The following is a 104,637-nucleotide window of genomic DNA, read 5'->3' as shown; positions in this document are numbered from 1 at the left end:
TTGGGAGGTGCAATGGCAGGGTTACAAAAATGAGAGAAAAGGACAATCAAGGCCGGGAAAGAGGAAAGTGAATACTGGTTAATGGGTTGGTCACAGCTTCATGATACAACACAGCCAGTCCCTTGCTAGCATGGGATGCTCTAGCAGGGCATACCAAACAGCTGAGCATAGGGATGATCCATAGGAGGAACGAAGGGAGCAGAATATATTGCTAGCGCCCTGGGGTCTCCTTTCCGTCTTTGGTTCAAGTAAACCCCACGGGGCATGAACTCCCCCCACTTCCAGGTTGAATCACCTGGTCCCTCTGGACAGCCGCTGCCAGCACGATGTGATGCTCAGAGGTGCCATGCTTCCTCTGTGTCTGAAAGCGACTGGAGGAGGGAGGGGCTCCCAGGCTCTGGTCGGGGAGAAGGCAGGTGACCAGAGATGCTCCCACTGTGGCAGGCTCACTGGGGTCCAGCCAGATTCTGAGCCTCACCCTGGGGGGAGGCAAGGGAGTGAGAAATACACTAAGAAATGGTACCAGCAGAGGAGGGGGACGACCTCTAGCTTTTCTACCTGTAGTTTTCCCTGGAGGCCCATCAAAGGCCTCGGTTTTGAGAAAAAAAGGATTCTATTGAGTGCTGTCCACAGGATACACCAAGTCCCATTCTCCCCAGGAGGTAGGACAGGAATGCAGTGTTGCAAAGAACGGGAAAAGGAAATTAAGTTCTGTGGGCAGGAAAGCTCCACCTTTCCTCTGGGGACAGAAAAAGAGCAAGAGGTCAGACGGGGACACTTGGCTGAGCCGAGCCACGTCCTCTTCCACTTCTTCTGGTCTGGACCATCCAGCCCACATGACTCAAACAGGCAGCCTGGGCTCGCCCAGGAGTGGGCTTCAGAGAGGGTGGCAGATACAAAGTGTGTACATCCTCGTGTGCCCTGAGATCAACCAATGGCACCTCCAAATGACCAAAACCTAAGGGGCAGGGGCAGAGGAAGGAGGCGAGTTATGTCGTGAGAATTACACTCAGAGTTCAATTTAATTGAGTGGTTTCCTTTATGACTTTCCAAACTCTCAACAGGGCAAATTTCCTGCAATTAGCTGGGCTATTAAAAAAAAATGGCAGCACAGCAAAGGAAGAAACTAGGGTGTGAAAGAAGAGGAAGAGGCAGGGACAGAGAATGAGTCCTCTGGGTGGTTTCCCTGAGGTGTCCTAATGCCAAGGACAAGTTCAAGCAACACATTGTTCGTGAGTCTCGTTATGCACAGCCAAGTTTGCTCTGGGCATTGTTAGTCTGCCGATGCTTGGCTTCTCCTTGCAGCTTTTGGTTTTCTGCAAGACCAGATGGTAGTGTTTTCTTTTTACAAGGATTTGAAAACAGGGAGGAAATTCTCAGATAGATGTGGTAGGTTTATCCGGGCTTTGAACGTAAAGGAGGATGGGTTGAAATTCTTTGCCCTTTCCCATTGCCTGAAGGATAAGCCCAAGAGCTCCCGGGCTTGGGTGACACGGGCAGGGCGCGTGCCAGTGGCTCCACCATGTCTCTTCATCTTCACCTTTCATCAGTGCCATGGTTCATGATTCTTCCCTGGCCCTAAGCCCTCCAATGACACTGGGTGGTCTTGCAGGTTTCTGTGCCCGAGCAAAAAGCTCTTTCCCCACAGTCTTCTCATTTTTGCTTGGGGGGTCACATGCGTCAAGACTCAGCTCAGGTTCACTCCCAGAAAGCTTTCCAGTCACCAGGTGAATGTGACCGCACCCTTGCCCTCACGTGTAGCATGAGCTCTTGTGACACATTATTGCTATTGAATACTTGGTTCTCTTTTCCTATTGGATTAGAAAGTGCTTCAAAGCAGGGATCATCTTCATTTTTGATCCCTCAGCCCCTAGAAGAGTGTCTGCTACCTGCAGTGTGCTCGGTAAATGTGGTTAGTGGAAAAAGAGCGTGTGTTTCCAGAGTACTGCACTTTCACACTTGCTACACCACTCGTCACGTGGCCCCCTGGCACTGCTCACCTGTGACTCTCCTGGGATGCACCAGCTCCTTGAGGCCAAAGCTACAAGCTTACTGCCTCTAAGACAACACCTAGCACGTCCAAATACGAGTTGGCTTTTGGAAAATGTACAATACTGTATGGTATTTCTTACATTCCCCAGAGCTCAGTCCACAGTCATCATGATACTGGCAAAACTCCTGAGTGCAAGCGCTGAGCTGGGCACATTGCATGCATCACACCCTAAGCATCACCACAGCGCTTAAGGGGGGTACCCCCTACCTGCTGCCCATTTTACAGAGGAGGAGACTGTGACTCAAGGAGCTAAGTGATTTGCTCCAATACACACATCCGGACAGTGACACAGGTGAGAGGTCAATTCTGGCTTGAATTCGGATGCTACGAGGCAGCAAGACTTTTGGCTCCAGCCCTTATCCCCTGTATTTCCAACTACCTGTCAGCATTTGAACTCCTGGAGAAAAGGGAATAAGTCATTGCTCCCTAACTCCATCCATGTCTCCTCACAGTCCAGTAACTGCTGCAGGATATAGCTAACCATCCACTTGGCTGACTATACATATGATTACATAGTCACCTCATTGTATTCTCTTGCTATTAAACCTTAGGCCATATCATAGAGGCCCTGCAAATAGCTATGACTTATGGCTGAGGATACTGGTAGAATTTCAAGAGCACAGATTGTCTTTTATTTATTTTTTAATGTTTATTTACTTATGAAGAGAGAGAAAGAGACAGCACGAGTGGGAGAGGGGCAGAGAGAGAGGGACACAGAATCTGAAGCAGGCTCCAGGCTCCAAGCTGTCAGCACAGAGCCTGACGCGGGGCTCAAACCCACAAGCAGTGAGATCATGACACGAGCCGAAGTCAGTCGCTTAACCAACCGAGCCACCCAGGTGCCCCATCTTTTCTTTTCTTTTTTTTTTTAAGATTGTTTTTATTTTTAAGTAATTTCTACACCCCATGTGGGGCTGGAACTCACCACCCTGAGATCAAAAGTCTCATGCTCTACCTACTGAACCAGCCAGGCGCTCCAAGCACAGATTGTCTTTACCTTGATTGAGACCAGGACTGGTGATAAACTGTGAAAATAGATTTACAATTTAGCAAGGACAGAATTTGAGGTATTATCAGCATTGGGATATATAACATTTTAGTATTTCCTGAGAGGGGCCAAATATGCATGTTTTTAACATACACAGAGACCAAAGAGTTTATATTCACTGTCCCAAGGTTATGCATCAGGTAAATGGACAGAGAGGATTTGAATTCACGCTGGATTCCGGGGCTTGTGTTGGAAACGTAGGTCAGACCTAGATTATGGTAAACCTTGAAACACAGGCTAAGGTCTACAGCCTGTATTAAGAAGACAGCAGAAGGTTTTGAGCAGAGGAAGCAATAAGATCAGAATTACATTCTGGAAAACCAGTCCAGCAATGAAGAGGAGGAGAAAGCAAGGATGGAGGGACAGCACCCTGTGGAGGCTGTTGCCAATAGTTGTGCTTAGATAAGGTTGCTGTTCTCATATACATGCAACCTGAGATGACAGGACAGGAGGAAATGCCCAGAAGGCTGCTGAAGTGGGATGCAGAGAGCAGTGGTAACCAAGGGCACAGATCTGGGAGCTGCTATAGGAAGGCAGCCGACGTCGCCCTGAAAGTCATGAGGTCACTAAGGGTTCCTGGGAGGACCAAAGGGGGACAAAGGGCTGAGGATGAAACTTGGAGATTTGGCACATTCAGAGGGTTGGAGAAAGGCCAGGTAATGTTGAAGAAGACAGGAGGCATAGTCAGGTGCAGCCCAGAGCAAGGGTTTGTAGCAAACTGGCTGATGAAACAATTTAACAGCAGACACCGGCATTCCTTTTAACGGAATTGTGCTGAGAAAATCTTGGACAAGCTGCCAGGGTGGAAGAGATGAGCGAGGAGGTGGATAGAGGAAGGCGGCGGAAGAATAGAGAAAGTTAAACTGCCCAGCTCTGGACCGAGGACTTTGAGCTTGGGGGTGGGGCAGAGAAGAGGGGGGGAGGGGTGGGGGTGGTCGAAGAATTCCGTGGACAGGCTGAGGGCTTTTACAACTATGAGGCTGGAAAGTGGCTTGCATGGCTCTCCTGAATGCTCTGCTCTCTCCCCAAACCTCCACTAGAGTCTCCAAAACGCACCCACGCCTGGTGTGTGTGTTGGGGAAGTCAAGGACCGGGGCCGACTCCTCTTTCAGGTCTGGAAGGGGGATCCAACACTTGGAACGGTGAGGTGATGCGCGCAAGACATTCCACAGAACAGAGGCTCAGAGCCGGTGGCCTGAAACCATAAACATACCGGAAATTTGTCAAGGTTTTGGGGGAGGGCAAGGGGCTGCAAAGGGCGTGGAGCGGAGGGTATAACCAATTTCACCCAAGTCTTAAGACCCATTCCGACTGCAGCTGACCTCCGCGGTACAAGCTTATGACGGAAGGAAGGCATGCCATTGAAGAGTTATTCTTTCCGGATGCACTGAGCACGCTGGTGGATTTTACGAGAGCGAACACGAGCGAGGGGAGCCCGCGGTGCGTGGTTTGACGATGAGTAGGCTGGAGGGAGGGCACCGATCCCGAGGCAGCCTTACACACCCTCGGTTCACATCGGCCCGACGGGGCAGGCTGCCCAGCTGCGAGTCATTAGTTTACCCTGTCTGCTGGAGCACATCTCTGGGACTTTTCTGGTCCCTTTGCTCGTGAGTAATTGTTTCCTAGAAAACGTTCCCCAACCCTAAACGTTCCTCCTGAGCTGAAAGGATGCGAGGTAACAAGACAAGGCTGTTGCGAAGCAAGGGGTGGGCGGCTCCCTGGGCGGGTGCGTCGGGAGGGGAGGGCAGGGAGCTGGGCTGGGGCGGCAGAGAGGGACGTGGCTAGCGGGTCGCCCCAGGTCTCTCCACTTTTCCACACAGACTCTGATGAGACTTTTCCTCCGATTGCTTTAAGTCACAGAGCAGGGGTGTGTGCGTGTACACGTGCATCTCCCAGCACCATACGAAGTTTTGGCTGACATTGGGAGAGACATAGGATATTCAGGAAAGTTTTGTGAAAGCACCTTGCTTTAATCGTCAAAAAGTCGACGGTTGGGGCGCCTGGGTGGCGCAGTCGGTTAAGCGTCCGACTTCAGCCAGGTCACGATCGCGCGGTCCGTGAGTTCGAGCCCCGCGTCGGGCTTTGGGCTGATGGCTCAGAGCCTGGAGCCTGCTTCCGATTCTGTGTCTCCCTCTCTCTCTGCCCCTCGCCTGTTCATGCTCTGTCTCTCTCTCTGTCCCAAAAAATAAATAAACGTTGAAAAAAAAATTTAAAAAAGTCGACGGTTAAAAAGAATATTTTTAAGAGCTGTGCAATTTATTTTTGTGAACTCTACTCACAACGTGGGGCTCAAACTCAGGACCCCAAGATCAAGAGTCGCATACTCTACCGACAGAGGCAGCCAGGTGCCCCAAAAGTTGATGATTTCTTAAGATGCAATTCCATAAAATGAAATGATGACTTCCTTGCAGTAAATTCATAACAAACTCTGCCAGGCTCTCCCAGCTTGTCCAAAAAAAGAAGAAACAGAGGAAAGGGGTGAAGGAAATATTAGCTGGCTCAGTTCTCGGGTTTTCTTTAATAATCATTGGATCTGCTAAAGGAGTGTGTAAAATTTATCAGTGTTATTTGGCTTCTGTGGATCCTGTATTTATTATATACAGTTGCTAGTGAATGTTAGAGTGTCAGCGAGAGGTGGTGCTTAATGGTTGAAGAGACTGGTGTGGATAGTGTCACAGATTGTAATCTTCACAGATGCCACAACAATATTTTTTGTTCCACGTATTCTTACAATCCTGACACACCTCTTATTGAAAGGTGGGGTGTGTAGTCCCTCTCCCCTACTCCTAAACTGGGCAAGATTTACAACTGTCTCAACCAATAGAATATGGCAGTAGTGATGTCACAAGAGTAAGGTGATACAGCATCCTTTCTGCCTACTAGAATAGTCTGTTCGGAGCCCTAGGGTATCACATAATGCCTCTGATTCCCCTGAAGCTGACAAGCTGTGTGAAGGCTCAGGCTATGTGGAGAGGACCAGCTGAGGTTAGAGCCAACAGCCAGAAACAAATGCCAGAGGTAGGAGTGAAGATGACTCCAGATGATTCTAGCTCCCAGCCATTGAGTCTTCCCAAATGAGATTCCAGACGCTGTGGAGCAGAGATATGCTCTGCTATGTTTGATATGTTTTTGCTATGCCCTCCAAATTCCATACCCATGGAATCTGGGAGTATCATGAAAGAGTTGTTTTAACCTACCAAGTTTTGGGATGGCTTTTTACAGGGCAATAGTAATTAGAACAGGTATGAAACCAGGAGCTCTAACTAGTCTCCGAATCCTCCTGAGATACTTTGTTGGAGCATTAGAGTTTCTTGGAACACTATTTGAAAACCTCCTAACTAACCAATCTTTAAGGGCTCCAAATTCTCTGTTTCTAATAAACCTGGAATATAATAGCTTTATCAAGAAAGTGAAGTATCTTGTCTAGAGTAATGGATTGAATGGTGTCCCCCGCAGTGGCCAAGGACAGGCTGTCCCAAGATGGGCCACTTTGGCATGAAGATTATTTTCAGTTGAAGGGAGTTGAGACCCTGCAGGCTCAAGAGAAAATTTTTGCCCCTCCTTTAACTAAATAGAAGAATATAAATTGCGGTCTTTCCCAGAGTAAGGGTTATTAACAGATAAATTTTATCTGAGTGACCTATCTATATGGCAGAGCAAACATCTAATTACTAAACATCTGCTTGTCTTATTGCCCTGTGAATGGCATTCCTTCCCTTCAAAGTCCCAGACCTCTATCCTCTTCTCCTTAGTTCATGATGACATACAGATCTCATTTTTCCTGACTGTGTTTGGAGTTTCCAGTCTGTGTATTCCCCATACATATGCTATCAACATTTTTTTTCCTCCTAAAATTTTTTTTTCTCGTATCAATTTGATTCTTAGGCCAGGGACCTGGAAGAGAACAGGAATTCTTGCTCTTCAACATCCTCAGAATGATAAAGTCCTAAGCATTTGGAAATAGGGTCTTTGCAGATTATCAAGACGAAATTATTAGGATGGGCCCTAATCAGTATGATGGAATCCTTATAAGAAGGGGAAGTTTGAACACAGAGGTAGACACACACAGGGAGAACGCCAAATGAAGATGAAGGCAGACATTCAGGGATCCATCTACAAGTCAAGGATTGCCAAAGATTGCCAACACACCACCAAGAGACAGGAGAGAGGCGTGGAGCAGATTTTCCCTTACAGCCCTTAGCAGCCACCAACCCGGCTAGCATCTTGATCTAGAACTGTAAGGCGATATATTTGTTTGTGGAAGCCACCTGTGTGTGGTAGTTTGTTATGGCAGCCCTAAGGAACGTGTGCGTCCCAGAACCAGTTTGGACAGGGATGATGTCCCTTCACAGCCCCAAGGCTGTCAGTTAATAGCCCTGTCCAAATGTTAGAGTATGATTTTTTAAAAATGTTTATTTATTTTGAGAGAGAGAGAGAGAGCAAGCACGGGAGGCGCAGAGAGAGAGGGAGAGAGAGAATCCAAAGCAGGCTCTGCGCTGTCGGCATTGAGCTCCACAGGAGGCTTGAACTCATAAACCATGAGGTCATTACCTGAGCTGAAACCAAGAGTTGGACAATTAACCGACTGAGCCACCCACGCGCCCCCTAGAGTATGATTTAACAAAATTACTCCGCAAAGACCATATGAAATCAGAAAGGAATCCCAAGAACCTGTGCAATGAAGATTGAAGAAACGTTACAAAAAAAAAAAAAAAAAAATTTATAGCAAAATCACTGCTAGAAGTTTCTTATTTTTTTCTTAGACTATGGAGGAGATATAAAACATAAAATTTACATGCTACCCCTTTTGTGTCGCTTTTCCCAAGGTCTATTATTACCTGATAACTGCTACTAAGACACTTTGTTTTTAATGGTGATGTCTAGATGTAGCTTGAGTTGAAATAAAATAAATTCCTTGAAAGATTAAAAAATTAAAGAGAGAGCCCATTTTCTACTTGTTCCCAAACTTTCTAACAGGAATCCCTAAATCAAAATAATCAGAATGGCCAATTTGGTTTACATTTGGTAATATTACCTTTGCTTCATGCTGTGTCTTTTATGCAAAATATTTTAACTTAGAAAAAACTGTCATCTATTGTGGGCCCAATCTTATATGTGGTTGTACGTTGCTTTGTTCAAATATGAAATGTAAAGTATAGCCTGCATTCAAAGATTTACACACAAAAATAATTCAGCCTTTCACTTTTTTTACTACTTGGATATTTAGGATAACATTCAAACTTGGATTTAGAAATCTAAAGTTTCTATGGCCATGTAAGTACCCCCACTGAGTCAAAAATTGCCTTCAGTGACTTTCCTCTTACAGACTTCTGCACCCAAACAAAAATGCTTATATCTTACTAGCCTGACCAACAGTGAATGAATTTATTTAATTCCAGTGTTTATCTCACTAATCTGTATAAATGAAAGGACCAGAAGATGGGACATTAGAAGGTACCAGTGGATAGTCTTTTTCGTATGTACAGATTGCACTGAAATCACCAGCTGTGTCTATTCTATTGTATTTCTCTGCTCTTGTGTCCAAAATTTCTCGAGCTCACACACAATCTGATGCCCACATTCACAGGGCCTCTCCCCAACTCAGAATCCTTCCTAGTCTCAATAGTCTTTCTCCAAAGGAGTATCAGTTGATCATCAGTAAAATAACGAGTCATAGATGACTATAGAAAAATACGTTAAGTGACAAATTAGCTTCAAAAGTTACCAATCGCAGTTTTCTTATGTATAAGTGGTGTATTCACTTTTCCTAAAAAGGGCTTCCATAAGCCTGGTGTGTACGTGGTTCAGAAGGGGAGGCATCCTAACTGAGAACCATTCTGATTCCTTTAAGTAACCACGATCATGACCATAAAAGTATTTACTGAAAGCTGGGCTGGACAGCAATTGTACAATCTGATCTGGCAAATGCACAGAAATTGCACCCCAGATTACATATTAATGTGCTAATTGCCCAAATGAAACTCCAGGGGCACCTTAGGTAGACGCAGTGCAGTGAATTAAGGAAGGAAATAATTAGTCACAATTGCAGAAACAGGCTGGACACGAAGTGGAAGGATCCAGGCAGCCTACTTCCTGCAGAGTACGGAGAGCCTTGGCAACACAACATGCAAAACACCAGAGAAATGCAAAAGATAAATATGATTTCTACAATCGAATAAGGGACAAACCTCAATTTTAAATTACAAAAATGTCTTTATTTAAATTATTTTCCGTTCCTATGTACTACATAGCCAAATAACACTAAGACATTTTATCATGAATTCGCACTGTGACAAATCAACTTTCAAGCATTTCCTTGACAATCTTAGAGGTTTACCAGCATTTGACACAATCTGAACACATAGAGACAGTGAGAGAAAACAAGTCGTAGGAAGAACAAACAAACAAACAACAACTGAGTGAGCACATAAGGCATTATGAGTTTCAACCCCAGTAAAGATATTCATTGAAGAGGCAGGATCAGGTGGGAGAGAGACTAGTATTCCGCAGAAAGCCAATTTATACCACGTTAAAAACCATGCAGAGGAACTGTTACTTAACACGGCCAACAAATTAAGCTCTTCAAAGTACCCTTTTTCAAGGTCTTCTGATTTAAAAAAAAAAAAAAATTCCTTGGGGGCGGGAGGACACTCTTTCCTTTCCCCAGAATGAACTTCAGGATGTTAACTTTTGTCAGTGTGTGGCTCTGGGAGAAAGGAGTAAGAGTGGACACCTAGTTTGAAAGCTAGTATGAAATTGTATTAGAAGCATGTCACTGAGGCCTAAATCCGAAAAATCAATGGCAGGCCTGGCTGAGACTGTCCAAATTTTCCTACAACGTGTCTGAATAGACAAGAAAAGATGAGAATACCTTACGGACTCTTGAGGCATTCCCCTCCCTGCTCACTGCTCTGTTTTGTTCCTTTGTTTTACTAACTTAAGGCTGCTGTTGGACCCTACTGTGAATTATTGAGATCCCACCAAAAATGTGAACTGCTTGACCAGCGTGGTCACTTTCAGAATTAATAGAACACGAGTTGAAATTATATTAAAATGTATCTTATGTATTCACTACTAAGTACTGCTGACCATTTTCATAAAGATGGATCATGAATGTTCACTGTTTAAGTAAATACATCATTACTATGGATCAGGTATTTGGCATGAAATTGGAAAGTAAAATAAACTACTTATAAATGGACTTTTTAAAAAAAGAATTAGAAAAATAAAAAACAGCAAAACTCTTCTTGGGGGAAATGGTAAGAAGAGATGTAAAGAATTTGTCTTCTCTTTCTTAATATCAGAGATCATAAGATAGCATATTGCAAGAACTTGGGCTTTCCTCATACCAAGTAGCCCAAGAAAGAATCCAGGAGGTTTAAGATGCTCTTTCATGAAGATGGCGTGAGAGGCAAATAAAGTGGAACCTCTGAATGAACAAAATACTCATAGCAGGCATATTTTCCAAGGCTTTCTGAAAACGCAGTGCCTGCTGAACAGGATGCCATGTGAATTGTTCGAACTCTTTACAGTAGCTACATAGGAAATGTAACAGCAGGGAAGAGGTACGTGAACAATAAGAAAAAATTTACAATTGTAAGTAACAGGTTTCACTGTATCAAGAACATTTATATTAAAAATGTTGTGTTAAGAACAAAACAAAACAAAAACCTAACACATGACTAGTTTCTGAGGTGTGGTCTCCTTAGGTGTGAGTTCCATTGGGATATACTTATATGCTCTGTTTCAACCAGACCATCACCAGGCAAATAAGCTGTTCGATACTTAACCATTAAAACTGACCAAAAAGCATACCCATCATGGGCGTCAAGCAGCCATAGGAGTTATGATTACATATGGTGCTTTTATATTTACATAAGCAGTTTCTCATGAATCCTATAGAGGTTGGAGAAATAGAGCTAGTTTGTTCCTCGTTAGCAAGAGCACTTGTAAAATACAGAAAGGGATTAGGTAAATACCCCTTTCACACTGAGTTGATCCATTAAAGGACTTTAGAAAAGTCAGCAGTTCGTTTACCTGAGTTTCCCATTTAAAGGCTAAACGTAATTGAATACTTTTTGCTTATAAATGTGAGCAAAAACTTACAATATTAAGAAGGGCCAGAGTCAGAAAATTGAGACTCAAGATGACATTTGAGACTTTTGAATTTTTATAAAATCTAATAGAAACATCTATGAATTTTCCTTCTTAGTTAAGACATAAAGTCATAGAGCAATACTGATTTACTGGATGTTATTTAGAATTTACGTTTGGGGTCAGCCTGTGACATCGTTAAGAAAGCAGATCAAAGTCTCTTGGAATTGTGAACAAATTATTACAAGTGAGAAAACTACTTATTAGTGCCTTACTTCAGTTATGAACCCATATGAGATTATGAATTAACACCAGATAAACACTTCAGCATAAATATGATTTTTAACCTGAATAGATCCCTTTTGAAGGGTGACATAGAAAATAACTATAAATTTTGTCCAGAAATATAGTGCACCCAGTGTTTTACCAGTAGTTATTTAAGCTTACCTTTCAACAGGGTACTTTTGTCATGCTCGGCCATGGAGAATCTTCCAGGTCTTTTGTTTGCTTAAAACAAAATAGGGCTATGTTTCTAAATACAACACATTGTTCATAATCAGGATCCTAACCATATTCTGGAATTGAATATTTTATCATACAAGAAATATAACCATGTTACTATTTTAAACATATCATTTCAGTTCCAGTGGGAAATAAATCAGTTATACAAAATCACCATTTGAACACTTTAACACAGAGCAGAAACAGTAAAGCACTTTGGACTATGTGATTTCATTATTAAACAAATGAAAAGCATCTCTTTCCCAAATCCTTCACTCCATGATATCTCATAACATTTAAAACACGACTGAGGTACATGTATCCGTTGAGGAGTTTCTGTAGTTATGTTCTGTATACGATTCGAAGCAGCACTGAGCAAAATCACCAGGACCAAGGAGCAAATTCTAAAAGCAGTGTTCTGAAACCCCCAAATCATCTTCCTATTTTCTTGCGCTGTTAAGTCACAAAACTTTCTTAGATCAGACTAGAGTTCCGGAAACAGTCCGTATGGATTCACTACGTAAAACAAAAATCCCATGATTGGTAATACTGTTCCTGGATTGAGGGCACAAACAGTCTTTTCTAACAGAGTAAGAATCAGTGATGGATTTTGCCCAAGATGCATACTATGTTGGTTTAAATACAAAGATAAATAAAAGCTCTGCTGATCATCAAGCAAAAATTAGTTGAGTGACATCCGCTTAGCTATTTATTCGCCCCTTTAAAACAAAAGTAAAAGAACCATTTTAGATGAGATGCTTATTTTAAGCCAAAAGAGAGCAGGAAAGTTCCTGTGCTTGCATCACTGGCATCTGCAGCAAGGGCAGGATTAAGGGAGCTCCATTTCTGTATATATGGGTATTTAGTGTAACAGGCAGAATCTGAATAGATGACCACCCCACACCACCCAGGGCAATCAGGGCGCCTGACTACAGTGCGCCAGCCCTTTAACAGAGTGCTTTCGCAGCGATTTTTTTTTCCATCTGATGTACCCGCATATCAAGATATCAGAGATTATTAAATTACTTAAAAACCAGGCTTCTGATTCTGATTTTTAAATTTAATTATCTATTTTAATTAAAATAAATCTAGCTTCTCTAAGGTTGTTCACCAGTACTACATAGCAATATTAAGATTAAAAGGCGAGGGGCGGGGAGGGCCTCTGTATTTTGCTTTTAAATGATATTTTTGAAACGTCGTTGAAAACGCAGATCAGTTAGATTACAAATGACCGATTCGAGTAAGCCAACCATGGAAGATTATTGTCTTCACTCACAAAATCCTAGCCTAAGGATAACTTTCACTGTCAGGTATATGAAATAACACAATTTAGGGTTCTTTTGGAGAGGAGGAGAAATTTTAAAAACACTCGTCTGTGACAATGCACTTATGTGAATTTACACTCCAGAGAAAAATTTTCTGTAGGATGAAGGACTTGGCCAATGGAGAAGGCAGCTGGTATTACAATAAACTAGCTGAAATTCCTTGGTACATACACAATGAGAACAAAACAAGGACTCTGTACAGGTGTAAACAAGCTAAAAATGACCTTGGCAAAATGACTATTTAAAAAATACCAAAAGCATGCAACTCAAAATTCCCTCCCTTTCACAAGAATGGAAAAAAAAGGAAAAAAACAACAAAAAAACCCCCAAAAAAACAAAACAAAAAACAGATGGAACCACCTGTTCCTGTCAGTAGAAAACAATAATAGATACATTAGGTTCCAGGACAAATAAAACTTTAAAATATTAATGTTGAGAAAATACAATTAAATTTTTATTAAAAAATACATACTCCTTGCTCAATCTCTGTGTACATTTTGTTTTGTGTGAAAGAGAAAAAAAATAAAATAAAATAGGAAAGGCATTAAGACTACCTAATTATTGATACTGTATTTGGTAGAAGCATGTGTCAGTCAAGCTCTAAAGAAAAATAAGTTATTCTGCTTTCATTTGTTCCCGGACGTCAGAAGGCAGAGTTTCAAACAGAGCATCTTCGACAACTAACCCAGCTCGCTTCAGAGCCCGGCAGTCGCCCAGTTCAGGCGGGAGAATTTCAAAGTGATTGCCTTTAACGTCTAAGTAGGAAAGAAATAACAAATTTCCGATTTTCGGGGAGAGTACAGATAGGCTGTTTTTCCCAATCTTCAGAGTTTTAAGTTTCTTGCAGAAGTAAAGTTCATCCGGAAGGCTCTCCACTTTGTTACAGGTGATGGAAAAGTACTGTAAACTTTGTAGAACTCCGATTTCAGGTGGGATAAACCGAATGTCATTGTAGGATAAGTCCAAGTATCGGATTTTGTTGCATAGGAAGAGGTGGGAAGGGAGCACCTCTATTTTGTTGTGACTGAAGGCCAGGCGCTCCAGGCTGGTGAGTTTCTTGATATGCTCCGGGATGTAGGTGATGCTGTTGTGCCACAGTTTGAGCACTGTCAACTTTCTCAAGTGCTGGAAGCTAACGATTTCTTCTATAGATTTCAGATTGTTTTCTTTGAGGTCCAATTCCTGGAGGCTGAGCAGACTAAACACGGCATGGGGAATGCGCTCCAGGTCGCAGTGGACCAGCTCTAGCTCCGTCAGATTGGTCATCTTCTTTAAATTGTTGAGCATCACCAGCTTGGTGCCGTCGTTGTGTATGCACATCTTCTGCAGATGGCTGGACACGTCCACCACGGCCTGAGGGATTTTGGAAACGTTGCTTTTGATAGAGAGAATTTTAAGGCTTTTGAGATCCCGCAGAGACTCAAGAGTGACATTTTTGGAAATATCATGACTTAGAGACCCAACCAGGTAGAGCTCTTCCAGATTCCGGAGCCCATACATCCAGGGCGGCAGCTCCCTCATGTCATCAAACTTGACGCTCAAGACCTTGAGGTTTTCCTTCAGGAAAGAGAGCGCTGCACTGTGGATTTTGACTGAGCACTGGTGCAGCGAGAGCTCTTGGAGATTGTCTAGCTGTGCGATGGTGGCTGGTATCATTACGTTCTTAATGATTTCAAGCTTTAAAGACTGCAACTCCGTGATTTCAAAAACCGTGTCTGGAAGGCCAGAGAGCATGATGAGAGGCAATTCTAGCCGGTTATGGGCATTCGTCTGGAGCTTCTGCCTCAGTTTGTCAGGAGTCCACTCGTTATTTAAGTTCAGCTGCTTTAATTTGTTCTCGCTCACTTCAGATAGGAACACCGCAAATCTCTTGGAATACAGAGGGTCATACTGATCTATCATATGAAGCATAAAAGCAAAGTCATTTTTCACATCGGGAATATCATCGATTCCAGTCTCCTGCCGGACATACTCGAAAGAGTATTCCCGGAGAGAACGATAGAACAGCCAGTATAAGGTGTAAAGGCACGTCAGTCCATAGATACTCACAAAACACAGATAGCAAAAGGACAGTTTTGAGAACAGATGGGCCATGGTATGATTACAAGAAAAGTTTTTATATCCAGTCATGTCCTGAATGTCAACGTTACAGTCCACTGTAAATTGAACTTTGGAAACCAGGGCGCTATTATAGGCAATGATGATCAGGAACTTTATAACCTTAAGTACAGTCTGGCGAACATACATAGCATATAGGATATCACCTTCTTCAACATGCAGCCTGAACTTCTTCACCTTCTCAAATAAGGCCTTTGCCTGCTCACCTTCCTTCTTATCCAGTGCTCCCGCCGTGGACTTGTCGACCACAAACTTCTCGGGAATCGACTTTAGTGACTGAGCGTTGACCAGGCTGCCTTCCGGACCAGACTGGATGGTGTTGGACCTGCTCATGTTGTTCTTCCTGTTGTCCTTTTCTTCGGAATCCTCCCCAGACACCTCAGATAAAGCCCGGGTGGTCCACGGAGAGTCAAAACACTTACCCAGGATCGAGATGAAATGTTCTATTTTGGAGCTGGAGCCAGGGAATTTGAACCAGAAGTTGCTGCAGAGCATGAAGACCAGGGTATGGATGAGCACAAGGTAAGGGAAATACTTGGCATACCAGTGGAGGGCTCGCTCGTAACACATCTGGTTTATGAAACTGTACTGCTGCAGGTCCAAATCTGTCTTTAGTCCTTTCATTTCCACAGTGGCAGGGTTAGTAGGAGATGGTTTAGGGGGAGGCAGTGGGGTGGTGCTGGCAACTGCCTGAGAGACATTTGAAATGGAAGAGTGGTTCTGAGAAGGCTGAACCCTTTTTGGAAGGCAGATTATCTTGTCTTGCATGACCTGAAACACAGAAGTAATATTTTCAAATTATATTATTCAAAGAGCTTTGATAATGTCATTAGTGTGGAGAGGGCAGCAATAACATCCAATAAATGTCCATTTCCTTTGCCTGGAGAATACAACGTTCGATTCCGGCACCAGGATTTTATCCTCAGCCCACATGGTGGGAAAGTGAAATATCTGACTTTGTTCAGCATGTGTAAGTCATGACATAAAACACAGCGGTTCTGCTAGGACTTAGAACAACTCACAACAAAATAAATATCTAAAGAATATTTGTGTGTTTTAAAATTTTGCATTTCTTCCCTCACTGGAGCCTGGGAGAATCAATCACTGGGAAGTACATGTCCTTATCAGACTCAACCTTTTCTTAAGTAAGATTTATGCCCAACATGGGGCGTGAACTCATGACCCCAACATGAGGAATCACATGTTCTCCTGACTGAGCCAGCTAGTCACCCCTTATCAGGCTCAATCCTGAATCGGATGGCTTCTGAGATGACATAAACTTATGTATGAGAATTAAAAGGATTGGAAGGAGGGAATGTGGAAGAATTTGTCTTTATCATTTCCCCTTTACTTTCTACCCATATCCCGGACTGCATGCACAGGAGTGCAAATGGCCTTATTACAATGGGAATTTACTAAGCTTTTATGAAAGCCATTTCATCTCTCTGCAGAAAGATATGAAACAATACAGAAGTGTTCCACAGTAAAATAATTAGGTTTAAACTTGCTGGCTTTTTATAAAAAATATTACCTCAACAACTTTTATTCTTGTACCAATACTTCAATTCATCGAAAAAAATAGCCCTAAAAATGTCCAGTAGCCCCAGACATTGAAATTTGGGTAAGAGATAGTGCATGCATACTTTCTGAATATGAGGGAATGTAAGGCAGCGTACTCTTTGTATCAACCAGGAGGAATTGTCCCTACGAAGAAGTCCATGTAGGTGGAACTCTTTGAACAACAAGCAAATGGTGTAGAGGGAGAATAACAACCCAAGGAATCGACAGCAATAACATGTGGGATTAATAATGCAGGGACGATCTGCATTATTATGCTGGAAATCCATATATGCTGGAAATCCATAATGCTGGAAAACCATAGCATTCAGTGATTCTGCAACAGCAAAATACTTAGTGATTTTGGTCATAAACAGCAAAGCCTTTTCTATGGATTATAGAAGCAGAAACTGAATCCGTTGCCAAGTGGGCTGCTGTGGCATGGGGATGTGACCACGCGTTGATGGCATGGGAGATACAGGCCACCGGAGAGAAGTACGAGGTCTGACAATGGAGTGGAGCATCCAGCACTTCGCAGAGCGCCCAGTACAAAGGAGAACACCAGGATGTATTTGCTGAGAAAGTGGGTGAATCCAGAACTGACACTGGTAGTTCCAGTTCAGAGTTCCGTACGTCTGGGTGTGGCCCATCTCTCTCCGAGGGATGAAGATACGGATGGTGATTATAGTGGGTGACAGCAGAAAACTTCTGCTGTGTTTAATATGCAACTGACCCTATTCTAAGAATGTCACAGGTAATCATTCTTTTCATTGTCACCTTAATCTGATGAGGCAGGTACTCTTATTATTCCCGTTTCACAGATGAGGAGAAAGGCACAGAAATGTTAAGTCACTCAGGCCACCTGCACCCAGAGCCCACATTCTTATTTTATTTTACCGAATTTCTAGAATTAAACAAAAAAGATACCAATCTTACTTTATTGTAAGTAACAAATTACCTTATGCAAACTATGTTTTAGGGGGGAAAAAAAGCTTACTTCTTCAATACCCTGTGCAGATAACAGTGAAAGAATGAGGCTAGGGAGAGAGAGGAAGTCTCTCTACAAGAGTTATAAAAGTTCTGTCCTGGGACACCTGGGTGGCTCAATCGGTTAAGCGTCCAACTCTGGCTCAGGTCATGATCTCACGGTTTGTGAGTTGGAGCCCCGCATCAGGCTCTGTGCTGACATCAGGTTCCAGGTGCCTGGAGCCTGCTTCCAATTCTGTGTCTCCCTCTCTCTCTCTCGGAAAAATAAATAAACACTAAAAAAAATTTATAAGTTCTGTCCTGGAAGATAAAGCAGGGAGCAATTACATATTATGTCAATCAAAAGAAGCAGGGAAGAGGGAAAATGGGTGATGGGCATTCAGGAGGGCACTGCTGGGATGAACAGTGGGTGTTGTATGGAAGCCAATTTGACAATAAATTATACCAAAAAACCCACAAAAGCAGCAGGGAAGAATAATAAATGGGTCTGCATTTTACCAGAATTTGGTGGCTACAGAGGTGTGAGAATGGAGTGGTGGTCTTCGAACATTTTTATCACTTACCCATGTCAGGGAAAAAATGTTCAGCGTGCCCACCCGGTATATTTATTTCTATTCAAAATTATAACCATAGGGGCGCCTGGGTGGCGCAGTCGGTTAAGCGTCCGACTTCAGCCAGGTCACGATCTCGCGGTCCGTGAGTTCGAGCCCCGCGTCAGGCTCTGGGCTGATGGCTCAGAGCCTGGAGCCTGTTTCCGATTCTGTGTCTCCCTCTCTCTCTGCCCCTCCCCCATTCATGCTCTGTCTCTCTCTGTCCCAAAAATAAATAAACGTTGAAAAAAAAATATTAAATAAAAAAAAAATTATAACCATAAAGTCCTGTCAATTCATATGTGAAATATTAGAAAAGCTTAATTCCCTTCCCTTTAAGCCTAAAATAAATACGGGCATACCTTGAAGATATTGCAGGTTCAGTTCCAGACCACCACAATAAAGCAAATACTGCAACACAGTGAGTCAAATGACATTTTTGGTTTCCCAGTGCATATTTACACTATACTATAGTCTATGAAGAGTGCAAAAGTGTTATGTCAAAAAAATACGAACCATCATCTGAGCTTTCAGCAAGTCATAATCACTGATCACAGATCGCCACAGCAAATAATAAGAACGGAGAAGTTTGAAACCTTGCACGAATTACAGTGTGACACCGAGACCCAAAGCAAGTAAATGTTGGAAAAGTGGCGCCGACAGACTTGCCCAACACAGGATTGCCACAAATCTTCCATTTGTGAAAAACACAGTATTTGCAGAGGACAATCAAGGGAAGTGCAATAAAATGAGGTATGCCTGTCTAAAAGTTTTTGTTTTTATCTCACTTTTCAGTGGAGCATCTTTTGCACTTCTGGGGGGTCAAGCACTCTACCTTGGAAAACCCTGGGATCGAAAATAGGAGGAAGCCTAGAATGCCAGACTATCCTTAAGGAATACAGAAGAGAGACAAGTAAGCAGTTCAGTTTGGGGTCAGGTTCTGGATGTTTTCCCATTAGTGGTCTCACTGGATGCTGTAACGGTCTGTGTAGTAAGCAGTAGGTGGGGGCCAGAGCTGAGCAGGGAAAGGGAGCGCTTCCCCGAGGACCTTCCCTAAGAGGGACACATTTGAGCCGGTATGTTAATAAGGCATTGTCAGTGTTGTGATGAAAACACAGGAGAATCCATTTGTGAAAGCAAGACCAGTTAGAAAGTAAAACGGCGGACACCTTCTTCAGTGCTAACTCCCTGCCAAGCAACCAGCAGACCCCATTACTGTCCCCCTGCCCAGTGCTTCCCCAGGCTTGTTCCTAATGGTGGAAGATGACAGATCTCTGGAGCTTGTGTAGGGTTTTAGGATATGCAGGGCACGAGAGGGTGCGGAACTAAGGGGGCAAGGGTGGGCTGAAATCCTGCTGTGTTTCCCTCAGCAGGATGGGAGCTCCATCCTCCTGGGGCTACCTATGGTCACACAGCGGGGATACCTTTTTAGATTCTGCACAAAGGTCCCTGACTGGCTAACATCTGCCATGCCAGGGAGGCAGGTCATGTTCTCTCCCTTCTACAGAAGAAGAAACCCAACTGAACGGAAGTGACTTGCCCAAGTTCACATAGCTAGGAAATGGTAGCGCAGGAATTTAAACCTGTCTTTTGTTTACAGACTTGTGTTCTTCTAATTCTACACATCTTCCCATCTTACCCAGCTTCTTCTTTGAGGGCTTCGCGGAGAACAGCCCAGTTGATCTCCCCAAGTTCCTTTCAGCCTTCTGATGCCCTATTTCTCTTTCAATCTTCACAAAGACAGAATTTTAAAAAGGTGCCTACTTATTAAATTCCAGGAGGGTAAGGATGGTGTTCTATTTTTCAGCAGCTGTTAACTATTCAGAAGTGAGCAGAGAGTCAAAAAAAATACTGGTGTTCACTTGCTAAGAACAATAGCTGCTCGAGCTGCTGAGAGAACATTTCATAGAAGACTCCAGCAGAGACGCAACTCAGAGGAGAATTCCCAAAGAATGTGATGGCAGGTTGCCTAATCCAGGAACCTGGATTGAAAAGGATGAAAAGGAACAGGGCAGGTTAAAGAGTCCAACAGTAAGAGCATGAAGACTGGAATAGCAAAACGGCCACAGGCGAGAGGAAGTTACCCCCACTGTGTTTAATAGACATAGTATTTGTGAACATTACAGCATTGAGAAGAACCGGAGAAGAATGTGTATTTTCAAAGGTACAGTAAAAAAGGGAAAGACAGACTAAAATAAGGCAGCAGCAAAAACAACAAATGGTAAAGGGTGTTTTTGTGGTATCTTTTGTAAAAAAACAGCAGTTTATAAGAACTTGAAATTTTTTGTTTCACCTTTCTTGCTCTTTTGAGAAATTTGCTATTTAAATCTACATACCTCTCTTCTCTTTACCTTTATCCAGTAATTTAAAGGTTAGAGCACCAAACAAGCCTTACCGAGAGGTTAGAACACACATTTCAAAGGAATATCAGGGTCTCAGGCTGCTGGTGCAGGACTAAGGGAGAGCACCTGGGGGGTGGGTAGGGAGAAAGCCCTCCACGAAACACTAAGGCTCAGACCATCACCACCAGCTTGTACACACACATCACAATGCAGAGGAAGTCCATTTTTATTTAGGAGCAACCCTCAGAATGCCTTTGGAGGAAAAGGGCTTGAGACCAGGAGCTACAATGTGTGTTTGTGAAGGGAAAGAGAGACTAGAGGGGGAAGAAATGGGGTAGGGGAAGAGAAAAAGATTGAAAAAGCAGGATGAGCAAGATAATCTAACTCAAAATATAGCAAGGTGAGAAAGTTACTATCCTAAAGGTGGATATGAGAATAATTCTTGAATAAAATAATCTATATTAAGGAAAATATCTAAGTTAGCTTGGAAACTAGGAGGAGAGGGACACAGAATGTGATCACTGAGAGCAAAGGTCAGGTGAAGCCATGGCAACAATAATGGCCAACCCTACTTTATCTGGGGATGAACAGGTTTGGAGGTGGGAAGTGGTGAGTCAGCAAAGCAGAGAGGGGCTAGAATCAAACAAAATAGGTCAGGCAACATGGAAGGAGGCTGGAGTATATGCTCATTATTTCTTTTCTTTCTTTTTACATTTTTAAAAAATGTTTATTTATTTTTGAGAGAGACAGACAGAGTGTGAGCAGGGGAGGGGCAGAGAGAGAGGGAGACAGAGAATCTGAAGCAGGCTCCAGGCTCTGAGCTGTCAGTACAGAGCCTGACGCGGGGCTCGAACTCACATACCGCGAGATCGTGACCTGAGCCGAAGTCAGGAGCTTAACTGACTGAGCCACCCAGGTGCCCCATATTTCTATTTTGAGATATAAATACCTTTCAATCTTCCCTGAAACTTTGGTATAATCTGCTACAGAACATACACATACACACACACACACCGCACACACATAGCTTTTGTGAGTAAATTTTGTAAAAATCACAACAAAAAGGAAGATTTCATGCCTGGATCCAAACTGTACAGATGGGGAGAATTTGCCAGGGATGGTAATAGTCTATCATCTAAACTGTTTCCACGGAAGTAGGAATGAGAACCATAAGAACCAAACCCTTCCAGGAGTCTGTAGAACTTGGAGGGTCATGGGGCTATGGACTGCAATTTGATCCATTAGGCTCTGGATCCTAAGGAGCAGCTGATATCTAGGTGATAAAAATGTATACTATGACCCTCAAGGTCTTGCAATTAAAGAACCTGGAGGAATAAAACTATTCATGCAAAAGTCTTCCATCACTGTGATATCTAGGAAATAGTTCTGGAAAAGAAACCTAAAGGTTTCAGAAGTGGGCTCAGTGAAATTTGGATTCATACATTCCCACTGGTAAATTATTTTGAGATAACACAACAGCTGTTTTTGGTAGGGGGAAGGAACTCAGTGTGTTTTCAAGAGAAATAAAGTAAACATTCAGGCCGCCTTAGGAAAGGAAACAAGCCATCTAAACCATGCCTGACGTGCTGCTCATATCTAAGAAAAGAATCAAATATTTAACATTGTAATTGTCAAATTTATACCCACAAAGAGTGGAATTAAGTGGAATATTAAGTGGAATATGTTGAAATACTTTATCACCTATTGAAATGCCCTGCATGGTCAATGGAAATTGGGGCCTTTTAATAGTAATTTTCACTATTTTAAATCATTACTGTTCATTCCTCCATCTTTGATTGTATGATATACCTTTGATGATAGCGATTTGATTCCCAGTACTTTGTTAGGATTATAGCATTTACTGTATAATGTAAAACTAAGATCTACTTAACTTACACAATTTCTAGAAAAGCAATGCAGTACAAAGCAGAACCCACCTGCGGTAACAAGTTGAAAAAGTATCATAGTGGCATGAATGAGACACCAAAAGAGCTGAGGGTAAAAGCAAAACAGAACAAAACAAAACCACTTAGCTTCAGAGAAGCTGCTTGAAATAACAAAGAGCAACATGAAGAAGGGCCAGCTTATCTATTACATGCCACAGATATAAATAGTATTGATGGCAGTGGGGTAGGGCAGACAGAACATGAAAGTGGAGTGTTGTATGCGTGCCCTCAGGAGAGGTCAGCCATCTTGGAGTATCTACTTATGCCAGATATTATGTGAGGAATAGAAGAACAAGAAGTCCTTCAAGGTCAGGGCGCCTGGGTGGCTCAGTTGGTTAATCATCCGACTTCAGCTCAGGTCATGATCTCACAGTTCACGAGTTTGAGCCCTGCATCGGGCTCTGTGCTGACAGCTTTGGATTCTGTGTCCCCCTCTCTCTCTACCTCTCCTCTGCTCACACTCAGTGGCTCTCTCTTTAAAAAAATAAACATTAAAAAAAAAAAAAGAACCCCTTCAAGGTCAAGCACAGCAGAAAGACAACTAATCAGTAATTGGTGTGGTAAATGCTCAATCTCATGCTTGTCTTTCACGATGAACTTTAAAATCAACTTGTCTAGATCCAGAAAACAACAACACCTTGGTGGCATTTTTATTGGGACTAAATTACATTTATAAATTAATTTAAGAAGAACTGACATCTTCATGGCATTGATTCTCCTCCTTCATGGTGTGTTTTCATTTGTTTTCACCCAATTTTATGCCTTTCAGGAGTGTTTTATAGCTTTCTTCACATAGATGTTGGATACTTAATGTCAAGTTATGCCTAAATAGTTTTATTATTCACTATCATAAATCTTCTTTCTAATCATTTTTTTAACACTTTTTTTCTGGGAGAGAGAACATGAGAGAGCGTGTGAGTAAGTGGGACAGGGGCAAAGGGAGAGGGAGAGAAAGAGAGAGACTCTTAATCAGGCTCCATGCTCAGCATGGAGCCCTATGCTGGGCTCAATCCCATGAACTGCGAGATCATGACCTCAGCCGAAATCAAGAGTTGGATGGACGCTTAACAAACTGAGACACACAGGCGCCCCATGAATACTTATCTTTAACACAGAAGGTAGAGTCCTCCTTTCTCCCTTTGTACCCTTGTGCCATTCCTTAGTAAGCCCTGCTAAGTCTGGTGTACACTCTTCCAGATCTATATCTGTGTATTTGCATATATATGACATATAAACACATGGGATCTTACTATATAGACTGTTCATGCACCTCGAGCTTTTCACTTTCACTATAAGTCCTGAAGATCTTAACACATTGGCACATAGGGCTCTACTTCATTTTAAGGACCACCAGAATTCATAGTGTGGATATGCTATAATTTAAAAACATTCCAATGACGACATGCACTTAGGCAATTTTTCTGTTGAAACCAATGCCAGTGTTAAAAAAATTATGTGCCATCTGACTTTACACGGCATTCTGTAAAACAGGACAGAGAAGTTACGGGCAGTTGCCGGGGGTTCCCTGCAGAGTTTCAGCACAGGGGAATTCCTTAGGGTGTTGGGATTCCTCTGTATCCTGTCTGTGGTGGTGACTACAAGAATTTACACATCTTTTAAAACTCACGTATGTATCTTGTTCTGATAAAGAGTGCATTCTTGAAGATGGCAAGGCTAAATGTGTCTAATATTGACAGTGTCCCACCAGCTTTTCTTTTTTAATATTATTCTTTAATCTACTTTGCACCCCTGTCTGGGATTTTATTTTTTGGGTATGTCTTTTATGGATTAAAAAAAATCCAAACAAATCATTTCTCTCTTTTTACAAGTGAATTAAATCCATTAATTACTTTGCTCACTCATATTTGTATATTTACTGGTCTTTGGATTTATTTCTGCCTTCCCCTGCACTGTTAACATTTTCCACATCTCTTATTTGCCATCCTGCCTCAGCTGGGTTAGTAAGGTGTAGACTGTAGTTTTAGAAAGATACTACCTATAATTTTTTAGAATATACGCTTTAAAATTTTTCACTATTGCAATCCCAGTCCAAGCACATTTTAACTACACACTGAACTATCACATTTTGTTATTGTTGGGGTTTTACTTTTCTTCTGAAACACACATTTTAAAAAATGACCTAGAGGTGATTGTGTTTATTTACATATTTATTAAGTCATGTGCTCACCAGTTTTCTTAGATCCTGTATCTTCTCTCTGGGTTCATTTTCCTTTTAGTTGAAGTATATCCCTTAATAATTCTTTTAATAAAGGTCTGTGGATAGAAAACTCATATACTTGTATGTCAGAACATGTCCCTATTGATTTCATTTTTTTTTAATGTTTGTTTATTTTTGAGAGACAGTGTGCATGAGCTAGCGGGGAAGTGACAGACAGAGGGAGTCAGAGGATCCAAAGTAGCTCTACACTGTCAGCAGAGAGCCTCATGTGGGTCTCAAACTCACAAACTGTGAGATCATGACCTGAGCCGAAGTTAGATGCTTAACTGACTGAGCTGCCCAGGTGCCTCTATTGCTTTCATTCTTGAATAGTTTCATAAGTTATAAAATTCTCTGTTGGCAGTAATTCCCCTTCAACACATTAAAATACTATTCCATCTTCTTCTGGCCTGTATTTTCACTGCTGGGAAGTCTGCTGTCACTCCGCATTTGTCCTTTAGTGGGCAATCTCCTTCCCTATGATAACTTCTAAGATTTTACCTTTAATACCAGGTCTTCTACAATTTCACTTTCATTTTGAATGTGTGTGGATTAATCCTGCTCAATATCTATAGCTAAGGACTCAACTTTCTTCAATTTTGGAAAATTTCAGCAAAATCTCTTTAAATATGACTTCCACACTTGCTCCATCATTTCTTCCATTTTTTCCTGTAATTCCTATTAGAGGTATGTTAGAGTCTCTCAATCGATCACCCATGGAGTGTGTGTGTGCTTTTTAATCTCTGCCTCTCTCTGCTGGGATCTGGGTAAACTCAGAATGCTTATCTAATTCATTACTTCTTTCTGCAGCTGAGTACAGTCTTATTTTTCATATTTTTAAGCTCAGTGACTTTTTTCATCCCCAAACTTCTAAATTAAAAAAATATATATTTATTTTGATGGGGCACCTGGGTGGCTCAGTCAATTAAGCATCTGACTTGGTTCAGGTTATGATCTCCCTGTTCATGAGTTTGAGCCCCGTGTCAGGCTCTGTGCTGACAGCTCACAGCCTGGAGTCTACTTCAGATTCTGTGTCTGTCTCTCTTTCTCCACACCTCCCCTGCTTGTGCCCTCTCTTTCTCAAAAATAAATAAACATTTAAAAAAATTATTTTGAGAGAGAGAGTGTGAGAGCGAGTGGGGGAGGGGGAGAGAGAGAATCCTAAGCAGGCTATGCTGCCAGTGCAGGGCCCAATGCGGGGCTGCATCCCGAGAACCATGAGGTCATGACCTGAGCCCAGCAGTTGGATGCTTGACCAACTGAGTCACCCAGGCTCAAAATTTCTAAATGTTTTACAGCCATTTGCTCTTATGTTATATGTACCCATTTTTTAATTGTTATGCCTTTATCTCTTTGACCACTGTAAGTATATTTATTTGAACTTCACTGTTTGTTTCAAAATTTAGTTTCATCTCAGGTGAATCAGTATTCCAAAGGCTAATTTTGCTGAGAGCCTTTTCTTAGCATAGTTTTCTTCCTGTGCTCTGGGTGGTAGGCTGGTTGGGAGATGAAACTGTTTCCCACCATCTCTTGTGCGCTCTTTTGCGGTTCCCTGCACCCAACCCCCAGCCCCCCAACCCACCATTAGGTCTTATCACGGTATTTTGACGTTCCGCTGTAATGTCAGGATCCCATGGATCCAGTCAGGATACAGCAGGCAGGCTGGCTCAGCTCCCAGCTGGAGGCACAGTTTCCTCAGAAGTGTCAGTCCGCCATCCAGTTACTCGCCATTCTTTTCAGCTTCCTTTTGGAAGTGGGGGCCTTTGGCTTCAAACAGTGACCAGGCTCCAGTCTCTTATCTTGCTCGGTGCATTTTTAGCTCCCCTTGCTGGCAGGAGCTGAGCCCCTGGCTGCTACTGCCTGCTTTTGGCTAACAGCCCGGCAGCTGCTTCAGCCTCACTCAGTATTCTGTTCCTGCTCCACACAAACGATGGTCTTGTTTTTGAGTCCATGTATGCATTTTCGTTATCTCTTTTTACACTTTATCATGGCTATATACACTCAACAGAGGGAATGTTTTGAAGTATAACACTTGCTTTAGTATCTTTTCCAGAAGGAAAAGAGTGTATGTGCATTCTAGTATAAAAATTTAGTCTTAAGACTAACATTATGAAGAACCACATTGCTCGGGTAGTGCCAAACAAGGCACATCTATGATGCCAAATTCCTCTCCCCACCAAAAAAAAAAAAAAAAAGGTTGACTTACTTTATACATCTCCCACTGTCACAGCATATGAGAGTACTTATTTTCCTACAACCTCAACAATTAAGTACATTACTCTTTTTCTTTGTACTATAACCCAAAAATTATTTCTCTGGTTTAGACTTTAAGTCATAGTTATGACTATGTTATCACTGAAAGAAGTGAGAACATTTGATGCATGTGATAAAAAGGCAGGTGTCATTCCAATATGCTAACTTATGATCCAGACGTATTCTTTAGATTGTGGTTGATTCTTCCTTCCTTCATTTGCTTTTCCTCCATCTTTTCTTTTTTCTTTTCTTTCCTTTCCTTTTCTTTCTTCCTTCCTTTCTCTTTCCTTTCTCTCTCTTCTTTCTTTTCTTTCTTCTTTATTTCTCTTTTCTTTTTTTTTTCTTTCTCCCTTTCTCTTTGTTTTTTTTTTTTTTTTAATTTTTTTTTCAACGTTTATTTATTTTTGGGACAGAGAGAGACAGAGCATGAACGGGCGAGGGGCAGAGAGAGAGGGAGACACAGAATCGGAAACAGGCTCCAGGCTCTGAGCCATCAGCCCAGAGCCTGACGCGGGGCTCGAACTCACGGACCGTGAGATCGTGACCTGGCTGAAGTCGGACGCTTAACCGACTGCGCCACCCAGGCGCCCCTCTCTTTGTTTTTAAATGTTTATTTAAAGAGGGGGGGAGGGGCAGAGAGAGTGAGACAGAGGATCCAAAGCAGGCTCCGCTATGACAGCACAGAGCCTGATGGGGCTCCAACTCATTAACCATGAGATCATGATCTGACCTGAAGTCAGAGGCTTAATCGACTGAGCCACCCAGGCACCCCTGTGGTTGACTCTTTAAAGAGATAGTGCTTTAACTGGGTTATGCTCTAGTTAGTTAGATGGCAGCCACAGAAAGGCAGATGAGCCAATATAAAAGTGATTAACTTTATCCTCTCTCCGCTCCATAGATCCAAATACAGTTGATTCCAAAGGGTTCTACCCTGCAGCTAATCATCCAAATTGCTCCCAGTCTGACAGATCAAAACAATCTCTGGTAACCCAAGAATGGCCTTGCAAGAAACAGATCCTAAAGACCTATTCCTCAGACTTGTTCAGAGATACTAGGATAGAACAGATTTAGTTTTATCAACTAAAACTTCTTGAATATCTACTCTATGAGAAGCATCACAGGGAAATCAAGGAGACATAACCAAGGTTTGCTGTTCTAAAAGTAGTTATAATCCGACGGGAGTGACATAAAGAGTCATATAAAAAGTCAAGCAGGGGGGCGCCTGGGTGGCGCAGTCGGTTAAGCGTCCGACTTCAGCCAGGTCACGATCTCGCGGTCCGTGAGTTCGAGCCCCGCGTCGGGCTCTGGGCTGATGGCTCAGAGCCTGGAGCCTGTTTCCGATTCTGTGTCTCCCTCTCTCTCTGCCCCTTCCCCGTTCATGCTCTGTCTCTCTCTGTCCCAAAAATAAATAAATGTTGAAAAAAAATTAAAAAAAAAAAAAGGAAAAAAAAAAAAGTCAAGCAGGGGTGCAAATAAGGCAGGATCTACAGCAAATGAACGGTGTGGTAAGTACAATGAACACTCAGGCTTGGCGTCAGCGGGGAAGGCTTCATGGGGTTGGAGCACCTCCATCTGCCCCTCAAAGCTACTGGACGTGGTGGTTACGGGAGGGTCAAGTCAGAACCTCGTGGTTGCAGAGGCAGGAATAAAGGATTGCACTTGGGAAGGGAAAGAGAAAAGATGACAAAGGTCGAGTGCAGCTCTTCCTCTCTGAGGCACACTACCTCCTCCTTGGAGAAGGGATGGAGAACCAAGGGAAGGAAATGAATTTTCACATCTCTAAGTCATCAGTGAGCGCACACACTTACTCCCCCAGAAACAAGGTGCTAGAAGATAAAGAAAACACCTATTCTCAAGAGATGCAATATTTGCCTCTGTCAGTGACAGGATTCACTCTGAAAATGCAGATTTTGTTTCAGGGCTAACTACTGAAAATATTTTCGGTACACACAAATCTTGGTGAGAAAGAAAAGGAAGTGAAAAGGTAGAAAAGATGGTTCTCAAGGGGGGAGCATCTAAATGCTTTCTTTCTCAGCAAATGCCTTGTTCACAAGCCCAGAATGTGTGTATGTGGGGCGGTGACCGCGGCAGCACAGACACAGGCACCCCCGAGCGCCACACGCAGCAACGCTCTCACCAGCACAAACCAGGTCCCGGTCTCCAGGGGAGTTGGGGACGTGTGGCTGCTGCAAGGGTGTGAGGTTCCCGGCCTGCTGTGCGCAGGGCACCGGCCTTCTCTTCAAGGATGGCGTTTAAGATTTCTATCGTGGACAGGAAATAATACTCTTTATATGGAGGAAGTATATACCCAGATAGTAAGAGGAAAGAGAGGGGAAAAAAAACAAAACAACACCAGCTCAAGCAAATTGCCCAGTTTTAAGGTGTTTATTAAAAACACAAAAGGGCCGAGTGAAATGCCTGTTTTTATCGGTTGCTCATTTTCTCAATAACAACAGGAAAAGGAAAAGGGAAAAAAAGGTCATCCTCTGGCACCTCTGAGGCATAGTTGAATTTATTTTATTTGGGAATAACTCCAAGGGATCAGAGGGATGAGTGACTGAAATTTGCATATCTGAGTTTATGAATTCTCTCGGTGGTAAGGTACAGCAATAGTGCACTTGCTAAAGGGTTCATCTGTACACGAGTGAATCCCAGACAGCAAGTACATCTTCTCAAGTTAAGCATTATCAGAAATGTCTAAGCTTGAGGGAATTAAGTGCCACTAGTCTGGTGGAAGAATTAACCACTGAAAAAGTTAAAGCCTCATTTCTTGAGTCATTACTATACAGAACAAGGGTATACAGTCAAACAGAACTGGAAGTCTTTTAAGCCCTGGTTTTCCCCCATCATAGCACCTAAGGAAACCTGGCATAATTGTTTATTATCATTCTCCCTCCTCAACCAAGAAGCTCTTTAAACGTGGGCTCCATCCTTATTAACACTGCCTGGCACAAATTAGGTACGTAATAAATATGAGGCAAATAGACAAACACATGTTCTCACCTAAGGAAAACAAACTACAATGGCAAACACATGCATTTATAAGATCAGCTGCCAGTGAGCATCAGGAAATATTTGGCTTCTAGCTACTTTCCTCTGAGATGAAACAATTCATTTCACACATCTTCCAAATTGCCAGGTGATGTCTGCCTAGAGATTCGTAAAGCTGGAGCTAAGTGCTTACTCATTTAAGATACACAAAGAAGGGGCCAAGATTTGCGAGGCACTATCCCTTTATTCCCAAATGAAAAAGAAACCATCACGCCTCCATTAGGATCATGTACACATGCGACACTTCACTTAACAAAGGTGATTCTCTTACCACTGTAAATACAAACATACTGACTTTTTGAGGGAAGGATGATTATATACTATAAATGTTATATATTTTTAAACCATTGATTAGCCTGAGACTTTCCAGCATCAAGGATGTTCTCAATTTCTGTACCCTAGTTGTATTTACCTTGTGTTTTCTTTTCCCTCTTTGAGGTCAGCTGCTCTAGGATACAAAAGGAATTGGAAAAGAAAATTCAAAAATGAAGGAGTGGGTCCGATTCAAAACTGCTTTCATTTTGCTTCATGGCATTTTCCCATAAGCCAAGTGGGCTAGTGCATTATTTGATCCACTGCAATTCAAGATTTAAGTGGAAAGTATTCATTTTAAAGCCAAAACCATGTGAGAAGATTTAGTGAATATAAAAAAACTGTGGATAAACATTAGGAACTTACAGTTAATGATTCATAATGGAGACTGTTTCAGTTGCTTGAGAAATTTAAAATATTTATAATTATGCTCTTGAAATAATGAAGGGAAAGCTCTTTTTAAAGCAATCTCCAGGGACTGAAATCCTAGTTCTGTACTCAACATGACTTATCCCTGGACACACTGCAGTTCTCTGATAAACTGTGAGCTGAAGGAAGAGGAGAGAAACTGGGGGGGGGGGGGGGGGGGTCCAAAGAGAAACAAATTCTCTGGATGGTCCACACATTGTACAACCAGTATAAAGATGCAGAATTCTAAACAATGGAAGCATCCACACACAAACACAAAACTGTTTTACTAAACAAAAACTAATTTACTCTAATAATCAAAGAATAAATTGCTCATCAAGTGAACGATGTCAAGGCTGTGGTCAATCTATGGGAGGGAACTGATGGTATAGTTTATGAGAGAATGCCTGTGCCTTGTTGTGACATCCTGGAAAGCTTGCCGGAAAGGCAAAAGTCAAGGCAAGTGTTATTCATTTAGGTGTGTTGGATGGTAAGGAAAAAAGTTGTTTTTAATCATCATGCTTTTTGGAAGCTAACCTATCTGGACTCCAGAAATATCATTAATTTGGATAAGAAAGGTTCCATACATTCCAGGCAAATGGATCTTTTACCATATAGGATGGATTTCAGTGATGGGTCTTTTTCTGACTTATCTAGGTGGTTGACCTCGGGGTACAACTCAAGATTCTCCTTTGTTCCTGCTTCCTTCTTTCTAGGAGAAATGGGGTTAGTGGAGATAGCTGCATTCAAGGAAAAGTAGTGAATCTTGGTGCTCATAAGGGGTGAAGGCTCTGAGTTCAAGTGGCATGAGCTCTCAAGATGAGTTCTTCTGGACTCTCTTTAGAGCTTCCCTTGGGGGTCACCACTTTGAAGTCTCTCTTCTTTCTTGAAGCTGATGTGATACGATGGCTCTGGAACTGCCTCTGTTGGAAGCGGACCATCTCCTCGGAGGGCCTGGGGAGGATAGCTCAGACAAGTTCTCCCCCTGGCTTTAGGGAGAATCGACAATCAATCTCCTCCCTCCACTGTCCGGATCTCAGTGTCTTCCTTGCCCTTTCCAACTCTGGACAGGCAGGGATTAAAGTGCAGGGAAAGAGGATAAGGCAGCTTCTTGAGCTGCCCTCCCCCTCCTCCTACCCCAGATCACATAGCTTTCAGTGGTTAGGCAAAGGAAGGCCTTGTGACTTATCTGAGGTCTGGCTTAGCTCACCAGGAGATTGATCTAGTGAGTTTGGGGACAGAGTGGGGCTTTTATCAAATGTTCTTTTATTACATGTTCTTTTTTTTTCTTTTATCAAATGTTCTTTTGCCTGGTCTTGTCCTCTGTCCATATAGCTCCTGTAGGGTCCTCTGGGAGAGGGAAGACTTGAGCATTTGGTCCTTTCTCTTAGACCTTTCTCAATCTGTTTGCCAGAGACCCAACTAACCACACCTAGGGCTGAAGGAAATGCACCAGATGAAGGCATTTGAAGTCTATAGTTAAAGAGACTAAAAAGAATACATTTCTATTTTACCACCATTTTTTTCACAATAAACTGTGAAATGGAAATGATGCCAATCCTGCTCATTGAATAAAACTGAGGCTCAGAAAAACCATGTGTTTCACCTAAAAACCTATGGGAGAGTTCATGTTTTCTGTTAAAATGGTGATGTAATTGATGGCTTGTTTATTAGACAGAAGATTTGTGGTTAATGGTGCAGAATTTTTTGTTTTGTTTTAGTGTTTATTTATTTATTTTGAGAGAGAGAAGGAGAGAGAGAGAGTGAGCAGGGGAGAGGCAGAAAGGGAGAGAGAGAATCCCAAGCAGGTCCCTTGCTCTCAGTGCAGAGCCCGGTTCAGGGCTCGATCTCACACACTGTGAGATAATGAACTGAGCTGAAGTCAAGAGTTGGACGCTCAACCCACTGAGCCACACAGGTGCCCTGATAGTGCAGAATTTCTAAAAATATAAAACTAAATGACTAACCAGTATGATCATGCACAAAAGTGAACTAGAAGATATGTTTCTACCGTATTTCCTCATTTTGCCGTAGGCATTTCTGAGCCCAACATCTCGCACCCACATTTTAATTTTTTTCCCTCTTTTTTTAAAATTAGGTTTTAATTTTAATTCCCGTTAATATACAGTGTTATATTAGTTTCAGGCATACAATATAGTATTTCAACAATTCCATACATCACCCACAGTAACTACATTTTAAAAGTTAACATCGGGGCACCTGGGTGGCTCAGTCGGTTAAGTGTCCGACTCTTGATTATGGTTCGTGGGATTGAGCCCCAGATCAGGCTCTGGTCTGACAGCGTGGGGTCTGCTTGGAATTCTCTCTCTCTGTCTCTCTCTCTCTCTCTCTCTTCCTCTCTCTCTCTCCCTCTCTCTCTCTTCCCCCAAAAAAACAAAAACAAAAACAAAAAAACTTTAAAAAGTTAACATCAACATCACAAAACATAAGCTAACATATTTGAACTTAAAGTTACACAGCCTTAGCTTAAGGTATCAGTGCAAAGAATCTCACCAGCTCTTACAGACTAATATATTTTGAGTAGGGAGACACAGCTCAATTTAAAAATAGCTGACCCTAATTTGCCAGTTAGCAAAGTTTACTTCTTAGAGAAAGCTAATGTTTAGACCTTGCTATTATTACCTGATGAAAACTCACTATGCATATTTAAAAGCCTTTACTCCTTTATTCTTTAGGAAGAAGAAGTGCTGTTAAATAAAAAATCTAAGAGTCTTTATTTGCTATAATCTTCCAAGGGAACGTATAATTAAATTTTACTTTGCCTCACAAGTCTTATTTTCTGTAACACAGCGTAATACTTTCTTCCCCCAGGAATATAATTTAAATCATCCTATATAGAATGTAGACAAACTTGATTTCCCCAGGTAGACTTAACTGTTTTTCCTGCTTTGTAATCATTGCAATAACTGGTCGTTGAAATATGACCATATAGCATGCACGCATACACACACACGCACATGCACACACACTGCAGCAATTATCTTGCGTTTTAGAAGGATGTACGTGAATGTTTATCTTTGCAACAGTTTAAATACCTTCAGAGTCAAGAGCAAGTTTTGTGTTGTCAGAACTTAGCATGTAACACAGCACAGCAAACAAAACGGTAGAATGAAAGTCTGTTATTTTGCTTCTTCAACTATTCCTTAAGGAGACGGAGCCTTAATTATTTTGTATCCCCCATAGTACCTAACACAGTCCCGGGCACCTAGTCAACAGCCAGTACTGATTTACTTGCAGTTTCATGGCAAAAATTTCATTGAACAAAACACTTCTCCCTATCACCACATATACTCAAATAGGAACTAGGTATTAATCTGTCAAGGATGTTATAGAAGAGATTTCTATATCACCTCTAAATTCTCCTCTAATTCTGAAATTCTATTTTTATTTTTTAGAGAAACTTAATTAGTGCGGGACTACAAACTTCAAAGAACAGAATAAACCGATATCACGGAAGTATCACCGTTACTCAAGAACCAGTAAATGTTAATTTTTAAAACCCCCTGAAAGACTAACGTATACTAAAGAGTTAATGAATATAAAAAAAAACCTCAAAAGTCCATTTGAAAACTGGTTGTTTAGAATGAAGAAACCATTTTCCCACAAAACAACATGGAGGTTTTTAGACTCTTAGGGAAGCTCATAAAATCCAATCCCTGGGTAGAAGGTCAAGTATTAATATTGCTTTGGAACTTAATCACTGCTCATAATATGGTTTATTTTGGGATGCTGGCAGTATACTTCTCTGTACAACATCTGAATAAATGGGCAATTGTCTAGATAAGAAAAACCTGGTTTTCACCATGACAGTCAACTACAATTGTATTAAAAAACCACCACACATGCCAAACATAACAAATTTTCAGTCTGTAAAATATACTCCATTGGTCTCACTGGATTGACTCTATAACTTGCTCTGCTGCGGTGCCTCAATTTCTATAAATTTCTTTGCTCTAACAGCATGCTATTTTTTTCTATACAAATTTTGGCTCTAGTTTTCTAACACATGAAGCCACATAACCACCTATAAGTCAGGGTGTGTTGATCTCTTTCTAGTCCATTATTGCAAAACATCCTCAAAGGACTTTTTCCCCCCAAGTTTGTTGCTCAGACACAGAGCCAGTCTTCTTTGTCACTGGGTTTATGCTAATTATTCTAAGGATGGTGCTCTCCCAGTCTTATCCAGTTCTAGAAGGCTGTGGTTACTCTCTGATATTACTAAAGGAAAATTATTTGCTACTGTATCCTTTTTCTACTTTTGGGGGAAGATCTGATTTTTATCACCTCCTTATTAATTACCCCACACAAAACTTTCCTCTGTCAGTTTTTGGTTCAGTTTTAAGTTGCAAGTTCATATAATTATTTTTATTATTATGACAGTCACTGAATCCTTAGAGCTGCTGAAGCATATTAATGCATCCACTCAACACATTTCTTGAGTGCATGTCAAGTCTAAGACATGCAGGTGGGCAGCACAAAGATGAATTAGACACGCACCCTGCCTTTTAGCAACTTGAAGTCTTTTAGTAACTTGAAGTAGGCGTGATGAGATATGCTCTTGACATTTTCTGCCACACACTGTGGCTGAAGTGTCAACAAAGGGTCATGCTAATTGCTTTAGCAGTTCATAAAGTCCTAGGTTCCAAATGCTGTAGGATTAAATTCTTTGTCCTACGTCTGATGTTGGAGTCGACTTAAATCTGGAAGCGTCAACCTAAGACATGCTATTTGCAGGAGCACGGTGCTCCAAGGCATTAGTGGTAATGCTCACTTTAGGTTAATAGTGATGTCAAGCCTTATAAAGAGGATCCAAGCAAGAAAAACTGCAAGAGACCATACTCCCTGTTCTCTCTCTGTACCTGGAACACTGTCCTCCTCTGTTTCCTGTCTGGCATTTTCTTCCTCTAGATACCTACACACCTCCTTCTTTCAGTTCCTTTAATTCTGCTCAAATGGCACCTTTTCAGAGAGGACTTCCTTGACCACCCTATTTAGAGTAGGACACTTGTCACTCTCCTAACATGGCTTTACTTTTCACAATTCACTTATATCTAATGTTGCACTTTAAATTTTTCATTTTTTTTTGCCAGGGACTTGTCATGTTTTATCACCACCTAACCTCACTGCTTGGCACTATTATATGTAGGGAACAAAGGAACATTGCTTGCATGACACATGGATTCTTGAGCCATTCGCTTTCTGGAAGGGCATCTCTAAGAAGAGAAAACTCACTACTTTGCATGACATTTTCAGAAAGTTCTTGACTTTTTGAGAGTCTGAGTTTGGACTCAGCCCAAATCTTCTTTCCTAAAACTTCTGCTATTGGTTCTATTTGGTGTTCTAGGACACATGGAATGGTTTAAGCCATTTCAACTTTCCACAAGGCAGCCCTTCAGGTGTCTGCTGTCTATTCTCATGTTCCCTTCAATCTTCTCAACTTTAGGCTAAGTGTACTTCCATCAGGCCTCAGACAGGGGCCGTGGGTTCGTCTCTTGTACTGGTCACAGTCTCTGAAGTTACGGTGTGAAACACCCACAAATGAGTATAGTATCTTTGTGATTCAAAGGTCTCAGCTCCTTCCCACGGCTGTTGGATGCTCACTGTACCTCAGCACATGGCAAAACATGTCTCATCTACTCTTCCTTGCTCACTCACCCCTTCATTCCGCAGGATGGCTTCTGGTGAGCACTCACACCTGCCTGTTACTGCTCTCGGTCATGGGGATATAGGATAAATCTGACAGATGAGGCATGGTCTTATGGAATTTATGTTACTAGGAATTTATGTTACTAGATTTTTGCTTTTTTTTTTTTCAACGTTTATTTATTTTTGGGACAGAGAGAGACAGAGCATGAACGGGGGAGGGGCAGAGAGAGGGAGACACAGAATCGGAAACAGGCTCCAGGCTCTGAGCCATCAGCCCAGAGCCCGACGCAGGGCTCGAACTCCCGGACCGCGAGATCATGACCTGGCTGAAGTCGGACGCTTAACCGACTGCGCCACCCAGGCGCCCCTAGATTTTTGCTTTTGAAACAAAAGGATGATAAATCTTAGAGTTAGTGATTCTTCTATTTGTAAAACTTGGAGTTAAGAAATTTCCAGCTTATGAAATCCAATAGAAATATTTGTACAGAGATTTAGAAGTTTATAACTGAAAGAAAGAAAAAGGATGAGATTTAAATGGAGCACCTGACTCATATTCTATAAAGAACATTTGAATAAATTAGTTTATATAGTTGGGGTGGGCTGAATGTGTGTGTGCGCGCACGTGTATGCGTGTGTGTGTGTGTGTGTGTGTGTGTGTGTGTGTTAGGGAGAGGGGAACCTCAAGGGCAGAGGCTTGAATTACCCATATTCTTCAGTGCACAGTATATTATCAGTTCACGCAAAGCCCCTTTCTTCCTCCCTCCTCTCTCCCCTCCTCTTCCCCCTCCATCTCTTTCTTTATTCCCCTGTGCCATTCTAGTCCCCCCCTCCAAGTGAGCACTTGTCATATAAATTTTGGTATAAGTTTATCAAATTTCTCAAAAAATCAAGCTGGAATTTTATTAATATTGCTTTTATTTCATAAAATAATTCATGGGGACTGGACCTCTTTGTAATATCAATTCTGTGCTAAGGGCACATAATATCTTCCCCTTAATTAAAATTGTCTCTTATGTCATTTACTAGACATTTTAAAGTTTTCTGTGAAGTTCCTGTGTATCCTTTGTTAGCTTAATTCCTACATACATGATAGGTTTGGTGCTATTTTGAATGGTATCTTATTTTTTTGTTAAATCTTCTAGTTGGGAGTGTTTTATTACATATTTTAAAAAGTGAGCACAAAACAATAATACTGGGTAAATTTTTTTAACTATACAAAGGCTAAATGTTCCCAAACAATAGAAATTTTAAATATAACAAAAATGTAAGAGTTTATAAAGAAAACATTACCACAGAGGGAGAAGGCACAGCAAGCACTCTTTATATTAAACAGAGAACTCCAGATATAAACTAGAAATTTCCTAGCCTTACAATTAAAATGCAGTCCCAGTGCTAGCCAAATCTTTTGATCTCAGGGCCCCTGTGTGGCTGAGATGACCCACATGTCATCAGTGTGGTGTCCTCAGTGAAATGGAAGAAGGGGACTTGAAGAGGAACCAAGTGAGGGCAGGGGAGGGCTAGTCGGTGTTTGGTTGGGAGGATTAGAGGACTGGGGAGGGTCTCCAAGTTCAGGACCCTGATTAGAAATACAAGATCATGCCCTCCATATCAGAGCAAACCTACTCAACAGAGACCTTTAAACATAGGTCTTGGTGAATTACAATCCAGGCTCAACAACAGAGACTAAATCTCCTTTGCTTCTTATAGGAAGAAAAAAAACCCCACAAAAAATCCTAAAGCCTATCAGTGCTGTGCTATTGAGGGAAAAGGTGTATTATTAAACAATCAGTAGGCAACACGATCATAACAATCAATAATAGTGAGATAAAGGGAAATGTTCCTCCTTCGCTGACTGGCATTGGACGGCATTAGACGACCTAAGAAAAGCATTTAGACTCATACCCCATGTTAAACCCAAGAGGATGAGGTGAAAGGCACTCATATATTATTCTGGTGGCCAGGGATTCACTGCATATTCAGTTGTCAAGGTGAAAGATGACAAGAGTCATGTTCTAGGGAAGATCAAAAGTATCAGTCTGAATAAACCACCATAACAAGGAAGTCCTAACTAAGACATATTTTTGTTACTTAGATGTAACAGGGACTTTGAAATAGTGCTTCTCTTACAGGACCCACCACCATCTTACAGAGATGGGAAAGGGTGCTCTTTAAAATTATTTTTGCCACCAAATGATTTCTGTTTATATTCCCCAAAGACTCAGAGCAGAATGATGACATGAGGGTACACAGAAACTTCATAAAACATGATCTTAGATGAGGGTTTCATTTCGAGCCTACCCATTAGTGCCATCTGCTCTTTCACCAGGACTCTGAATTTCACCAAACACAACAGGCTAAGTAAGAATTTCTGAGTCTCCATTTTTAAATTCAAATTTGACAAAAGAAAAATATCAACTAGAAATCCAGACAGTATGGGACAGAGAATGGGGGAAGGAGACAGAAGCCAGAACTCAGGGCACAGTATCAAAGTGAACTCTTTTGAAATCATTCTGGAGTCTACAATTTTTACCACCTGTACTTTCCTGGGAACTGCCTGTGAGCATTTTCACCTGAAGGCCATTGTCGTGCAACTGACATGGACGGCTGTAACTCAGAGAGGTGGAACTTACCTTCAATATGTACCAAAAAATCAAGGTGGGACTCAATTCCCACCAATAAGCCAGATGTCCCACACTCTTCTCCAGTGTAACTCTGCTGGCCGGACTGCTCCTGGGGATTGGGTTAAGTCCCCAAGGATTTTTTGGTAGGTGCTTTCAAGTCATTGAAATCATTCTCTTGGCTTTTTTTTCTTTCCTAATTCAGAAAGCAGGAAATGTCTTTCTTGTGTAACAGTCACAAAGCAGTCCCCTTGGGCTTCCAGGGGGCTTGTTTCTTCCAGTTCCTGTTTCTGGTTTCTAACTACTAACTCTATATTTGGAACAGCCTGCCTGGGGGCTGTTTTGGATTTGGTCATAATAAGATAACCTGGAGTCACTGAGCAGAGATCTAAAGCAATCTTATTTTTCCAGGAAGCAATGTGTTGACCTTTCAGGATTTGTTCCATTTTATTGAGTGTGTTGAGTTTTTGAATAGCGTTGTTTATAGCAAAAAGTTGGGTGTTTACACTACTGGTCCTTAAGGGTGTATGACTATACAGGAATAGGATATGCACAGTCTCCCGGTTCACAATGAGTTTACATTTGCTTCTTATGTGGACGGACGTAATCTAAGGAATGCTCTTTATACATTCTCTTATTCCATGGCAGCCTTGAAAATAGCTACTTGCTTGGAAATGGACAAATATTTGTCAGAAGAGTAAGACCAGAGTGTTGACGACAATCCTTTTACATCAGAGCAAAAAAGAATGAACACTGATAACAACTTATTGATAGATAACAACTTCTTCCTTTCCCCAGTAGTTTCAAAATGCATAGTGTTAAACCTATATGAACACAATATTATAGGAATAAACAGACAATCAACTTGCCACTGGACAAAGCCATTTGAAGAGTCAAAGAGACTCTTACCACCACTGAGCACTCTTGTAACCCTACCTTTGATTTTTTGCTTTGTCATGTTTTTGAACCATAAGAGTAACTTGTTTTGTAAATAAGATCGGAAAAAATTATCACACTTTCATTTTACAAAGGGAAACCCAAGGCATAAAAACACATTTTATGATAAGATTTTATGATTATTTAAATTATTGCCTTGGGAATGGGAAGGGAATTTGAGCTTCACAGAGAACCTTTTGTTTATGAAGTTATCAGTCATCAAGTCAATTTCAGAGGATTATGATATCAGAACTAAAATAAGAGTGCAAATTCTCCCCCTCAAGAATATTACTTTCATGTGTAATATGGATATATGAGATGGTTTTACTTTAAGTAATTTATACCATATTTTATTTCTTGTTTCTTTAATGTTTACTATAGGTTAAAAGTTATTCTTTCTTATAGTAGGTGTACAGTGAATCATCTTTTAGAAAATCTAAGATGTAATTCAGGAAATTCCTTCTTTTTCTAACTTTCTATTTTCCCTTTTGGTCATTTTGCCCTTGTTTTTATACTTAAGATCCTGTGTCACAATCCAAAATTTGGCCATATGATCTGTGCAGTTGTAATGCTTCCATACTATTCCAGAGCAGTGTGCACAGCATTCATGAAAAGACCCATTCTGGAGAATCAACAGCAGATTGGAAAATCCACTGTATCCCTCTTGGCTTTGGGACAAGTCACCTAACCTTTCAGATAAAAATTCTCATCTGAAAAATGGGACTAATTTACTTTTACAGTTTCATTCTGGGAGCTAAAATACATGCAGATTCTAGAACAGGTTCCCTTATCAGGGTTACTCAATGCAGATGCGATTAGCATTGGAGATAAGACAATTCCTCTGCTATGCAGGAATGTCCCACCCACCTTGAGACGCCCTCTATAACGCCATTGATACTCATCAATGAGGGCTTTGTGAAATGATCATACTAAATCTTTTGTTTGTGCTGATTTTTCCTTCCACTCCTTTAAATATATATATATATGTATATATATATATACACACACACACATACACATATATGTGTATATATATATAAATACACATATACATACACATATTCATACACATATGTATATATGTGTGTATATATACATATATATATTAGTTTTGTATATTTATTCATTGAGACTGAGTTCAATTTTCATTTCCTCAAGTTCCTAACTTCTAGCAGCTGAGATGACACCATATTTAATGCTCTTGAAGTCTACCACCATTGAGGTGCTTACATGCTGAGTGGCATTGCTTATGGATTTCTATGGTCTTTTGACTACTAGCAATCTGAGGTCAGGGGCTGTATTATATTTCTCTTTCAGTGTCTAGCACTCTACACAATGCCTGACATATTATGGGTACTTGGGGATGTTGTTGAATCAAATGGTCCACCTCCTACGAATTCTGAGACTGGTAACCTTCATATTCTGACACAATCTTCCTTTGAGGCATTTCACATTGTTTAGAGCCTTGACTTCTCAGACTATACTTCCCATATCTAGATAACTGGGGTCCGTTTTCTTCTAAAGACTATGAGAATGAAACAGGCCTGTGTGTGAAGGGACCAGGTTAGGTCAGTATCTGATACGCGGTGATGCTGGGTGGGGTGCTAGGTGGGGAGTTCCAAGAGCTACAGCACAGCAGAAAGATGCAACAGGGCTGTGCTCCAGGAACAGGATTCTGACCATGACACAGGAACAGGTGCTCCAGTTGTGCTTGAACTCACTTGTCCCTTCTGAACTTGCTATGGGTGCACTTCTTAAAGGATGTTCACTGTAGATATTTTCATCAGTTCTTGCTCTTGTTTTCATTTTGTTCCAGGTTAACTACTAGTTTTTATGGATAGTCTGTGTGGTTTCTCTTTTCTGCATTTCATCCTGCCATGGGATATGCCAACAAGAGAAACGATTCCAGGCCCTGCCATGGTAATAAAGTAAAACAGGCACAGAGTCCTCCTGCTGACCTATGTCACCTCCCTCTGTGACTTCCCAAACTGGCCATTCTAAATATTTGCCTTTCTCCTCAAGGACCCTACTCCAGGCCTCCTTTCTTGCCACATCCTATGGCCTCCCGTACCCTCACAAGCTCTCTCCAGATGTATTGCTTTCTACCTCACAGAAGCTATTAGGTGCAAACTCTTATCTTTCTGTGCCTTGCCCCTGCCCCTCCAACCAAATGCATCTGTAGCCATCATTCCCATTGTGGTGGAAGATGCCCCTCCCCCCAAATCAATGGTTGTCCTGCCACTGGATCCTGGATCCATCACCTCCTCCTCTGTGAAGACGACCATCCTTCACTTACCCTGAGCTCCTTCCTGAGTCTTCTATCCAACTTCTGACTTAACAGGTCTACTTGGATATCTAACATATAATTCAAACTTATGCTCAAAAACAAGCTTTTTCCAGTTGTTCAGGCCTAAAAATTTTAGTCATGATTTTTTTTCCCTCATACATCACATTCAATCTTTCAGCAAATCTTATAGCTTTTCCTTAAAAATATATCCAGAACCTTGGGGCGCCTGGGTGGCGCAGTCGGTTAGGCGTCCGACTTTAGCCAGGTCACGATCTCGTGGTCCGTGAGTTCGAGCCCCGCGTCAGGCTCTGGGCTGATGGCTCGGAGCCTGGAGCCTGTTTCCGATTCTGTGTCTCCCTCTCTCTCTGCCCCTCCCCCGTTCATGCTCTGTCTCTCTCTGTCCCCCCAAAAAATAAATAAACGTTGAAAAAAATATATATATATCCAGAACCACTGCTTCAATCCTGGTGCAAGCCATCTGATTCATGTCTTGCCTGGATTTTATTGCACTAGCCTTCTTCTTCTTCTTTTTAATGATTTTTAAAATTTTTATTATTTATTTATTTATTTATTTATTTATTTATTTATTTATTTATTTATTTTTTAGAGAGAGAGCATGTGAGTGAGGGAGAGGGGCAGAGGGAGAGAGAGAATTGTTTTTCAATGTTTATTTATTTTTGAGAGAGAGAGAGGTAGAGAGGGATGGGCAGAGAGAGATGGAGACACAGAATCCAAAGCAGGCTCCAGGCTCTGAGCTGTCAGCATGCAGCCTGATGTGAAGCTCGAACTCATGAACAGTGAGATCACGACCTGAGCTGTAGTCCAAGGCTCAACCGACTGAGCCACCACACGCCCGAGAGAGAGAATCCTAAGCAGGTTCCACACACAGTGCAGAGCCTGACATAGGGCTCAATCCAATGACCCTTGGCTCATGACCAGAGCCGAAATCAAGAGTTGGAGGTTCAAATGACTGAGCCACCCAGGTGCCCCTGCACTAGCCTTCTGAAATTAGCCTTCTAAACCTCCCTGCTTCTATCCTTGCCCCCTTTACTGTATTCTTAACAACTAGAGTGGTCTTGTTGAAATACAAGTTAGATAATGACACTCCTCTGCCTGAACCTCCAAACATGTTCCATCTCACTCAGAGCAAGGCCCAAACCTTTACAGGGACCTACAAAGCCCTGTGTAATCTGCAACTACTGCCTCTCAGGCCTTATTCTTCTACTCTGTGCCTAGCTCACTCTGCTCTAGCCCACTGGCCTGGCTTTCTTCAGCATGCCAGGGACATCCCTCCTTCAGGCTTATAACATCACCAGGGGTCCTTCTAGGTTTATCTCAACATTCGGACTTTAAGATTATCCTAACACTCATCTGGTACCAGAATCACTTAGAAAGATCCAGGATTAAAGTCACAGCTTGCCAGCAATGTGGCATCAGGCTTTCTACCTTTGGAGGAACCTTCTTAACTGCCTGTGTGGGATCCACACCCTGCCCAGGACCTCGTCTCTCCCCAGGCCCCTCTTCTCCGGATCATCTCAGGCACAAGGAAAAGAGATCCACTGGACATGGGGGTCTGCATTTACCCTGGCTTAAAAGGCTTATTATGCTCCAAAGAGACTAATCTCTGGTGTAACTCAATAGATACACTTTCTGTGTGTCAAGGGACATGCCCTGTTATAGGTGTCATCACAATCACAGAAGTCCAGTGGTGTGGCTTCCTACCAGGCATTTATCATTCTTCCAGTCCAGATGCAGTTGACCAAACAGTAGTCATTTATATCACAAGCAACGTTGCCTAGTAACACAGCTAACATTCTACTTTTATCAGGTCTCCAGGGAAACAGAGCTAGAAAGCTGAAGAAGTCAAATGTCAAGTTCTCCTGGAGAAGGGCAAGGAGTCTGTGAACACTCTGTCCATGTGTCTTTTGCTTTTGCTGTTCCCTCTGCCGGGGAGCCTCCTCCCTGGACATCTGCGTGGTCTGCTCCCACACTTCCTTCAGCAGAAGTCACCTTCCCAGTGAAGGCTTCCTACGTAAGAATTGCAACTCCTAATATCACCTGCTGACACCATCCACGTATGCTGTATTTTCTTTTTCATTGTCCTTATTACCTTCTAATATATATAATTTATGAGCTGGTTTTGCTTATTTTGTTTTCCCATAGAATTTAAAGTCTATATGGCTGGGGCATTTGTCTTTTTTCTCCTGCACTGATAATTCTTAGCACCTAGGACAGTGCCTGGAACACAGTAGGTTCTTCAACAACTACTTGTTTTATTTATAAATGAATGTATGTCTTTTCTGTCTTTCAAATTCTGAATTTTCACTGGTATCCTTTTTTGGGGGGTAGAGAGAGGCCAAATGTTTTCAGCCTACAAATAAAAAGGGGCATGGTGTTAGAGATTAACACGCAGGCCAAACTGCCTGGGTCTCAGTAAAGGTTTTGCCACTCACCTTGGAGGTTTCCTTAATCTCTCAGTGCCTTTGTTGTCTCTCTGTAAGTGGGGATAATAATAGCACCGATATCTCACTGTTGCCATGAGGATGAAATGAGTTAAAATATGTGTCAAGTATTCAGAAGAGTACCTGCCACTTAGGAAGCATTATGTGTTAACCATTATTAAAATCAAATTTTAAAAGGCCTTTGTTTCCACTCTGCACCACTTCTAGATATTTCCCTTTCTTCCAAGTTTTTCTTCCTCTCAGCTGATCGACCTGAAAGTCACACCTACGCCAGTCTTTAATTTCCATTCACTTTTCCAACCACTCAAACTATGATTTCGAATGACCCGGGTGCTACTTGTTTCTCCTTAGTCCGTGAGTGAGTTGTATGCCTGCCATCGTTGACCACACGTGTCTTTCCACTCTCTCCTGGGTTCCACCTCTCCATACGGCTGCCCCTTCTCAGTCTCCCTCAGAGGCACCCCTTTTTCCTTTGCTCACACGTTGGTATTCCTGACGTCATCTCTCTCTCCACATTCTCTCTGGTGACTCCATTCACAGGCATGGCTTCAACTCTCACGCTGATGACACCCAGTGAGTGCCAGCCCTACTGACAGTTTCCCAAAGGTGTCATGTTCTTCCTCACACCCATGACTTCAAGCTTTCTGTCTCCTTCCTGGCATCTTTTTCTACCCCTGGCTCCGTCTCCCTTAATACAGTTGGTTCTCCAAGTTTTAATACAACCATCACCTTTTCTCTCATTCCCAAGCCGCGGGCCTCTCCTCTGCACTCTCTTAGTGCTTTGTGGATGCCCCTATCATAGAACACTTGACGGCCAGTTTATTTAGTTTTATACAAATATATATACATATATGAAAGTGCAGTGAATATGTTTTGGGCTCCCTTCCATGACTACAAACACCATACACAAGTAGAGCAGACAACCAGTATTTACATGGCTGAAAATCATACCACCAGCTCTTTTTAAAGGTTTCAACAGCTCAGTGTCTTGCTCTGGCTCCCATTTTGATGTGAGTCTAGGCACCTACCTGCAGAGTACATCCGAACACACCGATCATCAGCATAGCTACCGAAAGGTAGTCGGTAAACACATCCCACCATGGTTTCAGCACACGGAAGGCAGGCTGCTGCTCAGAGAACTGCCGGAATTCTGTCACCGGAATCATGTTTCTGAGAAAGGAAAGGCTGTGAATTAATTTCTCTTCATGTACAACACACCGCATTAACAGCATTTGACATGCTGCTTCAACCCATGAGAAGCAGTGACCTGAATTAGTCCAGGACTTGTCAAGGCACCTTGGTGTTTTATGAAGCCATTGAATAACGCCACTGGTAGAGGAAATAAGCCCCACACGGAAATGGCAGATACTTGACTATTATCCCATAAGTGGGTTGCCTTTGGCTCCGCATGACCAGAAAGACCATGGCCAGAGCAGACCATTATTTCCTGGACCTTCCCTTCCCCTAAACAAAACATGAAGATGCCAGAGAGAACAGAGCCCAGCCTTTGAAACGCTTCTGTTATTTATCTTCGCATCCTGGGTTGCTGCTTTAAACTATTTTAAATGTAATCTCAGCATTGGTTTGTGTTAATTATTTACTAGTCTCTATTTGTAAAGCATTTACTTGCCCCCTGGGAAGGCGGACTGCTTTGCCACCTGGCCCTGGTCTTGTATGATGGAAGGACCTCATTGGTTGTGGTTGTGGTTGTGGTAGGGGGAGGGGATGGCTTGCAAAGGACTTCACTTTTTCTTGCTTCCCATTTTTTGTCCCCGTGCTTTGTAAAACATTCCTTTCCTTTCTTCTTTTCTTTCCTTTCCTTTCCTTTCCTTTCCTTTCCTTTCCTTTCCTTTCCTTTCCTTTCCTTTCCTTTTCCTGTTTATTTCTGAGAGAGAGAGCACAAGTGGGGAGGGACAGAGAGAGGGAGAGAGAGAATCCCAAGCAGGCTCTGCAATGTTAGCACAGAGCCCCATGTGGGGCTTGATCTCACGAACCCACAAGATCATGACCTGAGCCAAAATCAAGAGTCAGACGTTCAACCAACTGAGCCACCCAGGCATCCTGTGCCTGTGCTTTTGACTTGATTTCTTTTTCTCTATTTTCTGTATTCTGCATATTTCACCATGAACCTTACATTTATCCAGATTTTCTGCTCTGAGAAATGAGTTGTCCTTGGAAACGCCTATCTCTATCTCAACGACAGAAGATAAATGAGTAGGATGCAACTGAGGCTCCAGGAAAAAGGAGAAAGAGACACATCCTTCTTAGACTGTGTTGTCCTTTCTCATGGCTCAGTCCCACTGCCTTTCCTATGGTCCGGGACTTGAAGTTCATCACCCTGCTACGTGAGAAGAAATGTTCTGTTCTTATGGCAATAAGGGCAGCCAGTGTGGGACAAAAAGAAAATTTCTCTCCCTTTTGCCACCTTTGGATCCAAGAATCTAGCTCTCTGCACCTGTCCTTATTACTCAGTCCTAATTACAGAGCAAGAGCAAGAGCAAGGCTGCGTTTTGCTGCTTATTCTCCCAAGCCTTGTTTATTTTGTGGATCTTCCCTTCCCTCATACTGAATTGAGGGCCCAAAGCCAAGCCAAGCCTCCTCTTTGAGTTCACAGGTGGTTATCTTTGGAAACGATTTTAATTATCCATTCTGTCTTGTTGCTTTAGCTGACTTCCTAAAGCGGCAATCTGTCTTCCTTCTAGGCTTTTTCCTTAACACAGTGTTGAAAATTTCAACTGCCTGCTGCCGCTCTCATCTGTGACCTGCCTACTTGACATCCATGCAGCATTTGATACGATTTTCTCATTTTATCAAAACACGACTTCCCTAACTTCATTCTGTTACTACCACTAGGCTGCAAGCTTCTTGAAGGAAGAACCTATGTGCTATGCACGTGTGTTCTCAAAACATATGTTGCAGGTAAGCCATACAAGCTAAATTAAGAACTTTGCAGATTCCTAGTGTCCTGGACATTTCAGACTAGTTCATATTTCATAACACTTCATGACCGCTTTGCTTCCCAGTGAGTCATTACAACCTCACTGCCCCAAGCGTTTCCTACTCACGGTTGGGCCAGTGACAGTCACAGAGGCTCTAACTCATCTTAACTTTCGAGTTCTGCTTCCAAAGCAGGCTCTGCGATGTCAGCACAGAGCCCCATGTGGGGCTTGATCTCACAAACACACAAGATCATGACCTGAGCCAAAATCAAGAGTCAGACACTCAACCGACTGAGCCACATTGTCTCATTCCATTTTGCATTTCCATCACTGACCACAGCACCTGGCAAACAGGAGCAGGGCCTGAACAACTGCTGTTGAGTAAGTGAATGACTGAATTCAGATGCTTGTTCATGGAGCTCTGCTCACCCAAATGAGATTGGAGGTGACCCCAGCCAGCTGCAGTGACAGTGCTAACGAGGGCAGTATACCTGTGTGCTAGTCCACATTCTTTGACAGATTTGGTGGTTGTTTCCTTCATGGTGAGTTCCTGTACACCTTTGGAGGAACTGGGCTTGGCTTGTTCTTTGAAGTGAGGACCAATCTCAGGAATAAAATGCACCAATGTAAAGCAGTGGCTTTCAAATGTTTTGATCTCAGGTCACTTTCACCCTTTAAAATGTAGAAGGACCTCAAGGAGCATTTTTTTTAAATTTATTTTTTATTTTTTATTTTTTTAATGTTTATTTATTTTTGAGACAGAGGGAGACAGAACATGAGTTGGGGAGGGGCAGAGAGAGAGGGAGACACAGAATCTGAAACAGGCTCCAGGCTCTGAGCTGTCAGCACAGAGCCCGACGCGGGGCTCGAACCCACAAACTGTGAGATCATGGCCTGAGCCGAAGTCGGACGCTCAACTGACTGAGCCACCCAGGCACCCCAGGGAGCATTTTTTAATGTGGATCACACCACTTAATATTTACTGTATTAGAAATTTAAACCAAGAAAGTTTAAATATATATACTAAGTTAAAAATAAACCCATTACATGTTGATTATAACTAGTCTCCAAAACAGTAACAAAAAAAAAAAAAAAAAAAGAGAGAGAGAGAGAGCGAGAGAGAAGCATGGCTTTCCACTTTTGCAAATCTCTTTAACACTTGGCTTAATGGAAGATAGCTAGATTATCGTATCTGCTTCTGCATTCTGTCTGTTGCAATGTTATTTTGATCGAAATTTATGAATCCAATAGATAGGCAGTTGGAAAATAGAGTATCTTAACAGCCTTTTCATATAATTGTGGATATTAACTTTTGATATCAAACTGACCTAGTTAGTTGCAATATGGAATCTGAAAACTATATCAACAAACTTTTCAAACTTCATGATATGTTGGTATTTGGTCATCTGGAAAATATTGGATTGCTGAGTTATGCAGATCTTCCAAATGTTGACAAATTATGTAAAAAAAACCATCACATTCATTAATATCATTACTGCTTTCACGAGAAAAGTTTTAAGGAATGGGAATTTTTCCAAAATTCTAATCACCACCTGAAAGTTTGAAGTTTGTGGTAGCAAATGATATCAGATGTTTTCCTTAAAGCATTAGGCTCACTTCATTCATTTCGAGAAAATATCTTCCACAGGCTAAAGTCTGAGTAATCAGTTGTTTTATTCAAGTAAAAGTGACATAATACGATAAAGGAGCTAACTCAACTTTCAACTCAAATGGACTTTTCCTTGAGACAACCACTGTACTGTGGAATGTACCAGAAATGCTTTATGTATTCTTCTCCTTCATCGTACAGCACATTAAGACAGTGTGTAGAAGGCTTATGAGTTATTTAAATAATTTTAATGCATCAATGAGGAGACTAAATAAAACTGGCATTTAAGTTGTAAGTGTATGCTAATGAAGAATGTAATCACCACAGCACAGTCTGATACCTCTATCTTGGTTCGTGCTAAGGTGCTTTACCCACCACTGCTTTGGCACCATAAGCGAAAAAGGCAAAAATAAAAAATAAAAAAATAAAAATAAATCTGAGCATGACAAAATAGTTTTGACCTTGTGGACTCCCGGTTTAGGCCACCAGGGTTCCATCAACCACACTGTGAGAAGCACTGAGGTGGAGGCTCACTGTTCTTTCATCGACAGCTCTTGTTGAGAAAGCAAAGCATAGGCACTCAGCAAAGGCCATGTTCTCTGAGTCCTTGGCTACACTGCCTTCACAGGCATTAGTCTTTTTAATGTGGAAAATAAAGACAAACTAAGGAATCTAAGAAACTTAAATAGTATGTACTGCCTCCCCATACTGGCACAACCTAACTAAGATGGGTTTTTAGAGAAGCTGCCGGCCAAGATGACACAGCCTTTTTGTTGGAGCTCTTAACACACTTCACCGCTTTTGGGTAAGTGTATGTATGTGTCCATGTTTATGGCCATGCCATATATGCATGTACACACATACTCCACGTGAATGTACATACACAGATCTACCCTACACACACAGAGACTTTATTATTTTAACATATCACAGGGCTCATCCTTGTAATTATTTTTGACGCAACAAAAGGGTGGGGATAAAGAAGTTGATTAAACAACTCCAAAAACTAAAGAGAGAGCAGATGGACCTTGTGCTTGCTGATTGAAAACAAAAATTTATTGTGTATTCTTCTTTCAAAAATTTCAGCAGCTCTGAAGACCTGCATTATCAGTGGCTACCCTGGATTTCTCTTTCATTACTATTGTAGCTTCCAATGGATTTGTTACCATTTCAACGTTTTTTTTTTTTAATTTATTTATTTTTGGGACAGAGAGAGACAGAGCATGAACGGGGGAGGGGCAGAGAGAGAGGGAGACACAGAATCGGAAACAGGCTCCAGGCTCTGAGCCATCAGCCCAGAGCCTGACGCGGGGCTCGAACTCCTGGACCGCGAGATCGTGACCTGGCTGAAGTCGGATGCTTAACCGACTGCGCCACCCAGGTGCCCCTGTTACCATTTCAAGAGTTACTGTTTCAAGCTCAGGGAGTCACCACTGAATCAACTGCTTGGGTTTAAATATAGTCTTTTCCACTAGAGATCAATCAGCATAATTTTATTTCTATTTAACTTTTTTCTATTTTGGAATTTTGTCCAACTTTGATTTCCAACTTATTATGTAAGAGCTTAGTTTACCTAATTAAAAAATGCCTTTGGAAATATGGCATTGCATTTCAATCATGAGATTCTGGAGTCCTAATTAAAATTATATAAATTTTACATTATGTTATAGAGCTGCCTCTGTGTCCTTTTGCAGAAATCCACGCGCATTTCCTTTATTAGAAATATTTATTTCCGAAAGTCATTTTAATGGCTTTATAAAATTTACTTCTCAGAAGATCATATGATATAATCCTCTGGTAAAGAATATTGGTAAAGTTAGTTGCAAACCCAGAGTTTCTTTCTTTCATTTATTTGGCTCTTCCTGAACAATCTGTCTTTCTCCCTCTCAGGAGAGTTTTATTATTTTCTCCAGAATTAATTACACAGAACAAATTCTGCTCTATTAACCCTTGGCTCTAAGAATATGAAACCTACTCTATTTGATTCAAACCTGATTGCTAACACTGCTCTCCAATGCCTATCCTATCAGTTGGATACAGCCAACATTTGCTTTGTTCCACAGTTTTCTGGCAGTTGGAAAATGGCATTACCTTTAGACAGACATCGTTCAAGGGAACAAGAGCCAATTCCAAATTACAGTAATGTGGTGAGTGAACCATTACAAAAATGAATTTAAAAGTTCAATAATTCCTGGGGCGCCTGGGTGGCTCAGTCAGTTGAGTGTCTGACTTCAGCTCAGGTCATGATCTCATAGTTCATGAGTTCGAGCCCTGCATCAGGCTCTGTGCTGACAGCTCAGAGCCTGGAGCCTGCTTCAGATTCTGTGTTTCCTCTCTTTCCCTTCCCCACTCATGCTCTGTCTCTGTCTCTCAAAAATGAATAAATGTTAAAAAAAGTTAAAAAAAAATAAAAGTTCAATAATTCCTCAGCACATGCAATATGGATTCTACAGAGAAGAAATCCACATATATGCTTCATCTATGTTGCTAAACCTATCTAATGGCCAATGCTCAGCCCTCACCTATTTGCTCTACGAACATATAAGCAGCATGGGCATAATCTGACCATCCTTTACTTGACTTTCAAGACGCCATAGCTTTAGGTTTTCCTCCTCCTTCCCTGGCTGTTCCTTCTTTAACCCTTTTGCTGTTTCTTCCTCTTCTCCTTCACCTCTGACTTTGGAGTGCTCAGGGCTTAGTCTTTGGACCTGTTCTCTTCCCAAAGTCATTCATCCTCTGGCGATCACATCTAGGCACAGTGCTTTAGTTTTTTTCAATTTTTTAAATGTTTATTTTTGAGAGATAGAGACAGAGCATGAGTGGGGAAGGGGCAGAGAGAGAGCAGGAGACACAGAATCTGAAGCAGGCTCCAGGCTCTGAGCTGTCAGCACAGAGCCCAATGTGGGGCTCGAACCCACGAACTGTGAGATCATGACCTGAGCCAAAGTTGGACACTTAACTGATGGAGCCACACAAGGTGCCCCTAGTCACACTGCTTTAAATAGCATCCAAACTAAACACAAATTCAAAACTGAATTCAGACTCATGGACCCAACTGTCTACCTGACATCTCCATCTGGATATTCACCAGACACATTAAATGCGGTATGTCCCAAACCAACTCCAGGTCCCTTCCCTTATTCCTATTTCTCCCAACCCCACACAGCCCTATTTTTCTTGTAACTTTCCTATCTCTAGGAAATATGGCAACTCCATCTTTCCAGTTGCTTGGGCCAAAAACCTTGGAGTCATCCTTGATTCTTCTTTGTCTCTTATATCCTACATCCAATCTACCAAAACATATTGTGCTCCTTTATGGTCTGTCTCCTACCAGAATATAAGTTTCATGAGGGCAGGTACTTTCTTTTCAGTTCTACTCTATACATTGACGTATCTCAACTATTTAGAAAATAATGCTTGACATATAGTAGGCACTCAGTATTTGCTGAGTAAATAGTGGATACATGTTAATTTTAATGAAGAAAGGGAAGTACAATTGCCTTTAGCTTTAGAAATAATCACTGTAAAGGCAAAGGGTGTCTCTGGATAATGTTATGGGAGGAAGATCCCATGGTGCAAGGCCAGGACATCAGCTGGTGTCCTGAGGCTACTGTGGAAAAGGAGTGCAAGTGAGGAAGAGCACAGAAATACTTTGATTTATTTAGGGATTCTTCTCAGCTGTACCCAAAGGTTCCATAAATCAAAATAAAGTCCTCAAGATATGCTCAAAACATCAATCATAAAAATAAAACAAACTGCTTTTCATCTAGCAGTGCAAAGATGGAAATAAAAAACGAGAAAATGCCAAATTTTCCAATTCCTAAAAATGATACCCTTCTCTCTTGGGAGAACGTGACTCTAGATTGTATTTTATTCTGTAGTTGTGGCACACATGACAAAATATCTCTAGAAAAGTCCACCAAACAAGATCATAATTACATGGTTCTATAGAAATATATCTAATTAAAAGGAAGTAAGAAATGAGTTATAAAATTTTAGAACCTGAATGGCACTTCAGAGGTCATCTCGTCCATAACTCTCATTTTAAGAGTGAAAAACCTGAGTTGACAGATTAGGTGACTCATGCCCAAGGAACACGGCCAAGGGTGAGCCATGACTTCTAACCAAACCTTACCCCATACAGCTCCTAGTTAAAACTACATCATGATGACTCAAGTGCAAAACAATTAAAATATACTAGGAAACAAACAGTTTAAGTAGAAGTTCTCCTGTATTCAACTTCTCTTTTCATATCCCTATTTGATAGCAGGAAATTTCTAAAAACCTATTATTAATACATTTAAGTGATTCTTGAACTCTACTGCCCTTACAGCCCCATAAAGCAAGAACTTTGCAGTCAGAAGGAATCGAAAGAGGCAAGTGAAACTTGGAACCCAGTGGATACTTCTGTATTATTAACTCCTTGCATATTTCCACAATGTCATACATTAAATTAATGGCCCAATCACATTATTTCAAAAATATTCAAATTGAGCTTGCCCTTTTGTCTAAGGGTGGTAGTGGTGGTGGGAAGCAAAAATTACTCCTACCTAGCAATTCTCATTCTTAAAGAGAGATATCATATCTTCTCTTCCTCATTATACCTTTCACATATTAAAGAAAAATCCCTTTAATCATTGTACTTCAGGCCATACATCTCAAGGACTTCACTTCACATGATAGTTTCCACAGTTACCTATACTGTAGCCAGAAGCTTTTGAATCCACTAAAAATTTAGTATATATGATGATCAACAGCGGATTTTTTTTCTCTCACAAGCACAGATTACCTTCATTTACTTATGCACTTGCTGTAGAATAATGAAACCGTAAAATATGTCAGGTCCTGTGCTAGGGGAATGCAAGTGAACAAAACAGAGGACAAGGTACCTGCCTTCACCCACATGGACTCTCATGGGAGAATGCGTATTAAAGAAATTCCTATAAAAGCATGAATTGTAATTGATCTGCTTTGTAAATGTGACTGATTAGTGTTCCCTGTGCCAGTGGTGCATTTAAAGAGGTTATTTCTATTTCACTGAAGCTGGAGTGTATATCTTGTTTATCTCTGTGTCTTCTAGAAAACAACACAATGCCTTAGAGTGGACCCTCCATTCCTATTTGGTAAATCAAACCAGGCCCCCATATGCAAGCATACTCAAAGATACACACACCCATTCAAGCATTTTGTAGTAAAGACCAAATTCTTTCTTCTATTATTATCTTGTTATAAAGTTTGACACTGCAATAAATGACTATTACCATTAACTATTCACATTATAAATAGTGATTATTCAAAGAACATGCACTATGAAGAGAGTGAGAAGAAGAAAAGAGTCAGGAATAATTTATAATTTCAAAGTTAAGGATCATTGCAATTTTAATGCACAATGTTCTGTCACTGGTGCTAAAGAGGATGTGTCGATCGATAATGATTTCTTAGGTTTAGCTTGTATCCAATGGCCAACTTTTGTGACTCCCTTATCAGAACATTGCTCTGTTAAGAAACAAGAGACAGAAAACAGATCCAAACATAATAGTCTTGTTTATGATATAATGGTTTGGAATAGTGCCCTTCTAAATCTTAGTGAGATCTCAAAAGAAGGCTTTGCTTTCTTTGGGATTTTCTGTCCAAGAGCTTCAGCTTCATCTATATGACACTAATAATAATTTAAGGTTTATTCTGTGCATTTCAAGTAAATTTGGATTCAGAAACATTTTCTAAAATGAGACTAACTTGTGATCTAACAGTCTCAAAAAGCGATCATAAAGGATATCAAGGCCTTCCTCATCTCTGTCATTCAGAATTTACTAAAAGTCTCTCCGAGAAACATGGCTCCAGCTCCCTGCATCTACTGGCATTCTTGGTCACCTCTGTTTCATGTTGTTTCTCTCTCCCTTAAACCAGAAACAGTCTTGCAGGAGGCACACTGTACATGTCAGCCTCCACCCCTTCCCTGACAGGATTCTAAACCCTTGAGAAGACTGTGTGTTTCCCTTCCAACTCTTGATATCATTTATATGTGATTAAGATTTCAGTTCATCTTATCAGTCCTGGCATCCAAAAACTAAGTCTAGGATTCAACTGAGCAAATCCATAATGACTGTTTTGAAGACTATCTTCTTCCTTCAATGGACAAAAAGAAATTTATCTCCAGTCCCGTTTTACCCCCTGAGCCAAGAAAGCGCGATAGTTCTAAGCAGCAGAAGCACCATGAACATACGGTGCAGGTCAGAGAGTCCAGACAAAATGCATGTAGGATCAGTGGTAGGTCTACCTGGAAGGCAACTTTCTTTCTAACAAAAGGAAAGCAAGGAGAGGATGGTGGAGAAGACAGGATGGCTCCTGCCCTTCAGAACATTAAAACTGAAGGTTCCTACTTAGTTTTCACTTTTTGGAGTTTAAAGTAGTCTGAAAAGGCAGAGGCCGTCTTCCATTTCGTATTGTTAGCTCCAGGCCTCAAAATGCTCCATAGTTTTGAGTTAAATTCTTAGTGATCCTATGGGGGAAAGTTGCCTTGTCTGTTCCAATAGGCAGTTTGGCTGTTTTACAAATACTTTTCATAAACATAGATTGATACTTTTTTTTTATTTTATTTTTTCAATATATGAAATTTATTGTCAAATTGGTTTCCATACAACACCCAATGCTCATCCCAAAAGGTGCCCTCCTCAATACTCATCACCCACCCTCCCCCCTCCCTCCCATCCCCCATCAACCCTCAGTTCGTTCTCAGTTTTTAAGAGTCTCTTATGCTTTGGCTCTCTCCCACTCTAACCTCTTTTTTTTTTCTTCCCCTCCCCCATGGGTTTCTGTTAAGTTTCTCAGGATCCACATAAGAGTGAAAACATATGGTATCTGTCTTTCTCTGTATGGCTTATTTCACTTAGCATCACACTCTCCAGTTCCGTCCACGTTGCTACAAAGGGCCATATTTCATTCTTTCTCATTGCCTCGTAGTATTCCATTGTGTATATAAACCACAATTTCTTTATCCATTCATCAGTTGATGGACATTTAGGCTCTTTCCATAATTTGGCTATTGTTGAGAGTGCTGCTATAAACATTGGGGTACAAGTGCCCCTATGCATCAGTACTCCTGTATCCCTTGGGTAAATTCCTAGCAGTGCTATTGCTGGGTCATAGGGTAGGTCTATTTTTAATTTTTTGAGGAACCTCCACACTGTTTTGCAGAGTGGCTGCACCAATTTGCATTCCCACCGACAGTGCAAGAGGGTTCCCGTTTCTCCACATCCTCTCCAGCATCTATAGTCTCCTGATTTGTTCATATTGGCCACTCTGACTGGTGTGAGGTGATATCTGAGTGTGGTTTTGATTTGTATTTCCCTGATGAGGAGCGACATTGAGCATCTTTTCACATGCCTGTTGGCCATCCGGATGTCTTCTTTAGAGAGACTGATACTTTTAAAAACAGTCAGCAAAAGTGCAACAGGCAGCTCAAAAACTTATTATGAAAACTTTCCCACTAAGCTTGCTTGCTTTTTCTTTTTTCTTTTCTTTTGTTTTCTTCTTTCCTTCCTTCCTTCCTCCTTTCCTTCCTTCCTTCCTCTCTTTCTTTTCTTTTCTCTTTTCTTTCTTTCTCTCTCTCTCTTTCTCTCTCTCTTCCTCCCTCCCTCCTTTCTTTTCTTTCCTTTCCTTTCCTTTCCTTCCTTCCTTCCTTCCTTCCTTCCTTCCTTCCTTCCTTCCTTCCTCTTTCCCTCTTTCCCTCTTTCTTGGTAAGATTTAAAAGTTCCAGCTATGTTAAATCTAACAACTAGGAAACAAAGTAACACTGCTCAGGAAACAAAAGATTGGGACTTAAAGTGAGAGACTGAAAGACTAATAGATTTGTAGCATGAATATTTTTATGGCCTTTTTTAGTAAGCTCATTTTTGCAAGAATCTACCATTTAAAATCTCTCTTTTTAAAAAATGTTTATTTATTTAGAGAAACAGCATAAGGGAGCAGCAGAAAGGGAGGGAGGGAAAGAGAGAGAATCCCAAGCAGACTCCATGCTGATGTGGGGCTCAAACTCATGAACCATGAGATCATGACCTGAGCTGAAATCAAGAGTTGGACACTTAACTGAATGAGCCACCAAGGCATCCCTAAAATTTCTCTTTTAAGAGAAGATTTTACAACAGTAAAAAAAAAAACAAAAAACATTAACTGTTAATCCTCTTAGGGGCTTTTCAAAAAGGTTGTTTTGAAAAAGTCAGCTCTTGGTTTGTCTTTCCTGTTGGATGTGCTCAGTAAAATCCACGATGGAATGAAATCCAGGCCCTCCAGCCCCCAGGAAGAAACAATTCTACATAAAGAAATTAACAACCACCATACTTTTGTCAGAATATTAAAATGGATGTGAATACACCTAAAATTTGAATATTAGGTTTTTGTTCATCCAACCAATAAATATTTAATGCAAGGCTTTTTGCCTATAGGAAAAATATTTGTTGGGTTTGGCTCTAAATTCAACATATTGATTTAATGGCCTATCTTTTCCAAGTTAGACATTACAGGACTTCCCTCTTTCAACTCTTATTTTCTCATAGCAAAGCTAAATAAAATCTAACACGATGATATTCAATACTAGAGGCTCACATTTTAGAAACTGAAGGAGGGAATAAAAGTTTCTTTATATGAAGGCTCTAGGAGAACATGGTCAAAGGCTACTTGCCTCTCGGACCTAGAATGTGCCAAAAATTTAAATGAAAGAAATGCTTGGAAAATATGAATCAACTTGTTAAAGTACATCTGTTTCTGAAGATAATAGAGTCTTTAGTTAAAAAATGAAAACAAAAAACTACCCCCCCCACACACATTACCAGAAAGAAATAGTGAAATGAGGTGGTATACATTGCATGATTGCAAAGGTCAAGTGATCTGTGTGGCTCTCGAAAAGTCACTATGAAGGAGATTCAAGCAATAGCAGGGCCTTGTGGTATTAATCCTAAAGCTGGAATGTTCTTCCAACCCCTCTTGCTTTGCAGATTCCTATGCATCCTGCAGACCTCGGCTCTAGCACCACGAGCCAACCCTGATCTCCCTGACTGGGTCAAATCCAGCCCACAGGCTCTTGGAGCACCCTGGACTCCTGTCATAGACTCCATTTTCCACTCATTTGCATGGTTCTTGGATTAATGTTGGTCTCTATTGTTTTCCCATCACCTAACAGTCTTCGGCATGTCATAGGTGCTCAGTATAGAGTCATCAAATAAATGAATAATTAAAAAGAAAGTTATAATACCAGTCTAAGTGTGAGACCTAGACTTACTCATTTGAATACTTTGTCAGCAAAAAGAAAACGGTGGTGTGGGGGCAGGGGGTGGGAGGAATAGAACCCATTAGCCAACTTGGAATAAGACCCAAAGCAGTGCCCTCTTTGTAGACAAACTATAGTATTTTGAAAATCGTTTGCTTGCAGTTGCTAATTTTAGAAAGAAAGATGGCTTGGGGCCAAGGAAGTCTTCCTGAGAAAACTATCTCAAAGACATTGAGAGCCCTGCCAAATGCGTTTTCAAAAATGGCAGAAAGACCTAGAAAACAAGACCCTGAAGCCCCACAATCTGTCAACTTGCAGGGTGCCATTTAGTTACCTCAAGTTGCTTGGCAGTTTCATCAGCAGGATGAAAAGGTGGACTAGGGATGCTTGGAAGGAATAAAACTAGTTCAGTGGTTGTTGAATTGGGAGGTTTTATGTAGTGATCACCAACATTAAAAAAATGAGAAGCTGTGTAGAAAGGTCACAGAAATTTACCTAAAACCTTAGATTTAGTTGGAAAGAGCAAGGAAGAAACAAGAAAAAAACTTACATTTAAAAGTCAAACATTTCAAAGCTGACAGACCGTCAGAAGTTCTGAAGTAGGGGCGCCCGGGTGGGTCAGTTGGTTGAGTGTCCAACTTTGGCTCAGGTTGTGGTCTCACAGTCCATGAGTTTGGGCCCTGCGTTGGGCTGTGTGCTGACAGCTCAGAGCCTGGAGCCTGCTTCAGATTCTGTGTTTCCCTCTCTCTCTCTGCCCCTACCCTGCTTGCTTGCTGTCTCTCTCTTAAAAAAAAAAAAAAAAAAAAAAAGTTCTGAAGTAAAGTGGGACTTAGAAATGGGTGGATGATCTTTTAGGTGGCTCAGGTCCAGGGGAAAATCAAGGTTTATGGAACAACAACTGTGGGGATTTGTTTGTTTTTGTTCCTTCTGTAATGTTTAATCCTATTTTCAGATGACCCCTGTTAAAAACTTAACAGACTAATGTTTTAGGAACCTAATAAATGGCTACATAGACATAAATTTAAATTGTTTGGGTAAAAACAAAATAAATATCCATTTCAACAAAGAAACAGAAATTGGTGGAAAGATAGGTTGGTTCATTTCTATGCCAGTCCTTAGATACAAACAGAGTCTGTGTTGGGATACTTGTGGTCAAAGAGGTAGAATTTGGGGAAGTGAGGTGGAAAAAGCCATACCATTGTGATTCGCCCTTGGTCTTTCCCCTCTAGAAACTGAGAGAGGGATAAATTATCATTGGAGATACCTACTTCAGAAGCACAGTTTCTCAAGGCTGGATGTAGTGTCTTTGAAAGCTTTAAATCCCTAGCACCTATCACAGTGCCTGGCAGCTTTATTCATTCTTTCTGCAAGTCCTAGAGTAGTTTTAAACTGCGAAGTACTGGGGCGCCTGGGTGGCTCGGTCAGTTAAGCATCCAACTTCGGCTCGGGTCATGATCTCATGGCTTGAGCCTCACGTCCGGCTCTGTGCTGACAGCTCACAGGCTAGAGTCTGCTTTGGATTCTGTGTTTCCTTCTCTCTGCTTCTCCCCCAGCTCATGCTCTCTCTCTCTCCCTCTCAAAAATAAGTAAACTGCAAGGTATTGAGCTCACTGATGTGGACATACCAGTGAGTAAGCCAGATATAACCCCTGTCCTTATGAATCTTACATTATGGTGGAGAGACAGACAGAAGTAATGACATACAACTGCTTCATCGCAGTTGTGATAGTCTGATGAAGTGGACGTTTAGGACACTGATATTTACTGAGGTACCTGAGCCACTGGGGGCTTGGGAAGTGGTGCCTGCACAGAAAGATGAAGTACAGGTAGGGACAGTCATCTAGGTAAAGTTGGAGGCCAGGGCCAGAACATTTCAGGCACAACGTACTATAATATGACGGCTCTTTGTTCCCACTTTAAGGTGTATCATTTTGCCTTCCATCACTCACCAGAAATGATTTGTTTCTGTTTATTTTGAATCAGGTTAGAGCTGATATTTTCCATGTCTGAAGACACAGGGTAAGGGTAGCCTGAGCTGGTCCAGATTCTGAGACCAAGTGGGCAACTGAAATGCCAAAAGGCACCAAGACTCACCAATTCTTTTTCTAAAGTGTACATAAAAATTCACCCAAAGCAACCTTTTTGTAGAGGAAGGTAGACCTTCTCAGCTTCACCTTGTACCTTGCTGCTGAACTGCCTTCTGAACACATGAACCAACCCACCACTGGCTCTTGAATCATCCCCCACACAATGCCTTCACTCTCTTGTTAACTGTCTAGCGATGCCCCAAAGTTCTGGCTGGGTAGGCTATGTTCGGTATTGAAACATTCTTCTAGAATCTCAGTAGGCCAGTCATGACCAGTGAGGGGGCTGCTGAGTAACTTCCTGGAACTGAGCACAGGTGGCAAGCATGAAAGCCTAGGGCTGCTCTTGTCTCCTGCACCTGTCCAAACACGTGCCAGCCTGCAGTGTAGTCACCTCACTCAAAATCCATCTAAGCTGAGCGCGCACTCTACCACTGAGCTACACCCCCTCTCTTCAAAATCCATCTAGAATTCCCCCTCAGGAGCCGACTTCCAAGTTACACACAAGAAATTCAGTCTTTGGTCAGAGGATAGTCTCCTATGGTCTACTTATTTCCTCCTTTTCTTCTTTCCCTTGAATATATCCTCCTCCTTTCCTTTTCTTTCTTCCGCCTCCCCTTGATCTCTCTTCCTTCCCTCCCTCTTTCAACATTTGCTATCCAACTATTACGTGTCGAGAACTAGGGATAAAAGACAAAAAGAAGCTATAGTCAAATGTGTGGGCAACAGATCTGTTAAACAAGGAGATTCAAAATATGGTATCTTTCCTCTTTGCTCCTCAGCTTTTTGTATGATTTCAAACCCAAAGGGCTTGTGAGCCAGACCAGCACTGGGAATGATGCATGCCAACTAGCCATTTAACTCGGGCATGTACTTTGCCAAGAGGCTTTCCAGACGACAGATATAAAACCAAACAGGAGATTGCCCTGGGATGAGGTAAAAATGAAAACAGAAATAAACAGGTGCCTTAACTTTCACAATCTGAAGTTAGAATAGATTGGGACAGATTTTTTTTGATAAATCTCTTGCTATACCAGCTCTTACAACTTGCTACTCAAAACCTAAGACCCAAATAAATTTGGATAAGAGATACTATTTGTTCAGTATTTTCATCCACCATGTCTTTTTAAAATTGAGATATAATTGACATATAACATTGTATTAGCTTTAGGTGTATAACATGATTTGATATATGTGTCTATATTGTGAAATGATTGTCCAAGTAAGTTTAGTTAATATCCACTAACCACATGGAGTTACACTTTTTTTCTTGTGGTGAGGACTTTTAAGATCTATTCTTTTAGCAAGTTTAAAATATACAATACAGTATTGTTAACTATAGTTGCCATGCTGTACATTACATCCCCAGGATTTAATTATTTTACAACTGGAAGTTTGACTCCCTTCACACATTTTGCCCACCCCTGCCTCTGATAACCACCCATCTCTTCTCTGTATCTACAAGTTTTGTTTTGTTTTAGATTCCACATTTAAGTGAGATCACACAGTATTTGTGTTGCTCTGTCTCAGTTCACTAGCATAATGCCCCAAGGTCCATGCACGTTGTTGCAAATAGCAGGATTTCCTTCTTTTTATGGCAAAATAATATTCCATTGTATGCATATATGCACCACATTTGCTTTATCCACTGATCCAGCCACAGACATTTAGGTTGTTTCAATGTTTTGGCTATTGTAACAATGCTGCAATGTACGTGGGGGTGTAGGTATCTTTTCGAGTTAGTATTTTTGTTTCCTTCAGATAAATACCCAGAAGTGGAATTGCTGGATCATATGGTAGTTCTATTTTTAATTTTTTCACGAACCTCACAGTTTTCCACAGTGCCTATATCAATTTACGTTCCTACCAATAGTGCACAAAGGTTCCCCTTTCTCTATATTCTCTCTACCACTTGTTACTTCTTGTTTTAATAACTGTTATAACAAGTGTTTTGATAATAATTATTATAACAAGTGATGGATAACAAGAGGTGATATCTCATTGTGGTTTTGGTTTGCATTTCTCTGATGATTAGTGATGCTGAGCATCTTTTCATGTACTTGTTGGCCATTTGTACTTTTTATTTGGAAAAAAGGACTATTCAGACCATCTGCCCATTTTTAATAGAACTGCTTTATTTTCCTATTGAATTATATGAGTTCTTTACATATTTTGGATATTAACCCCTTATCAGATATATGATTTACAAATATTTTCTTCTATTCCATAGGTTGTCTTTTAATTTTGTTGATGGTTTCCTTTCTTATATAGAAGTTTTTAGTATGAGGTAGTCTCCACTTGTTTATGCTTTTGGTGTCAAATTCAAAAAACCCTTGCCAAGACTGATGTCAAGGAGCTTATCTCCCTTCTTCTAGGAGTGTATGGTTTCAGGTCTTACATTCAAGCCTTTAACTCATTGTGAGTTTATTTTTGTGTGTGGTATAAGACGGTGGTCCAGTTTCATTCTTTTGTATGTCACTGTCCAGTTTTCCCAACACTATTTATTGAAGAAACTGTCTTTTCCCATTGTACATTCATCCATTATTGCTTAAACTGGCTTTTTCCCCCCCTCAGGTGAGAAGGTCCATAGCTCCTTTCTAATCCTCAGTGGGATTTGTAATTCCCCCAAATACTTAACTACTATACCAACAGGACCTCATCTATCATGGCTACAAAAAAGCAGAAAACATCTGTGTAAAGAAAGTAGCTGCGGGAATTAAACTAGAAAAAAAGTAAGAACATGAATGAGTCAGCATGAGGGTATAACAGCTTTAAAGGCATCAACTTCAAAGAGAAAATGAAATTATTTGGGTTGCCCTAGTAACACCAAGATAAAACGTGGAAGTGAAAATGCAAGATTTAACATTAAGAAAACCTCCTTCAGCACTGAGGTCTCTCACTCATGGAATGAGCTTTACCATGGCAACAGGCAAAAAACATGTAAACAGATTAAAGAAAGAGAATATCCAAGGGAGTGGAACCATAGTAATCAGGACTAAGCTAATCTAATAAACATTCTGTACCTTTCTTTTCTTTAGCTCCCAGAATTAACTCTCAAAGGGTCTACAGGGATCAAATGAGACTTTCTTCAGTGACATGTGATCTTAAATGACTTCAGAAGTTCAGCTATATGTATGATCTCCAACCCACTTACTTTTCTGCAAACGACATGGAACTTCCACACATTCTGGAGCTCTGGTTTTATTATAGGAAAAGACAAACATAAAATAGGTTACATTCTGCATGCCCAACCTCTACTTTTTTGGAGGTGATCTGTCCCTGGTGATTAAGGCAAGAACAGATAGTCGTATTAATGTAGTACTAGAGTTTTAAAGTATTCCTTTAGAATTACAGTGATTAGGGGCACAGCACTCAAGTCCAAGTGCCTGAGTGTGAATCTTGGTTCTGCCACTTGGGATCAGGATAACAACGGTCAGGGTGCTTAATCTTTGTTTTTTCTTAAAAAAAAAAATTTTTTTTTAACCTTTATTCATTTTTGAGAGACAGAGTGTGAGTGAGGGAGGGGGCAGAGAGCGGGAGACACAGAATCCAAAGCAGGCTCCAGGCTCCGAGCTGTCAGCACAGAGCCTGATGCGGGTCTTGAACTCACGGATCAAGAGATCCTGACCTGAGCTGAAGTTGAACGCTTAACTGACTGAGCCACCCACATGCCCGTTTCTTCTTTAAAATGCAGAATAGGATAGTATCTTCCTTCATAGGATGGCGGGGAGGAGTATGTAAAAGGTAATTGTAGCAAACAGTAACTGCAGAGCTATAGCGCACTGCTACTAATTCGAGCAATAAAGCAAACAACCAAATTGGTAAGTGCGATCGGGAGTTTTACTACTCAAAATAAGAACTCCTTGGTGTTGGGCGCCTTGGTTCTAACTCGAGGTATCACACTAAAAAATAATTCTTTATAAAAACAGAAGAAACAGAACTTTGAATCATTTTTAATGGGAAAGTAAAAGTACAATAACATTGAACACTTAATATTATTGTGTCTATTAACCACCAGGCATTAAATGTGTTATCTGTGGACCTTCCACATTATACCCATGAGGTAGTATTATCTTTGCTCTACAGATGAGGAAGTGTGCAAAGAGAGATCAAATAATTTCTCGAAAGTTACACAGGCTGTGAATGGCATAGCAAAACTTCCCATTCAGTCAAATTCCAGGGCCCAAGCTCATTCCACTTTATGAGAGAAATTATTTCAGTCTCTAACAACTTCCTTTATGGGAAATTCGTCTTGTCATCCACTGGCAACAACACCTATTTGAGGCATTAGGTATCTGAGGACTGAATTCAGGACAATCATATTTGTGATGTGCACACTCTGGCCTAAAATCTGGCACTGAGAGAGAAATCCACTCTGAAGTCAGATCTCCTTAGACGTTAGAAAGGACTCAGCTTCTCTCCAAAAAGGTGTAACTGGTAAGAGACTTACCAGTCTATCATAAACAGCTAGGGAAGACATAATTTTACCAGAGCCACAGAAAGCTTTTAATGTTCTACTTTTGGTTATACCTACTTTTCATTTGACACTAACCCCTTGGTTTGAAAATGCAGTCCTCAACTTTATACTGTTCCAAACTCTTTCAGGGGGAATCTCCATGTTATTTCCAGGAACTCAGAGCAGCAAAATAGCAAGAACCTTCTGTACTGAAAACTTGAATACTGGGAAATGTATACCAAATGAAAATAGAAGGACAGCGACTACTTACTTCCTTTTCATTGTTCTTTTTCAAATTAATTTGGTCAACACACTTAACTACTCTTAGATATTAACCACCACTTGCCCCTATAAAATTATCGGGATTTCCCTTCCCTGATGTTCCAGCAAAGTGTATTTGCTCTACTGCAGTAAGCCCACAAAGAGAATTGGCTTTTCTTTTTTCTTTTCAAAAATTTTTTTTAACATTTAGTCATTTTTGAGAGACACAGAGAGACAGAGCATGAGTGGGGGAGGGGCAGAGAGACAGACACACAGGATCTGAAGCAGATTCCAGGCTCTGGGCTGTCAGCTCAGAGCCCGACACAGGGCTCAAATCCACAAACTATGAGATCAACTATGAGCTGAAGTCAGATGCTTAACCGACTGAGCCACTCAGGTGCCCCTCTTTTTTTTTTTTTTTTTTTTTTTAAGTTTATTTATTTATTTTGAGAGAGAGAGGCACTGAGAGAGAGGGAGAGAGAGAATCCCAAGCAGGCCCTGCACTGTCAGCATGCAGCCTGATGCAGAGCGTGAACTCATGAACTGTGAGATCATGACCTGAGCCAAAAATCAAGAGTTGGAGGCTTAACGACTAACTCACCCAGGTGCCCTGAGAATTGGTTTTTCTAAAACAAAATGGTTCAAATATTCAGTCTTTTAAAAATTATGACTCTGGATTTCTGGCTTCCCCATTCAGGTCCACAAAGTTTCCAGAGGCAGGGGACAGAAACTACCTCAGGTGAACTTTACGTGAACATTGTCGTGGGTACCTAAAGTCCAGCTAATGTTCGATGTTGAGACACATGCATACATAGTGGACCACTCTGAAGTTCCAGCTCTCCTAGGGTCTCATCTGGCTTACGATGCGCTTTCCTATCAACCTGCCTTCCAGGGCTCACATTCCCTTAGCTTCAATTTTCTCCATAACACCAAATACTGTCCTGTGGACACTTCTATTACTGCTCTGCTTTCTACTTTACCCCAATTCCTTTGTCCCAGCTTTCCAAGTCTCCTCGTTTTCTAGTTTTCTCCAGTATAAGTAGTCCTGATCAATCTGATTGGTCGGATATGGGGTTTCAGTGAGAGGGAGAGGACACCAAGGTTTTTGACTTGAGAAAGAATAGAACTGCCATTTGCTAGGGGAGAGGGAAGCCACAGCAAGAGTGGGTCTGGGGAGGGGGCGATGAGCTTGGTTAGAGATGTGTTAAATCTGAGCCCACTATCAGACATCCAATGGGGCTCCATTAACAGCTGGATACATGAGGCTCAAGTTAGGAAGATCTGGGCTGGTGATACAAATGTGGTAGTTATCACATGACAGGAAGTGGGTAAAGCCACAGGGCAGGATGAAGTCACTTAGGAAGTGCATGGAGAGAAGAAAACTACCTAAGGACTTCCGGTAGCAAGGAGCATTTTCCCACCAGATGTGGGACTGAATCACTCACTTCCTTAGGCTTCTGTGCAAATGTCCTATTATCAGATGCCTTCTCTGGTCAACCTATTTAAAATACTAATCCTAACTGGCTACTGCCCAGCACTCCCTTTTTCATTCTAAGTTACTTTTCTCAACAGCATTATCTTTGTCAGATGCACTACACCGTATTCACTTGTTTCCTTGTGTTATTGTCGGTCTCCCCATTTATAAGCCCGGTTCCATAATAAACAGGAGCTTTGTCTTGTTCATTCCTGTCTCCCAGTGTGCAAAACAGTGCCTGGAACATAAAAAGTACTCAATAAATAAAGACGAGTGTATGCTTATTCTGAAATTCTTCCAGTTGTTAAAAATGGGTAACAGAAATAGTTCCGTGAATACCAGAATTTAGAGTTAAGAGCACTTCGTTTTGGGGAAGAGAACCACCAGATTTCTTTTGCAGCACTCTGCATTTTCTCATGCTATCTGCTCTCTGCTTAGGGGCACAGGGGAAGCATAGAAGGCATCAAAGGCCCACTGAGAGATTGATTAGTAGGCTAAAGAGCAAAATCTTCTTTTTCTGCTTTGTTGAGGGAGTTGGGAGAAGACAGGAGTGGAAAAAGAGGTGTTCTTGGCCTGATTTATTTTGAACCTTGGGTTCCTTTATAAAAATATTAGTATTATGTTTGGGGCGCCTGGGTGGCTCAGTCGGTTGAGCATCTGACTTCAGCTCAGGTCATGATCTCACAGTCTGTGAGTTTGAGCCCCACATCAGGCTCTGTGCTGATGCTTGGAGCCTGGAGCCTGCTTCAGATTCTGTGTCTCCCTCTGTCTCTGCCCCTCCCCTGCTCATGCTCTCTGTCTCAAAAATAAATAAAAACATTTAAAAAATTAAAAAAAAATAAAAATATTAGCATTATGTTCTTTCCTCTACTCCTATTGCCTCCCTAAGCTACCTTCCAGGGACTCAGGTAAAGGCCACAAAGAAGGGAAAAAAAGCACCAGCCGTACAATAGTGATCATTGATAATTTGGGTAAAAATACTCAGTGGCAAATGACAGCAATGCACAAGCACAGGAAAATGTGGGAAGTTATGGTAGATCAGAAGTAGAAAAAATCAGCAATGCTGGTGTCCTTTAAAAAACCAACAGGATACTGAATTTGGTGTATTCAGGAGCCAGAAAGCTAAACTTTTTAAATATTATAAAAAAAATTGTTTTAATGCGTATTCATTTTTGAGAGACAGAGAGAATAGAACATGAGCAGGGGAGGGGCAGAGAGAGAGGGAGACAGAATTCGAAGCAGGCCCCAGGCTCTGCACTGTCAGTACAGAGCTCAACACAGGGCTCTAACTTGCTGACTGTGAGATCATGATCTGAGCCAAAGTCAGAATCTCAACCAACTAAGCCACCCAGGTGCCCTGAAAGTTAAATTAAAAAAAAAAAATTATTATTTATTTTTATTTTTGTTTTTTAAACTTTTTTAGAGAAAGAGAGAGCATGCTCATCCACAAGTGGGGGAGGCGCAGAGGGAGCGAGAGAATCTTAAGCAGACTCCATGCTCAGCACAGAGTCGATGTGGGATCATGACCTGAGCCAAAATCAAGAGTCGGACCCTCAACCGAAAGAACCACCCAGACACCCCTAAACTTTTCTGTAACTAGAATTACTCGGGTCTCTTCCTGGGGTTTAAGACTCTTTTAAGGGGAATGTGGAAAAACATTAGACACTTATTTGAGAGCCACAAACTCTACCTTCAAAAGTACATCCAGATTCAACTGTTTCTGACTCAACTCTACTGCCATTATCCTGGTCCGAGCCATCATTATCTCTCAACTAGATTATCCCAATAGACTCATAACTGGTCTCCCTGCTTCTACCACTGAGCCATACAGATTAGTCTCAATGGAGCAGCCAGATGATCCTATTAGAATGTCGGGTTTCTCCTCTGCTTAAAACCCTCTAAGAATTCCATTTCACTGAGAGAAAAAAGAAGTCAATATCTTTACAAAAAGCCTGTAAGGTCCCCTGCCATCTGCACCCCTCCCACTTGCAATACCAATATCAGAGCCCTCTTTCCTTGACTCTCACTTTGCTCCAGCAGCACTGGTCCTTCTTGCAGCTTCTTGAACATCCCAGGTTAACTCCTGCCTCAGGGACTTTGCATTTGTAGTACTCTCTACCTGGAATTCTCCTCTTGGTGATGTCTGCCTGGCTCAGTCCCTGGCCTTCTTTAGGCCCTGCTGAAACTTACCCAGATTCCAACCAGTTTTCATCATCTCTGTCACTACCACTCTGGTCCAAGCCTTCACCAGCTCTTGCTTGGATAACACAGCAAAGCCAATTTAGTATCACAACCCAGGCCCAACCCCAGCAATCCGTGCCTCCTGTCCTGCCTTATTTTTCTTTATAGCATTTAACCCCTCTGAACATACTACATATTTTTGTTAATTATGTGTTTCTCTTCTGTTTCCCCCCACTTGAACATAAGTCCCACGAGGGCAGGAATTTTTGCCTGATTTGGACACTATTTTGTCTGCAACATCTAGGAGAGTGTCTGGCCCATATTTGTCACTCAAGAGATATTTGCTGAATGAAAAAGGAGTGGAAACAGAACCTATACAGAAATATTACATGAACAGAGATAAACAAAGGAATTAATCAGTCTAACAGATGAGTCAAGAACCTGGAAGCATATGGACAGACTGAGGTACCAAATACAACAATGCTTCACCTCTGTGTATAAAAACAGACTTCACACTGCTTACATGAGACGTTTAGGGCAGACCAGAAGAACCTGTTATTAAATGATTGAACAGAAGGCTCTAGAACAAAACCTGTCAGTTGGTCATGCCATGGAGATGTGAAAATAGGCAAGACTCCCTGGAAGCAGAATGCTAGTGGAGAAAGCCCTCTGTTGCTCCACTTAGATAGAGCCTAAGGTCTGAGCCAATGTCACTTACTGAAACAGCAGAAAACGGTATGTGTTTCCAAAAGGAAAACACATGGGCTGATATGAAATTGGAAACTGCCAATAGGAAAATCTGTTCACAGAATCCGGGCTGAGCCAGTCTTGTGAAACTTATTATATTAGAACATCTTGGGGAAAACAAAACCCTGGGTAGGTAGAGTAGTGGCTCTCAATGTTGGCTGCACATTGGAATCAGCTAGAAAGCATTAAAAATACTAACACTTGGGTCCAAGTAAGTCAGTATATCTGGAGTGAGATCCAGGCACGAAGTTTCTCAGGTGATTCTAATAGCTGAGTAGCTGAGGCTGAGACCTATCTCTCTAGAAACATCTTTTTTTTTAATTTAATTTTTTAAATGTTTATTTAGTTTTGAGAGAGAGAAAGAGAGAGAGCGAGCGAGCAGGGGAGGGACAGAGAGAGAGGAAGACACAGACTCCGAAGCAGGCTCCAGGCTCTGAGCTGTCAGCCCAGAGCCTGATGTGGGGTTCGAATTCATGAACCCATGAGATCATGACGTGACCTGAAGTCAAACACTTAACTGACTGAGCCACCAGGTGCCCCTAGAAAACATCTTGATTTCTCTTCTTGGGATAAAACGTAAACCCAAGCATCAGATGAAATCTTAAAGAAAAATCAGAACTTTCTCTGGGCCTATCAAGGCAGAATTCACTTAAAATGACTTCAGTACTCTATGAATTTATATTTTATAGCTGTAAGGAATAAGTTAATCACGTATTTAGTTACTACATACCTCAGACCCTCTCTCTCCCCGGATCACCACATCAAGACAGACAGGCTTTCCCTGCAGCCCCCTTCCCATGAGAAATACATGCGACTGGATTTGCAAGGGTCTTAGACCATAAGGGCAGTGTCCTATTTTGGAAGCCTGTGGCTGAGTATTTTCATATGCAGTCCAAGATCAACACCTTCCCTACCTGCTCTGCTCACTCCTTCACTCCCCTTCCTGGGTTATTTATACACCCATCTATCTCCCCTCCCAACTATAAATCCTGCGTGGGCGGAGTGTAGCTCATCTTGGCACGCCTCGCCTCTGACCTGGTTGTCTGAGCAGTAATGGTTTTACATGACAAGAAGGCAATGATTTGCCTCCCTGGAACATTCTCTGAATGTAGACGATGCTTTAAACTGTAAATAGAACTGCAATCTATTTTTATTTTATAGGTGTTTTACTTTAGAATAACGGTGAGTACCGATCTTACCTGGCAAGGATCTCTGTATGTATAAAGGAAAACTCCACTTCCAACATAACATGAGCTAAGGTTTACTGTGCACCTAGACAGTGTCTGGCACTTCACATGTGACATATTATTTAATCCCCAAACATTCCGAGGCTCTAGGTACCATTAGCTTGCTCTTACAGATGAAACTGAGTCTTTGGAAGGTTAAATATCCTGCCTGGCGTCACACAGTGGTAAGCAGAGAAGCCTCAATACAACCCAGGGAATCTGTTTTTAAAGCCAGTTTTTCAAAGTCACTAAACCTAACATTCCATGGACAACAGAAACAATAGAATTGAAAGTTGAATTCCTTCTAGATTTAATTTTGGAAATGGTTAGCAAGAAAGGGTGTTTTCCTCTATAGAAAGATTTCTTTAAAAACGGTAGTGATATCACTTAAAATTTCCTATTAACTTACATTATAATGTCAGAGATTTTTTAATTTATAATATACTCAAGGTGTAATATATCCTCTGTGTATTATATTAGTGTATGTTTTCTTTTAATTTCTCTTTGCTTTTCCATTGGCAGTGGCTCCTAACTCCCTGCCTTTAAAACTCTTAGCTCTTCTGTCTCTTGGTCAAACACTTAACTTTAAAGAATTTAAAGGGTAAAATCTACGTCATCCAACAGCTAAGTCAGAGTATGGATAGTCCATTTTCCTGTTAGAAAAGTGCCCATTTTCAGCATACTGTATATCTTTATTTTATTTTATTTTTTTTTAATTTTTTTCAACGTTTTTTATTTATAAACAGCTTAGGTATAATCTTTTTTTTTTTTTTTTTTAAGAGAGAGAGAGAGATCAGAGGAGGGGCGGGGGGGGGGGGGTAGAGAGAATCTTAAGCAGGCTTCATGCCCAGTGCAAAGCTCAATCCAGGGCTCAACCTCACGGCCCTGAGATCATGACCTGAGCCGAAATCAAGAGTCCGACACTTAACTGACTGAGACACCCAGGAACCCCTAGGTAGAATCTTTTTAAAGGTAAGGACATAGCTGTCTATTTTTAAAACACTGTGTTCCTCCACCTTCCTCATTTCCACTAAATAAATTCTTGCTGTGAGATGGTGGATGGCTGTTTTAATACATCATGGAGGTTACAAATTTTCTAACTTTTTAGATTATATTCTAAAAACAAATATATTTTACAATAGGCTTCATTCCAGGTTTCCAAACACACCCAAATAGATTAATATATCAGACCCTTAGACTGTTTTCCAATGCTATACACTGCTTATGATGTCACACAAATAATTTTGATTCAGTTTGAATATGTCAACAGGAAGAGGTCTGGCAGAAACATAAAAATTCTAAGCAAACTAATTCGGAGACTTGGGCAATTCCATTACCAGAAATGTTAGTTAAACCAAACAGTAGTGTGGCCAAAGAACATCAAGGAACACCACTGTTCTCAAGATTTGTGGTTCCCTCATATAAGGGATCTATTCTGCTTGTATTTGGATGTGGCACAAGGGGGCTTTCGGAAAAGCATAGCATATTTTGATTAAAAAAAACCTCTCAACGCAGCTGGGTAAACGTAAACATGCTCTCAGGCATATGCTTACATTCCTGAGATTCACCATAAATATGTTTGACCTTCACACTGATAACACGCCTTACTGTCTCACCTACATTTCTGGTTTTGCGTATAAAATATTCTAGGGGTGCCCGGGTGGCTCAGTTGTTTGAGTGTCCGACTCTTGATTTCGACTCAGGTCAGGATCCCAGGGTAGTGAGATCAAGCCTTGAGTCAGGCTCCCTGCGGAACATGGAGCCTGCTTGAGATTCTCTCTTTCCCTTTGCCCACACCTCCTGCTCGTGCGCGTGCAAGCACTCTCTCTCTAATTAAAAAATAAAAATTAAAAAAAATTCTAATGTGATATGGTCTTTTGCGCATGGCTCCAGTTTGGGTGTCAAATTTTCTTCTCTTCTATAGCAAACTAGATCCCCTAAAATTCTCTGCAGAGGCATGCGGTCATATTAAGCATCTTCCGTCTAAACCACAATGGCCACTGCTTACTGAGCCCCCTACCATCCTCAGGTGGACATATGAAGATATGATATGCTCCTACTCAGGACACCAGCATGATTTTAATAGTATTTTGATATAAAATTTAAAGGTAGTTTCTATAAATTTCCTTCTCAGTGATTACAGTTGCTGTGCACATCTAGGGTGATATAAAGTCCTTATTCCAAAACAGTATATGCCCACAATAAAACTAATAAAAATATTCCTGTTATTACCTTATATGTATATATTACCTCTTTGAACATCTACATTCCCAGAACTCTAAGTTTAGTAATAAACAACCACATTAATCTAAAAAATAAAAGTCATCTCTACGTTCATTTTGTTCAACGTGATGTACTGGTTACAATGCAAATTTTACAGCTAGAAATTTATAGTGGGTTTGAAATCTAGCTCTGTGCCAACCTCTTTAAATTATGTGCACTTAGAAAAGTGCCTGGCAGTAAATATGACAATTATCAACCTCATTATTTAATTAAGAAAATATTAGCTAGGCTTCTCTCTTGGGAAGATTCTGGATCCTCAAAAATCCTATTTACTCTGTTTCTTTATATCTAATGTTCATAGAATGTGCCCAAAAAGTACTCCCAAATTGTGGTGACCTCTTTAAAACATTTGCTAATTTTTTTTCCCTTGCCTCGAGATTGGCCAGTTTCTGTGGCACCTGGGTGGCTCAGTCAGTTGGGCGTCCGACTTCGGCTCAGGCCATGATCTCAGTTTGTGGGTTCTAGCTCCACATCGGGCTCTGTGCTGATGGCTCAGAGCCTGGGGCCTGCTTTGGATTCTGTATCTCCCTCTTTCTGCTCCTCCCCTGCTCATGCTCTGTCTCTCTCTGTCTCTCAAAAATAAATGTTAAGGGGCGCCTGGGTGGCTCAGTCGGTTGAGCGTCCGACTTCAGCTCAGGTCACGATCTCGCGGTCCGTGAGTTCGAGCCCCGCGTCGGGCTCTGGGCTGATGGCTCAGAGCCTGGAGCCTGCTTCCGATTCTGTGTCTCCCTCTCTCTCTGCCCCTCCCCCGTTCATGCTCTGTCTCTCTCTGTCTCAAAAATAAATAAATGTTAAAAAAAAAATTAAAAAAAAATAAAAAATAAATAAATGTTAAAAAAAAAAGGCCAGTTTTTTCAAATCAACCATCTCTAATTCCATTTGTTATCTGTCCTTGTTGTATGATATAGAGAAACAAAACCCCATGAAAATGCCAACCTGCCCCGGTTCTTGAAGTAGATATCTGCAAACGCAGAGGTCTCAGGTGTTCAAATCTGCTAGATCCTCCATAGACTATGTGGCTTCTGGACCTTACTCAGCACCTAGCATCTCTGGAGTATGACACAGAGTTTTAGGAAACTCTTGAGTTTAAGAAGATCTTAATGATAATGATAAGGTCAACTGAGTAACTGAACTTAAGAACAAAGGCCCATCCCTACCCCACACCTTCAGGTGGTTACACCTGCTAGTGTGAAGAACACAGCACTTTGGAAAGGCTGTTTGTCTGAGTGCTGCCATCTACGAACACAGCTGCCTTTCTGAGGTCTACAGCATGGTCAGCAGCTGTGCTCCTATGTTCCTTGTGCCTTCGGCTATAAGATAGCAGTACATTTGTGGGAGAGATCACTTATTGCCTTCCAGTATCTAGTCTCTCCTTTTTACATAATAGAGAATACCTGTTCCAACCTCCTTGCAGGCAGGGGTGACCATGTGACTTAGTTCTAGCCAGTGAAATATAAAGAGAAAAAATATAGTCAATTCGGAGTTGTGTCCTTAAAAGCAAGGAGTTTACCCTTAACATATCCTCCTCCCCTCTTCTAAGCTGGGATGAAGGCTTAGTATTCAGGATCTTCAACCATGCCAGTGAGGGATACACAATAGCAAGAGCGGAGCATCAAGACATGTGGAGGATGAACTCTTGACATCATAGATCCACATGACTGTGTTCCTACTAGTATGAGAGAGAATGTCCTTTCTTGTTTGTCACTGTTAGGGATGGAGGAGGCAGAGATTTTGACAGTACTTGCATTCATAACTTAACTCTTTAGTTGCATGTGACACTGCTCACACTGGAGGAGGTGAACGCATGCCAGCCAGGGAGTGTGAGAAGTCATAGGTTCCACACGGCATATTTTCCAGGCACACTGGCTTCACTCAAAAGATTAATTTTTTTTTTACCTTTATTTATTTTTGATAAACAGAGAGAGACAGAGCACAAGTGGGGGAGGGGCAGAGAGAGAGAAGGAGACACAGAATTGGAAGCAGGTTCCAGGCTCCAAGGTGTCAGCACAGAGCCCGACGTGGGGCTCGAACTCACAAACCGTGACCTGAACTGAAGTCGGACGCTTAACTGACTGAGCCACCCAGGTGCCCCTCTACTCAAAGATATTTGATGAAAAGAAAGTGTCACATTGAAACCAACAAGGGTGTGGTTTAATGTGCATTTTAGAGTTAAAATACAAGATAATAAATGAAATTTGGTGCTTCAAACAATGCTTCTGGCTCTACTCCAGATTTATGAAACGAGCTGAAATTCTGAAAGTCTGATTTCTGAAAAATCTCTTCTATCCCGAGGGAGGCTCTGATGGACAGTATGAAGAGCATTACTTGTAGAAAGAACATTAGACTGGACGTTCAAGGTTCTAGACCAAACTCTACTCCTGACTATACTGTATTAGACCAGTCCTAGTGCCCTGGTGCTTGTTACAATAATAAAACAGAACCACATGCCTATATGTTCAGCCAATACACACTATTAAACACACACACACACACACACACACACACACACACACACAGACTAATGGGTTGCATGAGGGATAAAGATGATGTAGACATGATCTTGAAAGGCAGTGAGATGTGAGGTATTGTAATCCTGGCACAATGACGTCTAACTGGAAGCCTTCCAGAAAAGGGCTGCTTACATCTTAGCACCTGTTATGAAGCTCTTTGGTAGAAAAATTCTACAACTTACACAGTACTCCTAAACAGCTTTCTATGCTTCATTATTAAATAGGAACACACCATTACAGATTACCAGCCATCTCTGGGGAATGCCTCCAACCTGAAAGACAGATCTAAACAAACACATAATCAAGAGTGAATGAACACACAGAAAAACCAAAAGCAGGAGAAACACACAAAGCAGATTGTAACAGATCACATTTAAGAGACTCCAACCTATATTTAATATTCTCAGAGCACTAGCAGAAGATACTGTGTCCATAAACACATCAGAAGAAACTTGGAAATTAAAAATAAGATAATAAAAAAGTCAATCTAAGGGTTAGATTGCAACTGGAGGAAATTCACTGTAAAGTCAAAAAGGCAAAGGGAAGAAAAAACAGAAATATAGATTCCAGATCTGATAGATGAAAACAGAAATCTTATTTGTAAAGAGTCTGATAGCTGAAAATGGAAATCTTATTTGTAAAGAGTAAAAAGATAAAATGAGCAGGGAATTATTGCAAGAAAATTTCCCCAAACTGCAGGATATGAGACTCAATATTTAAAAAGGCTGACTAAAGTGTCCAGCGCAACGAATGCATATAAATACCTGTGCCATCATGAGATTTCAGAACTTTAGGCATAAAGAGAAGATCCTAAAAGCTTCTGTGAGAGAGGAGGTTAGAGGGTACATACAAAGAAGCAAAATTCAAATCAGCATAAGACTTTTCAGTAACAACACTGAACACCGGAAGATAATGGTTAAAAAAAAAAACAAAACTTTAGAATTCTTAGTGAAATAGTTTTTTGTTGTTGTTTTGAATGCAGGGCTCACGACCCTGAGATCAAGACCTGAGCTGAGATCAAGAGTCCGATGCTTAACTGACTGAGCTACCTGGTGCCCTCAAAAGTAATTGTTAATTTAGAGTTCAGTATCCAGCCAAACTAACTTTCAATTCTGAGAGTAGAATAAATAATAGATTTTAGACTCTGAAATGTTCAGAAAACTTACACTCACATGTGCAATTTAAGAAATAAAACAGATGAACATAGGGGGAGTAGGGGAAAAGAGAGAAGCAAACCATAAGAGACTCTTAATTATAAAGAACAAATGCAGGGTTGATGGAGGGAGGTGGGGGGGGGGGATGGGCTAGATGGGTGACAGGTGGGTTTTAAAGAGGCACTTGTGAAAAGTACTGGGTGTTGTATGTAAGTCACTAAATTTTACTCCTGAAACCAATATTACCCTATATGTTAACTAACTAGAATTTAAATAATAACTTGAAACAAACAAAAAAAGTACAGAGGCATGTAAAGGCAATTAAAAATCCCTCTCTTAAATCCCAGCTTTAGATATTCAGCTGCAGACTTGACATTTACCATTGGGTGTTTAATAGGCATTTCAAAATCAATCAGTCCAAAACAATCCTTCATTTCACCCCCAAATCTGCTCTTCCCACATCTTCTACATTTCAGTTCCTCTGGTCCAAAACCTTGAATTCTGACTTTATTCTCTCAAATCCAGGTCTATTGTGTCTGCAAACCTACCGGGCCCACCTTTACAGTATCTCCAGAATAGGAACATTTCTCATTACACTAGGACCTGAGCCACCAACATATCTCGTGTGGTTTACTGCAACAGCTTCCTAATAGTCTCCGTGCTTACCTGCTTGCCTCCTATAACCTAGTCTCTTCTCTGCCTCTGTTTTTTTTTTTTTTTTTTTTTTTTTTTTTTTTTTTTTTAAATTTTTTTTTTCAACGTTTATTTATTTTTGGGACAGAGAGAGACAGAGCATGAACAGGGAAGGGGCAGAGAGAGAGGGAGACACAGAATCGGAAACAGGCTCCAGGCTCTGAGCCATCAGCCCAGAGCCCGACGCGGGGCTCGAACTCACAGACCGCGAGATCGTGACCTGGCTGAAGTCGGACGCTTAACCGACTGCGCCACCCAGGCGCCCCACTGCCTCTGTTTTTTAAAGTGTGCCTTTTCAGGAAATCAGTAAGTTCAAAGAATACTACACATTACCTGCTTTTTTAATTCTCATTTTCTCATGAGTATACAAGGGAGTTTTCTAGAAGCTACATGACATGTGATAGTGAACAGACTGAACGCCAGACACTGAGGAAATTGTAAAAATGTAAACACTGTCATTTTCTCTTTTTTGGGTGAAAATATAGTTATTTTCATTAGAAAATGTTCTCTGTGTTAACATGTAGTGGCTTTATTAATGTTATTTAAAAATAAAAACTTAGTTTTAAATTCCTAATATGGTAAATATCTACAGATATAAACCACACAAAGCTCTGTCTTTATATAATTTTTTAACTATATAAAAATTTCAATAATTTTTAAAAATTTTTTCCACTTTTTAAATAAGCTTTTAAATTCCAATATAGTTAACATACAGTGTTATATTAATTTAAGGTGTACAATATAGCAATTCAACAATTCTATACATTATTCAGTGCTCATCATGAAAAGTGTACTCTTTAATCCCCATCACCTATTTCACCCATCCCCCCATCCACTTCCCCTCTGGTAACCATCAGTTTGTTCTCTAGAGTTAAGAGAAATCTGTGCGTTTAACAATCCATACCCTTCATATGTTTGGTAGCTACTGATGAAGAGGACAGAACCCTGGCCTATGAGCTTGGAGTCCTGGATTCCTATCAGGGTCTCCATGATTTACTTCATAACTTCATTTTATTTTTTTAATTTTATTTTTTAAAATTTACATCCAAATTAGTCAGCATATAGTGCAACAATGATTTCAGGAGTAGATTCCTTAGTGCCCCTTACCCATTTAGCCCATCCTCCCTCCCACACCCCCTCCAGTAACCCTCAGTTTGTTCTCCATATTTATGAGTCTCTTCTGTTTTTTCCCCGTTTTTATATTAGTTTCCCTTCCCTTATGTCCATCTGTTTTGTCTCTTAGAGTCCTCATATGAGTGAAGTCGTATGATATTTGTCTTTCTCTGACTAATTTCACTTAGCTTAATACCCTCTAGTTCCATCCACGTAGTTGCAAATGGCAAGATTTCATTCTTTTTGATTGCGGAGTAATACTCCATTGTGTGTGTGTGTGTGTGTGTGTGTGTGTGTGTGTGTGTGTGTGTGTATACACATACCACATTTTCTTTATCCATTCATCCATCCATCGATGGACATTTGGGCTCTTTCCATACTTTGGCTATTGTTGATAGTGCTGCTATAAACACGGGGGTGCATGTGTCCCTTCAAAAGAGTACACCTGTATCCCTTGGATAAATACCTAGTAGTGCAATTGCTGGGTCGTAGGGTAGTTCTATTTTTAGTTTTTTTGAGGAACCCCCATACTGTTTTCCAGAGTGGCTGCACCAGCTTGCATTCCCAAATAATTTTTTAAGAGTGAAAGGCCCTGAGGCCAAAAAATTAGCTAAGGGCTTCTCTACACTGCCACCAGAGTGATCCTTTTAAAAGTCAAGTCAGATTTTGACCCTCATTTCCTCGCAATCCTCTAATGGCTCCTCATTTCACCCGAGTAGAAGTGGACAAAAATAAAATCTTTAAAAAAGGGGGGGGGGGGGCGGCTGCTGGGGCATCTAGGTGGCTCAGTGGGTTGAGTGTCATGTCTTTGGCTCAGGTTGGGATCACACAGTTCCTGAGTTTGAGCCCCACATCGGGCTGGCTGCTGTTTGCGCAAAGCCCACTTTGGATCCTCTGTCCCCCTCGCCCTTTCCCTCCCCTTCTTGCATTCTCCCAAAAATAAATAAATATTTTAAAAGAGAGAGGGTTCTTCGCTGGCTCAGTCGGTGGAGCATGTGACTCTTGATCTCTGGGTTGTGAGTTCAAGCCCTACACTGGGTGCAGAGATAACTTAAAAATAAAAAAAAATTTTTTTTTTTTAGAAGAAGTGGACAAGATACTCCATGAGCCTACAACATCCTCGTTTAACAACTACTACTCTCCCCCTTGCTCAGTGCCCTCCTCTCACTTTGGCCTTCTCGCTGTTCCTCCATCATGCCAAGGATACACCTTTGTACCTGCTGTTCACTCTGCCTAGATTGCTCTTTCCGCAGATGTGGATGGCTCCGTCCCCGGGTCCAGGTCTTCGCCTTCTGAGCCATATTTTTAATTGTTTCCCTTTCTGGATAATTCAGTACACGCAAATATTTCCTTGTCCCCCTGTGGTAGTCCTGTCCCTTACCTTTGCCATGCACGTATTTGTTTACCTTACCCCCTCTGCCACAGAGTAAGTCTTCAGGGATGATGGCTGGTTTTTAATCTCCTCAAAGGATAGCAGGTCTGGTGGTTTGCACCCAATATAGTCTTAAATGAAAAATACAGGATCTCAAGGGATTATCTGGCTAAACCTTCAGGCAAGACCATATTCAACCCATGACAGAGAGCCCCAATGCTACTCTATTTTTAAAGTATCTTAAAGACCCAACCTCTATGAAAATTCGTGTAAAGGCTGATGTCTTGATGTCATCCTCATTCTGCAGATTAAATTTTTACCTCTTTTGAGAAGAGATGTATAATCACTCTTCACACTCAGTTGGAGACCCCTTTATACCCTTGGAAGTAATTGTAACATTTCTCCTCATCCTCTTAATCTGAGCTGAAACATCCCAATTCTTTTCATTTTTTCCACATAGATTCAGTTTTTCAATGTTTTAATTTAATCCTCTTTGTGATGGTCTTCTGACTTCCTTCCAAATTTTTCATCTTCCTGCTTATTTGTGTAGTCCTAAATTAAACCGTAAGAGCTAGTGTGGCGTCAGAGGTTCCTAGAGTCTGCTTTTCTTTTACTGCATCCTGGGTATGCTTTTAAAATATACAATACATTGCCTTGTAAAAGAAAAATTGTTCCTAATCTGTTTGTCTGATATAACTTGCAACCTCCTCCCAGAAAGAAATGTGCTCTCGATACAATGCTTAAGTAGTTGAGTCTCATGAACTTTAATGACATTAAGACTTGTTCTCGGAAATCAGTTACCACCCACACAGCTGACCGGCTGTCAACCACGTTGAGTAGCCTTTAACCAATATTATTTTCTTCTGATGTTGAATCTAATGCTTTTCTAACCATTCTTTTCTCCCATAAAATGTCCCTACCAAGAGCAAATCTTTCAATTAGCCTACCAGGGAGCTTTTCCCTTTCAAGAAGTTTGTTACATACTAACAATGAAGTCGGGGGTTTTTTTGTTTTGTTTTGTTTTTGTTTTTAGTAAATGAAGAGATAAGTAATCTTGTTCTATAAAGGGAGAGAATAAATATTTAGGCTTTTCAGGTCACATATAATCTGTGTTGCATATTCTTTTTAAAAAATTTTAAACAACCTTCCAAAATGTAGAAACTAATTTCAGCAAGTGAGCCAGATAAAAACAGGTTGCAGACCTCAAACTACATGGGTCACAGTTTGCCAATTCCTAGTGGAATGGGTCTTGAAGTTTCAATGGAGACTCAAAAGAAGCAGAGCTGTGGGCAGCCTCTGGATCAAGGACCCTCAAGGCATGTTTGCCAATGAGACCCTGTATGTTTCTCTTCCTGAGCCTTGGAGTTTTTGCTGCAATTTAAGCACTTCAATGTGAAAGGCTAAAGGCCATCGGAAAGGAATCTCACCCTACGAGACTTAGATAACTTGTCATCCAAGTTGAGAGCCTGGAGAGCAGTTTGGGCCCTAAGAATTGGCTGCACTTGGAGGTGAAGTTAAAATAGAACTCCTCCCCAGAATGAGGTTAGAGAGGTATACTGACACAAAGGATTCCCTAGAAGAGAAGTCAAGGGTAGAACCCAAAGTTTCTGTTCCAGGTTTGAAGTTTGAGGATTTCTATGGCCAGTGTTTTGTATTTGACACACTCCATGGCTGAATGTCTGTTATTTTACTAAGAACAATCAAAGCCCTTAGAAAGAAAGTTGAGGATGAGCAAACGTATGCATTGTTAAGAAACAAAGTATCCAAAACTTAGAAATGAGACAAAGGGAAGGCAGTACACTCTTTCAAGGTAATATTAAAGAACTGTTTAACTGGCTCACCCAAAGGTTATTTAGGGAATATAGCTTTCTTTGACTTGCTAATTATTGCTGATTCAATTCCAGACTTGTAGATTTTTGTCCAGTAGGAAACAAACAAACAAACACTGGTGTGTGTGTGTGTGTGTGTGTGTGTGTGTGTGTTTTAATAGCCCTGAAGGACTCTACCTAATTTTTGTATCTCACTGAGAAATGTTATTCTAACATTCTTTTTTTCAGATAGTTCCTTGAACGCTCTTTGAACCAGCTGGCTTCTTTATTAAGAACCTGAATAATTCCTCGACATGTTCATTCTATATTAAGAGTCATGTTCAACTTTTTGAAAATTATCCTTTGACAACATTCACAGAAGCCTTAAGTTATTTTGTGTCTTGGTTGCAGTGGGTTTGTGCATATATTTACATTTGTCTAAAAGTTAAAATTGCATGTAGGAATTTATTCAGGGGTTTTCTGTTCATTTGCCTGTATCTGGAAGTGGTTATTTATAGTGTTCTGCTCTTATGGTGAGTGAGTCCTTTGGGCCCCTATGAAGCGTTAGCTTCCCACTTGCTCAGAACATCTCTAAGAATGAAGGTTCAGTGGTTGCAGGAGTTTGTCTTTTGTGTGTTAGGAGAATACCTGTTTAAACAAATAGATTCACTTTGAAAGGAAGGGAAAAGGGAAATCTGTCTGGGTGATTTCACAAGGGTGTGAAGAGAAAAGGTTAGGGGAAATTTCTGCCAGGTCTTGGTCTGACAGTGAATTAAAAGAATAGTACTAAATAGACTGAAACGGGTCCAATTAACCAAGATAGTCTCTCCATCACCATCCCATGCAAAAGAGCAGTGCCTGGAAAAAATGTTAACCAATGAGAGGTATTTTACTTTCATAGGTGACTTTCCCTCTTTCCAGAGAGAAACTAACAAGACTGTAGACTTTCAAATGAATGGAGTTCACATTTTTTAGGCAGAAGCTAATAAACACTTACATACTTCTAGACTAAGGGAATATGAAAAATATCCCCCTCCACCCTACAATAAAAAGAGGAAAAAAATGCACAAAAGGGAAGTTTGGCGTTAATGGGTGGTGTCCCGGTCACTAAGGATAAGGAACCAGAAAATATACAAATAATTATGTAGTCAGTCTTCAGCAGGCCTTTTCATATTTCTTAACCAGAACTGTTATTCCAAAATTTAAAGAGATTTTAGTTGCACTTTACTAGTACTTTGCAAACTGTGGCTGAATTGTATTAAAATTCAAAATTCAGTGGATACTTCTGATGATGAATACTTAGACAAATTAAACTATCTTGTTAATTTTCATTAAAGAGCCAGTTAAATGCCTCAGCCCTGATTTTATTCTAATTTGGGATATGATGCAAAAATTATACTCATTTACATCAAACTCATTTACATCAAAATTTTAAACACACAGTTGCATACAACCCAGCAATTCTATTTCTACATGCATCTATCCAACAGAGAAATGAAAACCTATGTCCACACAGAAACTTGTATACGAACATTCATAGGAGTATTTCTCAGAACAACCTAAATGTCTAGCAACTGATAAATGGATAAAGAAAATATGGCATATCTATACAATATTGTTTGGCAGTACAAAGGCAAGGACTACTGATAGATATTACAACACGGATAAACCTCAAATGTATGCTAAATGAAAGAAGACACTCACAAAAGATCACATATTGTAGGATACCATTTACATGAAATGTGTGCACAATAGGCAAATCTATAGATATAGAAAACAGATCGGTGTCTTTTGACAGCTCAGGAGGAAGAGAAGTGGGAGGGTACAGTGGGGAGTGATAGCCAATGGGTACAGGTTTCTTTTTGGAGTGATGAAAATGTTGTAAAATTAGATTAGACTGAAGAATTCTGTAACTGTACTAAAAACCACTGAATTGTATACTTTAAGCAAGTATTATAGTATACAACATATCTCAATAAAGTTGTTAAAATGTATTTTAGCTTATGTATGATTGATACATTCTCTGATAAGATGTATATTTAATTGGAAGTTACTAAATTCCTTGTATTTATCTCACAGATCAGATCATTATCTACACTAAAAGTTTAAGTGCTTGTAGATATGTTCAAAATTGAATTATAACCATTCAATGGTATAAGCATTCATACAACCATTATAACTATTTCTCTAATGATGGTTGTAAATTTTAGGCAATGCTACAATAATGTGAAACAATGGATGTTGTATTTCTTTGATATATATATATATATATAATTTAAAAAAGTATATATACATATATATATACTTTTTTTAATTTTTTTAATGTTTATTTATTTTTGAGCGAGAGAGGCAGAGTGCAAGTAGGGGAGGGGCATAGAGAGGGAGACACAGAATCTGAAGCAGGCTGCAGGCTCTGAGCTGCATGAGATCGAGCATGAAGTCTACCTGGGATTGTCTCTCTCTGCCCCTTCCCTGTGCACACACATGTGCATACATGTGCTCTCTCTCAAAATAAACAAACATTAAAAACAATTAGATAATGAATAATCTTTGACAAAGTACTATCATGTGATAATTTAAATTTACATATCATATATACAAACATAATTTATTCTTCATAACATTCAAATAATGATTATAAACACTGTTTTATAACACGCTTTATAAAGTTAATTTTATCTCAAAAAATAAAGTTTCCCATTTTAAATATTGTCATCCCCAGTGCTTAGCTTATGCGATTTATATGATAAATAACATATACTGAGATACAATTATTTTTTGAAAGAGCTTAATAGATAACTGATAACTGAGAAAGAAAAATAATTATTATTTAAAGTTTATTTATGTATGGGGGGAGGGGAGACAGAGTGAGAGAGAAAGAATTGCAAGCAAGCTCCATGCTCAATCATGAGATCATGACTTGAGCCGAAATCAAGAGTTGAATGCTTAACTGACTGAGCCACCCAGGTGCCCCAAAAGAAAAATTATTTTTGAGATGACCTTTTCTCAGTATGAGGCTGTAAAATCATTTGCTTATATATCCTACCGGATAGCAAGTTATTTTTTTCTTTACCCAGCCCCATCTATTATTTCAAAAGGGGCAATTAGCTTTTTTGCTTTTGTACTGCTTTTTGGTATTCCTAAATTATAAATAACTGAAAGCAAACAAGCGGAGTAATAAGAGATTCCTGGCCTCTAGAGATATTAAAATTCTGACATGTTGTATAACTTTCCGATTTAGTTGTTAGTAAATACGACTACCAACAATATGGCTTCTCTTGTCACTGAGCATCTGTATTCTTATATGACATTTTATAATTGTTCTTTTAAGATTATGTTCCAAATTTGAAGCAATAAAGATTTTTTATACTCAGGACATATTTGATACACACTAGACAGTATCCAGGTGGCATCAAAGGTTTGCTCCCTCTCCTACAAGCCAGATTATGGCATTCGTAAGTAATAGAGATGCTAGCAATCATTAGCTTCAATTGATTTGCTCCCTAATTCCTTAATTAGGTCAACAGTAGGCTGCTCTGTTTATTGCAATCACATTATGGGGAAAGCTATCAAGCAGAAAAAAATGTCAATAGGTAAGATGTTATTTAAAAAAAAAATTATTTTAGAGACAGAGAGAGCATGAGTCAGGGAGAGGGAGACAGAAAGAATCTCAAGCAGGCTCCACGCTCAGCATGAAGCTCAACACAGGACTTGATCCCAGAACTCTAGGATCATGACCTGAGCACAAATCAAGAGTCGGAAGCTCAACCGACTAAACCACCCAGGCGTCCTGATAGGTAAAATGTTATTAATGTGACTATAATGTTAGGTACACTCTCAGGACAAGTAAAATCATCTACATGTTTACATACAAAGGCCGACTGAAATAGTGACTGACAACATATTTACTTCTAAGCTGTTTTGGTAAATTTTGAATACCTGCAATTCAGTTAGAGATTAGTGGGGCACTTATTGTTAGTTGCTGCTTTGTAGATTCCTTAGATTATGGGATCTTCTCTTCTTTCTTTCTTTCTTTCTTTTTTTGAGAGAAAGAGAGCATGAGCAGGGGTTGGGGAGAGGGAGACAGAGAGAATCCCAAGCAGGCTCTGCACTGTCATGCGGAGCCTGATGCTGAGCTTGAACTCATGAACCATGAGATCATGACCTGAGCTGAAGTCAAGAGTCAGACACAACCGACTGAGCCACCCAGGTGCCTCTGGAATCCTAATTTCTAATCACAAAGTTATAGGGAGAGATATTTTTGCTACATCCTTTCTAATCTTTTATGTCTTTAATTTTTTTCATCATTATTACATTTGCTAGCCTCCTGTATAATGTGGAGTGGGGATAAGACTTATGCTTGGAAACCAGCTACCCAGTGACCCAGTTAATTGCTGACTGTAAGTCAAGAGTCTAGTAACCTTTAATGCACATTTTGTATTTGGTCTCACAATTGTATCTGACCATCCATTACTTTTATAAAATGGCCTTAGCAAGAATGAATTTTCAAGCTGACATACCAGAAACCTTTTTTCTTATATGTCAAACTAAAATAAAACATTAACAAATACACTATTCTAAATACCGGTGATACAGAAATGAACATACCCAAACAAAACTCTGGCATATTCATATGGTAGGCTTGTTTATTGTTCTTCAAGATATAATCATATGCTTTCCTTAAGTAAATTTTATTGCTTATTTTTGACTGTTTCCTTTTATTTTATTTTAATTTTGCCAAGCTCATTTCCAATCCTTGCTTCAACACCAAGCTACTCTATTCACCATGGAGCCATTTAAAGAAATATCAGATACATGTTTTCTGTTATGCCATCCAGATTCGTAGATAAAACGCGTAAGCCCTCAACTCAGATCCAAAGCCTAGACATACCTCCGGCTAGCTCCTCAACTTTAACCACTCTCTGATTACACAGATCCACATAGCTTTGCATTAACTACAAAGTTGTGTATGCTGGACAGTATTTCCTAACTTTGCTGATAATAACATTATCCTGGACCTAAGGTCAAGGGAAATAATACAAATTAGCCTGATGGTGTTTTCCTAATGAAGCTATTCTCACAGTTATTTTGAAAAAATCAAGGTGTTATTAGATTAATCCTCTATAATATTTTTTTCCAGAAGTTGGATATTTTTCCCATTTCAAAAAAAAAAAAAACAAACCATATTTAAAGTGGCTTCAATTGTCTAAGCCTCAACAATATTTAAGAAAGACTACTTAATTTGTATTGATGCGACAAGGTCTTCAAATACACAGAATGAACTCATAGGACTCATGACCTTTCATATATTTAGCTTATTTAGTGACATTTGTCCAGGATTTATTTTGGAGTCCTGACTTCATATTTTGCTCCTAATTTCCAATCACACATAGAAGTATTTCCATATACATATTTCATGACCCTAAGAAGGATAACTTCTAGTTACACTATCAAATTTCATAATCAGAATTTAAAGGAATAGAAAGGGGAAAAGATACATCCCCAGCTAGTAGGTTAGAAATGTTCCTGTCACATATACCATATACTTATCCCGTGACTATATCTTGAGCAGCTATGTCTCAGGCACTGTGCAGGTGCTGTGGATACAGACGTGCACAAGGCAGATATGGCCTCTGCCCTGAGGGAGGCTTCAGTGCAGCTCCAAAAATCAAGAGAAAAGATGACGAAAAATAAATATATTACTGGAGGTTTGAGGGTGAAGGAAAGGAAAAAGAACACTATAGTCAAAGCAAAAGCTACAGGTGATGAGGATGAGTCGTTTGAAGGGAAGGGAGCGTACAGAGCCGATGAGCTCCAGATGCTGAAAGAAGTCAATATACAAAGAAGCCAAGCTCCCCTAATGCTCGTGCCTTCTGAGACCGAACACCAGAAGCCCAGTCTATGATCCCCAGGGAACTGGAGCAAGGAACAGAACACGAGAAAGCCAAGAATGACTTCAGAGCCCCACTCTCCTATGAGATCATGACCTGAGCTGAAATCAAGAGTCGGATGCTTAACCGACTGAATCACCCAGGTGCCCTCAACTGAGAAAGGATTTGCAATGGGAGGTATATGGGCTCAGGAAGGAGGCAGCATTTAGGCTGGGCCTTGAAGAAGATACAGCTAGTAGAGATCTGGTCAAGGGTGAGGTATGTGGTAGGAAGATACTGGGATTGTCGTGGTGCCTTGAGTGATAAGCAAGGCTGAGAAATCAGGAGAGGCAGAAAACAGGAAAGTGTGTTTGCCAAAAATTACAAATTCCAACTCACTGAAATATGGCTAGTGAAGTTCTAAAAAAAATATGCAGAATGGAGCAAAGAAAAAAACTGCGTTAGGTGAGCAAATGTTTTTAAGTCAGGACTACAAAAAAAGGATGTGATTCAAAAGTTAAAGATGCTAAACACTTGATTAGATGTTTGTATAGTTGAAGAATGAATCACTGATAGCAATGACTAATCACTAGGTGCATGTAAAATATACACAGAGTTAAATACAGCAGAAATTTCAATCAGTGCTAGGATACAGGGGTGTTAATCCTTACCACTTACTGAACACCTACCAGGTGACAGGAGCTGTCCTTTATATGGATTGTTACACTTAGTCCACAAAATAATCCAACTAAGCAGGTTTTATTAACCTCATTATACATAAAGAAACTGGGGCTCAGAAAAGTTCCACGGCATGAATTAGTTTACACTCCTCCTTGATAGCAGAGCCAAATTTTTGGCCAGCTTTTCCCATCTTGAGGCCATGCTCTTTCCCCCATGCCAATCTAGACTGATTTATATTTTAAGAAAAATTAAGTGGATTCAAGGATACTTCCATAGTAATGTCACCCACATTGGTTATGGGTGCATTTCATATAGTGATCTAGGGCTGGAGATACAGCCTGCACTTCAGGGATGGAATATAAAAACTTGAGAGTGTATTGCAGCCTATCTGAGAACATCATTGTCAAGTGGATGAGAACAGCTGATGAAAAAGAGTAAAATGTTTCCTTAAATTCTTAGTCAGTCATACAATAGAGATCAACGGCAAGAACACAGGTTTGAGAAACAGAAGGCCCTGGATTCCAAATTTGAAGTCTACTCTATACTAGTTACATGGAAAACCATGGACAGGTGATTTTACTTCTTCAATCTCAGTTTCCTCATATAGTCATTACAGCAAATTAACAGTAAATTTATGTAGAAATAAAAAAGGCCGCTTTGGATAATAGAAAAGTACATCATTAAGGCTAAGGAGAGTTGGCCTCATTCAGGCATTAAGTTAGCTCTCTGGTCTTGGGCAAGTCACAAACTCTCTTCTGTAAAATGTAGACAGTCACCATCTCCCTAAACATTTGTTGTAAGAATCTGGGTATAGTGTATGTTAGGTACCTAGAGCAGCTACACTATAGCAATGTACCATATTAAATCATTAACACAATGCGTGGAAAAATATGTATAACTTTCCACCCTATTTGCTTCTAAACTTGGGCTATATTATAATGTTATTGGTGACTGTAACTTAAAAATGCTACAGACTATTGGAAAATCATAAAAACAACTCGGTAAAAATTGGGCACCTCAGGAATTTTTAAAAATTGCTAACTTCGTATTGTTTTAAAAAGAGAAACTTCACATAAGTGGAAAATCATTCAGTCTTTTCCCTTACACTCTCTAATAAGCCCCGCCCCCCCCAAAGCATTCCCTTCTAAAACATGCCATTAAACAAAGTACTTAGTCAATCTGGGAAATAAGAGAATAGTACTGTTAACAGTACTGTTAACAAAGACTTTGATAATTTTGTTACTAAGAAATCGTTAAACGTGCTTGCTCTCTCTGATACCATTGTTAAATCGGTAGGACTGATCTGTGGTCAATCCATCATGCGAACCATCAAAAAATATCCATTCTTGCAAAGCTGGTCCCACCCCTCAAAAACAAACTGACCTCAAGACAGGATTTAAATGAATCACTCCAAAGTAAATCGGGGTTACACTCTTGGTCTTCACTATTTGAGCAAGTCAGGAGAAATGCAAACACTAGATTAGAGTTGTATACATCTGTGTCCACACATCCAGCACATGGTTTATCGATCTGAGCAAATTTGGGGAAGTTCAACTTACATTTTGGGTTTAGAAAAATAATTTAAAAATGAAGAAAAAAAATGTATACACACATAAGGGTGATTTTGCAGTGTTGTGCCAAACAAGAGGGTTACCATCACTTTGCCTCCTGTCCCATCTAGATGCCATTTTCCTGACTTGTCCATGAAGTAGCCTCATGGATGCCTTAGGACACCACTCCATACCTGTCTGGAAATGTGCCCATTGGTTGAGGCTCCATTTCTTACATTATAAGAGGTATGTGACTAATTCCTCCTCCATAGAGCTGCGACAAATAAGGTCACTCAAGCCTCCCCTTGTCCAGCATTTGCACTCCCACAAAGATTCTTATTTTTTTTTTACTTTAAGGAGGATGGGGACTTGCAGGTGTTTTCCTAACTGGTTTGCCGAGAGTTTCAAATGCTTAAAAAGAATCTGAAACCAAGTGAAGTTTGGTCTTCACACTTTGAAATATCCGTCCTGGGACGTGGGCTGGGTGTCTGTGGTTATTCAGAGCTAGGTAAGGTGTGAGCTTTTGAAGGAACTATAATCTGATGCACACCGGCAGGCGTAAGGTGGGGGAGGAAAGAACTGTCTGAGCAGCAAAGAAAGGAATTGGAGTCTACAGAGCACATCCTAAGGTTCCGGTGTTGCTAACTCCATCCCTAACCACCTCGCTGCTGGGAGGGGAAGGACGGGCGACCCTGGCTTGGGTCTCAACCGCCGGCCTAGACACCTGGCCCTCCGGATCCGGCTAAACCCTCTCTCCCCTCCGGTCCCGCAAAGGGGCAGGCGCCGCGCTCTCGTTCGCGTTGGACACCATCAGACTGCTCTCTCCGTGAAAGTGCTAACTTCAGGGGCTTGGGGAGAGCAGACCAGAAGGGCCAGGCTGTGGGGTCTCCGGAGGTTTTCAGGTAGGGAAGAAGGACGACCGCCCCGGTGGTGGCCGCCTTTCCTCCTCGTCCTCCACCCCCGGTGCCCCCACCCCCCACCAAGTCCGCAGGACCTGCGGCGGCCGCTCTGTGCTCCGCGCCAGGCTGGGGTCCCCGGCCCCGCCGCTGGGGCTGGCGTGGGATGGGTGGGGTAGGGGCTGGCGGGTCCCCGAGCCCTGGCAGCGGGTGGCTCCAAGGACCACACAGTGGGCAGGCGACCACATATTCTGCGCGCCCGAGAGCGGGAGCAGTCAGGGACGCGAGCGAGGCGGGGCGAGCGGTGGCTCCCGCGCACCTAGCGGACCGAGCCCCGCGGTCCTCGGCGGGCCGCCCCTCTCCATCCCTCCGCGGTCCCCGCCCTTACCTCTGGGCGCGAGGGTGCCGGCGGGGAGGGCGCTGGGGAGCGGCGAGCGGTCTCCCGGTCGGACTCAGCGGCGGCCAGCGGCAGCGGGGTCGTCGGCGGGGCCGCTGCTCGGGGCGAGTGGCGCCCAGAGCACTGCGGCCGCGGCCACGGCGGCGTCTTCCTCCTCGTCCTGTTCGCGGGCTCCGAGCCGGGACGCAGCTACCGCCCCAGCCCCGCAGCCCTCCTCCCCTCCGCCTCCCCGGCCGCGGACGGAGCCGCCTCCAGCGCCGCCCCGCGCGCAGCCGGGCCAGCGGCAGCCAGCGCCGCCCAGCGCCCGGCCCCGGGGTCGCCGCCGCCGCCCGCCCCGCGGTCCCAGCCCCGCTGTGACGCAGGCCGCCGTGCCCGGGAACTTCCTCCCCTGCGGAGACCACCCCGCGCCGGGACTGGTCGGCGAGGCTGCCGCCGGCCTCCGGAGGCTTTCTTCTCCAAGTGGGAAACGAACCCTCCCGCGCTCTCCCGCGGGGCCGCTCCGGCCTCCGAGGCGGCCACCTGGCGGCCTCTGCCCGGGGAGCGGGCTGCGTCTAATACCTCCCCCATCGCTAACTGGGCGCGGGAAACCGAGGCTCTTCTGCGCTCTGTGGCCACTCCACTGCCGCAGCTCCTCCCCTGGATGTTAGAGGGGAGCAGCTACCACTAAAAATAGCCCTTCTGGCAACTCCCCTGCTAGACTGGGGTCTGGGTAGAGATAATCCCTCCTCCTCGTCTCCCGCCCCTCGTGACAACAGAAGGACCCCATAAGAACACAAGAATGGGAAGGGGCGCACTGAGGGAGACGGAGGAGAAAGGTTAAAGCCCGTATCCGTGCACCATGAAGCCCACGGGCCCCAGGACACCCGGCTCCTCTCCAGCAGGAACCCCCATGTTCCTGGACACTGACAGCTGGGCTCCCCTGTCTCTCAGCAGTAGGTTCTAGGGACGCTGAAATTGAGCGCTCCGCCTACAATTGTGAGCTGTGTATAGAAGAGTTGACGGTACTCGTCAAAACCACCTGTTGTTTAAAGAGTATGGGGGAGGGGTTCTCCCTTACTGATTGATCTGAAGCATGTTTTTCTTCTCGTTCTCCTCCCACCCAATTTCAGGATTGAAAACCAAACTCTGTCTTCTTAGAAGCTGACAACTATCTGTATGGAAAATCTTCTGCCCAGTGAAAAATGTACAGACAAGATTACTAAGTTACATAAAGTCTCCAGGGATGCCTTAGTAATATCAGTTATTCTAAGAGTACCTAAAATTAACCCATTGCTCTGTCCTGGCAGTCAGGAAAAGGCTGATGTTTCTAATTGTCTTTCAGTAGTTGATTTGTTCTTACACAGGAAGCCTTAAGAGGGCAGGTATTTCCTTTTACCCCATTTCTATTTCCAAGTCAAAATGAAAAGAAAATTTGTCCAGAAGCGGTTCTCTTAGCTTTTAACTATTTTCCCCGTACTTGCTTGGAGAGCTATCACACTTTTTCCAACTCTTGTACTGTTGTGGAAGTCAACCTTAAACCCTTGTAGGCTTTAGATGACTCTAACAACAGCCTTAATTCACCTAAATCAACACAAAAGTCTAGGAGAAAGGGTGGGGCCTTTCTCCTAGATAGCAGGTGGAAAAATTCCTGAAAAGTCCCTCTGGAAAAGGCAGAGTTGACTGTGGCAATTTGCTAAAATTGTGAGCACCTGGCATGCTACCAGATATTATCTGAGGTAGTTCCGCCTCTTAAATAGCTTACCTGGATTTAAATACTCAATGAGGTGAGTACTCTAAGGGCACAAACCTCCCGTCCAGGGCTTCATTCTGCAAGTGCTTTCTGAGCATCTCTGTCCTCCTGTACCATTGTCACCCTGACCTCAAGCTTAGGCATCCCCGAAACGCTCCCTCATTACCCAGTGGCAAGGAACTAACTACTCCACCCTAGACTTTGGACTGGGGTGCACCAGGAATAAATCCCTACTCTTCCTGTGGGAGTTATTGCTAATTTTATATTTTTCCATCATCGGCAATATGGGTATGGGTGCTGTGTGAATTAGATAACATGCTTAAAGCAGCAAGAACAGTGCCAAGCACTTTATACATACGCAATAAACGGCAGCTGCTATCAATGGTAGCTTGCAATAAATATGTGCTTACTGTACTCTTCATAGACCTGAAATCAGAAGGATGAGGAAAAGCAACAAGATTTGGAAATGGGGCATGAACCCTGCAAGTTGAGTCTCCTGCCTCCCCCGGATGCTTAACTACAATACTTTTGTCTGCTACCTGCTTTTTAATAGGGTGCATTGGGTGGGTCTACATGCAGTGATGTGATTCACATGCACTCTGAAGTCTGAGAGGCACTAGTCTGCAAACCGCTATGTTATCCTGCTTAGGTCACCTTTTCTTATTTTAGAACACAAACTCTAAGTCTGGTCACTTGCCTCAGTCAGCCTAACTCAAATCAACATCCACACTCACCAAGCCCTAGGAAAAACACCAGGTGAATCCATAATCAGCCAACTCCTGTGAGTGCTGGACCTTGAGGGTCTCAAAGAAGTACAGTAGACCCCATGATCTGTGGGGAATATGCTCCCATATACCCAGTGGGTGGCTGAAACTGCAGATAGTACCAAACCCTCTATATAGTATGTTTTTTTTCCTAAACATACATACCTATAATAAAGTTTTATTTATAAATTAGGCACAGTAAGAAATCAACAAAAATTAATAAAATAGAACACTTACAACAATATACTGTAATAAAGTTATATAAATATGGTCTCTCTCTCTCTCAAAATATCACATTGTATTGAACTCCCCCTTCTTCGTCTTGTGATGATGTGAGTTAATAAAATACCTGCGTGATGAGATGAAGTGAGGTGAGTGATGTAGGCATCGTGGACGTAATGTTAGGCTGCTGTTAACTTCTGACAAATTGTCAGGAGGGTCATATCCTTCTGGACCACAGTATGGGTATCTGAAACCATAGAAAGCAAAACCTCCCTTAAGGGGAGACTACTGTATAAGGCTCATTCCCTGACTTCAAGGTGTTGACAGAGCTTGAGAGAGGGAATCTGGCAGCACACGAATCCAAATAAACCATTTTGAACTAAATGTGATTGAATCTCAGAGAAAAGAGTGGGCACTGCGGCCCAGGTGAACCATATATACAGAGCCACCACCTTGACCTTTCATTTACCCGATTCTTTATAGACCAAAATTTGACATTCTCAATGGGCTTTCAGGGTGAGTTCCCACACTTGGACTCCAGATAGTTACAACTTGATCCTGTACTGGTTGGCAATAGGGAGCTGAAGTAGATCTTTCTGGGCAGTGCAGAACCATGGTAAGGGAGTTAGAATGATACAGACCTGGCTTCACGTCCTGGGTCTACTCTTTACCATCTCTGATCCTGAGCTTCTTAATCTTTGAACCCAGTTTCTCCATCCATCTATTAGAACAGCAATACCTACTTCTCTTAAGGTTCTAGTGACCGAATATCTGCAACCCCTCTAGTGGGTTGTATGGAAGTGGTTTATATCGTTTTGTTGTTAGCTACCAGAAAATGCAGGCTGGGCTATCGCATTCCTTGAAAGCTTATTTCAAAAGTCATTTTCTCTGTGAAACCTCTGCAGGCTCCGGCCAAGGGTAATGCTCCCTTCCCTGCGCTCACACAGCACTTACCATGGTGTGCTGCCGTTTATCTCTTTACAGCTTTGTTTCACCACCTTGTCTTTATTCATCCCTATGTCAACACCTAGCACAGAGCTTCCCATTAAATGTTGAATGTGTTTTCTAAAGTTTCCATTTTTTGTACTGGTTCTGACTTTCAGTATACAGTGATTTGTATTAAACTTCAGGCTCTAGGGATGCCTGGGTGGCTCAGTGGGTAAGGCATCTGACTTTGGCTCAGGTCATGATCTCGCAGTTCGTGGGTTCGAGCCCTGCATTTGGCTCTGTGCTGAGAGCTCAGGGTCTGGAGCCTGCTTCGGATTCTGTGTCTCCTTCTCTCTCTCTCTGCCCCTCCCCACCTTGTGCTCTGTCTCTCTCAAAAATAAACATTAAAATTTTTGTTTTATTTAAAAAAAACCCAAAACTTCAGCTTCTAAAATGTGAATCCTTGGGACTCCTGGGTGGCTCATTCGGATAAGCGTCTGACTTCGGCTCAGGTTATGATCTCACGGTCCGTGAGTTCAAGGCCCACGCTGGGCTCTGTGCTGACAGCTCAGAGCCTGGAGCCTGCTTCGGTTTCTGTTGTCTCCCTCTCTCTCTGCCCCTCCCCCCCCCCCACACTCTGTTTCTCTCTCTCAAAAATAAATACACATAAAAAAAATTTTTTTTAATGTGAATCCTTTAGCACATAGAGTTTATATTGAAATTATGTATTATACATATGTGTATGCTTAAACCTTGATTTTTCAATGCTGGGTTTGTTCTTGAAAAACAACCTGCTATGCTTGCTTTATTTTATATTTGATGTTAGTTGATTCTGCCTAGTAATAGTGAAAGTAAAATCTAAATTCTAAACCAAAACCACCAGCAGCATTTTACCCAGCATTCTCTACCCACCCTATACACATCTGCTCCCCAGATCCTTTCTGAGCTTTTGTGGGAAGGTCCTGAGCTAACACAATACTTTGTTTTAAGTTTCAGCTCTTAACACTGTTGCAACCATTAGCACTTTCTGAATTAATAGCTGCCAGATAAAATCACCTTTAGCAACAGTTTTGAAATCCTTATCTCTATGCCATTAAAAATGCTAAGACAGGAGAATAAAACCTCCCCTAGAAAATGTCGTGTGAGCAGGAAGTTGCCCAAGAGGTAATGTGGTCAAATGTGGTCTTAACCCTAAAATGGCAGTTGAAATTGTGCCAGAGGAGAGTGTGGTGGTGCTGAGGACCTAAAAATAGGATACTACACAACTCTGGGCAGAATTTTTATAAAATCAGTCTTGTTTATTTACCCCCCTGCAGCCCTCCCCAACACACACAGACGCATAAGGTTGAAGAGGTTAGCCCCACGAATCTGTGATATACTTTGGAAATGGTAATAATAAATAAGCACTTACTAGGTACATATGGTGTGCTAAGTACTAGCTTTCTATTCATTGTCTGATTTTTTTTACCCTTGCTATCCAGGCGGTATTATTTTCTCCTGTGAAGAGAAGACAACTGAGGCACATTTTAAACAAGTAACTAATCAAAGGTCATATGACCATTGAGTGGAAGAATTAGGATTTAGACCCAGGCAAGTCTAATTTCAGAGTTCTCTTGCTTAAGCACTACTCAGTCATATGGAAAATGAAATTTATTTTTAAGTTGAATCCATCAAATATATTCAGTAAGGTCCTTTTTCAGAAGTTTTTGCAATTGCATTAGTTTGTGCTTTTCCCAATAACATGCTCACATCCCAAATGTGTCTTCATGAGGCGATTTTATAGCTTCCTCTTTAATTGAAAAGCATTTTATGACTGAAAGCAAACTTCTTAATGAAAGATCATAAAGTGTCTGTAGCTCTGAGTTTACACAATATGAAATATACCAGAGAAACTCATTCTTAGAATTATTGTTCGGGGTGCCCGGGTAGCTCAGTTGGTTGAGTGTCCGACTTTGGCTCAGGTCATGGTCTTACGGTTCGTGAGTTCGAGTCCTGCGTTGGGCTCTGTGCTGACAGCTCAGAGCCTGGAGCCTGCTTTGGATTCTGTGTCTCCCTCTCTCTCTGCCCCTCCCCCACTCATGCTCTGTCTCTCTCTGTCTCTCAGAGATAAATAAATGTCAAAAAATTAAAAAAAAAGAATTATTGTTCATATGGGCCAATGATAAGTAACTTTCACATGCTACATATATAGCTTAAAGCAAAACATGAGTTTGACATTCTCAAGAGTGGCTTTTATTTTTTGTACCTAAATATCACTGTTATAATAATATTACTAAGTAATATTTTCTTGTCACTATTAAGCATGTACAGCCACTGCTCTAAGAACTTTATATGTGTTAATTCATTAATTAAATCTGGAAATGACTAGCTGTAGCTATGAAGTGAATTATTCTAAAGATAATGAAACATTCTTAAGGGGCTTAGAACTTCCTTATTTATTAAAACAAAACAAAACAGTAAGATACACCTCCTAAGGAAGGTAACTCAATTTTCCCAGGACTCAAAATTTCCAGTTTGTTAACATTGTGTCTTATTATGCATATGGAATGTACCGTAAAACGTTTCAGATCACAGTTTAAACATTGATTTGTTTCCAATTTCGGTGACATCAGCCTTGACAAAGCCCTTAATTTCAAGCCCAAGGAATTGCTTCTTCCCTTTGACTACGAAGCTGAAGCTGCTGTCTCTCTGAGGCATGGATATCTGATGGCTCAAGAAACCCTACCAGGGAGGTGAAATTGAAGATTCTCTTGTTACTGACATGAACATGACTCTCTTTGGAAAACTGTCATGGAAGATGCTTTGTATACTCAGAAAATGCTATAACCACGCCCAGATGATCTCTTCTTAAAGCCACCACCCATATTGATGCATGATGCATTTTCTTGAATTCATTTATTAATTCTCTGATTTTACTCATGTTGTTTATTTGTTGTTTAACAAAACAAAACAAAACAAAACACCAAGAAAGCCTGGTATCCTTCTCAGTATCAATGATAGCAGTCATTAATGGTCAATTTTATTGCTATTAGTGAAAAGAGCATAAACTAGGATTAATGACACCTGGATTCCAGGTGTGGTTCTGCCACTGACTAACTTTGTGATTTGGGACAAGTCTCTTAATATCTTTGCATCATCTGTCTCATCTGCAAGAAGGGATTGGAATAGATGATTTCTTAGGACTTACTCAGTGCTAAAACTTTTCACATTGATCTTAAAACGATACATATTTATCCTCCCTAGATTTTAGTCAGTGATGAATATAATCGCCAACATCTAATAAAAGAAGCAGGAAGGTACCCATTGCTGTTATCCATAGGAAATCTGCCTAGAGCATGTCTGACCCATCAGGGAACATCTTCCCAAAGCACCTTTGTCTTTCAGCATCCGTGGCTAGTGAGCTAGGGTCATTCCTCCACAGAGGCATTTGCAAGCGGCTTTCCTTGGAACTCTCCCCTTGGAGTATCCTGAGAAACAGGGGTCTGTGATCCAATCCCTTGAAGAATACTATATCTCTTTTGGAGAGTCACAACACATGGTAACATGTTTAGAAATCTGAGAAGTCCCAAGTTAAAAAGACTTGTTTAACTTTGCTGAGCCTAGCATTTCTCTAACTTTATTTGACAATGGAACTGTTTTCCTTTGTCACAACTACCAACATTCCAGGAAGACTGTAATCTCTCATAACAGAATATTTGAATTGCTATTTTAGAGTTAAAGACTGCAGAGCCTTCATATGGCCTTTTTTCTCTGGAAAGAGCAGGAAATCATCAGCCCTATTAATTCACTTAATGCCTACCAAGATAAACCTTCTTGGTAGACATTTTCTGTAGCTATTTCCCTTGCAAACATCAGCTGGAATAGAGTATCTGTCATCTTTAATAGAACAAAGAGCACCCATTCTCACTGGTAATAGTGTAGCCTTATTCCTTTACACTGAGGAATATTTCCTTGCCTTTCCTTCTTTCTTTCTTTCTTTCTTTCTTTCTTTCTTTCTTTCTTTCTTTCAGAGAGTGTGACCAGGGGAGAGGGGCAAAGGAGGAAGATGAGGACAGAGAGAGAGAGAGAATCTTAAGCTGGCTTGACGCTCAACTTGGATCTCTGTGTGGGGTTCAATCCCACGACCCTGGGATCATGACCTGAGCCAAAATTGAGTCAGACGCTCTACCTTTACATATTCCTATTAGCTTCTGGGTTCTTTGGCAGCCTTTCAGAAACATGAAACTGGTGTAAGACAAACATACATTCTGAGTACTCAAAGTGCTGGCATAAAATAGTTTATTTATTAAGAACTGTTGGAAGACAATTCTCCATGGGTCTCTAGTAATTCCGCACATCTTACAAGCAAGGCACTGACTGCTTTTTCTTCCAGACTCAAATTCAAGGGTACTTGTAGAGTGAACAGCCTTTGAAGATAGAGGAAATGTCACCCTCTGGAGCAAAAGGCAAGCATACCTATTGTCCAGTATAATAAAGACACTTTCTCTTCAGAGCAAGAGGCAGGCATGCTTACACTCATTAGAAAACGTTCACATTCCCTAAGCTCATGGTTCCTCTCCTATAACACAACCTGTCATTACTATGTTAGGAACTCCAGGAACTGACACAAAAATGTGAATACTCTGGCTGCTGCTTTTGCTGAGTAATAAACTTTTATCTGATCCAGGGGTTTCCTGTCTTCTACCGCCCTCCAAGAAACCATGGCAGGCTAATTTCTTTGAGCTTACACGGGATCAAATCTCAGATCCTTCACAATTCTGACAATAACTGGCTTTTTCCTCCCTGTGCATTGGACATTGGCAGAATACCTTTATATCCTTAGGTGTTCTCCCTCCCTGAATCATCCCTGGTCTTGTGACTGTTCTCTCCTCTGAATGCTTCTCTAAGCCTGTTGTAGCATTTACAGTTATCCATCCTTGTTTCTGAGGAACATTCAGCAGAGGGCTATTAGAAGTGATGCACTGTGATTATGGAATTTCAAAGAAAGGCACCATGAATTCTGTCCAGCATGAGAACATTTCATTAAAATGATTAGAAAATATTTTGCAGTCTATCTTGTTTTTTAAAAGAAATTTAAAAGTTAATCCTCTATGAAAAGGAAATACCATCTTACAGTAAACAATGGTCATGTATATGGGGGTGAGGTGGGGTCGGGGAAACTTCTGAGTTAATCGCACTGATTGCTCCCAAAAGCAATGTAGAAAGAGGCTTGAGTTCAGATAAGATAAATTTCTTCATGTGACCAAGGGGAGGATCGTTTTAACCACAACATGAAAACCACTGTGGCCTTATTTAGGAGATTGAAAACATCCAGATTTCTTGAACGTCCCCAATATTCTTCAGCTTCTAAAATGCTTCTGACAACAGTCTGATCTGATGTCATGTCACATGAACTGTTGATTTCACTGGGTAAACCACGACTCAAAATTATGCTTTCTGTAACAATGCTTCTGTAACAAAGCAAGATAAACTGCTTTGAAACACATAATTTCTGATTGAAAGTGTTTTTAGGGACTTGGGGAACCCAATCTGGAAATCCTACGTGGTAATCTGATAACTTGCTACAGCGATTTGAAAGCCACAAATAGGGTAGTAAATTAAGCTTTGTTGAGCACTCCATGCCAGGCATGGTTTAAGAATATCACATGTATTATTTCACTAATCCATGTGACGACACTATGAAATAGGTACTCTCAATGTCCCCATTTCACAGATGGGGAGGCTGAGCCACAGATCGGTAATGTCACTTGCCTAAGAGCCAAGAACAGAATTCAGGGAATCTGACTCTAAAACCTATGCTCCCTTTCTGCTTTATAATAGCAGATTTTTTTTTTAAACACTGCTAGAAAATGTGATTTTTTTCTAGAATGCTTAAAAGAAATCAACATCACTTTTCTTCTTTGGATTTTTATCTCTAGATTGTTATCGTCCTACATATAATGCTCTTCATTTTTCTATGAAGAATATATCTCAGGACCATTAAGGGTGAATTACGTCCATCATCAGCCCACGTTGACAGAGAAGGGAGATACTATGTAGCCCCTTTTGAGAAGGGAGATGTTGCAGTTAAGCCACCATAAGATCTTCTGTGTAAGGTTTTGATTTGTCTTGAACTCCTAACATACGATGCATTTGAAAAATCTTCTAATAATCTAAAACAAATCCACAAGAGATGTCGAGTGTTTCTCTTTAGGTTTGTATCCAGAGAAGGAGGTAAAAGCAACAATATTTTGAAGTGATGTTGTCAGTTCTTTGCTGGGACAAACTTAAATCTTTCATGATCAAAAGTGGTAATACCAGCCCTCAAGTCACCCACAGTTGCCACAGTCCCCAGAGGGGCATATTGTGACCCTGTCTAGACCAACAGTCACATCACAATGCTTTTCAGACTGGTCCCTCATCCCCTCCAGTCTCCCAGGGAGCATGGGAGGTAGGAAGACAAGGGAATTTCTGAATGCTTGAAGGGGAAAGGACTATCTTTCTCAGAATGGTGAGGAAATAATTTACTATAGAGCATTTGTTGATTGCTGCCCAGGCTCTGACACCCCAAAAGATTTCTGAAAACCAGCGACAGCAAAGTTCACATAAAAGTCTCTGCAAGGTTACATCTGTTCAGCGTTCTGAAGATGAGCGATATGGTACAAATTTCAGATGCAAGAGCAAAACACACCTCTTCGTGCCCCGTCACCATTTCCACAGGCAAATGAGGGAGTCAGCATGGTCTTGGCCGAACAACTTTTGTGCAGACGGGTGAGTACTTTTCTCTCGTCCTGTTAAGGCCTTGAAGAGCCAAGAGGTGAGTGGAGATTCCTGCCTGTCTGCTCCTCACATCTAGAGTGAATCTAGAGGTTCCAGAGGAGTCAACACAAATCCATCTTCTGATCTTTCTGGGATCCCACACGGCTTCATGGAATTGTTTTAACTCCTTAACTAAAAGGATTTGGATTTACCTTCATTTTAACTGGCTCTGCTCTTTAAAAAACGTATATGGTGGAATTCTTACAGACCCAACTTTTCAGGCAAAATCACTTTCCTAAATGTTGCACTTGTTGACTCTGAGGGGACCCGCAAAGTTGCACATGCCTTCAGTGGCTTTACAGCTCTTTACCACCTCCTCTGTTTTGTACGTATCTTTCCAGCACCTTCTCATTTCTCTCTCACTTCCCTCCAAATTACATCAGTCTTTAAATGTCCCATCTGAACCCTTTTTCCTTAAGCTTCTTTAACACTTTCTTTTCTGAAAACTCTTATAGTAATTAACCATGTTTTTCCTGCCATAGCTGTGAAAACTTGGATAAGTTGCTTAGCCTCTCTGAGCTTCAGTTGCTTCATAAATAAGTGAGGATAACTATAGTACTTGATATGTGTTGTGAGGATTAGGCAATTTTTTTTTTTTTTTTTTTTTAAATCTTCCAGTAGCCAGTTCTGCGCTGGGCACATTAGTCCTTGAAATAAAATCTTTCTGTTTGTTTGACTGCTGTTTGGGGTACCTAGAAGAACCTTCAGGAAAGCCACAAAACCCAAAGTTAAGGAAGACTGGAGAGAAACTTGTTTCGCCCTCCTCAGCACTGACCACCCCCAACCACTTTGGGTACAGCTCCATTCTCAAATGTTTAAAAAAAACAACATAGAAATTAAATTATACTATAGTTTCTAAATATCTGTGCCTCCCCCTTAGAAACATTTGTCTATGACTTTTAATATAGAAGGGAACAGATCTAATGTAAATTCAGTCTATAATGGTAGACTCTCTGGAATCTGTGAAGAAGACATTTTTGATCCACAGAAAACATACAATGTCTTTCTAGAAGTTTCCTCAAGGACAGAAGAAAGAACGATGGAGCAGGAGTGAACTTCTACAGCAAACTGATCATTCCTCCTCCTTGTTTCCTTTCTCTCCCCGTTTCCTTTCTTGGGTCGGCCAGTCAGGCACCCCAACCCCAAGGCCTTCATCTGTCACCCAAAACAGAACAGCACCTCCTTCCCAGAGGCTGCCTTTTCTCACAAGAAGGGACACAGGATCTGAAAACCATGCATTTCCTTCCCTCACTTTAACTCCCAGCCTAATTTCTTCCTCTGTTCCTCCAGTTCCAGGCTGGATTTACAGGCCTTACCTGAGGCTGGGAGGGGAGCCTATCTCAGTCCCCCAGCCTAGATCTGGAGGAGATACCACTGCATGCTGCTGTCTGGTGAGGAGCCTACAGGAAGCAGCCTGCGCCTCTTTTTTTTTTTTTTTTTCATTAATTGTTTTAAATTTACATCCAAGTTAGTTAGCATGTAGTGCAATAATGATTTCAGGAGTAGAATCCAGTGATTCATCCCTTACATATAACACCCAGTGCTCATCCCAACAAGGGTCCTTCTTTTTTTAAAAATTTTTTTTTCAACGTTTTTTATTTATTTTTGGGACAGAGAGAGACAGAGCATGAATGGGGGAGGGGCAGAGAGAGAAGGAGACATAGAATCGGAAACAGGCTCCAGGCTCCGAGCCATCAGCCCAGAGCCTGACGCGGGGCTCGAACTCACGGACCGCGAGATCATGACCTGGTTGAAGTCGGACGCTTAACCGACTGCGCCACCCAGGCGCCCCTCAACAAGGGTCCTTCTTAATGCCTCTTGTCTAATTATCCTATCCCCCCGCTAAAAACCTTCCAGCAAGCCTCAGTTTTTCTTTATTTAAGAGTCTCTGATCGTTTGTCCCGCTCCCTGTTTTTATATTATTTTTGCTTCCCTTCCATTATGCTCATCCATTTTGTATCTTAAATTCCACATGTGAGTGAACTTATATGTTTGTCTTTCCCTGACTAATTTCACTTAGCATTATACACTCTAGTTCCATCCATGTTGTTGCAAATGGCAAGATTTCATTTTTTGATCATCAAGTAATACATATGTATATATATATATATATATATATATATATATATATATATATATATATCTTCTTTATCCATTCATCCTTCGATGGACATTTGGGTGCTCTCCATAGTTTGGTGATTGTCCATAGCACTGCTATCAACATTGGGGTGCATGTTCCCCTTCAAAACAGCACTCCTGTATCCTTCGGATAAATACTTAGTAGTGCAATTGCTGGGTCATAGGGTAGTTCTTTTTTTAATTTTTTGAGGAACCTCCATACTGTTTTCCAGAGGGGCTGCACCAGTTTGCATTTCCACCAGCAGTGCAAAAGGGTTCCTCTTTCCGAGGATTAGGTGATTTGATACATGTCTTAGAACTGCCTGACATATCATAAATGTGCATTGTGTCAATTTTTATTAATATTAAACAGATAATGACATCTTCTCTTTTTTTGACACTTAGAATTTTTTTGTTTCCCACATGGTTGAGGTTCAAAAATTATTTTTTAACTTAATTATTTTAATATTAAGTTAAAGGAGGAGTGTTTCCTTCAAATTAACAAAAATAGATAAACATGAGGAAGTGCCAGTTGCCAGTTTTCTTAAAAGTCAACATCTTGCAGCTTGATATATAATTTCTTTTAAAAAGTAAGCCTACTAAGTGCTTCTTGCAGGAATAAAGTATATATGTTTTTTTTACTCTTTCCTTTCTATTTCAATGTAACATATCACCCATGATACATGAAATAATCATTTCTCCCCCCCACCAGTTGAAACCCATGAAATTATTTTTTTGAG

At 41.2% G+C, this 104,637-nt stretch overlaps 1 protein-coding gene across 1 annotated transcript; it reads right to left on the bottom strand.

The window, feature by feature from the left end:
* Window positions 1–9,294: 9,294 nt before the first annotated feature.
* LRRC8C (leucine rich repeat containing 8 VRAC subunit C) lies at window positions 9,295–91,457 on the bottom strand. The gene is made up of 3 exons (XM_023258891.2): window positions 91,331–91,457; window positions 45,802–45,943; window positions 9,295–15,910 (listed from the first exon to the last, which is right to left on the bottom strand). Exons 2-3 carry the CDS (start codon window positions 45,937–45,939, stop codon window positions 13,637–13,639), a joined length of 2,412 nt encoding a protein of 803 aa, XP_023114659.1. The 5' UTR covers window positions 45,940–45,943; window positions 91,331–91,457; the 3' UTR covers window positions 9,295–13,636.
* Window positions 91,458–104,637: the final 13,180 nt, after the last annotated feature.

Source organism: Felis catus, chromosome C1, assembly GCF_018350175.1.
Source record: "Felis catus isolate Fca126 chromosome C1, F.catus_Fca126_mat1.0, whole genome shotgun sequence".
NCBI lineage: Eukaryota > Metazoa > Chordata > Mammalia > Carnivora > Felidae > Felis > Felis catus.
This window is presented reverse-complemented; position numbering and strand designations above follow the sequence as displayed.

Excerpts from the sequence above, each read along its gene's own strand:
- LRRC8C (XM_023258891.2), bottom strand. The coding sequence starts at position 45,939 with ATGATTCCGGTGACAGAATTCCGGCAGTTCTCTGAGCAGCAGCCTGCC. Across the intron at positions 15,911-45,801 it reads TGTTCGGATGTACTCTGCAG|GTCATGCAAGACAAGATAAT; the intron begins GTAGGTGCCTAG and ends TCTGTGTTTCAG.